Consider the following 140,434-nt stretch of genomic DNA (forward strand, 5'->3'; position numbering starts at 1 on the left):
CTTTATCCGGCATTCTAGCCTAATCTGTTATCTGTAAACGTTAAATATACTGATTGAAGGGATAATCCACTAACATCCTTTAATACACATGTGTAGTTAATTTGATTCAGATGTTCTGATAATATCCGCAATATAAATCTTTAAACGTCTTCTTACCTTTAAAAGTCCATCACGAACGGTCTATTATGCTACAACTCTACTGCGCTGCTCGCCGCAGATCCTCACAATAGTTTCCCGGAAGTTAGCTCTGCGATCCGCCATTGCTGTAAAAAACTGGTCCATTGGAGTGAACAGAGATGTCGTAACTCTTCTCTGGGCGGGGTCGGACATCCAACCCCGCCTTTTATCCGACCCCGCCCCATTCCGCAGCGAGGACCTTCTCCACAGACCTGCGCAATTGCGATCAACGTCTTGCTAGTGCGTTGCATGATGGTTAGTCATTTTGTCCGACTTGCTCTGGAGGCTCACCTACATGAGACGTTGACATCTCGCGGGACAACATTCTTTATAAATGCAAACCGAGTCAAGCCGACTCCGGAGGCGGCAGTATGCACCTTAAAGTTGTTTGCAATCCCCCAAAAAACCGAGAGAAGAAGAAGAAGCCGACTCCGAGCTTGGGCTGAAGTCGAAGGCTTCATTTAGCTTAGGAACCTTCCTAAAGGAGTGAAATGACCCGGAAGTCCCTCATGCCCCTTTCACACCAGCGCCTTTTCAGCTCCGGCTCGGAGCTAGAGCCTGAAAAGCGCCGGGTTTTCCAGTTCACACCGGAGCTGCGCCGGCTCTTAGCTCCGGAATCCGCTTCATTTCCAGCTCCAAAAAATTGTCGGTCCAGAGGCAAGAGCTTTGGAGCTAAGAGGTGACGTCGCTTACGTCTCTCTTACGTCGAGGCGTGCAGGAAACTAAACCCACCTCCCATGGCTCGACTGTTATGCCTGCCTACAAGCAGTAGTGCCTATAAACACACTTTATAAAGTCAGGCAACACTAACCAGGCTTCGTGTGATTCTGTTTATTTGTGCCTTACTTTGACCATCCGTTCACTGTTATCGATCATTGTGGAGAGAGGCAGACGTGTTGTTTTGTATTATTGCAGCTATCGGATGCAAGTAGTCAGTTTAGCTTCGGTTGCTATGCCAACATCACCCGTTTTATACCAGAGAAACTTTCATAACAGCGTTGTGATACCAAACAGTGTCAATTCAGACTGACACACATTCACTTAGGCTAAGGGGAACTGGGGATATGCATCAGCTGCTTGTGTGAGTCGGACAGTGAATACTTTAGAGCGGCCGCTGCAGTGTGAGCTAACCGGGAGCTAACGGGAGAATAAACTCCTGTGGAAGAGCAGCCAGCACTGCAGCGGTCGGTAAATGCTGCAGAAACACATTAATAAACAATGAACCACGGCACTCTGGAGCAAAGTATAAGGTTGGAGAAGTCGTTATTCAATTTATTCTGGCTTCGTGTGATTAAAAGCAACACAATCATCGACCCGACGCAGTTGTTGTTGTTGTTGTTGTGAGCTGCCGTTGGGGGGCAAATCAGCGATGTAAACGGTGACGTCATGACGCAGCAAGGGCAGCCCTGGGGCGCAAGTGGGCGGTGTGCACAGAGCGGGAGCTGAAAAGGGAAACCGGAGCTGAACCAGAAAAGCTCCCGCTCGGAGCTAGAAACTGAAAAGCGCTGGTGTGAAAGCCGCATCAGTGGCAGCCATGATAAGTGCCGTTCCAATTCTCTAGAATGATGAGAATGATAGGAAAGGAGGTTTCAAACTTCCTTTATAACCTCCTTTAGCTTAGGAACCACTGGACCTCCCTAACCGACAGGAGAAGCGAAAATGCTGCCCCACAATGCCTTGCAGCCGCAGCATTTGCCGTCACTCAACAGTCGGCCGTTCACGGAAACAACAGATTATGACCGAGAAATTATATCATGAAAGTTACGGTGCTTATTAAGCATTTTAAAACGTATGTGGTAAGTTGTCAAAGTGCTTTGTTTTGAACGTTCATCAGTATTATAATCAAAAAGAGAAATATGAACGTTAGTTTTTACTGAAATTATCAAATAAAGTCAACATTTCACAGTCTTTACTGAGCTGTGTGGGGTTTGTTCAACTTTTAAAATATGTTTGAATGGTGATGTACACAGTGATAGATGTTAAGGACTAACGTTTATAATAAATACATTTGGATTGATTTTAAGATCTTTTCATAGTTCATACAATCATACGTATTGGGATCATTGGTATTAATGTGGACCGGAGAGGGTGACGAGCATAAGTTTCACTTTCCCTTTTTTATTTCAATTCCAACTTTGGTCATGAAGAATATGTTTCTCTGTTGTCCACGTTCATAAAGCAAAGCAGCATCAGAGCACGGTGCAGAGTCTCTAGATGAGTTTACAGTAGTCCCTCCTTCTTATTGAACATCCATGTTGTCGTCCGCTGTATAGAACACTGTAGTTTCCATAGTTTCCCCACAGCAGCAGACGCACAAAATGACGTCCGCTGGCGCATCATAAACACGTCGGATAGTGAAAGTGCATTCGGATTCTCTAAAGTACTGCAGTCTTTTCTCCTAAGTCCTTTTGAATTCTCCTGTCCACTATCCCTTAACCCCGTGACGTTTCACTCAGAGGTCAAGGAATAGACGATAGGGTTAGAATTTAGGAGCTGAACTTTGGACTATTCGACTGCAGCCCGAGCTTGGTCCGACTTCAGGCGAGCTTTTTGAGACCTCCCCCGGCTGCGATCGGCTATTCTCTTCTACTTTCGAGGCGAGTCGCAACGCGTTCCAAAACAAGCCTAGCCACGGAGAGGCGGGGGCCTGCTATTGGTTAAACACACTGACGTGTCAATTTACAATACGTTGTTCAGCCAATCAGTGCTCATTACGTCACCAAAAGGTTTATAATCTAGTACTGCTACTGGGCTCAAAAATGCTGATTGAAGAATAAGACAGCACTTTCTTGTTGAAGTATGTTACCTGGGTAAGAAGCATTTATTTGACAGCTAACATGTGTGGCTCATAAGATGTTCAACATATCAGACCGTTTTTCCTGAACTGCACTGCAGACATCATAAAAACAAAGTTTCACCAAAATCACAGAAAGAGCATGCATCTCTATAGCCTTGTTTATAATGAAATATCTTGAAGAGATGGAATATCCACTTGCTACTGTATTTCACATGTATTACAATTACTCGATATTTGATAATATCCGTTATACGACATTAGAAATGGCATTCATTCGTCTTCCTACCCAAATCACCTTTTCCTAAAATAGACACACTAATCTCCTCTTTTCTATGGCAAGGAAAGACTCCTAGAATTAGGAAAGAGCTTTTACAAAGGCACAGATCTACAGGAGGGTTGGCGCTTCCAAACATAAGACACTACTATTAGGCAGTGTTGTGCTAGTTACTGAAAACCAGTAACTAGTTACCATTACTAGTTACTTCATTTCAAAAGTAACTCAGTTACTTTACTGATTACTTACACCAAAAAGTAATGCGTTACTGTGAAAAGTAACGTTTTAGTTACTTAAAAAAGGGCTCCCATTATATTAATGCCCTTATAGCCTTCATTTCAGTACTGTTATTGCATTGGAGAATAATACAATCTGTTGATCAACTTGACATGCATTATATGCAATCTGGATAGCATCGATATTAGCTGGCTTTACATTTTTGTATACTTTCTCCAGGTAGTTGGAAAAAGTTTTCCGTTTCATATGCCGTGTGCCGCCCGGACATGCTATCATGCTAACTAGCTCCCTGAAAGCGGGTGACTCCACTGTAGCAATAGCCTGCATGTGGTCTACAACATACCGTGCAATGGCTTTATCGACTTTCCCCTGGCTAGCAGTCCCTTGGTTAAAATCCAGCCGCTTTTGCTTAGGTGCAGGTGGAGGTGGAGTGGCGTCGGCTGAGTCTCTGTGGTCTTAGCTACTAGCTTCGTCCCAGCATGTTGTTTTTGCAGATGTTTTAAGAGATTTGAATGACTGGTTTGGGCAGTAGATATTAGGCTCTTTGACCCGCCAGGACACAACTTACATTTAACTAAAACGTTATTTTCTTTGTGCTCGACAAAAGTGAAATAGTGAGAATATCTCCAGGTGGAGAAACTAGACTTGAGCTCCGCCGCCGCCATGATAGTCTTGTTAGTAAACAACACAAACACGCCCACAGCCCGTCTCCGCATGTGACACAGGAAGTATTTAAGTACATTTACTCAAGTACTGTACTTAAGTACAGTTATCATCTCTGTTCACCTGGCTGTTGACTATATAAAAAACTAACGCAGTAACGGAGTAACGCACCATGTGGTAACTGAGTTACTGCATTTAAAAAGTAATGCGTTAGAGTACTAGTTACTGCCAAAAATAACGGCGTTACAGTCCCAACTGTTACGAATGGGTGAAGCAGGTAGGACTCAAAAGCAGAATAACGAAAAGCGAGCTTTATTAAATAATAAAGCTGTGGCAAATACAAGGCAGAATCCAAAATATCCAAAGCAGCACAAGGAACACAGACCGTGGAATAACATGGAGGGAAAACAATGAACCGACATGGAACACAGAGGAAGACTAGACTAAATACACAGAAGGGTAATCACAGAACAAGAAACAGCTGGACAGGGGAGGAGAAACACAAGGACAACAGGTGAACACAATCGGGTAATCAGGGAGGGAAACAGACAGAAAGCAGACAGGCAGGAAACGGGGGTGAACACTTTACACAATAAAACAGGAAACCCAAAGACAAGAAAAACACCAACACAGACAAAACTACAAACGTGACATAACCTGAGAATCGTGACAGAACCCCCCCCTCAAGGGACGGATCCCAGACGTCCCAAAAAAAGGTCCCGCAGGGTGGGTGGAGGGGGACCGGAGGGAGGACACATAACTAGGGCCAAGAAAGGGTGGGTGGAGGGGGTCTGGAGGACGGGTCTCGGGCGGACGGCCCGGGGGAAAGGCAGAGACCAAGGAGGGGGTCTCGGGCGGAAGGCCCGGGAGCAAGGCAGAGACCAAGGACGGGGTCTCGGGCGGAAGGCCCGGGGGCAAGGCAAAGTTCAAAAAGGGGCGAAGGCCACAGCGGGCAAACTCAGGGGGCCGTGCATGAGGGCAAAAGCAGCAGCAGGAAGAGTCAGGGGGCCGGGCGCGAGTACGAAGACCGCGGCACTCAAGGGGCCGGGCGCGAGGTCGAAGACCGCGGCACTCAAGGGGCCGGGCTCGAGGGAGAAGACCGCGGCTCTCAGGGGGCCCGGCTCGAGGGCAAAGACCAGACAGCTCCGGAGGCCGGGCAGGACCCGGTGTCGGCCGAACAGGAACCGGAGCCAGTGGGACAGGCTTCGGCAGGAGCCCCCACGGAAGAGGACCAGTAGTTGGCAGGACCCCCGGTGAGACAGGTGATGGTGGGGCCTCCAACGGAATGGAGGGTTGGCAGAACCCCCGGCAGAAGAGTTGTCGGCGGGACCCCCAGAGGAACAGGACATAGGATTGGCAGGACCCCCGGCAGGAGAGCAGTCGGCGGGACCTCCAACGGCACAGGACAAGGAGCTGGCAGGACCCCCGGCAGAAGAGCAGTCGGCGGGGCCTCCAACGGCACAGGACAAAGGGTTGGCAGGACCCCCGGCAGAAGAGTAGTTGGCAGGACCCCCGGCAGGAGAGTAGTCGGCGGGACCTCCAACGGGACAGGACAAGGAGCTGGCAGGACCCCCGGCAGAAGAGCAGTCGGCGGGGCCTCCAACGGCACAGGACAAAGGGTTGGCAGGACCCCCGGCAGGAGAGCAGTCGCTGGGACCTCCAACGAGATGGGACAAGGAGCTGGCAGGACCCCCGGCAGAAGAGCAGTCGGCGGGGCCTCCAACGGCACAGGACAAAGGGTTGGCAGGACCCCCGGCAGGAGAGCAGTCGGTGGGACCTCCAACGAGATGGGACAAGGAGCTGGCAGGACCCCCGGCAGGAGAGCAGACGGCGGGACCTCCAACGGGACGGGACAAAGGGTTGGCAGGACCCCCGGCAGGAGAGTAGTCGGCGGGGCCTCCAACGGCACAGGACATAGGATTGGCAGGACCCCCGGCAGGAGAGTAGACGGCGGGACCTCCAACGAGACAGGACAAGGAGCTGGCAGGACCCCCGGCAGGAGAGTAGACGGCGGGACCTCCAACGAGATGGGACAAGGAGCTGGCAGGACCCCCGGCAGGAGAGTAGACGGCGGGACCTCCAACGGGACAGACATACGATTGGTAGGACCCCCGGCAGAAGAGTAGTCGACGGGGCCTCCAACGGGACAGGACATGGAGTTGGCAGGACCCCCAGCGGAACCTCCAACAGACCAGGACATTGGGTAGGGACTTGAGACGTGACTCGAGAGGGGAACTAGAGACGGAATTCCAGAGGGGACTAGAGGAGAGACTAGAGGAGGAACAAGAGGAGGGACTAGAGGAGGAACTAGAGGAGGGGACTCGAGGAGGGACTAGAGAGGGGACTAGAGGAGGGACAAAAGGAGGGACTAAAGGAGGGATTAGAGCAGGGACCTCGAGAGGGAACTCGAGAAGTGACTAGAGGAGGGACTAGAGATGGGACTAGGGAATTGACTAGAGGCGGGACTTGAGTAGGGACTAGAGATGGAACTCGAGAGGGGACTAGAGGAGAGACTAGAGGAGGAACTAGAGGAGGGGACTCGAGAGGGGACTTGAGAGGGGAACTAGAGAGGGGACTCGAGGAGGGACTAGAGGAGGGATTCGAGCAGGGACCTCGAGAGGGAACTCGAGAAGTGACTAGAGGAGGGACTAGAGATGGGACTAGGGAATTGACTAGAGGCGGGACTTGAGTAGGGACTAGAGATGGAACTCGAGAGGTGACTAGAGATGGAACTCGAGAGGTGACTCGAGAGGGGACTCGAGATGGGACTAGAGAAGGGACTAGAGAAGGGACTTGGGAAGGGACTTGAGTAGGGACTAGAGAAGTGACTAGAGAAGTGACTGGAGAAGGGACTAGAGAAGGGACTAGGAAAGTGACCTGAGGAGGGACTATGGCAGCTGGGACCAGGACTGGGGCCGGAATCATGGCTGTTGGAGCACGGGCTGGAATCCTGGCCCTGCGTCTCCTAGAGGCTTTTTGGAGACTCTGTGGACCTTCAACAGGACAGTAGTCGGATCCCAGGAAAGGGTTATAAGCTTGTGACAATTCTTCAGGGCTACTTGTAAAGGTTTGTAGCCACTCAGGCAACAAGCTCCTGAGCCAGGGCTTGCGAGCAACCTCCCGGCGTGCCTCCTTCAAAGCAGACTCTTTACCCCCGTCTAGACGGGACGGGACAAAGGGTTGGCAGGACCCCCGGCAGGAGAGTAGTCGATGGGGCCTCCAACGGGACAGGACATGGAGTTGGCAGGACCCCCAGCGGAACCTCCAACAGACCAGGACATTGGGTAGGGACTTGAGACGTGACTCGAGAGGGGAACTAGAGACGGAATTCCAGAGGGGACTAGAGGAGAGACTAGAGGAGGAACAAGAGGAGGGACTAGAGGAGGAACTAGAGGAGGGGACTCGAGAGGGGACTTGAGAGGGGAACTAGAGAGGGGACTCGAGGAGGGACTAGAGAGGGGACTAAAGGAGGGACTAAAGGAGGGATTAGAGCAGGGACCTCGAGAGGGAACTCGAGAGGGGACTCGAGAAGTGACTAGAGGAGGGACTAGAGATGGGACTAGGGAATTGACTAGAGGCGGGACTTGAGTAGGGACTAGAGATGGAACTCGAGAGGTGACTCGAGAGGGGACTCGAGAGGGGACTGGAGAGGGGACTCGAGAGGGGACTCGAGAGGGAACTGGAGATGGGACTAGAGAAGGGACTAGAGAAGGGACTTGGGAAGGGACTTGAGTAGGGACTAGAGATGGGACTAGAGAAGTGACTAAAGGTGGGACTGGAGAAGGGACTAGAGAAGGGACTAGGAAAGTGACCTGAGGAGGGACTATGGCAGCTGGGACCAGGACTGGGGCCGGAACCATGGCTGCTGGGACCGGCACCGGAGCCGGAGCCGCTGGAGTACGGGCTGGAATCCTGGCCTTGCATCTTCCAGAGACCTTTTGGAGGCTCCGTGGACCTCCAAACGCCAGACGGGTTCCTGAGAAAAGGTCTGAGGTTGGAACTGGAGCCGCTGGAACCGGAACAGAGGCCTGGACCATGGCTGTGTGGGCCAGGTAATCGAGCAAGGAAACATAGCTCTGCGGGCCGGTACTGGTGCATGGATCCATGGCTGTGGAAACCGGAACTGAAGCCGGGATCATGGCTGTTGGAGCACGGGCTGGAATCCTGGCCCTGCATCTCCTAGAGGCTTTTTGGAGACTCTGTGGACCTTCAACAGGACAGTAGTCGGATCCCAGGAAAGGGTTATAAGCTTGTGACAATTCTTCAGGGCTACTTGTAAAGGTTTGTAGCCACTCAGGCAACAAGCTCCTGAGCCAGGGCTTGCGAGCAACCTCCCGGCGTGCCTCCTTCAAAGCAGCCTCTTTACCCCGTCTAGATGAGGCGTTCTTCCAGGTGTAAAAAATGTACTCCAGAGAGTACCCAAGACATTCCGCCTGTGGAGCCAAAACATTAAAATCTGCTGAGTCCAAATCTGGTCGGTTCATTCTGTTACGAATGGGTGAAGCAGGTAGGACTCAAAAGCAGAATAACGAAAAGCTAGCTTTATTCAATAATAAAGCTGTGGCAAAAACAAGGCAGAATCCAAAATATCCAAAGCAGCACAAGGAACACAGACCGTGGAATAACATGGAGGGAAAACAATGAACCGACATGGAACACAGGGGAAGACTAGACTAAATACACAGAAGGGTAATCACAGAACAAGACACAGCTGGACAGGGGAGGAGAAACACAAGGACAACAGGTGAACACAATCGGGTAATCAGGGAGGGAAACAGACAGAAAGCAGACAGGCAGGAAACGGGGGTGAACACTTTACACAATAAAACAGGAAACCCAAAGACAAGAAAAACACCAACACAGACAAAACTACAAACGTGACATAACCTGAGAATCGTGACACCAACACTGCTATTAGGCAGCCAATATCCACAAAATAATTGTATGGACTAAGGAACCAACATTGAGTTGGTGTGAACTTGAAGCCAAATCCTGTCCTAATACCTCACTTTTGGCTTTGCTTACCCAGCCGGCCAACTCAATACTCGAATAACCCGATTGTTGTTTCCACCCTAAGAATATGGTCCCAATTCAGAAAGGCTCATGGACTTTGTGGATCCTCTATTCATAGTCCCATTCGCAACAATCATCTCTTTCTCCCCCCTTACACTGATGGGGCCTTCTCTATGTGGCAGAGATTAGGTCTTATCAGAGTAAGGGACCTTTACATTAACAATGTTTTCGCTAGCTTTAGCCAACTCTCTGACACATTTTGCCTTCAAGGCACTCATCTATTTCGCTACTTCCAGGTCCGTAACTGGGTTAAACTAAACAACCCTTCCTTCCCCATTATCCCTCCGGATTCAATAATTGACTCAATTCTGGACACTCTAACAACCGAAAATGGTTTGATTTCAAGAATTTACAATTCCGTCTCCCGTCTCACAGAAACATCGCTTGGTAAAATCAAACAAGATTGGGAAGAGGAACTATTCCAAGCAATAGATGATGAGGTCTGGGATGGCGCATTAACGAGAGTGAACAATAGTACGTCCTGTGCCAGGCTCAATCTTATACAACTAAAAGTTGTCCACCGTATCTATTACACCAACTCTAAACTCTCCAAAATATACCCAAATGTCACGGATAGCTGTAACAGATGTCATACTTCACCAGCAAACATGACTCATATGTTTTGGTCTTGTCCTCGCCTACAAGGATACTGGACAAACATTTTCAAACACCTTGCTGAGGCCTTGGACGTGGTATTGGGAAAACAATATTGACTGTATAAATGTAAACTCATTGTGCCTGACTCAATAAATAAAAATAAAAATGGCATTCATTCAACAGTACATATGTTGAGTGCTAAAAAGTTGAGAAAAAAAAGGAAATCTGTAGAAAGTATAACATATATTTTTGGATTACCTGATTGCTTTATAAAAAAGCATTATTGTGATTGCCATTCTGTGAAAATATAGAATTGTTTCGAAGTCTATGAGACGAAGATACACAGTGACTAAAAACAACATTTGAAACTTGCAGTTGATACACACCTCCACACCAGCAGAGGGAGCCAAAGCTGTTTTAACAAAAGGCACAAAGATTTCCCTGTTAGCTTCCTGGTTCTGCTTCATAGCATTGATAGCATTCCATAAGGCATACGCTTTTCTGCATATAAACCTACAGCCCTTTTAGCTAACCAGTTTCAGTCAGGTTAGCAAACGATGGAGGGGGGAGCGGGTACTTGGATGATGTCACATTGGCAGCACATTACAGGCGGCAGCCATGCATAATGATCATTGAGCAGTGAACTGTGACTGTAATTCTGCTCTGTGTTTCTGTGTGAACTTGTAGATGGCGAGTGGAAAGCTGTCCAGAGCTGGGGCGTTGGCGTGCTCAGGCTGCAGGCATGCGTGTCACGTGATGCTCTACTGTGACACGAAAACTCAGCTGTTTGGGAGAATTCCAATCAGACATATCATACTGGTGAGGAAAAGCGCGTGTGTGTGTGTGTGTGTGTGTGTGTGCGTGTGTGTGTGTGTGTGTGTGTGTGTGTGTGTGTGTGTGTGTGTGTGTGTGTGTGTGTGTGTGTGTGTGTGTGTGTGTGTGTGTGTGTGTGTGTGTGTGTGTGTGTGTGTGTGTGGATAGTTTGAAGTGTTGGATAGGGGCTTATATGACACACTTATCCATAGTCAGTGTTCTCTGTTTTATTTTTTCCATTTACAAAAAGAGTCATTTTGATTTGTAGGAACACTGGAGTCGCTGGTCTCACCCTGCCTCAATTGGTTCATTTGTCTGAGTTATTGTGTGACTTTGGTGATCTTTATATTAACTTAAAACACTGGTTCCAAACCTGGAGATCATGGTGGGGTCACAAGGGGTGTGAGAAAAATATACAAAATAAATACAGTTTGCCTTTTTCTCAGTCATTCATTAATATCTGTAAAGAAACCAACATTTTTATATATAAATATATATTTTTACATATAAAGATATATATATATATATATATATATATATATTAAAGGTGGGGTAGGTAAGTTTGAGAAACCGGCTCGAGATACACTTTTTGTTATATTGCATGGAATGCTCTTAACATCCCGATAGCAATGAATATCTTAAGTGCTTTGACAAAAAATCCATAAAAAAATGTCATCTGTGGAAGCCGTAGCGCTGTAAAAAGCACGACCAATCATCTGAGCCGGCCCGGCTAAAGTAACTGGATGGCCTACCTGCCTGTCAGCCTTCCATCGGGGCACAAACTTATCTCGTGCCCTCATTGGTCATGTGCGCATTCGTGTGTGTTGGAGGAGGGGCTCTGGAAGGAAGTGGCAGATTTTCTCCGGCTGTGTATTTTCAAATTCTAGCGCACTCCAGCTGGTTTCTCCAAAATTACCTACCCCACATTTAAGTTTTTTTTTAAAAAACAGAATATTTACTGTAACGTTCAGAAATTGCATGTTTATCCACGACTAATCAGGGAGGTGTCCGGGGCTCTCATAGAGAACATGACGTAGTAGCCTATACATGTGCCTGCATCAGGTCATATAGTATATCCCAGTGGTTCTCAACATTTTTTCAACAATGTACCCCCTTTGAAAAAAAGATTCAGCCAAGTAGCCTACCCCCTGATCAGCGCAAAAACAATTTGTTAGGTAAAAAATGCCTATATAAAGAGGTACAGCGCTGCACAATCAGTGTCTGATTTATTAAAACAACAACATTTTAACTGAGAAACACTTAAATGCTACATTTCAAATGTTTACAATCCATCTCTAAATTCATGGCAAACCAATTTAGTGAGAAACATGGGCTTGTGCTTCACTGATGATCTTTGTCATTCTGACAGGAAGGCCTCTGCAGTTATTACACTTCGCGTTTTGAAATACAGTATGTGTAACTCTGTTAATATAAAACCCACACTGCTCAAACGTTGTTACTTTTCCTAAAATTGGTATATTTATTTATTTTGGGGCTATGGGAATGAAGAGAAACAAATATATGAGCATGTTATGAGCATGGGATTTTGACCCCTCATATAAACATATGCATAATGCTGCGCTATACTTTGCGGCCACACGCCGTTGCCAAGCAACGCTTATTGTTTAGGTCCTTTGATCAGCAGGCAGTCATATAATTAACTAAAACTAGCTAGATCTGATAGATTTGGATATAAACGCGAGTAAAGTTTAACCGGATGCGAGAGAGAGATCAGAGATGAGATCAGCTGCTGCTGACGGAGAACACGCAGCTCTGCATGATCACAGCTCCGCCGCTGTGACGGACCGTTGAGCGGAGCAAAATACACTAAGACTTAGACCTAACACACTAAGCTAGTTTATCTACTCTGGAACTAGCTAAACTAGTTATAAATATATGTATTCTTTACTGTCGGGTCACTTATTACAGGTTCAGCGAGCTGCACGAGACTGACGGGCTGTCAGGAGAGAGAGAGGAAAAGAGAGCACCCCGTTTATTTTTCCCATTTTATTATCCAGAATTGCTGTAAACTTTCGAAGAAAGTAGTTAATCTACTATTAGTAGTTTGTTTAAATGCATTACTTATTTTTTTTTTCATTAACATAAAATAAATCTCACGTACCCCCTGCAGTACCCCAACGTACCCCTAGGGGTCCGCGTACCCCCATTTGAGAACCACTGGTATATCCTATAATGCTGGTGGGTTTGTCTCTTTACTGTATATTTTAGAAAGGCTCACTGTACTTAAAAAAAGTATGAAAGGCAGCGGATATGGCTAAAGCCTGACTCCTACTGGCGGCTGGTTAAATGACTCCTCGTCCCTGAGTACACTCATGCATCTTTCAGCAGGAAAGGATGGAGCTCAGGGGAATCATACAACAAATATGCGTACCTAGATGCGTCATGAGGTGCCGGTACGCAGTAAGAAGTAACGGTACGCAAATGGTTAATAATCAGAAGTCCCGGTACTGCGTACCGGTGAGTACCGGCCCAATTCAAGCACTGGGTATAGACCTAGAAGCCTTACCTCTGGTAAACAGACTTGTCTTGCTTTAGAAAGTACGCAGCTAAGACAACCAAAATGGCACAAAAAAAGGTTAATTATTAGGGAAAAGAAAAAAACATGAAATATCCATAAAATATGTCACTTTGTCAGGGGGGGTCAGTTTATGCAAGAATTGACATGGGGTAAAAACCAAATATTCAGAAAAGATGAATGTAGCATTAGAGTAGCAAGTCCTTTGTTCTGCAACATTAAATAACAGTTTGTGTTAATGGAGTCTGGTGCAAGGTGGACCAATAAAATACATAGTATTCATATAACATACACAATCCGATAATGACATGTTTTAGGTGGCTGAGAAATGTTGTACTGCTGCCCCCCTTTACAGCAGCACACCGCTTAGCTCCTTGCATGTTTCTCCAAACCAGGGTGTCTTTTGACAAAATACCTCTGCCTCTCTTTGTGCATGCATCAGTGTGTGAGTGTATAACAGCCTCTGTCACTTCCCACCGCAGATGCAGATGCGCTTTGACGGTCTGCTGGGTTTCCCTGGAGGGTGAGTCTTTCCTGGTGCTGCTTTTGTTTCATCCTTTTATGTGCACACACAGGTATGTTTAGCTTAGCTTTGTAGATCTCTTGTTTGCTTCACAGATCAAAAGATGTAAACTTGAACAAACATGCACTCACTGTGTCTGGATGAGCATGACACTGTCTTCTGCAAGGTGCTTGATCTTGCAGTATAAAGAACAAAAACAACTGCAACTGCCAGACAGGTTCTGCTTAATTCATCTTTCTATTTATCACTTTGTGTCTGTGATTTTACAGTAGTCACTGCCAACATTGCTCAGGCACGATTCACCCACACAGTGAAATTATTTAACAAGACCTGAAGAAATGTCTGAAAAATTATGAAGAAATATGCAAAATAAATGAAGAATGGTCAGAAGCAGCACCGTCCCATTCTTACACAATACATACACAGTGTCTTACTTTTTAATTGTATTATTATACTGTGTTTGCACCAAGTATAACAAATGTACATTGTTAACCGTTTACCTCAAACAGTGTCAGCTGTGGGGGTTTAGTGGTAATAAGTATGAATATTAGCATGCAAACATGCAAAACTAGAATAGTGTTTAAAATGAATACGTTTTTTGCTTGAACGTGGCAGCGTCTTGATAGTAACCGTTGACCAATCACAACAGAGCCAGCCAGATAACCAATCAGAGCAGACTGGGCTCTGGTTTCAGACAGAGGGTGAAAAGAGGTGCTGCAGCACCAAATAAAGAGCTTTTTGTACATCAAAGTATGGAGACATGTCACAGTAGATACACTACACACTGATATGCACCTGGAATGTTAGGGCCCCTTTAATTAGACGTCCTTGTGTTTGGGGTTTTAAAATTAAATTATCTTTTCAATCAGCTTGATTTATTGCACCGAGGAGTCTCTGGATAGCAATACAGCTGACATTGTTTATTGACTTTCTAATCTCATCCTGACCCTTGACCCCATGTCCCACACCTCAGGTATGTTAACCCTTCAGAGGAGACTCTGGAGGCGGGGCTTAGCAGGGAGTTGTTGGAAGAGCTGGGCGTTGCTCTTCCTATATCAGCAGAGGATCATGTGGACTGCTGCCATGCCCCTGCTTCCTCCCCCTCCTCCCCCTCCCGTCTTATAAGTCACTTCTATGTGAAGAAGATGGAGGAGGAGCAGATAAAGGAGGTGGAGAAAGAGGCTGCATCCACTGCAACCGATCATGGACAGGAGGTATGTGTCCTTTTCCGTCCAGTGGGACTGAGCCATTTACCTCATGATCTGTTCCTCACCAACTCTGTCTCTGTCCAGGTTCTGGGGATGGTCAGGGTCCCTCTCTACAACACGAAAAACGGCGGGGGCCTCGCGCCTTTCTTGTCGCACTCATTCATCGGCAGCGCTCGCTCGCAGCTGGTGGATTCTCTGCTGCGCCTCGACATGATCGCCCCTGAGGAGCTGCACAAAGCCCTCGCGCATTCTCTAAAGATACACACACACACCGCTGAGGACCTGCAGGCGGCTCTGATGCGAACAGAGGCGAAGAGGAATTGGTTCTGAAACACACCTGCACCAGCACTTCCTCTCCAGAACACACAGAGATACAATGTGGCCTTCAGCGGCACAATACTTGATTCACACCAATCCTAATCACACACACACACACACACACACACACACACACACACACACACACACACACACACACACACACACACACACACACACACACACACACACACACACACACACACACACACACACACACACACACACACACACACACACACACACACACACACACACACACACCACACACACACACACACATAGTGTCATGCTGATTCTGAGCCGGTGACTCATAATTGCCTCTTGCATCAAACAGTTTGGAGAAAACGTTATCATCTGCTTCCCCATTAATGCAAATAAAATCATTTAACTGAAAATATATTTCGACTTTTTCTGTCGTTCTACTTCTGCCATGGACTTCACACAGGAAAATGTAAAAAACGAATTATATTATGCCAAAATATGCACAATATGGAGAGAACTATTTCCAATAATCTTTTATGCATCAAATCTAAACATTGAAATGAACACAGAAAGTACCATAAAAACAGAGTCACAAACCAATAACTTATCCTGGCAAGCAGGACCATAATGTACTGGCCCCTTTAACGCCCCCTCATTAAAGGGGCCCTATTCTACTATGGAAGTAAATAAAGGAGCCCAATCGAGGCGTTTCAAACAGTGGGGGGAGTGTCTGGAAGGAACTGGATAGTAGCCTTTGCAGACCTTGACATGCACAAAAAAGGGAAAGAGAAAACTCCGAAAAGCATAATAGAGCATATTTAAACTGACATTGCTCTCACAATATAAAAAAATGGTGCAGCCCCTTTTCTTAAAGTTATAATGAAGATTACATGTGACAAAATTGAGAGCAATATCGAAATCTTGTAAGCTTGATGAAAAAAAAAAAAAAGAAAGCAAGCCTGCAGGTCTCGCTTGAAAAAGAGTTCATTGATCTCAATGGGATTTCACCTGGATACATAAAGGTTTTGAATTGAATTGAAGCCATGACAATAAACAGGCTCACACAGCTACCTTATATGGTAACCCTAACCCATAGGCACCCTGTGGTAGTCTATAATCACCCAGATCAAAGGGGCTGCAGGAAATACCCTCTTTACAATCAGCTAGACTTCTTTGTGTCTGCTCTCGGTTTCTGTGGTTTTATTTACGAAGATATCGCGCCGGTGCAATCCAAGGATTAATTACGTCCGTGACATACCGTATAGGCTACGGGCGAGGATTTGATTTTGTTTAAGTGTACCCTCGGTGCACATAATGCGCCTGCACCAGATGTTCGTAACCTCATTCCCAGGCAATAATGCTGGCAGTGAGCGAAGGCAGAGACATGATGCTGCCTAATGTTCATCCTACCTACTGTACTGTTAGTGTACGATGTGTATCTGTCCAGCGTTTGTTTATGTGCAGGTGCATCGGCCTGACATATTGGATATATAACGTGTTTTTCTATAGGGCTACAACTAATAAACTCAATTTCTAATTTCAAGTCTTCTTCTTTCAAGTATGATGTTTTGTTTTGTGAATTATGGACCTATTTAGATTGAAATGAGACGGTAAAGCCAGGTATGCTTTAGGGTGTAGCTCCCTGATTGACAAGTCACTATTACTGTAGGGTTGGAAAACACAATTATTTTCATTATTGATTCTTCGTTTATTCCAAAAGATGTCAGAAAATAGAGGGAAATGTCAAACCCAATTCCTCATAGTCCATTGTGATGCATTACAATGTCTTGTTTTGTCACTCCTTAAGCAAAAGATGTTCACTTTATTATTGTATTAAACAGAGAAACCAATACATCTCGTAATTTAATGGTTTGAAAAACTGTATTTTCTTACTTTTTTGCATGGAAAATTACCGATTAATACATTTTCAATCATCAAAGCAGCCTGTACTTCTCTTACTATTCTCTAATGGATTAGTCGACTAAATGTTGAGGCTCTTTAATGTATATAGAGAAATACACGCAGTGAAAACAACAAAACAGTTGATCTTTTATTCATTACAATGCTGCATTCAGGATGATAAATCGACCTCGATGTTTGATACATTGCCGTCTAAAACATGGAGTGAAGGGAAGAAGGATGCTGAGAGAAACGCATTAAATCCCTCATCCTTTATCCAGCTTTTTACTAGAATAAATGTATTGTTGTCTCATTGCTTAGTACATGACATGATACGTCCATTATTGACTCATCGAGTGGGATTGGTCTGTGAAGGAGTAAAGGGAAATGTGATCCACTGTAGATGCTGCATCTCTTAATCAGTGTGTTTTTCTCAGCTGTTGAAAAGGAATAAAAAATGCCCGCATCCGGCACAACAGACAGGAAGCCCTGCTGTCTACACTCTGTGTGTGCGTGTGTGTGTGTGTGTGTGTGTGTGTGTGTGTGTGTGTGTGTGTGTGTGTGTGTGTGTGTGTGTGTGTGTGCGTGTGTGTGTGTGGTGTGTGCAGCTGCTCGAAAACATGCCATGTCCATAGCATGTGTGCAAGGAAACGGCTGCAGCACGAGAGAGGTAAAGGATGCTGTCATGTGACGGCAAATAATACAAGGTCATCAGAAAACATTTGGCGAGAGAAAGGGATTGAAGCGAGGCAGGGAGGGAGGGTAGTCGAGGGATGGAGATGGATGGAGAGGGGGGGGGAGTGGGAGCGAGGGATGCTGAGGGAGAAAGGCAGTGTATTCATAGCAGCAGCAGTATTTATAGCCGCCCAGAGGAGAGGAAGAGAGCAGGGGGCGGGGCTTGGGTTGGCTTCACGAGGCAGAGAGGGAGGGAATGGGAGGAGAGAGAAAGGGGGACGGCATTTCTGGCAGGAGAGGGAAGAAGAAAAGAGGGAGGGCTGTTTCTGAGTTGTCTGAGAAATGAGAGAGAGAGAGAGAGAGAGAGAGGAGAGAGAGAGAGAGAGAGAGAGAGGAGGAGAGAGAGAGAGAGAGAGAGGGAGGAGGGTTCAGAGCGGAGAGAAATCTGTCAGATTCAAAACAGACTCCTCTCTCCGTGTGTATTTTTGTGTGACACAGAGAACGAGGGGGATGGTGAGAGGAGAGGAGGAGAGCGGAGGAAGAGATAGTGAGGGGACAGAGGAAGAGCACAAAGTGAGGTATGTACGGCTGCATGTGAATCCAAAACAACCTGGTGTGTGTGTTGTGGGTGTGGTGTGTGTGTGTGTGTGTGTTTGTGTGTGTGTGTGTGTGTAAAATTGTGTGCATAAAATTGTGTGCATGAAGTATTATATGTGTGTTTATATATAGTTTTGTTTAAAGGCACACTATTCACTGGGGGGGTTTCTAAGTGGACAAATGGATGTTATCAATTATGTAATATGTGTGCAGCATTTTCAGTGTGTGTGTGTGTGTGTGTGTGCGTTTGTGTGTGTGTGTGTGTGTGTGTGTGTGGTGTGTGTGTGTGTGTGTGTGTGTGTTTACATGCTTGTGTAATTATGACATTGTGTGTGTTGCCACATTGCCTTGACCATATGGGGGTGATTTACAGCCTCTTGTAAAGATAACTCCTCTATCACTGGCTGTGCTACGAGAGCCATGGAACCGTAATCCCCCCCACCCCACGCCACGCCAGCTTCCACCATTGACAGCTAATTCACATTCTGTTATTATATAATGAAGATAAGCTAATGGCTCAAACAGCCAACCTCTTCTCTCAGAGGCATCCACAAAGTCCTTTGTGCTTGAGTGCAACAACAAAGATTGTGAGGGTAATGTAATAGAGCAGCCTTGTTTCTTCAACAGAAACTAAGATAAATGATAAAAATCTCGTATTTTATTTTATGAGTATTAGATTACCTAACCATAAAAGGAGGTCCGCTTTCAGCATAAGGTACAGCTTCTTACACATATAGTATGGTTGTTAGTCTCACGATTCAATCCAGAAGCAATTCCCAGTTCACAATGGATTCTAAATGGCATTGGAGTAGATCTTGAAATTAGCACCCATAACCAATGGGTGCTAATAAAGGTGGTCAGGCAATTTATTGGATGAAAGCATAGCAAGATTATGATGTTTTTTATTTATAATGTATCGCAACTGTGTGCGATAATGACACCATACAAAGCTTAAACTATAACTAACAGTTTTGACTATAATGTTTTAGAATTTCTTAATAATCGTTTTTGGTTCAAGTTCAAAATGGTAGGCTAATGCTGTGCGCCTTCTTATTTCTCATTAACTTATTCTCTTTTGAGATCATTCATTGAATAGAGAGACACACATATGAAACAAGGGGTGATGGAAACATATATACATATATTACTAAGATAAAAAAATATCTTTTAATTTCTCAAAAATGATGACAATCCAACCCCAGCAAGATCTAGGTTCTTTAGAATAGAATCAATGACACACTTTAATCACTGAAATGCAGCTCAAAGGTTGTACATTTAAAATGCTGCCAGTCAAGTCTGCTCAAAGATGCAAATACCTGACCACAAACACAAGGCTGATGGTTGACCATCTCGCCTTCATTGCATCAAAACCACCAAGAAGGAAGTTGCTATAAATCGACTTTTTGATTCACAAAGAACAAAAACATCACAAGATAATTCTCTGTACTTCTGAGGATAATGTCACAATTGATCTATTTCAGGTGCTTCTGTTTCTGTATTAGCACAAGGCACATGAATTGATGCTCATTCTGATAGATTGACTTATTTCGGATGGGGGCTAGGGTTAGGGTTAGGGTTAGGGGAATGTCAATACACATTATCTAGGACATGTTCCTCCAAATTTGAAACAGTATAAGCCTAAACATAATATGTAATTTAATCCAGTTATGGAAATTGTACTAATTTCTTTATAAGTATTTTGAAGCAATTGGTTTAGCTTCAATGTTTACTTAACGCAAAACTTACACCCCCAAATTACCATATGTGTAGCAATGACCCATCACATGCTACCTTGAATTCTTAAAAAAATAAACTTTGATTAAAGAATTAGATTACATTTAAGTAAGGAAAACAGATTCATCCAAATCTTATTGATCCAGACGATCCTACTTCCCAAATACATGCATTTCACCGTGCACATGCAATGATTCCTGGACCTGCAAAGTAACAAAAGCCATCAGATGAAATGTTGTGGAGTAGCACAAAATGGAATGACTTAAGTACCTGAAATTGAGCGTCACTCAAAGAACCTGTAGCACAGCAACACTTGAGAGGTAGTACCACATTGAGCTCTAATGACTCTTCGGAGGGTTCCAGGGAATGTGCTGCTGGTGGAGGAGTGGAGGTCTCAGCAGGGCGGATGTAGCCGACCTGACAGCCTCTCCGCCTCACAGTGCACCGACTGTCTGAAAACTGTTTTCATTTCACTTTTTTGCTCATTTAGGCTCTCCACCAGGTCGAACAGCAATGCATTCCACAACCATTGCCTGTAAAGGATCTTTTACAAATAACTCCACCATCAGGACCTGAGAAACATAGACGGCAAAGGAAATGATTTATCTCCCTTTGGCTTTAATTTCGCAGCCTTACCTGATACAAACATGCCATCAGTGCTTTTGCAATTTAGCCCCATGGCAGAATCTGAAAGGCATGTGTCAAATATACTTCATTAGCTAAATTGCCGAAGACAATTCATTCTCACCCTTTAATTCTAAACGTAACAAGTGATTGATGGCCACACTTGGTTTTATTAATCTTATCGTCCCTGTGTTGAGTTTTTTGGCTGTAATGAAGCGCCTGCGTAAAACTCTCTGTGAGATTCGCAGGTACGGGGTAAAGATGGTGCAAGAGGCAAAGACTGTGGTTCCATACTATGTGATGGTTTCCTGTTTGCACAAGCAGCAGTTCGGAAGGATATAGAAGAGTGTACAGAGAGTCTGGCAAGAAAAAAAACGTCAACTTTCTTTGCTGCTTTGCATAGCCAATCTTGCAGGGTTTGCATTAGGACATAGCTTCCTTGCAACTGCCTGAATCAGATGACGTGTTCTAATAGAACCTTTCAGCCTAGAGCCAGTATTGGGGCACTCCACCTGTTGAAGAGCAGGCTAGCTGTATGAAATACTTCCAGAACTTGGTTGCAGTTAAGCAAGCAATGAAGGAGCTGACATCTTTATAGGCTTCAGTGTTTTGCAGTACCATGCTTGTTAGCCAATAAAGACTCAGGGTCTGATTTGCAATGTCTGATGTCTGTCAATGATTTTCATTTTATTTAAAGCAAGCCTATGCTACTTTTGGAAGAAAATAGCACTCCCTTCCTCTTACAAATCTAAAGTTGAATTTATCCGCAAAAGTGCACTGTCTCTGAATTTAACTTAGTCCGGGTTTTTGCTGCCGCGTGGTCTAGCTTGAATAGTATCTTATGTAGCTTATGTTTGCAAACCTAACCTAGATTTTGATTTTGATTAAGTCAGTTCCTTTTCTACTGTATTTTATGGCCACAGTGGCTTCTGATAAGTTAAAGCTATGTACACTTTCTTACAGAGCTAGTTATATATAACTATTTCCACAATTGGAACAAAACTGCTCAAGATGAGTAAACTAGCCTAGACTTTATCATATCTCCCACTGGAAGTATCTGCAAAATATTTAAAAAAAAACGATATTTCCAACCGAATAGCATCATTTAACAAAAAAAGACATGGCAGATGATGTTGCTCTACTATAACATGGTTCAGTCTCGTGATGAATCAACTTCAGGTCATGAGGGATCTGCAGAACAGAAGCTGCTGTAAGCCGTGACTTTCACAGCACAGGGTCTATCTGCTGATAGTTTCAGCTAATTCCATTACCCCCCATGTCGCTGCTGAACCTACAGTAGACCCTGGACGTAAGATAACACGTCACCCTATCATATTCCCCTCCAAGGAGGCTCTGTTTTCGGTTTGGTTTGTCGCTCTGTCAGCAGAATAACAGAAAAACTACTGGCCTGTTTTCCATGAAGTTTGGAGGTAAAGTGTAGCATAGACTAACTAAGGATCCTTTGAAATGTTGAGTGGATCACAGGGCAGACACAAAAATAATATTTATTTCTGCCAAAGAGGATTTGTTTTTTGACCCGGCTTGTTTCTTTTAAAAGTAGTATTAAAACCCACAGGCACAATATTTATGAAACGTATATATAGTGTGAAATGTTGCAGTCTTGTACCTATAGAGATGTCTTAGGCCAATATCTGCCATCTCTGAATGCCCTCTTAGTACTTAAAATATCTTTTTTTTCCCTGTATGATTGTTTTAAAGTAATTTTAAGCTTTTAAGTTTCCAAATTCGATGAATTCTTATTCTAATCTTTCAAACAGCAGTATACATTGCCACAAGCACCTCCTTCCAATCCTGTTTATGGTTATAACAAGCAGACAGACACTCTTTCTAACTTCTCTATGGAGCAGTTAACATACTGTAGAGCACGTTTGACAGCACAGATTCGCATAAGATCTTGTTTGACACTATCATGCTGACCGAGTTTTTCTGTGATCATTCTGACTGATAAGGATGGAACTTCCAACGCTTCTGCGTGCCGTTATAGCGCAGCTGAAACCTCCTATTTCCCAAAAGTCAACTTTTCAGGAGGTGAGATCATCTGGCCAAAAGTCCAGTTGACACCCATATGTTGTATTTTTTACGTTTCTTGGCTTTGTCCCAGGATCTGCAGCGATCAGAGACCATCTTTTACTCATATGGCAGCTGTTGAGAAACAATGCAGCTGTATGGATTTGAGGCGGGACACTACAGGCAAACTCATTATTTCTCATGAACTGGTCACAATTATGTGTATTCTGCCTCCCTAACATGTCTTCTTTCAGACAAGGGGGAAAAAACGTGTAATACAAGAAATATGTAATCGTTTTATTACTAAAAACATGGTGGAAACATTGGTTTTCATTGCTTTTAACAGTATTGTCTGTCTATGGATAGAGTAAGAAAAATAAATTCCTTTTGTAAAAACATTTGACCAAGAAATTGGAACCTGAATTTACTAGTTCAGATGTCTTCTCTTTAAAAGTATGCACATTAGTGCATATTTCATAAGAGAATGCTTAATTTGCATATTTAAACCTACAAGTTGTTATATAAAGAAAGATTGTATTTGTATATTGTAAGTTTCACAGTATTATCTATAGGTTAAAATCTCACCTCCTGCAAGACACTCAAAAGACCACACTTCATACAGTAACAGGGTCAACGTCTCAGTGTGATTGGCTCTCGGCGATGTCAGGAAATCCCCTGACAGTATCACTCGTACTATCCAACACAATATCCCACTTGTATTACTTCTGCTCCGTGCCTCATCTTTTCCGTCAGAGCAAATTAGCAGAAAATCCCCTCAAGGATCCATCGCACTGTACCACACATCCTCTCATCCTTAATCTGCTTTATATCCACTCTGCAACCTCATTCTTTCAATGACCTTGACTTAAAGTGCGAAACGCAATTCCTAGATAACCTCTGTCTCTCTGCCCTCGCTGCCCCTTTTGCCCCCCTCCCCCTGCTCCTCTAAGTCAATCATGGTTTTTCCCTAGTCTTTTTTGCTGTATCTCTCACATCCCCTCCTCTCTCTTCCTCAGATAATTTACTCCTGCTTTGTTCTGCGCAGATTAAGGTCATGCACTGATGAAGGCCTCTGGGGCCCTCAAGGTCTCATTTTCTGAAAATCTCTCTGCCGCTCTCGACTCAATAGTTCTTTCTGAAACCGTCAACAAAGTGTGTCTGTGTCTGAAATGAGTGACTGTTTGGGATTTTAACCAAACCCAAAACGTTGCTTGAGGCTGATTGAGGAACAATGTTATTCATTTTGAGATATTTAAGGACAGTCTTCATAGTTGTAATCTCGAACTACGGAACGCAAGACGCTCCTTTTTCTCTGAAATAATCAGCAAAAACAGCAATAACACACGTGTGTTATTTTCAACTGTTGACCGGCTATCAAGCCCCCGCATACCAATTGCCCCTGAACCCCTCTCTACTGAGTCATGCACATTTGCATCATTTTTTACAACCAAAATTGAAAATATAAGATTAAGGGTGAGTGCCTCCATTTCAGGAAAGGGGTCTATGGCAACCATTCATCCTCTTAAAATACACATAATCCGCAAGACACAATTTGATCTCATCAGCCATAATGCCCTTGAAAACATTGTGTTGCATTTAAGTTCTTCCTCCTGCTGCTTAGATAGTATTCCCACAAGCTTCCTGATTTTTTTTTTTAACTGCATGGCATCAGAGCTACTAGAGATAGTCAACACCTCTAGGACAGTTCCCAAAAGCACTAAAAACAGCAGTAATGAAGCCTATCAAAACCTAGACAACTCAATCATGCAGAATTATAGGCCAATTGCAAACCTACCCTTCTTGGGTACAATTACAGAAAAAGCTGTTTTCCATCAGCTCAACTCTTTTTTGGCACAAAAGAACTGCTTTGATACTCTCCAGTCTGGATTCAGAGCCCATCACAGCACTGAGATCGCACTTATGAGGGTCTTAAACGACATGTATTTAAACACAGACAAGGGGCAAATCACTATGTTGGTACTGCTGGACCTCAGTGCCACCTTTGATACAGTGGACCACAAAATATTACTGGACAGACTAGAAAACTGTGTTGGTTTATCTGGCAAAGCACTTCATTGGTTCAAATCTTATCTGCAGGACAGGGACTTCTTTGTGTCGCAACAAACAGGAATGACTTGAGGAGTTCCCCAAGGGTTGATTCTTGGTCCAATTCTATTCAACATATACACGCTTCCACTAGCCCAGATCCTAAAAGTAAACAAAATGTCGTACCACAATTATGCAGATGACACTCAGTTATACATTACAATAAAGTCTGGCGACTATATGGACCACTACAATTCCTCACCAACTGCATGGAACAAATCAGTAGCTGGATGAGCAACAATTTCCTACAATTAAACAAAAACAAAACAGAGACAATTATATTTGGTGCCAAAAGGAAGGAATGGGCTGAAGTAAGCGCTAAACTAGAAGCCCTACTACTAAATACATCAGAGAAGGTGAGAAATCTAGGCGTAGTTCTGGACCCCGACCTCAATTTCAAATCCCACATTAATACAATTACTAAATCAGCATACTATCACCTGAAAAACATAGCCAGACTTAGAACATTCATGTCTCAACAAGACCTTGAAAAACGAGTTGTTTTTAGCAGGCTTGATTACTGTAATAGTGTATTTACAGGTCTCTGTAAGAAATCGGTTAAAAAACGTCAACTAATCCAGAACGCCGCTGCCAGAGTCCTGACCAAAACAAAAATAGTAGAACACACCACCCCAGTACTCAGATCTCTGCACTGGCTACCAGTAGCTTACAGATACGCTTTTAAAATTATATTGCTAACTTATAAAGCATTAAATGGTTTGAGACCCCAATATATGTCCGACATGCTGCCCTGTTACGAGCCACACAGAGCTCTGAGATCATCGGGGGCGGGCTTACTCATTGTTCCCCGGCTCCGAACGAGTTAGTTTTTATGCTCCCCACAAATGGAATAAACTTCCAGAAAACCTGAGGTCTTCACCAACGCTGAAGACCTCAGAGAAGTTCTTTTAAGTCGAGGCTAAAAACACTACTTTTTACAGCTGCTTACCCAGAAGCCTTTTAACTTCTTTTAGCACCTACCGTATTTACAATGTCGTTTTTAAATTATTTTGTATCTCATTTATGCATTGTTTTTATGAATCTGTTATTCCATTATGTTTATGTATTGTGTTTCTTCTGTTGTCTTACTATTATGTGATAATGATCATGTACTGTAAAGCACTTTGAATTGCCTCTGCGTCTGAAATGTAAAAACAGACACAATGGGTGTGTGAACGTATCTTCTCAGTGCAGTTAACGCTGACTAATTAACAACCATGCAAATGCCTGTGTCTAATGCGCTGTTAGCATTTAGTCATGAGCGTGTAGAGACTAATTTGGTTAACCTTTTAAATGTACGCTAGCTTGGCAATCTACTGTTTAGAACTCCAGATGTTGATTTCCCTTGTCATCCTACTCTTTCAACAGCATCCAACATTTTAGTCAACTAAATCAAGTCATAAACTATCTTTAAAGGGCTAGTAAAGTGATTCAATATTGCATTTCCATAAAGCTTGAAGGCTTGCATGAGACAGATATCTCAGTTTCTATTGTGTTGTCTTTGAATGGTCTTTTTGACCATTCAAAGACAACACAATAGAAACTGAGATATACAGTATTCCCTAGTTTTGTCCCATGAATGCTTGATCCTACACTTCCCATAATGCCTGTTTAGATGACACCCTGCCTGCCAGGTAAACAACCAATGCTTTTGAGTTGATTCCCAAAGTTTGAATGTTTTCCAAGACAAATATAGATGCGAAGGTGGAAGTTCTATTTTAGGCATTCCATTTTTTGTCCTGATATACTCACTACCAACCCTTCAGACGTTAGCTGTTAGCTAGAGGCTTCGGCCGTGTCTATGGGAGTGTGCCTAATGTGAGCTTAAGTCAAAGGCTGAGCTGAACACAAGCACACAGAGATGGTGCTTTCTGTGGTTTCCCTCCAGACTCTCCTTCTTCTTCCCCTATCTATAAATATATGAAATAAGCACAGGGAAACACACAGATTTTTTTTAACTTGCATTTTGCTACTGCTGGTAAGTTATTTTCTTATGGTATTGTCGACTTAAAATGTAGCCTACCAGGCTTTCTGTCTGAACACACGATCAGCACAAAAGATGAACAAAAGTGTTACAAATTATCTGGTTCTTTGAAAAAAGTTGCAGGTACAAGACTGTGTAAATAGTATAGGAAACATCCCCTATATCACCGAGCAGAGAAAATACAATCTGCAGCTTGGATGATTTCATTTGACTACGGTTTACATTTTAACGATTTAAAACAACTGTGTCAATGGGAAGTATTTTACATTTGCAACAGCTCAAAATTGTGCAATTTAATTGCTTCTTCTACATGGCAACAGTGGCTGAGGCTGATAAGTATTGTGGTTTTTAGACCTAACTGCCTAAAGAAAATGTTGAAATAATTCAAACTGGTGGCCATAACATTACTCTATAGACTCACCACATTATTATCCGATTGACTTGGTGTTGCGTCCCGACCAGGAGAAGAGGAAAGCAACATACACCAGATTGGAATTGGTAATAATCATAAATGGTTTTATTATACCAGGGTGAAACAAAATGGCAGGCAGGCAGCCAGAAACAAACAAAGTGGCCACAAGGGCGCAAGTTTAAATGAACAACCAAACAAAGGGAGGACTCTAAAAAGGGAGCCTGTTTACATACAAAGAAATAGATAATAAAATAAATAGTAACTAAAACCCTCACTGTCAAAGTGGTACTAACTAACAAAGGAAGGCTGTAATAAAACACAGCTAAGGTAGAGGACAATAGTCAAACAATACTAAACTAATCTAAGCACATCTAATCACAACAATACTGACAAACACAGACCACACGAGTTAACCACTGTTAACAGCTTTGCACACAAACTAGCGAGAGGCGTCTGTTCACTCAACAGAGCCTCCAGAGTGATGATTGTCCTCAGGCTTTGTAGTCATCTCCAGTAGGTGTGCGCCGGCTGTGCAGTGTGATTGGAGTGCCCGGCGTGCTCCAATCACAATCTTCAGGGGGCGGACCAGGAGATGGCAGCCAATGACGTCAGGGCAACCGCACAGCTCATTTGCATATAACACAGCTTAACACAATCAAGACGACCAGGAAGGCAGCAGCCGTAACACTTAGATATCTCTATGTTGAGCCGATTTCTATGGAGACACCCCTGATGACATTACTATGGGAATTCTTCTAGGTTTCTAGGTCTGTCAAACCATTTCCGAGCCTTAAGTTACATTATACAACTGTTTACCCAATTGGTACATGCTGATTAAATTGACTTTGATGCAGGAAATTGGTGAAGTTTCGCTTCACCACCAATGGTAAACCACAAAGCAAATGTGCGAAATTGTTATACGTCAACAAATTGCAAGTCAACCAAAGGTAGAATACTTGATGGTCTACATCGTACTGTGCATCTAGATACTCATCTTTGAACATTTTCCTTTAGTTAATTTGTAAAGCTTGGTACATCATGTGTAAGAAAAAAATCATTGGAGACATTTGCTTGTGTATTTCACCATTACCTTTATGGACGTGGCTTACCCTCGAGGCCTTTTAACATCCTTCATTAATGCTGTTACTCATCACCTCCCATCTTCCCATCCCCCATCCTTCATCCTGCCTTTCTCACATTGCCCTCTTACTGTCCGTTCTGTGCTCTGCCCCCCCCACCCTTCGCTGTCCCTCCTATTAAATCTCCCTTCTCTGGTGTCACTGTCCCTTTCTGTCTTGTCGCCCTGGCCTCATTTGTCCTCTGGCTCTCTCGTTTTCACATTCTGGCCTCTATAAATCTCCTTTTCTTGCTCCCTGTTGTCCTCTTGTCATCCATATTCTTGTCTCACCGTTATCCTCTCTTCCCCTCCCTTCTTGTATCTCTCTGTATGCTGTTTAGGCCACTTCATCTATGGATCAGTACTCACATCTGAAACCGAAGGGATTCCATGAGCAGATCGACCAGACTTGCATCCCCGCAGAGAGCAGCCCATCAACACTGATGCCCCGCACGAAACTGTAGAGCAGCGAGGCCAAGGGGTCAGGGAGGGAAGGTCAAGGACGACAGACCCGAAGCAGGAACTGAGATTGAAAGTTTTCAGGAAACAATACTTAGAGGCTGCGAGATCAACCAGGGGTCAGGAAGGACAGTCTCATTGACGGGCAAGAGTCAAGAGGTCAAAGATGATGACGTCACATGTAAAGCTGAGGAGGGAGAAGGGAAGTCTGGCCGAGTACGATTCGCAGATGAAAGGTAAGCCACTATGGATGTGCGTGCACCCAATTATAAATGTACATTACATTAACATTATCAGTTGTTTTTACTTCCAATCTAATGATGTAGAAGGGAAAACCAATGAGTAGCGGGCAAAATACATCCACAACGTCAAGGGGAATAGTATTGTTAGGTTTCACCTTTACGCAGGTAAGGTTAAAGGCACCAAAAGTATCTGTTAGGTTCAGAAGAAGGATAATGGTTAGGATTAACATAAGTACTGTATGCCTACATTTGTCACGTTACATTACATGGGGCGTAAAGATTGTCACCAAGAACTGGTTCCCATCGAGAAGCTACGTGTGTTGTTTCATGTTTCAGTAAGTTTCAGACCGGAGCCATGGCGTAAAATAATAAAATAAGGACAAACTAATGTCTGAGGCGACACATCCCATTTGTTCCACACATTGTGATGACGTGCTTTAGGCTGACATGGATGTTAGCATCGCAAAGGCTCCCTCGGCAAAAAGCTATGGGATTTCCCCATTGGATTTTGGTAAATTACAGACCTTTTTTCAGGCTTCTAACCACAAACCTGTTCAAATCACCATTGACTTTCACAGACAGGAAGTGGTGAAATGCTAGTTTAAGATACTAATTTGTGTTTTCACAGCAGTAAACAGTAAAATAGATATTAGAGACCACCATTTTTTTTAACCCAAGCAAATGTTTAAATACAAATATATTTTCTTTTATTTCCTATATGAATTGTGTTTTATGCAAACGCTATAGCTGATAATAACGAAGTGAAAAATTAAATAAAGCCATTTACTCTTTTTTGTTTACGATTGATCGATTGATCAAATCGGTATTATTGATACATTCCCATGCCTAGTTTCACGTGAATTACATAATGTTGCATCACTTTGCTTTGGCTACGTCAGTTAAAATAAAACAACATTTACTTTTGGCTTTACATCCATGCTCCTATCTGCCCTAAGTGGACTTCATTGTCTCCTCATGCTCTTACCAGTGAGCAGCCATGTCAATAGATGGTAACAGCGTTCTGTACCTATTCGTAGTTGTTGCAGCCCCCTTCTAACACATATCTAGGACACTGATAATGGCCATGTAATGGCAGATATCATTCGAAGTGGGTGGTGTGTGTGTCCTGTGCTTGTCTCCATGTACATCTGTGCCCGTTTATTGCACGTCTGTTTGTGCCGCTGCACTCACCTGCATGCATGAATGCATATAGGATAGCACATGTGCGTTCATGCATGAATGAGTGCTCTACACATTCATCCAGCTGCAGACTATCAGTGAACGTCTGCGGCAACATACAATTTATAACAACACAAATATGCTGCTTGGTCATATTTGACATATTGCAGTTAGCAAAATAACTCAGTTAGAATAACATGTTTAAAAATAAAGTAAAATGGAGTCTCATTCAGCAATATATATTTTTTTCTAATCGTTTATTTGAACCGGGACAGTGCACATTGATGAACACTTTAAAACAAAAATAATGGTTACAAGTGTAAATGAGCCGGATTTTAGCTTTGAGCTAATTTCCATCCGTAGTCCCGTGACATACAACATAAGAACATGACATTTATATACATAGCAAACATAAATACATGATATGCAGAAAGAGCATGAGCAGCATACAAGCATTAACCACATGGCAGTACAATGTAGCAGCTACGACATATAAAATAATAAGATAAAAGTGCTACATAAAGTGCAAGAGGAGATACCCCTGTATAAAAGTGCATTTAGCGGTGATTACACGTCTGTTTGTTTCTCAACCATTCTTTTAGTTGACCTTTAAAACTATTGAGAGTGGGAAAATCCCGTATCTCAGTTGGGAGGCTATTCCACAATGAGCTGCCTTTAATGGAGAGGACATTTTGTCCAAAAGTCGTCCGTCTATGGTGGACTTCACAGTCTCCTCTGGTTTCTGACCTAGTGCAGCGTCCAGTGTGTTTTTTTGTGGATGAATTCCCCTAAGGGAGGGGGGCCAGTCCATGTAAATATTTATAAACAGAACACATACTTTTAAAAGACTTAAAATTGTCAAAACTCAAGAAATTGTGATTTTCTAGGATGGTACGGTGGTGGTATGAATTTGGCTTTCTGTCAAACACCTTGATAGCTCTCTTGTACAGCTGTTCTGTTTGTTTCAGGTTTGTGGCACAAGCAAACGACCAGTTTGTAAAACAGTATTCAATGTGGGATAGAATCATGCAGTGGAGGTATGACTTTGCAGCATTGACAGTTAAGAAAAAATTTAGCAAGTTGAATTTGGTATTGGATACTTTCTTGATATGTTTCTTTAAAGTAAAGTTCAAGTACAATATGACTCCAAGATACTTGAAGTGGGGGACTAGTTCTATTTCTGCTCCGTTTAAAAACACGTTGGATCCTTCGATTTTGACTGGTCGTTTACTGAACATCATGCATACTGTTTTTTTTACATTTAACTGTAAGCAAATGTTGTTCAGCCAGTGTTCTTCCCATGTACAAAGATGACCGCATAATCGGCATACATTTGTACATTCAACTCAGGACATACATTAGGCAAGTCATTAATGTACAGTGAAAACAGTAATGGTCCAAGAATGGAACCTTGTGGAACCCCAACAGGGTTCACAAGGTAGGGCGATTTGGCTCCGTTGACGAAAACACACTGTTTTCTGTTCGATAAGTAAGACTTAAACCAATGTATCGAAACTGCCGAAAAATTGAAATGAGTCAGCTTTGTAAGGAGCACTTGGTGGTCAACAGTGTCAAAAGCCTTCCTGAGATCAAGGAAGACAGCACCTACATATGGACTCGTGTCCGACATTCATTTAACCTTTTCCACAAAGACACAGTTAGCTGTCTCAGTGGAGTGGTGAGCACGAAAACCAAACTGCATTGGGTGGAGTGGAGCGAAACGCACGAAAAAACAAAATAAAAGTTGGAATACGTTCTTTTAGTGTTTTGAAAGTAAACTGAGGTATGGCAAGGAAGTTTACTACAGCTGAGGCTTTGGAGCTGATTTTTCAAGTGGACGATGTTGATGAAAATTCAGACGAATCTGCTCAGCATGCCATGTGTGATTGTGGACTGGAACTACACATGATGAGATTTCAGTATTCTGACACAGAACAATTTTAGAAGCAATGTATTTCTATTGGTAGTATCTTTCGTGCCTGCACCAAATATTAACAAATTAGAAGGAAAAATAGATGACAACAAATACAGATTTCAGTATTCTGAGGCTCTGAGCCCCATTTATTTTCCTCGTGGACGGCAAAAAAACTCTGACATTATACAATTTAAAATAAAAGGGTTAGGGTAAGATATTGAGTAAGAAAATGTTTTTATGAACCACACAGCTTCTGGTATTCCAAGACCCGACCGGACAAAAAGATGTGGTGCAGGCACGAAACACACTACCAATAGAAATACATCGCTTTTAAAATCGTTCTGTGTGACATGAAAAAAAGGAGAAAATCGTGTTGGTGAACACGAATCAATAGATTCAATTAATTTCGTGACTATAACACGAAATGCCGTGAGACTGGGTTAATATATCATGTGTAGTCTTGACAAAAAAAATGACAATTCCGCCCATGGACACTGCCCAAAAGAATGGGCATAACTAATGAACAGAAGAAGTTAGAATCTTCTAATCAGTTCTGATACAATGATAATACATACATATATATATATATATATATATATATATACAGTATATATGTATGTGTACATGTGTATATATATATATATATACATGTACATAATAGATATACATATATCATTAGCTGAGGTTGTGCTGATTTCTGGGATGTGTAACACTTGATACTGTAAATAAATGACAATGTATAAGGCAAAACACAAAAATATACAAAAACGGAAATGTCCAAATATATTGGGGTGGATATTTTTACAAAATAAAGATCACACTGTGTGTGTGTGTGTGTGTGTGTGTGTGTGTGTGTGTGTGTGTGTGTGTGTGTGTGTGTGTGTGTGTGTGTGTGTGTGTGTGTGTGTGTGTGTGTGTGTGTGTGTGTGTGTGTGTCAGACCTGCGCACTCAGCTGACAGACCAGATCAAGATTTTGGACTCTCAGGTGGATGTGAAACAGCAGCAGCTCTCAGACCTCTCAGAGTTTCTGCGGCGCCGAGGCGACATCGAGACTGAATACGCTCGCGCCCTCGACAAACTCACTGAGCGATACACACACAAGACTAAGAAGTAAGCATTCAGATCAGAAAACCTTTATTTGTCTCACAGAGGGGACATTTACGTTGTTACAGCAGAAATAGAGCCAAAGACAGCTTAATGTTATGTAGAAATTTCAGACATTATGTACGAGAGCTAAATCATGACGTCAAGTGTAAGATACATTTTCTTTTTTATTTATACGATTTTTCTCCCTGAGGTTTGGTCCCCCCCTAGAACCGCCCATGTGCATTAGGCTTCCCTAAGTATAAGATAAGATAAGATGGAACTTTATGTATCCCCTTGGGGAAATTCGGGCGTTTATAGAAGCAACATTGTCAGAATGAAAAACAGGATTTACACAAGGTAAAAATAAAGTTAAAATAAAATACAAATTAAAATAATAATACAGTAAAAATAAAGTGATAAAGTAACTATTTAATGAAGATAGCACAGTCAGAAGTTGAGCATTTGTATGAACATGTTAAATATATTTACATAAGTGTGGAGATGTGGGTGCAGGTTAAGTGTACATGTAAGGTGAAGTGTTTCATGAGTCTGTCACTGAGCATGGATGTGTGTTTTCTTCAGGAAGGAGCAGTGGGGTCAGTCTGTGTGTCAGGTCTGGTCTGTTCTGCTGACTCAGACTCGGTTGGAGAGCCGGGAACATGCAGTGCTGGGTGACACCTGCTGCAACACACTCACACAGACACTGGCCCACAGTACGGAGGACACACACCGCCTGCACAAACGGGTGAGAAGACCTTCGATGTTAGGTCACACACACACACAGGAACACACACAATAGACATCCAAGACCTAGTTGTCATTCTTCTTATCTATTGTAACATTTAATGTATCATATTCAGTTCTTAATAAGGAGTTGTGGCAGTTAGTAAGTAAGTGAATAAGTCTTTTAAATGATTGCTTAGATGTCAAATTAGGTTGGTGTAATACAAGCTTAAGAGATTTCAATGTTTTGTTCTTATCCAACTCAAGGATTTTGAAGCATTTACTTTTCATTTCATTGTCAGTTGCTAACGAGTGGCTAAATGACACTACAGAGTTCAAAGAAGTTAAATGTAATCAAATGTAAGGCAGGGAAATTACTCAGCGGTGGTGGTCAAGTGACTGTTGTAGTTCATTTATAGCCTAGTGTTAGCTTTTGAGCTCTGGCAATTGTAGTTACACTTGATTAATTATAAAGGTCAGTTGCAGTCAAATTGTAAAAAAAATAGCCGTTATGTCTTTTCCTAACCACTTTTCCTTAAACTCTGTGTGAAACGTCACAGGGTTGAGGAAAATGTCATCAGGACTTAGGAAAATAGAACTGCTTTGCTAAGAGAATATGACTGCACTTACACTTGGAGACATAATTATGATGCAAATTAACACCTAACTCAGTAAACACCTTTCTTTCTTCATTTTACAGTAATTACTGTTTATCCACTTTTTGGTTTAACATAGTGTTGAAAGTTCAAAACATAATATTTTGGCAAGTTACGGCATAAATGTGTATCTCAACTTACAGTTATCCACGTTTGTCTGTCACAATCAGCCGTTTCCGAACGCCTGGATATTGTGTCGAGTTACATTTTGCGACCGCAAATATTGTGAGACAGCCTTTCATTAAAGATGATCCAGTGTATCCTGAGTTAAAGGACATTTTAAAGGGAGCAATTAGAGAATTCAAACAGTTCTTATCATGGCTGCCCGTCAAGTACTCCACTCCATTAGGGCCGGGGACTTTGGGCGGCAGTATACGCCGTGAAGTGGTTTGCGGTCTGCCAGTAAACCCAAAGCAGAAGAAGAAGAAGTGACGTCAGCGGGTTCATTTGCCTAATCCACCCCCAGGGACTTATTCCGGTGTGAACGCGATCTGTACTTAGTTCATGAGAACTAAAGAGTTCTCATGAACTAAGTTCTCATGAACCTTTGTGGGAAAAGTACTGCAGTGTGAATGCGCCTAATGGCGGTTTCACAAAACTTTTCAGAGTTTTACGGGCCGTGGTCAAGCCCCCAGGAAGTGCGCCGGACTCAGATGAAAATATTCGTGCTGGCCAAACGGCGGTACTACACTTCCGTTTGGTTGCCAGGCACGGAAACACTTTTTCCCATTGACTTACATGGGGAAAGAGTGGTCTGTAAATCGTTGGATAATTTGTTTTAAACTAAATAAACTACCCAGTATGAATACTTGTATAGCCCTTATTAAAAACATTCGTTCCTCAAGTTGTAATAATGTGCTAATAACGTTATTCTGAGAGTTATTTCCCTCTGCATTATGAACGCGCATCTAATCCACGGGACCGTGCCGCCCGGCACGTTCATGTTACGTGTCCCGACCAATCAGAGCACACTGTGCTCACAGGAAGGGTGGGGGCTGGAGTTATTGGAGCTACAACGAGCCGTTAAAGGCAGAGAGTGAAATTCAGTGAATTTAATACACGTAGTTTACAGAGATGCTGTTTGAGAAACCAATGTGAGTTGCATTTATCTTTACCCATGGATGCACAATAAGAAAGGACCCATATCGTCTTACTGCCATCCCACGGAGCTGTAATAATGGATATATTGCACATGTTTGCTGTAATTCATTATCATACTATATGGGCTGTATGATTAAATCTTGTACCGTAAATGTTGTATTAAATAAAGTTAATATTACTTATTATTATAAGTATATATATATATATATATATGCTTGGATATCAATAGATCCTGTTACAGCGTAATATAAGTACATAACGATTGATGTCGACATTAGCATAATTACTAGCTAGCCGCTAACTGCTGCCTCGTTAATATCAAATCCATCATAATAACAAATCATTACCATGCTGTCATGAACGTGCGGTGCTGTTACGTGTACGCAAATTGAGCATTTTGGTTAAAGTTGCGCATGCGCTATGAGCGCACATACGGGTACTTCTCAGGCATGCCGGGTAATCTGTGACGTTTCGCTCTCTCAAAAGTTGGGCCATTTTATCATCATGCGCCAATGAGCAACTCTCAAAGGAATGAATGAGGCCCCGCCTCCCACGCTGTATCCAGTTCTTATTATACATCCATGGCCGTGGTTTCCAATCCGCCCAGCCAATCGAAATTGGTACTTTTTTCTCCCCAGGATAGTACCACCTCTCTAGCAGGCACTACAAATGGGGGTAAAAGTTCTCGGAACTAAGTACTCTTTTTGGTGTGAACGCAAAATTCCAGGCACTAACGGGAAAAGTACGGTGAAAAGTACTCTGGTGTGTGAATGCGCTTATTGCATTCGTTTTTGTATTGAGTATGTAAGTCGCTTTGGATAAAAGCGTCTAACAAGTAACATGTAATGTAATGTAATATAGGCACTTGACAAACAATCTACCCTTGTGTGTTGCAGAGCAAAGAAGTTGGTATCCAGATGCAGGATGAGCTGCTGAAGGTCACCACTGAAATGCAGATGGTGAGCATTTTACACGGTGGTCTTTGCATCTAATAATGCAAAATAATATAACAATGCACTGACGTGAAGTTTATATTTTGTGTGCTAATGAAGGCTCTGAAGACGTACAACCAGTACCACACAGACTGCCTGATAGCTGAGGGGAAACTGAAGGAAGCCGAGCGGTTGGAGGAGAGACACACTGGAAAATCAGCTGAGCTCGGCCTCGGCCAATCAGGAGGCCAGAGGCGGAGCTCTGTCAAGAAAATGGAGAGATTGATGGAGAAAGTGAGTGTGGGTGTTTCTCAATGTCGAGGACGCTTGCTTGGTAGCACATGTCTTCCGAGTCACTTGCTTCAGAAGCGAGGCAAGAATCCTTCCTGGCAATCGGAAAACGAAGAGTGGAACAGGCTAACAAGTGTGCAGGTGTGCGTCATATGAGAGGCCCCGCCTTACATTTTCCGCCACAGATTACGGGAAATTGGTCCGTGCGCAAAGCATTGTGGGGATTTGAAGGACGCAAATTCTACCCATGTGCAGCCTCGAAATTACCCCCAAACCAAGGACGCGGCCTCGTGGAATTCCAAGTATGCTGGAGATTGGAACAGTCCTTCGGTGGCACTCGATGACGTACTATCCTTGAAATATTTCCTTGAAACGGCCCCTGTGGCAGCGATGTGTGTGAGGACACAGGAAGTCGAGAATAATTTCCTGTTCCTGTTGTTTTGTCTCAGTGGGTTTGAGACTATAAACTTTAAATTCTGTAATCCTTGAAGCATATGTTTTATATGAGTGAGCAAATCATGGTGATGAGCACCTATATTGTCTTTTTATCAACACATCATTTTGTGTTCTTATCTTCTCTGTGTGTGTGTGTGTGTGTGTGTGTGTGTGTGTGTGTGTGTGTGTGTGTGTGTGTGTGTGTGTGTGTGTGTGTGTGTGTGTATGTGTGTGTGTGTGCGTGCGTGCGTGCGTGCGTGCGTGCGTGCGTGCAGAGGCATGGCAGAGTGCAGGAGAATCAGCTGAAGTGTACCAAGGCTCGTAATGACTACCTGCTGAATCTGGCAGCATCCAATGCAGCCATGAACAAGTACTACCTGCAGGACATCAGCACTCTCATCGACGTAAGGAACATATGATACAAAATGGGAATTATGGAGCCAGGGGTGGGGAACTACATTTATAGAAAATAATCTGAGATTCTAAGAGTTAAATTATACAAAAGATAAAACATTGGAGAGAAAATCTGATAAGTAGTGTCTTTTTCTTGTCAAGGAACCAAAAGGACTCCACTTTGCCAGATTGGATACATCTTATCACACCACAGATGCTGCCACTATTATGCCGGCAGTAGATCATAATTAAATTACAATACACCATTGGATTTAACACAAAGGAGATATTTCTTGCATTTATTTTCTCTTAAATGTACAACTCTAATATCAGCAGTGTTGTGCTAGTTACTGAAAACCAGTAACTAGTTACCATTACTAGTTACTTCATTTCAAAAGTAACTCAGTTACTTTACTGATTACTTACACCAAAAAGTAATGCGTTACTCTGAAAAGTAACGTTTTAGTTACTTAAAAAAAGGGCTCCCATTAATGCCCTTATAGCCTTCATTTCAGTACTGTTATTGCATTGGAGAATAATACAATCTGTTGATCAACTTGACATGCATTATATGCAATCTGGATAGCATCGATATTTGCTGGCTTTACATTTTTGTATATTCTTTCTCCAGGTAGTTGGAAAAAGTGTTCCGTCCCATATGCTGTGTGCTGTCCGGACATGCTATCATGCTAACTAGCTCCCTGAAAGCGGGTGACTCCACTGTAGCAATAGCCTGCATGTGTTCTACAACATACCGTGCAATGGCTTTATCGACTTTTCCCTGGCTAGCAGTCCCTTGGTTAAAATCCAGCCGCTGTTGCTTAGGTGCAGGTGGAGTGGCGTTGGATGAGTCTGGGTCTCTGTGGTCTTAGCTACTAGCTTCGTCCCAGCATGTTGTTTTTGCAGATGTTTTAAGAGATTTGAATGACTGGTTTGGGCAGTAGATAGGCTCTTTGACCCGCCAGGACACAACTTACATTTAACAGAAACTTTCTTTTCTTTGTGCTCGACAAAAGTGAAATAGTGAGAATATCTCCAGGTGGAGAAACTAGACTTGAGCTCCGCCGCCGCCATGATAGTCTTGTTAGTAAACAACACAAACACGCCCACAGCCCGTCTCCGCATGTGACACAGGAAGTATCTAAGTACATTTACTCAAGTACTGTACTTAAGTACAGTTCTCATCTCTGTTCGACTGGCTGTTGACTATATAAAAAAACTAACGGAGTAACGCACCATGTAGTAACGGTAACTAAGTTACTGAATTTAAAAAGTAATGCGTTAGAGTAGCCTACTAGTTACTGCCAAAAATAACGGCGTTACAGTAACGCATCACAAAGTAACGCGTTAGTACCAACACTGAATATCAGAAATATACATAAATCCGTTTTTTTCCCCTATCTTTGTGAATCTCCATCTTGTTATTATCTGAAAAAGCAAAGATATCATGTGGAGTAGTTTGGATGCATTATTGCCTGTTCAACACGTCTTTCTCTCCCTCCTCCCTTCCATACCATTTCCTCCTCCCTTTCCTCCTCCTAAATGCCCCCATACATCATTTCCTCCCACCCTTAGTGCTGTGATTTGGGTTTCCACCTGTCCGTGGAGAGGGTGATGAAGTGCTACCTGGCCAGTAGGTGGCGCATCCAGAAGACGGAGGAGACGGGGCTGAAGCAGCTGGAGGCCGCCGTGACGTCCCTGGACCAGGGTGGAGACAGAGATGGGTTGCTACAGCAACACGACTCTGCCTTCTGCCTTCCATTCAAATTCAACTACCATCCACATGAGGGAGACCAGGTGAGGAGGGGGAATCACTGCAGCTTTCAGAGGGGGGCTTTACTCAGGACCAATGGGGAACACTGGAATTAGTGCACCTTGGTTTTCTGTTGTATACATCATAATAAATATATACCATGTTAAAATCAAATGAGTCATATGCAGTAAATGTGGTAAATAAAATGCAAGTGAGAAAAAAATCACATAAATATTTAAAAATGAATTAAAATCATTTATATTTAAAAAAATATATAAATAAATGTTAAACAAATATTTAAATGTATGGTGATTATTTTTTATATATTTTTTTTGTTTACTTCTTTATTATTTCATATAGTCCTCTTCACTATTATTTTTTTTGTATGGCACTATTATGACTCCATACAAACCCTGTTGCCTATTTAATGCATTATTTTATAGTGCTCAAAAATTGCTACTCGTATTTGTTTTTAAAGTCAACCTGAAATAAAAGCATAACAGAGTTTTAAAAAAACAATATACCGGTGGTAAGAGCTTGACAATGCTTCGTAATGTTTTTACATTTGATCTCATTTGTGTATTTCAGGTGTGCGAGGTCAGTGCGGAGAGCCAGGTGAGGTACGAGCTGGAGACCAGGTTCCAGCAGCTTCAATCTCGACTCGCTGCTGTTACCTTGGAAACAGAGGAGGTAAGCTAATAACTCACACCGCCTGTTTCTTTAATGATCTGTCCAGGCACTGTCAATCAGTCACTATAGGAAGTAAATGAATGACAATATGCAATTTAAAGAAATTAAATTTAAAGGGACACTCCCCCCTAAAATAAAAATTAATATTATTCTATTATCTACACTTCTTTTTATCTTCTTGTTTTAGTGTGAGTTGCTGTTTTTTTTTAAAACTCAACATTAATGTCTCTTTCAAGAAATCATGACCTGATTACTTAAGATAATTAAAAGTTTCACACTTTCAACTACATCCGGCAAACCATATGTGAAGGAAGTGTGCATCTCCTCAGCTAGCTATATAAGAACAAAATAAGAGGACGTCATTAATGTTTACATCTCGTCACAATTGTTTTGCTTATCAGTCGATGCTAACGTCTTTCTGTTCCTTGACTTTGGAGTATTGGAGTTAGCTGTCCCTCTAAATTAATAATTGTTTTGACGTAATTTCAAGGAAACCGAAGTAATCTTAAAGAACTGAATTAACCAATCAATCTTTGTTTCCCTTTCTCAGGTTAGTAAAACACTTAAAGCCACCCTCACAGCCCTACTGGACAACATGTGTGAGAGCGACTGTAACCCCTCCCCCGACGTGCTCAGCACCCTAACACACGAGCCCCCTGGAGGAAACACCGCCCAAAAGCTGACCATTGCCAAGCGTCGAGCCAATCAGCAGGAGACAGAGACCTACTATTTTACAGTGAGTGAGCTAGAGGTGGACATATTGCTATTACGGTACTTTTAAAGGTGAAGTTATTATACAGACTGATAATGTAAATGCACAATTATTTTCAAGATACCACACCACACCAAAATATAATTTTCACTGCTGATAATTATATTCTGTAAGATCGCACATATTTTACCTTTATGCTTACTGTGACTGTTATGATGGCTACATGAATTTCAACAGACTTTCTTTTTACTTTTTGTCTTAGAAAGTGAAGGACTTCCTCATCAGCAGTTCTCTTACCTTCAAACTCCAAGCCAAACATGACCTTCTACATGATGCCATACAGAAAGGTACTCTTTCGCTACAGTAAGAGATAATGGGAAGGCAATTTCCTTAAGCCACAGCCTAATGTCTATCAACACATATCAAGGTTCATTCCAAAGAGTTGTGTTGGCTAGTTAAAGGCACATTTCTACAAATATCTGTTTCATTTCATTGAAGTTAATCAGAGATTGAAATAGGGGGTTTCCCTTTCCTGTAATGTGTTATATAGGTTTGTGTGCATGTAAATGTTCTGCAAAGGCTGAAAATCCAAAGTTACCTCCAGAGGGAGTTTCTCTCCCCCCCCCACTTTCCTGCTTAAAACGCCTCCATTGGACTCCTTTGTTTACTTCCGTGACTTAGTGACATCACTATGTAAGACCCGTTTTTTAATTGGCTAGCGCTTCAACACAGTATATGTGATAGGCCAAGGGCCGGGACATCTCCGACATATCTCTATGCAGTTAACTAATCACAACAGAGCTGGCCAGCTAACCAATCAGAACAGTCTGGGCTCACAGTAGAAGCAACAATTACAAATATGAACCTGAAAATGAGCAGAATATTTCCTTTTTATTTTATGCTAGTAGCTTCAAATGAAACCTTGACCCACTACCTTGATTTTTCTTCATTTCTAAAATTGAAGTCTTTTCAGCAAACCAACGATAACTCAAGTGAGATCACTTGAGGGCCATTTAACAGACTTTGTGCAAAATAAAAACTACACCTTAATCTTTAACTTGTTTTCTGTCCTTTTTTTCCAGCGGAGGCTGTTGACAGTGACCCTTCCAGGTAAACAGTGTATTTACACTACTAATATTAAAGAGAGTATGACTGAGAGAGGCACAGAGACACGGAGAGAACACAGAGGACAAGGAGCAGAGGAGAGATGAACGGAATTTGAACTAAAATACAATTTTGTGCAATTTTCTATTATGTATATAAATATCTTTTTTAAGGGGGGAATGTGAAGTATATGTTAACGGCTAATTGTAATGCGGGACATAATGATATCTTGAGTATTAACATCCACATGGCATCATTATATTTCCCAGAACGCAATGTGCTCGGTCTGTGCGTGTTCGGAAGTCCAGGCCTGTTTCCCAATTCTGCCACACACTCTTCACCACAGACATAGTCACCTACATACAGGTAACACACACATACACACACATGCAAATAAGAAAAAACATCCCTTTGAAATACACCCCCTGTTTTACTTCGTTTATATTTGCTTGCTGCACTGCGATGTACTGCTGTTCAACCCTCCAAAGGGAACCATTTAGAAAATCCTGTCACACTGAAGCAGAAGAATTGGCGGAGGCTTCTTACAGCACATGCACACACTAACATTCCATCCCCCCCAGTGTACTCACAGCTGCCTTCATGTGTATGGTGATGCTTATAGTTTATTGCTGGCTTTTCTCTCCTTTCAATCCTCCCTTTTATATCTTCCTCTTGTGAAAGGGATTAAAATGCACTGGCCTCTTTGTTGCCTCCTCTCTCGGCTCCTCTTTTCAGAGTGTGTGTGCTTATGTGCGCCTCTTCCCACTGCTTCTAAATCTTTATTCCCCTTATTTTCTTCTCTGCCTTTTTCCTAATCTGTGCTTTTTTCTGTCTCCTCTTGACTGTGCTTGGCATGGTGCAGAAGAAGAAGGAGAATGTCTCGGACTCAGGTACTAAACCCCATCTGTGACTGCTTCTGTTAAAAAAGGCCGTTGGGCTTTTTTCCTGCAGTGACCAGGGCAGCTAGCTAGTCTCTTGCCACCCACTTTCAATGTTATCAGTTATAGTAAGAATATCTTTTTTGGTGCTAATGCCTTAAACATCCTCCTTATAGCTAGATAGGTTGTCATCATCCATTGGTGAGCTGATCACTCTAGGGAGGTTCAATACTATTTAGCCATCATGAATCCAAAGTTTTGTGGTCTCCGAAAAATATAAAGAGAACAATTCCAAACTTATTTCATGGTGTTTCCGATGGTAAACCAAAGACAAATGTGGGGTTTTTGGCCACAGTTGACAATAATATGACAGGACCTATTTTTTGTGGATTAATATGACCGCACTTACTCCTTTAATCAGAGCGTCCTCGCCAGTAGTGTGCTATTAAGCTATAGGAGTCCGCTTAATGTCCAAGTTGGCCAACGAGAGTCGAGCATTATAAAGCCTTGATATAATGTTAAGATTCGACCTGTGTCAGTAGTAGTTATGACGGGAATACAGTAGGAAGTCATGTGATGAAGCATCCGTGCTAAACCAGGTGAACCTGTTGGTATTTTCAACTAGCAAACAATAGTCAACTTACATACCATACATTACGTACTTGAATTGTGTATGTTACCTAACGTATTAGCATATTTGAACTCAGACAATAGTCTTTGTAAAAGCAAAGCTATGGGTTTAAAATGTAAACAGTTTCGAACAGTGTAAGGGTAGTTTGCCCCGTCTGAATTATTACGATTTTGGTGATAACAATAATAACAGCCCTTTATTGGGCTGATACCAGCCGGAATGGGTGCTGTCCAAAGGTCATAACATTGGATCCAACAAGTAATTATTCGTAAAACAACAACTTTTATTTTTTTCGTTTTGTGGGTGAGGGACCTATATCAGAATTCTACAAGAGTTCTTTGTTTTTAACATCAACAATTAAGTAATAGTCGCCTTGAAAGTTTAATGGAAAAAACCATTTCTATTTTGTTCAGTTCAGAAGTAATATACATAACATTTTGAAAAATGTGAAAGCCCAAACTTGGTTCAGTGTCTTGAGCTCATGACCTTAGTACTTAAAAGATCCTAGTTACGCCCCTGGCAGCGACATACAATGACACAACTCACTTAGTTTCATTCCTTAGCTGTGTAACTCTCTTCCTCTGTAACTCACTGTTTCCCTTGCACTGCATCTTCCTTTCTCCCTGGTATGGCTCATGTCATCCTTGTCCCCTCTTTCTTTGTATCCAAATCCCCATTTTCTCTCATCTCTGTGTTTCTGCCTCTCTCTCTTCTCCAGAGCTCGGGGCAGCAGATCCCTGTGGTGGTTGAGAGCTGTATTCGTTTCATAAACCTTCACGGTGAGTCACTTTCTATGGAACACCAATGAGCCATGCTGAGAGAGATTTGGACACTGGGGATGAGATGATGGAAGTACTTCGTGTGTGTGTGTGTGTGTGTGTGCGTGCGTGCGTGCGTGTGCGCGCAGCCCTGTATTATCCTGTATGGAGCATCATGCATCTATGAACACATTATATAATATAACGTGTGTGTGTCTGTGTCTCAGGCCTCCACCATGAAGGGATATTCAGAGTTCCTGGGTCACAGAGGGAAGTTAACCACATCAGAGATGCATTTGAAAGAGGTATGAGATTTGGAAATGTAGTATCTTTGCGGGATGAAATATATTCTGTCCATCCATACGATCATCACATTTTTGTGAATGCAAATTCTAATGAACGACTTGAGGTTATTTCTTCGTGTTTGGCATAAAGGTCCACTTGGACTTAGGGATGGTGGTCAAAGGTCAAGGTCACTGTAAATTCATACAACTTTTTTTCGGCCGTAACTCAAATAATTCATGTATTAGTAAAGTCAAAACAGCAGTGTTTCAACAAAATAGGTGGAAATGACAAACTGCCTTCAAGAGCTACATTCTTAAAGAAAATGTATTCAGACTGAATACAATATTCTAATCAGAGTTGGGTGGTTACTGTAATAATATTACTTTTGTCGGTAGGAGTAGTGTGACGCGCTACTTTTATAATTCAGTAATCACACTACAGTTACTAACATTGCCCCGACACGCGTTACTTCGTTACTTACTAAAATCAGTCATAATCAAACCTCAACAAACACCTGCAAAGAACACATGCTAAGGTGAAGCTAACGCACAGCTATTTGTTGTTTGTTTATATCACGTGGTCTGTTCTTCTTCTCTGTTTTCCGGTTGTTGCCTGTTTTGAATGACGAATACACACTACCGCCGCCTGCTGGTAAGGAGAGTTATTGCCACTCACGCATGCGCAGTTCGTACGTGCTCGGCTGAAGTCTTTGCGGTGTCTGGTTCCAGTGCAACACATGGCCAACACGCAGGAGAACACGCCGACGCAATAGCGTGAGCAGAGATAGACTGCGCAAAATATACAGATAGCAGGAGACAGAGGACAGCCACGGTCAGATAGGAAAACATTCAGGATCTGGATTAGTCTTACGCGACAATGGAAACTGAACTAAAGAGAACATTTGAAACGTTAGCAGTCTGCGTGATCTGCTTGCAGGGAGGGGCGGGCCGGCCCTGCGAGTAATGTAACGAGTAAAGTAACGAGTTACTTTATGTAGAGAGTAACGAAGTAGTGTAATATATTACTTTTTTTTAAAAGTAATATGTAATATATTACTTTTTTTTAGTAACGACCCAATCTCTGATTCTAATCCACTTCTAACTTTTTCATTGAAATGAATGCATCCAACAGTAGGCTATACCTTGGTAATAAAAAAAAGCCAAAACTAGTATCAAGTCATCAAAACATCAGTAATTCACCCAATTAGGTTTCAAAAAGGTTTCAAATGACAAACTGCCTTTCATAATACACGTTTCCGGCCATATCTCAGGAATTCATGCTGATTATGACAATAGTTCACAGAAATGTCTCATAGTTAATCGGCAACTTGATATTTTGGCGGAGGCATAGAGCCGCAAGCAATAATTATAGTTTTGATTTTGAATTTAAAACAGTCTTTGTAGATCTAACCAAAACATAAATGGTGCAACTTTATAGTTTTCACAGAAAGCAATACGTTATTTATATCCTTAAACCATTAATAACAGATGGAACATTTGTATCGAAAATTGTGTAAAATTGTGTTTCCGTATGATGTTTATTTTTAGGATGTGTACGGCAAAAATGATAAGTGTGCTCCACAACGTTTTGCTGTAACCTTCCTGCTTTCCTTAACGTTACGTTTTTGCATCTCCCCCGCCGTAGGAGAGGATCCTCTGTCGGACAGTGAGTGTGACCTGGACTCAGTTGCTGGTGTGTTGAAGCTTTACTTCAGAAACCTTGAGCCTCCTCTCTTCCCGTACGACAGCTACCCTCAGCTGCTGGAGTGTGTCCGTAAGTCCCCTATATATAAACTCTAATGTTTATTTAGTTCATGTATGCCCTTTTACTAGCATCTATTGAGAACGTGTGCAAACCTCATCATTAATGAGTCATGAATGTGCAAATATATTGTTCAAATATATCAATTTGAGGACACCTTTTTTTCTGAGGTAAGAATTTTAAAATAAGACTTCAATCTGTCAGATCTTGCTATGACACATGTAACGTGTACAAAGAATGTAAATGATTGCCTCTAATATTGCAATTAATATGGTAGCATAGGGAAGTAATACAAAAATAACAAATTATAACAAAAAAAATTAAAGGTAAACAAAACATTTATGATATCAAAAATAAATTCTAATGAAATGATAATAGAAAAGTATAACAAAATATTGCAAGAAAACATATATTACGGATAAGTATTTTAATTTTGCACTTATGCATCCAACTTTGTCACATGTAAAACACGGATTGGAAACAGTAGCAAACATTTTGTGTGATATATACAGTGTTGGGCAAGTTATTTTAAAAAGTAACTAGTAATAGTTATAGTTACTGGTCTCAAAAAAGCAACTAGTTACTTTATTAGTTACTAAATTATAAAAGTAACTAGTAACAAGTTACTTTACTTTAAAAATAATAACAATACAAATACAAGTTTTTGTGTTGTTCTGTGGCACCGTAAGAGAAAAGACAACTCCCCACATGTACATTCATTAGGTGCTTCAGGAGATTGGCATTGCTGTTATTTCGATGTGGACAATGCTTTCTGTCCTGCACACAGTTTACATTTGACCGTAATATTTTTTGCTTCCTTTATCCCCACAGATTGAAAATAGTGGTTATGTCTTCAAGTTGTAAATGCGCTGCTGATCTCGCTGATACTTGCATCTGCCATAGTGTGTGTGTGTGTGTGTGTGTGTGTGTGTGTGTGTGTGTGTGTGTGTGTGTGTGTGTGTGTGTGTGTGTGTGTGTGTGTGTGTGTGTGTGTGTGTGTGTGTGTGTGTGTGTGTGTGTGTGTGTGTGTGTGTGTGTGTTGGTGGTGGGCGTTGCCGTGTAGCGTAGTAGCATTACACAGTGGTTGCCACTTTGCTGATGCTCCCCTCACAAAGTATGACCATTTTCTGTTACGTATACTGTTGATTCCAGGCAGTGCATCCTCCACTATTTCTGCTGGTGCATGTTGATGCTGCTGCTGTGATCTCTCTCATCGTCTCCTTGTTATTCCTGTAGGCCAAATTGTGTTTGCCAAACATTTTGCACAGCTTATCAGGGTCGTGAACCCGCCTACAGGTTGTTTACTTCCCTTAAACATCTCCTGTAAGTGGCGTACTCAATCGACCTAGCCACCGCACCTCAGCAGTTTACTAGCCACAACATTTAATCAAGTTTGAATTCTGAGTCATTTATGCATGTGGTGCAGTTCCTAACTGCTGCAGGCATGGGGACACTGAAACCGCAACTATCAAAACTTGTCATATTAGTTTAATTCTTTCCTCTCTCTTGTCTGTCATGATCAGAAATCGAGGGGGTCACGGAGAGAGCGACCCAGATTAAAGTGATTATCTCCACGTTCCCACGACCTCTCCTCGTCGTGATGCGCTACCTTTTCGCTTTCCTCAATCAGTAAGCTCACGTAACCCAGTGTGCAATATTCTATCACTTCTATTACTCTAAAACTTCATAATAAGAAGTACTTAATTCATAATAAGTGCATGTGTGTTCCCAGTGTGTCTCAGTACAGCGATGAGAACATGATGCAGCCCTATAACCTGGCCGTGTGTTTCGGGCCGAGCCTGCTGAGGGGATTGGATTCTGATGATGCTGTTGCTAGGCAGCCACAGATCAATGATCTCGTCAAAACCATGATCCTCGAACATGACATCATCTATCCCGGCCAATCAGAACTGCCGGGCCCCGTCTACGAGAAGCACATGACTCTGGAGCAGGAGTACTGGTGAGAGACCAGCAATCACCGGCGATAGTTAGGAGGGAGTCAATATGTAATTGGAGCCCCAAAACTGACAAATTGTAGTAAATTAAGAATGAGTCCAATATAAATTAAATACATTAACAATCAATATTTATTTTTCAAATAAATAAAATGGAGGCTAAAAGATAAATGTTGTTTAAAGCTTAGCATTTTAGCTGTCAAATTAATGCTAATAATATTAGCTAGCTAATGCTATTTTTTTTAAGTATTCATGAATTTCAGCCACTATTGAAACTATTATTTTATAGAGAATACATTTTTTTTTTTTAAAGCTTAGCATTTAAGCTTGCAAACTAATTGTATTATTAGCGTATGAATTTAGCATCTCATTGTGGCAAAGGAGAACAAAAGGGCTTTTTTACCAGGTTTTAAGCTCAAAGGGAAAGTATAAAGCATTGTATTTCCTATTACACCTTGTTTTAACTATCTAACTAGTATTTTATCATTTGTACCCATTTTACTGGCTTGAGAAGAACCTTTTGATGATTCTCAACATTTGGTCACTTTCGGCATTCCGTACAATATGGTTTAATAGGGAACTTATTTAACTTGAACATGTGATTACATTGACTTCCAGTAGGCGTGTTTAAACTTAATATCCTCTCCCCAGCCTCCCCTGGGATCTGTTGCTAATGTTATAGTTTAAGACTCTGTCTGACTTCCAAGCATGAAGAGCAGCTTGCCCCTTAGCCCCCCTTTCATGGCTCATCCTCTCCGAACTGAATAGTATGCCATGCCAAAGGAATTTCTGTGCAACTGGCAATCCTTTGTGTGAAAACAGATTAATACTATTAAGCTGATTGCTTAGTAAAACTGAACAAGAGCCTCGGGCCTATCGACAGTGTCCATGACAACCTCTTACACCATAAAGTCCGCTTTTGGGTAATTGACTAACATGTTCTGTTTTCTGCATGAATCAGTGATATAATATACTTTCTGAGGGTCATTTGTTCAATCTGGCAGCGGTATGAGCATTATGTGAAATAGGATTATAGAAGTTAGGATTGCTGTGGTATTTCAGTTGGTCTGTGTAAAGAGGAACAATGCGTGACCACCGACTTTCCTTTGTCTTTCTGTCTGCAGCGAACCAATCACAGAAGAGGGAGATGGGGAGACCGAGCATCTGCCAAGTGAAGAAGGTGAGGACTTACAGTAAACAGCACACACACACATTTTGGAAACACACACTTTATAAGATGTGTGAAAATGAGTCGTAACTGTATATGTGTGTACAGAATGGGAGGCAGTGGCGATGTTTGACTACGCAGCAAGATCTCCGGCAGAGCTGTCCTTCAAGCAGGGAGAGCTGATCATCCTGCAGAGCAAGGCCTCCTGTGATTGGTGGAGAGGCGAAGTGGGAGGGGTTAAGGGTCTCATCCCTCACAAGTACATCAGTGTGTTGGATGGGTGAGTGACATTTCCACATCAGAACCATTCAGGCAACAACTCCATCCATAGCCAGAACGATGTTCTTTATTATGACAGGAGTGGATATTGGAAGGGATCCTGTAGGCATCGTTCCCAGTTTGAGACATTTATTTTAGTCTTAGCGCCAATTAGTGTTGCACGGTGTACCGATACTTGAAAGGTACCACAATACCCTGCCGTTAAAAACAATACGATTCCTCCGTTTCATTAGTATCGGTACTTTCAGAATGACGGGGAAAGGTACTCCAGTGAGAAAGCGCCGTTTTAATAAGAGCCGTGTGTATTCAGCGCTCTGCTTCCACTCCCTGCACTGCAGCCGTGCCTGCAGTCCCTCCCCTCTCAAGCACGCTCTAAGTCCCTCCCCTCTCTCGTGCACGCGCTAGCTGCCAGAGCATGTAAGAAAGCGAGAAGCATGGCTGCAAATGGGAGTGCAACTGCCGCTGCGCCTCGGCTTGTTGACAAAAAAGACGCCAGAAGCGAAAAACAAAAAAGTTGTTTGAGATTATGCTTAATTTTATTTAATACGAATTCTTGTCATTTATTTTATTTATTGTTCTCATTGTTTAAAAGTTTGTGTTATGGTTCTGGTGTGAAATAAAGCACAATAATTACATTTAAGACTGTTTCCCTTTTTTTAATATCGAAAAAGAATCGGAATCGCAATTCTTGACTTGGTATCGGTATCGAAACCAAAATGTTGGTATCGTGATAACACTAGCGCCAATAATGTATTGTAGAAGCCTCCGGGACTACAGTCAGTTGAGTTTATCAGGCACTGTATTGTAAAGTATGGAAGCCCTAACAGGCCAGTGAGAAAAATCTAAATCTGTTGAACCATAAAACTGATAAAGACTCTAATGTGTTTGACTTAAGAACAGGTGGAAAAACACACAACAGGATATTCTTTCTACGTTTCTTTAGGATATGTTTCTGCTGTTTAAACAGGACAGAATGTTACATAACTCACACAATATATGGACCTTTGGTTTAGAGTGCATGGAGGCACAACAACTTATCTTGAGGAAAACACAATTGAGCATTACAAAACAATGATCCTGACAACTATACAATTCCCATGCCAAAAGCTTTTTTACAAGCAGTTCCACAGATGAATGTTTTGGTAAAGAACCATTTGAAAGATTATCCTTGCAAAAGCTTTTATATCAGAGAAATATACATAGAAAATGGATCACCAGAATTTCATTTTTACAAACTTGTCTCTAAGGGCTTCCGTATAAATGCCGCTACATTTACGTTGAATGAAAGTCCTTAACCTCAGACCCCATGACACACACACAAAGGGTTTCAAATTGTTTTGGAACCGCTGGATAAACACTCACATTTTATTTTCCACAATTGTGTGTATTGGTGCTTAAACTGCAGATCCAGTTACAATTACAGTAGTTGTATAGACAATGTGCAGTTTGTGTAAACATTTGAAATAAATCCTGCTTCTGCCGCCTCCCACACTTTTTTGTCACCTTTATTCTTTAAAAAAAAAGTTGTACTTGTGAAATGTGTTCTTAATATATCCTTCTCTTTTCTTCTCATTTCTTAGGTCAGAGCGAGGGAAACGAGAGGAGGGGGGAGGAGGGGGAGGCAGCACTGGAAACCTGACAGCAGAAGATCTACAGACGGAGAACACAACTCGGTACACACACACAGATATGTACCGACACGTACTTGAAAGCACTATGCAATGTTAGTTCACACCAAAAAACACAATAGACGTAGACAGCAAAACGAATGCACACACACACACTCACACACACACACACACGATCAAATATACTCACTTTCACATTATTGCACACAGTTACAAACAGGAACAAACTCTCGCACATGAATGCAAACGACACACAGTTACATAAAGTTTCGCTGTCTCGACAGGATGCGGGTTAACAGCGACAGTGCTTCGTTGCCCGGGAGACAGAGAGGAAGTGAGGGGAGCCCCAATCGAAAGCAGCCAACCTCTCCCGCCACACGACACCTGCCAGTGTAAGACTGAAATTACACCTTGTGTGTAACGTATGATGTGTGTACTCTGTGCTGGACTCAACCCTCGAATTCATAGTGATTTAAAGCCTCTTGTATGAAGGGATCTGATATGATGTCAAGATATAGGGGATACATATCATGTATATAATATCATTCAGCAATAAGGAAAATGACAGAGAGAACCATACACAATAATACCATATTTAAAATAACAATGCATCATATCCAAGGAAGCTTAATGCATTCCGTGTGCCATGTTATCTATACACACAAGGCTATTATCTCGTAATTATGAGTATGAAAATGTCATGGGATATCTCAACATTCTTTATTTTATGTGAAAACTTGATTGCCTTTTTCTAAGTTTTAGTCAGGGACAGACAAACAAAGAAATGCACACACAGACATAACCAAACTCATCATTACACATTTATAGGAACATTCCCAAGAGTTTGTAATGAGTATTTGAATTGAATTTGGACCATTGCCATGATCTGATATTATATGAAATGGTCTTTATAGTGGTAGAAACATAAATCATGACTGGCTTCAGAGCAAATTTGGATACTTTGGATTGGATATATATTGTGTCAAACCTGTGTTACCTTTTGTCTTTTAGGTCTCAGGAGCGCAGACACACTTTGGACACTGTGAGACAGGGCAGCTTCAGACCACCAGATAGACCTCCATTTGTTCAGGCAGACAGACCACCAGTGGACAAGGTTTGTAGACCATCCTGGACTCATACAGCTCATACGTTACACCTGTGCCTATGGTACTTGTTAGGGAATAATTCTTCTATGACCAACCCTGACGTCTGTTATACTCCCTTAAAGGTGGGGTAGGTAAGTTTGAGAAACCGGCTCGAGATCGCTAGAATTTGAAAATACACAACCGGAGAAAATCTGCCACTTCCTTATAGAGCCCCTCCTCCAACACACACGAACGCGCACATGACCAATGAGGGCACGAGATAAGTTTGTGCCCCGATGGACGGCTTCTACAGATGACATTTTTTTATGGATTTGTTGTCAAAGCACTTAAGATATTCATTGCTATCGGGATGTTAAGAGCATTCCATGGAATATAACAAAAAGTGTATCTCGAGCCGGTTTCTGAAACTTACCTAAACAAATATAAAAACATACTCTTAGGCCCCACGGACCCAAAATCGCATCATTTGCAGGAAACAACGTCTAAGGAACCTTAATATTTAATAAACTATGAATATTTTATATCCATATAATGGGAAAAAACTCATTTAACTGATCTTTTTCATTTATTTTTTCAAAAAAAACACACAATGCTAACAGTGAGCCTCTGAATTAGCCCCGAGCGAAAAATGCTAACCTATTACTGCACCGAAAAGCACTCCTAGCTCCCTTATTACTTATCCTAGCTGCACATCCAACACATTGTTTATGATCGTAAAGACACAGAATCTAACGGTGCCCACCTCAACACTGAAAGATACAAACTCGCGACGTTATCAACAAAAACGTACATCAAAACAAGTGGCGCTAGCGCTAATGCGCTAGGCTAACATGGCTCACCTTCCTCTTTGTCTGGTCTAAACTGGTCTTCAATGGCATTAAAACGATAAAAACGATGATGTAGTTAATCCATAGGTTAATATCCAATGTGGCTGTGTCCCCTTTGAAATGTTCTGATAATCTATAAGCAATAAAACTGCAATTCCGTTATCTGCTGTCCGCTCCGTGCGCTCTGGGTCCTGCTTCCTTACGTAGTAAACAATAAGTAAAGTCTACTGCGTAATGTACTTAAGCTGGCTGGCATTCTTTATACTTTACGCAGGACCATATCTCTGGAACCCATTGGTCGATTTGGGTGATTTACACCTTTTTCTTAACCATTACATCCAATAGAATCAATGGGCAGTTCCCAAATCCACGTAAACATTACCATTGCGAACGTAATAGAGAAGCAAACTAAACATATCTGAAAGTACAAGCCTGGACGGCAAAACTTTATACCCAGTATATTGCCATAAATATGATGATGGATTATCAGTAAAAATGTATACGTGACACAAAGACATTGGATTAACCTTGAGCGGCGTTTTTATTCCGTTGAACACAACTTTTGATCACAAATCAAAAAAGGTAAGACGTAATTATTGTAATATTTTTGAAACCGGATGTTGTTTACTTTCTCTTTTCTGGCTGATAGCTCCAGGAATTCGGGGTCCTACAGTGATGATATTACATGTGTGGAATCTGTGGAGTCTCAGCTTTAATCGGATATCTTGTTTGTGCAGTTACGATAAGTAATAAGGGCATTTCTACCGTGAGTGCTGTGCAAAAGTCCGTTAGCATTAGTTAGCATTTTTTCGCTCCATGCTAATTCAAAGGCTTGGTATTACTCTTGTGTTTCTTTTAGCTACAAATGGTTCACATTGTCAGTTAGCTGAGTTTCTTACCGTTAAAAGGGTATGGAACATTAATAGTTTCATAAATGTTAAGAAGCCCTGAGACATAGTCTCGTAAAAAAAACGGTGGCAGGGGTCCACTGGGGGGACCCTCGGGCTTAAGAGGTTAAGGAAATGGGCTGATTCAGCCATTTGTTGTTGTTCCCATTTCTATGACCGGGCAACTCTAGGTCACAGATGGTTTATTGTTGTGGGTACACTGGGACACTTCCTTCTCTGTGTTTGTGGACTCCAAGGTGGGAAATCTTCGAGGCCATAGATGTCAGACGCAAGTAACTCAGTGTTCCCAGCTGTTTAGGCTATCTTCTCAAAATATGTTGATTACTCTCTGTGAAACCAGTTAAAAGGTCTAGCAATAGACAGGCGCTCCAGAATTGATGTGGCAACTCTCCCGTGCAGTCAGACTGTGGCTGCTGTGACTTGTTTTGTGAATTCTCCGGCCCAAGCTCCTAAATAAACCATCAGTGTTTGACATCAAAGCTCCTGCTCATCCCGTGTCTCCTTCATGAGTCGGTGACTCCCACTGCATTGCGACACAGAAGTTTCCCCCACAGTACTCACTATGAATTCAGTAAGGCAGGTTAGAGCATTGCCAGGAAAGTGGAGCTAGGGTTAGGGTTAGGGTTAGGGTTAGGGTTAGAATGAAAAAACAAGGGCATTAGACATCTCAAGAAAATATTTAAAATGTGGTTGATACATTGGAGGGATATAACTTTGGCTCTTTCCATAACAAGTCCATCATTTATTTTAACATTGTTAATGAGTCTTTCTAACAAAGGATCAGTACACTGTTTCTGTTCTGAGATCTTTCCTGTGGTCAACACATAATGTGATTGCACTTTGGTCTTTAAAAGTAAGAGTTTAACAAGTTAGTTTGGCTCTTTTGATTTTCATATTGAAGCTGTTTAAATGTAGCTTAAGCAAATGTATATACTTAAATATTAGTTTGTAGTAGTATGTGGTACTTACTTACTAGTTAATGTATGACTTAGTTGACAGTTAGCCCCCAAAAGGTTGTTAGCCACCTTTAGTTTAGCTAATTTAGCTATCGTCAAAGCCACCAGAATCATTGATTAAAAGTGTTATTTTACCTCACAGAACACGGAAGATGGTGGTCTACCTCTACCTCCATGATTTATTTTTATTGTTAGTCTTAGTCTTATTGTGTGACTTTGTGAATCTGAACTAGCACCTTTAAAATATGAAAGTTACACAAACGATAATTTTATAAGATAATGACTATCATTGTGTGAGATGTGGATGTACTTGAACGCAGCATCTATATATACATCTTTCAGTGGGAGGTGTTTTCAGGGATGTTCATTATCTTCCATGTCTCCCTCCTCTGCTGTTTGCTTCTCCTCTTCTGCTCTCTCAGGACATGATCAGCCGTCAGATGAACTCGGTGTTCAAGGAGCTCCTGTCTCGCCAGCCAACCCTGCCGCCGTCAACCCTTCCCCCCACTGCTCCCTCCTCCTCCTCCTCCTCCTCCTCCTCCACCTCCTCCTCTGTTCCTCAAGCTGCACCCACTGCCAAAAAAGTTGGATTCGGCCTCAGAGGAAGGACCCTTTTCAGACCGGTGGACTAAAAGAAAGGAGAGGATGAGTGGAATTGTTGATTTGTTGTTTAACGATAATTATGCTGATGCCGACGATGCATTAAGTGAAGATATTGATTTATTTTTTTGACACATGTATAATATTTGCCATCTCATTGTGCCACTAGTCTCGGTGCCGTGTAACTGTACTGTACTGTGTGTCTGTTTTAAAGCTGGTTTTGGTATTTTTATTTTCTTTGGGTCTGTTTGAGTCCCCCAGGCTTTTGTACCTTTTGGGGAATCAGGGATGTGACATCACCAGACTGACTTTTAAGAGTGGCTGCCATGATACTTTAAAAAATATATTTAGGCTGCCCCTTAGTGGCAGCTCTGATGTTTGCTTCATTTAAAAAAGAAAACTGATCCGGGGCCAGAGTGCCTTCAAATCTTTTACTCTTCACATTTATTTCACTTGAAAAGAACCCCAAGGTATTCAATATTAATTAAGACGTTATGAAATCAAATCAAGCACATGTTACAAGATGGAAACAAAGATTTGTGAATTACTTGAAGAAATAGTTTAAACTCAACTGCTTATTTTGAGGTGTTTTTCTCATGATTAATTTTTATGATAATATCATTTCATTGGATATTATCCATTCAAGTTATGTTTATTTATGTCCAATAGTGTAGTTTTACTTTTCCAGATAACACTTTGATTTCGTGTCAAGTTTTATTTCATGACATTTTTCTTTATGAACGTTTTTATCTATGTCACTTTTCGTGACAGGAGTGCATTCACCACCCTCCCACCTTTCAACCAATCGCATGTTCCCTGCTTTTTAAATATCCCATATTGTAAAAAATGTGGGTTTTCATATCTTTTTTTTTATTTTTCAAATAGGTCAGGTGCCACAAAAATACTGTGAAGAGTCAACCCATGGAAGAATGCACACAGCCCGCTTTTAAAAACTGTGCCTTTAAACGAGCTGTCATTCCCTGGCTGCAATTACAATGCAGAGACACAGAAAGCACATGAGACTCGGAAACACTGACCAATCAGAGCAGGCTGGGCCTTTTTAGGGGGGGCCTTAAAAAGACCGGTTAACAAATCAAGCGTATTAGACGGGGGAAATATAAATATATATTTTTTAAAACTTTAGCATGTGAACATGTTCTAGAAGAAACCCAAAATACAAGTATCAGTTTGAAAATGGGGATAATATTTGTCCTTTAAGATAGCTAATTGAGAACACCACATTTAGCCAGTTAGCAACCTGTTAGCTCGATCAAAAACAATGCCAATGTAACTCTAACTTTAAAAATAGAGGCCCCTGCTTCAAGTAGAGGCCCCTGTTTTAAACAGATACAGTAAAAACAGACGGTTATTTTGATATTGTCTAAGTCAGTGTTTTTCAAAGTGGGGGCCCCGACCCCCCGGGGGGCCGCCAGGGGGCACCAGGGGGGTCACGCAAAGTTTGAGGGAAACGGGATTTTTTTTTTAGATGTTATTAATAACTGCATATCTATCAATCTATGTGTCCTTTGATGCCAATCTTTTAATATTTTTTGTTTTTGAATCACACGACCGCCCTTCAAGCCAATCAGAATCGAGCTGCCGCTACTGAGAGTGAAACTGAGTATCTGCCCAGCTTTTGGAGCAAGTGAGAGCTAGTGAATATTTCGCTCTGCAGCTGGATGAGAGCACGGATGTAGCAAATGTCGCAGAATTGCTAGCATACATCAGACTTATTTCAGAAGACAACTTTGTTGAGAAAATATTATTTTGCAAAGCACTGGAAGGTAGGACCACATGAAGAGACATTTTCCAAGTTTTAGATGAGTACATCATCTCAAATGGACTTGACTGGTCTTGTTGTGTGGGTGTGTGTTCAGATGGGGCAGTGGGGCTATGACAGGCAAAAAAAGCGGAGTAACAGCTTTGATCAGGCAGAAGACCCCAAATGTAGTGGCAACGCACGGCATGTTCCATCGGGAGGCACTTGTACACATCATTTAAAAAAAGATTGCAACAGGGGGGTCCCCGCCAGAGGATAATGCTATATGGGGTCCTTGGCATGGCAACGTTTGGGAACCCATGGTCTAAGTCTTAGCTTAATGCTACCTCCTTAGCCAGCTAACTAGCTAGTGGAGCACGCGAGCATCCTTATCTAGGTTCAGAGAGACACCATTTAAAAGTTAAATGAAATACATAGTGACATGACTAAAAAGACAGATGCACAGAGCAGTATTCGGGCCAGGCATAGGGGCAAAAGCAAGAGGATGGAGATTTTATTTTGCATTTAGAGGACATTGTCAAAATATTAAAAGTAAAGTCACACTTAAGGTATATTTTCTAACCAGAATAAAGTTCCATGTTTAATTTCAAGGTGTCAACACCATTCTCGAGATTTTTGTTTTATTTAAAACATGTATTTTATTTTATTTTTATAAATGTTTTATGAAAGGGTATTTGGACTTTTTGTCTCTAATTGGTATTTCATCTTTGTTAGACGCATTTGAACTTTTCCTTGAAACTTTTTTCGGAATATTTTGACCTTATCCTGAACAATTTTGAGTTAATTCTAACATTTTAACATTGTTCCTAAATTACTTTTTAAACTTTATTCTCCCTATTTCCCTGACGCCTGGCCATAAAACATCACAGATGACGAAATAACATGTTATTATAGTGAATTAAGTCTTAACAATTTATCAATCATTATTTCCCAAACGATTGTTTTATTTATAAATGTAGGCACATTTGTGTTGTCTGAATGATTTATTTCATAATTATTTATCTATTTATTCATTTAATATTGAACATTTTGGGCCCCCAAAGATGTTGGAAAGACTTTAGACAGTAGGGCCGGTCATACTTTAATGCAGCATGCAGCGTAAGCACACACACACACACACACACACACACACACACACACACACACACACACACACACACACACACACACACACACACACACACACACACACACACACACACACACACACACACACACACACACACACACACACACACACACACACACACACACACACACACACACACACACACACACACACACACACACACACACACACACACACACACACAAACAAACAAACAAACAGACACACACATTCCCCTTCATATGTGATAAATGGCCTGAAAGGCAGGCTAAACTCAGGGCTTCTGCAGAGTTAGAGCCAAGCTAACTCAGGTTTGGCTTCAATGGAATAAGTTAGAATTTCTCACTCAGGGCTGAGGTTGTCTTGCTCTTCAACTGGAAACTGTGCCCTAGCCTCAAGAGCCAAAATGGTCCCCATATCAGAGAGACTTTCTCTGGTTTAAACTGTGAATGCAATGACTACATTTTGGAGCCACAATCAAAACTCTTTCTCTCATTCATCCACACATTTTGGCCCCCCTTTGACTATCCAACACCATCTATAGGTTCCATTGTTTAAGGTTTTTTGCAAGTGTAAAATGACTCCAAAAGCGTTTGAAATGTTCGTACGTTATCGAATCTCCCCTCTGTTGTGTTTCAGTATTGGAAACATAAAAGGAGAATCCTTTTTTGATTGATTCTGCCTCTATGATTAAAACACCCTGTTATTCTGGATCACTGTTTGATGATGTCACACAATGTACTGTGTCCAAATGTATATGTGGTATTAAAAAAAGAAAGAAGAAGAACTCAATAAAGTGATGAATGATTAAAAGGTTGTCAGTGTATTTAAATTGTGTTCCATGGGCAGATCTACAGGGAGCCATGAGGGAGCAGCTTACATAGAATTTGCCCATATGCTTCTAGGTTGAAGCACCATTACGCACTTTAACAACATTTGTGCATGTTATCAGCTTATTAAATTGCCTATTGTGTCCAAAAGGACATGAACAGCGGCCTCCTTACACTTTTAATCCAATCAAAAATAAAATAAAAGATAACATTTTGATGCTGAAATTATAAACACATACAATATAAAGAGAGGAAAATATTCAAAAATATTATTTTTTTCTGCTGTCGTTTAACAATATACAAGTAAATGTTTATCATAGTTTTAAATAAGCAAATACTACTTCCCACCTCATTGTTGTGCTCTGTGTGTGTATGTGTTTATTCGTGCATGAGGTGTGCATGTGTGTGTGTGTGTGTGTGTGTGTGTGTGTGTGTGTGTGTGTGTGTGTGTGTGTGTGTGTGTGTGTGTGTGTGTGTGTGTGTGTGTGTGTGTGTGTGTGTGTGTGTGTGTGTGTGTGATTGTTTCAATTTTTGTGTAACGATGGCACCCGAGTGCTGTAACGTGATCTTTTAGGCCCATCCGCTCCTCTTCCTAAAATAACCCCTTCCCACAGCCACCCAACACACACACAGACACACACACTCACGCACAAGGAATAAGAGGCACTGTACCAAATGAGCACTTCTGGTGTCTGTCTGTGTGTGTATGAGTTCTCATAAGCCAACTCAGCTCGGGACATTGTGATTAAGCGGCTGAACTAATCCCATTGGCATTTCAGATTATCACTCTGCAGGGCTCGTCTGCCTTCTTATCTCCTTCCTCTGCAAGGGTCTATGTCACTGATACAGGATTAAGATAGCCCTTTAAGTAAGGTAAGTCAGACATGATTTATCAATTCGACTGTTACAGTCCCTGTTGTGGATCTGCTGCCATTATATCTCAAGAAGGATATGATTTGCAACAACAGTTCTTCACCTCAGAAGCAGCTGTTTCATGTATATCAATGCAAATGGGTTACAAGTCTTTAAAATCAACCTGTATGTATTATTAATTAATAATAAAAAGACTTAATCAACTGCAAGACTTTGGTCATATCTTTTAGGTAATATGACACATTATTTTCTTTTGCTCTATTTTCATTTTTGAATGTGATTTTAAAATGGCCAGCTGCTATTTACAGATTTTGGTATGGCTTCTTTTTTGGGGGCTAACAGGTGCTAGTGCCAGTGCTCAGCTTGCTGTTACACGCAACATGCCTGAAATGAAATGTACTGCAGGGGTGTATTTATGTGTGTGCTGTGTGTGCATTTATTTACAGTATAAATGTGTGTATGTTAGTGCAATATCAGAATAGACCCTATATCTTCTTGCAAGTGAAAGCCAGCGTATCCTTGGTCCTTCAGTGATGATGATGGTGAGTGATGACTGTCTGGTGGAGTGTAAGATCGATGACGACAGTGATGACTACGATGACAGAGAAGAAGAACAAATAACCACGCCTCCTCCTCCTCCTGAGTTTGCATCAAAAGTCCCGACTCCAGCGCCCAAACCTCCAACCCCTTCCACGGCCCCTGCTACGCCCACACCCACCCATACACCCACTTCCACCCGTACGCCATCACCCACCCTTCCAGTCAACAGGGACCCTCATGGCATCAACCAGCACCTTAAGGTTCATTCTGTCATCCTCTTCTGCTGCTATTTATTGTGGTGTACCCCAAGGTACCCTTTTAGGTCCTATTTTCTTTGGATTATTTGTGATGACACTGGAGTCTCTTTTGAGAACAGCTCTTATTTTTGCTATGTTTATGACAGGTAGCTGTATTTCCACTTGAAACTGAACAAAGCACATGATCTTAATCCACTTCTAAATGATCTTGAAGATGTTAATTGACATTGGCCACATTTCTAAGACAGAGGTCCTGATCACCAGTCCAGGAGAGATTTCACTATAAAGTAGGCAATCTTCGTGGGGCTGCTTACTCAAAAACGTAAGTTAACAGGCAAATAAGAAAGAGAACACTACATGCAGTTCTTAATATGTTTTCTTCCTTTATGTATGACTTTAGAACACAAAAAGTGATAATCATTTTGGCCACTGAAAACCACCCTATGTTCAAACAGCAACTTGGGAAAAATATCCTGGCAACACTGTTTTTATACCTGTTACTAATAATGAATAATTTATGGTAAAATGACCTAACTTTATTTCACCTGTTCTTAGGTTGTAAAAACAGGAGAGAACTTTTTTTGGATTGGCAATCTATTTATGCTTTTATGTGTTCGCATCTATACTGTAACTGAATACAGTTGCACTTGTTCTATAAACAAACTGCTTTGACTAACCTTGTACTTTTTTCTCATCTATACTGTAGATAGAGGTCAGTGACGTACTGGCAGAGCCCGCCACACCTCATAGCATTGATCGAGTGTGGCTTCACAGCGTGGTTGGCTTTGAGAAGACTCGCATCTGGACGTACCGCTGCCTCTCCTTGCTGTTTGCAGTTCCTTTAGCTCTTCTTTGTGGAATCTCACTGGCCATTCTCGCCTGTCTACATGTCTGGTATGCTGATGCAATAAAACATTTTCCTCTGAAGTTGTGCACATTAGAGTCACATGAGGCGCGTTCACACCGGAGTACTTTTATCCGTACTTTTCCCATTTGGTTCCGATAGTGCCTGGAATTTTGCGTTCACACCAAAAAGAGTACTTAGTTCCGAGAACTTTTACCCCCATTTGTAGTGCCTGCTATGAGGCTTTCACACCAACGTGGTTCCAGGGCCAGTTCGGAGCTAGAGCCGGAAAAGCACCGTTTTTTCCTGTTCACACCGCAGTGGAGCCGGCTCTAAGCTCCGAAATCCGGTACTTTTCAAGCACCAAAAAATGTTCGGTCTAGAAGCAATAACTGCTTACGTCGGAGGCAGGGGCAGGGGCGGGATCAACCTGAGCAATAACAGTTTATGGCGAGTACAGCAAATTAAAGTTGTAACAAGCAGTAGCGCTGACCAAAGTGACTAGAACGCAACCACACACTTATTAAAAAAAAAACACACTTTATAAAGTCAAGCAACACTAACCAGGCTTCGTGTGATTCTGTTTCTTTGTACCCTACTTTGACCATCCGTTCGCTGTCATTGATCATTGTGGAGAGCAGGCAGACTTGTCTTGTATTATAGCAGCTATCAGATGGAATCAATACATGGGCTGCACAGGTTGTCATGACTCATGTCCGACTATCACAAGTAGAATCATAATGAAAAATACGCCGGTAAAATGTGCCGGCTTATGCCACAATAGGATAGCAACAAGTAGTCAAGATAGTCAGTTTAGCTTCGGTTGCTATGCTAACATCACCCATTTTATACCAGAGAAACTTTCATAACAGCTGTGATGCCAAACAGCGGGCAGCACAGCATCGGTCGGTAAATGCCGCTGAACACATTAATAAACAATGAACCACGGCACTCTGGAGAAAAGTACAAGGGTTGAGAAGTAGTTATTTAATTTAATCTGGCTTCGTATGATTAAAAGCAACACGATCATCGACCTGACGCCGTTGGGCAGAAAATCAGCGACGTAAACGGTGATGTCATGATGCAGCAGTGGCAGCACCAGTCAGGCTCTCGGCGGTGTGAACAAAACGGTGGCTGAAAAGAAAAACCGGTTCCGAACCAGAAAGCAGAGGAACGGGAACCGCGTTGGTGTGAAAGGGGCACTAGAGAGATGGTACTATCCTGGGGAGAAAAAAGTACCAATTTCGATTGGCTGGGCGAATTGCAAACCACGCCCCGTAAAACTCTGAAAAGTGTTGTGAAGCCGCCATTGTATTTGCTGGCATTATTAGCATTAGCATTAGTCCAGCGCACCAACGGAGAGAGAATAACTTATGGCAACACAAAAAAAAACATGGGAGCGGTGGAGATGAGGATGTGTCGGCGTTCTGGCGATTTACTCGGTAGGCTTAAGTAGAAGCTGCTGGGAGTCCCAGCAGCTTCTACTGAAGCCAGTCCCCAACTCCGGGGACTTCCGGCCGGGGACTTCGGGTGGCAGTATACGCCCTGAAGTTGTTTGCGGCCTGCCAATAAACCCAAAGCAGAAGAAGAAGTGACGTCAGCGGCTTCATTTGCGGTATCTTCCCTCAGGGAACTTATTCCGGTGTGAACGCGATCTGTACTTAGTTCCATGGGGGTACTAAGTGCTGGCACTAAGTGCTGGGCACTAAGTACGACACAGTACTTGGTGTGAAAGCGGCTAATGTCACACATTCCTCAAATACAGTGAATGCAGAAGGTTCACTACGATTAGCTACGATGGCCTGTGATCCATTACGGCCCGTCCACACGGTGGTGTGCGTTGAAGCTTCAACGCTTCTGCCCATTCACTTTGAATGGGGTGATGTCACACTTTGCCGAACTGCATTGTGGAAGTGTCGCTTCGCTTTACACGCTTCAAAAGTTGAGCAATGTTCAACTTTTGAAGCTTTGACGGAAGCGTCAGCCAATCAAACTGCGTGCTTGTGTGTCCGGGGCGGGAGATTCATGTGATTGGTTGTTGGTCGAGTTTCAGACGCGCCCGCCGGCAAGCTTCAACGCACGCCGCCGTGTGGACGCTGCGTTAGTGTAATTGCAGTTATGTATACCTATAGGTTATGAGAAGGCCTGCAATCAATTATTATGTTATATATCAATTCATAATCCCAATATAGAGACGTTATTTCCGACATATTATTGTTTAAATAATTATCTTCTTTTCTCCCTTTAGGTTTGTGGTGCCTTGTATACAGCTGAGCACCACCTTCCTTCCCTGCATGAGGTCTTTATGTATGTGTGGTGTTAATGTTTTTATCACTCCCTTCTGTACATCTCTTGCTCTCTGCTGCAGCCAAATTGCAGTAACACTGTCGAACAAGGACTACCATCAAATGAGAGACAAAGAGACTGCATGAATGAGAGAGATAGCGAGTATTATCGAGTGACTGAATAAGCGAGAGAGAGAGAGAGATTGATTATTTTGTTAAAATGTGCATGTGTCATTGTTTTATAATTGGCATGGTTCTGCAATTGTTTCATGTTAATGCTGTTTGATATGTTTTATATGTGTAAAGCCAGTTCATAGACAGTTTTTGTTATTATTTTGAAAATGTTTTTGATTCAATTGTACCATGCAATCAATAAAATAAATGTCAGAAGTTCCTTAAGCGTGTTTGTTGTGAATGGATTTTGGATTTAACAGAAATGTGCACAGTTGATTCTAGAATAAAGTTGACACAATTAATCAAATGCATCTTTTGGGATTTAATCATTTATACTATTATATATTATACTGATTTAGTATTAAGGTTAGGGTTTTGTTTTAGGATTTGCTATGTTATAACTATTATTGTTTTTCAACATTTCTTTAAAACATTTTATAGACCAACTTTCATAAATTAATCATAAAGAATACTTTTTTTAAATAAAAAACTAGCAATTGTGATTTGAATTTATAAAATATTCCTTTTCTTCTTTTAAATGTGTACTGATGTTATAGTCTACTACTCGAACCGTTTATTCAGCCTTTGATGCGATTCTGACTTCTGAATGTAATAATTCCGAGCTCTCCTGGGTAACCTGAAGGCATCGTTTATATCTCTCCCGTTACTACCCGGCATGCACTTCGTCGTCGCCATTTTTCTTGTTGTGTTGTGCTGCTGGGAGTTATACCTTCGTAGCTCTTAATAAAATCTGTCTATTTCAGAATTGAATTTACCTTTTTGTTGTTTGTGGAATAAATAATCTTATTAGAGAGCGTTAGGAGCAGAAAGAGCAACATGGCGCAGTACAAAGGAGCCGCCAGTGAGGCCGGCAGAGCCATGCAGCTGATGAAGAAACGAGAAAAAGAAAGATCACAGCTCGAGCAGCTAAAACTGAAAATTGCCGAGGTAAGTAGCTTTTTACCATCAATGATAACGTGTTAGAATCATTTATTGCGAACTGACTTGGTATATTCTCCAAAATAATGAACGTCAGCCGTTATGAGACCTTACGCGAGAGCCCTGAATCCCAGCAAAGTGGAGGTTCAGTGAAGGCGTCGCAGTTGCAGTGTTTTACTTATCATCCTTTTTGTTCAAGATTCAAAGCTTTATTGGCATATGCACAGTAGCTACAGTGTAGTTATGGCAATGGTAGTCACAGGCTCCTCCAACAATGGAACATACATGTATGTAAGACATTACCCAATAAAACACATTTAAAAAAATCAATATATAGTGCAAGGAGAAAAACTGAATATAATTAAAATAGTGCAAGATTATGTTGTAAGACCAATGTGCAAGTATTGCTGAAGTAAACTTTATACATTTCAAATAAAATACAATAAAATGTTGCAAGTGAACAAGTAAATGCATCTTTATGACTTGATTTACCCAAAGGTTTGTGGAAAGCAACTCTTCATTTTTAAAGGACATTATTTATTACCTCATCTAGGACATTAGCTAACTTTTTGCTTAACGATATTCTTATTATTTGTAAATTTTATGTACACAAATCTGAGTATATCCAAGTTTTGTGTTGGAAAAAAAAGAGGATTTTTTTTCTCCCTTTTTTAAAGCAGAGAAATAATAATGCAACAATATTGTTCGGAAGAATATTATTCACATAAATAGCCCTTTAATGTTTGTATTGTTTATTATCTATTATACATTTCTATACTGTGTATTTCTGTTTTATAACAACCTGATCCTATTAATTTATTTTGAATATCTGAAAGCATTTTGTTTGGTACGTACAAATATATTTTAAAAAGTCCTATCTACTAGGGATGGGAACGATTAATCGAATATTCGAAATTATTCAGGTATTCGAATATGAGTTATGAATATTATTATTTATTTTTTAAACTTTTCCCACTTTTTTTTTTGTATAGGATATATTCATTTCGGTTAATCGGTTAACCGTTTTTTGGGGGGTCGAATATTTGAATATACATTTGCTTTCAAATTCCCATCCCGACTATCTACATAGGGTTTAGCTAGTAGGATATCATGAGGCATGCTAACCGTGTGTGACTATTAATGCTTAAAAACATGGCAGGCTAAACTTTCCCTCCAGTTTGTCTTGTCTGTAATGTGTGTCTGTTTCTTACAGGACAACATGGTGAAGTCTAACATCGATAAGAAATTCTCCGCTCACTATGATGCTGTGGAGGCAGAGCTCAAGTCCAGCACAGTTGGTAAGAATTCTAGTTTTGGGACATCGAATACTTCTGTTATCACCACTAACTGTCCCCTGCATGGACCGAAGGAGCATTTGGCTCAAAAGAGATATTGGGAAAGGAAACCAATAATGCAACATCATTGCAATGTGGCTTGTGGTTCTATATAGCCATATGATTGTTGTTTGACTATTGTTTACTTGGTCAGGTCTGGTGACATTGAATGACATGAAGGCCAGGCAGGAGGCGCTGGTGAAGGAGAGAGAGAAACAGCTGGCCAAGAAGGAGCAGTCCAAGGAGCTCATGCTGTGAGTTATCATATGTATTATCACACAGTAGCTTTGGTTTAGGAACATAAGATGCCTTTGGTTTAGCTGTGGTGATTCGCAGCGCTGTGATCGCGATGAAGTTCCTTCATATCTTAACGTCAGCTTTCAAATTCTGGCTATTGCATTTAGCATCACAAATCATTAAGTGGTGTTATATTGTGGAGATTATCCTGCTGAACCAACGTGTATGTATTAGGGATGCTCGATTATGGCAACAATCATAATCTCCATTATTTGGGTCAATAATTGATATCACGATTATTAAAAACGATTATCCATTTACTTTGAAAACATCCATTTATTGAAAAAAAAAAATGTGAACAGTATGTTTTTAACAGTTGATTACCCTGAACTTTAAGTAAAATTCAACTGAAAAACCAATAATAATAATAATTTTTAAAAAATCGTTTTATTTCGATTACATTGTTTTCGTAATCGTTGCAAGCCAAAATCGTAATTGCGATTAAAATACGATTAATTGAGCAGCCCTAGTATGTATCATAAACGTGTGTTTGCCAAATATCTTATTATGCTAAATTCCTTAATCCAATGGAAACAATATAGAAACAATATTACTAAATAAAGATTTATTTGAGGGATTAGTATACCTACGAAGCTATTGTCCTGAAGCTCAACACTTTCAACACTGGTTGGCGTCCAACCCGACCTGTCCCAACAAGCAAGGTGTTCCTCCAGTTGCCAACTGTAACTATTACCTTTGTTTGTTTCGGCACCTTTACAATTTGGCACCAATAAGACAGCTGTCAATGAAGAAGATGCACACTTTATATATTACTCATTTAAGTAAGGCGGGGATAGGTAATGTGTGTCATCATGGCTCTATGCCGGTCATTCCTGTCTTTCTTTTTTTTTTTACATCGTTGATTTTTTTTATGGTTGCAGCAAGCTGGAGAAGCAGAAAGAGAAGAAGAGGAAGGAGGAACAGAAGAGGAAAATTGCCAGTTTATCGTTTAATCCCGAAGACGAAGGAGAAGAAGAAGAGGAGGAGGAAGAGGAAGAAGAGGATGGTGAGTCTTTACTATATGAAAGTGACAGTGCAAAAGAGCTCCACTGACATCCTCAACATCCATATATAAAATGTACATGGATTTGGGAAATGATTCAAATGTACAAACTAGGGATCGGCCGATACCGATTATTAGTAATCAAGGAGACCAATAACCGATATTTGGAACCGATATACATTTGCAGTAAAATCAGAAAATCTTGGTGTCAAAATGTAGAATAACACAAACTCCAACACAACTCAACACAACTTCTTTGAAATGCATTTAAGCATATATGTTTAATTAACTTTTAAACATCTTACAACTGGTTTCCTCTCTGTGCCCTTTTCTTTAGTGCAGTCATCTGCAATGAGTTAGAGAGAGAGACAAGAAGTGGGGCTGCAGGCTGACATGCTTAACTAACAATAATGCTTAATTTATTAGATCTGTCTATCTAGCATAACATCCCAATAAGCTGCTAGCAACTGCAAAACACTAGTGCTAGCTAATGTTTTGCAAACTATTAAAAGTGAGGCTATTACAGTAGACCTAACGTTAGTCTAGTAGCCTCACTTCTAATATTTTGCTAGATACATGTTGGCTAGCTAATGAGCTTCACATATCAACCTGAAAAACTGCGAGGCTCCACTCGCAGCCCCCCCCCCCCCCTCCGCACCACAGTTACTCCGCTGCGAGACGCTGCACGCACCCCCAACTCTGACTGACTTCCTGCGTCCCTGTGTAACTGGGAAACTGATAGAATTGGATCAATAGATCGTGGTGTTTTTGCAACTTCAGCATAGGGGATAGGGATGTTTATTGAAATTCGGTTTAACACATGTATGGCTCTGCCGCTCGGCGCTGCTGCTTGCTTCAGTCTGTGTCTGCGTTCTTTCGCACCTGCCTGTAATCTGAGAAGGTCCCGCATCTCTGGCTGGCTCCCGCCCGGAAAATCTTCAGTAATAGCCTATCAGATAGCGCTGTGGGCGGGACATTGCTCGTGTACACAGAGTGGTGACTGCAGCCAGAGAAACGGCCGCATCAGAGCCAAAGTTTTATCAGCAATTTGATTAAAAAAAAGGCCGATACCGATAATCGGTCAAATGCGGAATATCGACCCCTAGTACAAACATATTCAAATACATTGGATATGCTTTACGCGTCCAAGCGAAATAGTTGTTTCTTTCTGCACTTAATTATGGAAGATATTACAACTATTGCTGCTTTGTCCCTTCTGCGGAAGTCCTACAAAAGTAGCAGCAAACGCCGTCGTGTCTGGGTTCATAATATCATCCGGCGTCGCACGGAATTTGGTGAATTTCATCGTCTTATCCAGGTACTTACTCGCTTATCTTCCTCCAAGCCAGCTCTTTTTTGTTTCTGTCCCGGAAGATATACAACATTAGTACCCAAAAATCGCATTGCTTCCGGTGTGAACGCACCATTACAGCCACCAACATCCGACTGTTCTCCCGAAAGCCAAAACAAAAAAGGAATCTTTGTCTAATGGCAGTAGAAAACGAGTCTGTATCCAATTGTAAAGCAGGTTTTCTCAGGGTCAAAAAACCTGCATATATGCGCTTTCTTGTAAAGAAAGGGTTTGAGAAAATCTAAATAATAGAACATCAATGCAGATGTTAAAAAAATGGGAGTCAAACAAAACAATGTCCTTGTCACATGCTTTGAGTAGTTGTTGCATCACAGCTTGGCTCAAATACATGTATTATATAGAAGTTTAAGTTCAGTTTTGGTTATTGTGATTATAGCATATATAAAACAATTACTTACTTTTTTGTTTTGTTTTATCTGTGTGCTGCTTATAGAAATGTTTCAATATGTTTGCTTTCTTGCTGAATTAGATTTGGAGATGAATACCGCTCCATGTCTTGACACAGGCTACAACTAGTAGACAGTTAGCTTAGCATTGCTCCTCTGTAGCACATAACCCCGCAAATGATCAGCATGTCACTTTTATACTTTGTTTTTTTAAGATTTAACATGGTTATTAGGAAGTTTGTCTAATTAACTCTACTATGTCTGTATAGATTATCCAACAAAGAAGAAGAAGCTGGGGAAAAATCCAGATGTAGACACAAGCTTCCTTCCTGATCGAGACCGAGAGGTGAGGGGAATATAAAACATTTCTGTCAGTGGCAAACATTCTTCTTATTTCTTTTTATATTTCAGGTAAATATTTCAACTCGTTTGAGGGAGTTATCATATTCCAGATGAGGCCAGAGGAATTCAAAGATCAGCTTGGCAGAATGCAGAATGAAACACAAACCAAGCAACACTTAGGGTAGTAGCAAGCAATCTAGATACAGTATATATCCCCCTTTTAAACAAGCAAACAGACTTCTGAATAATTGTAGCTCACAGTACTTTGTTAAAGTTGCCATTTTGATACTGTGACAGCAAATTCTTTATGGATAAACCTTAACATTTGCCTGCCTCTTGTGCTCAGGAGGAGGAGAATCGCCTCAGAGAGGAACTCCGGCAGGAGTGGGAGCTCAAACAGGAGAAGATCAAGAGTGAGTGTCAACACAAACATCCCTCATTACTTTACTTCAGTTGTGTTTCCCATGCCTTTCTGTCCACAATGACTTTGTTGAATTCCCTGCTTTACTTACAAACGCACACTTCCCATTAGGGATGGGTATCGTTAAGGTTTTAACGTATGGCACTCTCAACTCTTTCCAGGACATGCCGGGGCCCTGCCTGCCTATAGCTTTGCCGATATCTGTGTTGATAGGTAATAGATTAAGAGCGGTGAATCATCTTAGATACAGGAAGCGCTCAAACGTTTGTGTGAGTTTATCTAATGTAGCAGTGATTCCATGTCAGCCACAGCTTGTTACAAAAAACCTGACTGATAGTGTGTTTAACAAACTTAAACTAGCTTTATTAAATGTCAGGTCTTTGGCAGGAAAAACATTCTTAATCAATGATTTTATCACTGAGCACAATCTCGATTTTATTTTTTTAACAGAAACTTGGATTGAACAAAATAACAGTGCAGCTGTTCTTATCGAATCAACCCCTCCCAACTTTAGTTTTATGAGTCAGGAAAGAATGCATAAGAAAGGGGGTGGAGTTGCTATTCTGTCAATGATTCCCTTCAATGCAGGAAGACATCGTATGGAAACTTTGATTCTTTTGAATATGTGGCCCTTCAGCTGAAATGCTCTTCTCGAGCTCTGTTCCAAAATATCTATAGACCACCCAAATACTGTGCAAGCTTTTTTGATGACTTTACTGAACTGCTGTCTATAGTGTGTATTGACTTTGACCGTCTAGTCCAGGGGTGGCCAACCAGTCAGAGGTTAAGAGCCACATTTTTTCTCTGTTACTGCAAAGAGCCACATCAAGCATTCCGTTTTTTGTTTTCTAGTGACAAGATTTCAACCAAGTCACTGATGCGTTTGTGTGGCATTGGGATATATATTTTTTAAATCCTCTGGAGCAGAGAGAGGGGCTGTGGATTATTGTTATTGATTAATACATCAGTGTTTCTTAGGGTCAAAAACACTAAACTCACAACTTAAGATGAAAGCGTTTAGTTTATTTAATAAAAGAGCACATGTTCAATGTGAAAAGTGACAGTAGTCATAGATTATTTGCAATTTGGTGCTATATATATAAATATATAAAAAAAGAAAATTATATATATTTTTTAAACACCTTGAATTTCAGGGGGTGCGCGGGGCTCTGTTGGCGGGGCTCCGTTGGCGGGATAGTGTTTAATCAACGATAGGTTTCCCCCCCCCCCCCCTCAAAGGTGATTGGTTCACTGCATCGCAGGTATTATTGTGATTGGCTCTTGGGCCACATCAAAATTAGACGCGCTGTCATCCTCTCATACTGACACCTGACACCACACATACACAAGTAGGGAGAGCCGGGACGAAAATAACACGGGACGAAAGTAACGGAGCGATTTGATCCAAGCCCAAACAACTTTGACCGGCCAAATTACGTCAGAATGATCAGCATTCAGTACTTAACAGACCTACTAAATATCAGGTTTAACTGTCAGGAGTAGCTAGTGTTGTCACGGTACCAACATTTTGGTTTCGATACTAAGTCAAGAATTGCGATTCCGATTCTTTTTCGATACTTTTCTTAAAAAAAGGTAAACAGTCTTAAATGTAATTATTGTGCTTTATTTCACACCAGAACCTTAACCATAACACAAACTTTTAAACAATAAATAAAATAAATGACAAGAATTTGTATTAAATCAAATTAATACATGTCTTACAGACAGGCCTCGTGGTGTCCGTAGGCTTGCCCTCACTGTCAGAGATATAGCTCAAATACTTCTGGCGTCTTTTTTTGTCAACAAGCCGAGGCGCAGCGGCAGTTGCACTCCCACTTGCAGCCATGCTTCTCGTTTTCTCACATGCTCTGGCAGCTAGCGTGTGCACGAGAGAGGGGAGGCACTTGAGCGTGCTTGAGAGGGAGGGACTGCAGGCACGGCTGCAGTGCAGGGAGTGGAAGCAGAGCGCTGAACACACACAGCTCTTATTAAACGGCGCTTTCTCACCGGAGTACTTTCCCCCGTCATTCTTAAAGTACCAATACTAATGAAACGGAGGAATATTAACGTTTTTAACGGCAGGGTATCGCGGTACATTTCAAGTATCGGTACACCGTCAACACTAGTCAGGAGTCAGTGTCTCTCCCCCAAACTCACACATATACAATTCGATATGAACTGAAGAGCCGCATGAAACTAGGCAAAGAGCCGCATGCGGCTCGAGAGCCGCGGGTTGGCCCCTGGTCTAGTCATTGTTGGTGATTTTAACATTCATGTTGACAACCCCCAGGACAGAGGGGCAAAATAACTGTTTTGTGTTCTTGATAGCTATGGACTGACTCAGCATGTGACAGAGCCCACGCACAATAAGGGGCACACTCTGGACTTAATTATCTCAAAGGGTCTGAATATCTCTAAGGTTGTGGTGACTGATGTTGCACTCTCTGACCATTCCTGTGTTTTCTTTGAGAGCTCTATTTCTGTTCACAAAAATGTTCAAAAAGAGATAACCACAAAGCGATATTTAACTGAAAATACTAGGGAAATGTTTACTCAGAATTTTTCTTACACACTTGCCCCTGCTAACATCTCAGTAAATGAGCTAGTAGATCATTTTAATTAAAAAATGAAAAATGTTTTAGATGCCATTGCTCCAACTAAGGTAAAGGAAGTGTCTGGCAAGAAAATATCTCCATGGAGAAAGGCCATGACCGTGAAAACAGAAAAAAGAGAATGTCGAAAAGCTGAACGCAGGTGGCGAAAAACAAATCTCCAGGTTCACTTTGAAATCTATAAAGAGAGACTTGGCCTTTATAATTTGGAATTGAAAAACGCACGACATCGTTCTCCTCTGACATCATTACCAAAAACAAAAACAACGCACGTGCCTTGTTTGCTACCGTCGACAGACTAACTAACCCCCCAGTGTCAGTAGCCTCTGAATTTCTATCAATGATTTTGCCTCCTTTTTCACTGACAAAATTCAGAAAATCAGACAAGCAGTTAGTGCCTCTGCATCAGGAACAGCAAATGTGTTGTCTCTGTGTCCACCTAATAACAAGTCAAACACCATGACACAATTCCATCAGATTAATGATAAAAAACCTAGAGGACATTATACAACTTCTGAAATCCTCCTCCTGCTGCCTTGATATTATTCCAACAGGATTTTTCAAAGATGTTTTGCCTTGCATGGCCTCAGATCTACTTCATATAGTAAAAAATCTCTTCACTCAGGTATTTTTCCACAGGCCCTGAAAACTGCAGTCATTAAACCGCTCTTAAAAAAGAATAATCTAGATCAGTGACCACCAACTGGCGGCCCGCGGGCCACATCCGGCCCGCCAGCCACATCCGGCCCGCCAGACATACTCATCCGGCCCGCACGACGGGGGTGACTGTGGCGTTCACCTCCCACCCATTATTTTTTACAACGTCGTGAGTAAGGTGCAGTACCGGAGTCCAACAGAGAGGCAGCAGCTGCGGGACAGTAGACTGCGTATTGCGAAACCTTCCCTGCCTTCAAGAAGAAGTGACCCTTCGTTGTGAAGAGTCTGCTTTGTGCACTCCGCAGCAGTAGCCCCGCTGCGACGGAGTCCAACAGAGAGGCAGGAGCTGCGGGAGAGTAGCCTAGAAGCAGGGTTGGGTTGTAACCATAGACTGGTTGTAACGGAATACATGTAACGGCGTTACGCAGAATATAAAAATCAAGTAGGCTAACTGTATTCAGCTGGCGTTACATTTAAAAAAACGAGTAATCTGATTACAGTTACTTTCATAAACCTGAAGTGAATACATTTTGGAATACTTATTGGAGTTATTGGTGGAAAAGTTTCCTCACAAAATGTAATATTCATTACCGGCAGAACTGTGTGCACACGGCATGGCGCTGCAGCATGTCTGTGAGAGAGAGAGAGAGAGATGCAGCGTGTCTGTGAGGCCCCGCCCCCGCACGCAGATGAGAGAGAGATCTCTTTTAAAATATATTGAAAGTTAGAAACGGATATGGTTGGATAAAATGTGCAAGATAACGTTTATATAGCATTTCTTTATTGTCGAAATGATGACATTTCATAGATCAAATCAAAGTGAATGGCCTGCTGCTGCTGAATGCATGGGGCAAGTGACTGGAACACGTTTTAAAAGTTATTACATAGTTTCAGATAATACATTAAAGGTCCGCAGTACCTGAGCGTGCTCCACTAGCATTGTGGACTATATAAAAATCACTGGCCCGCGATTGTGTCTATTGGATACATTTTGGCCCTTGGACAAATGTAGTTGGTGATCCCTGATCTAGATGCTTCAGTAATGAACAATTACAGGCCCATATCAAACCTCCCATTTCTAGGTAAGATCATTGAAAAAGTGGTTTTTCAACAGTTGAGTAATTTCTTGCATTTAAATAACTGTTTCGATGTGTTCCAGTCAGGCTTTCGTCCAAACCACAGCACTGAGACTGCTCTTGTAAAGGTCTTTAATGACATCCACTTAAAGACAGACAGTGGCAGAACTTCAGTGTTAGTATTATTAGATCTCAGTGCTGCGTTTGACACTGTTGACCTCAGCATATTACTAGACCGACTGGAAAACTGGGTGGGACTTTCGGAAACAGTTCTAAATTGGTTTGAATCCTACCTAAAGGACAGAAACAACTTTGTTTCTATAGGTACATACACATCTGAGTTGACAAATATGACATGTGGGGTTCCTCAAGGCTCCATCTTGGGGCCTCTTCTCTTTAACATCTACATGCTACCACTGGCTCAGATAATGAAAAACAACAAAATAAGTTACCATAGCTATGCAGATGACACACAAATCTACGTAAAAATTTCACCAGGAGACTATGCTCCAATTCAAACACTGAGTAAGTGCATTGAACAAATCAATGACTGGATGTGTCAGAACTTTCTCCAATTAAACAAAGATAAAACTGAGGTAATGGTTTTTGGAGCAAAGTCAGAACATATAAAAGTGAGCGCTGAGCTTCAGCCTGCAATGTTCAAAACAACAGATAAAGCCAGAAATCTAGGTGTAGTCATGGACTCTGACCTGAGTTTCAACAGTCACATTAAAACAGTTACTAAATCAGCCTACTATCACCTAAAGAATATATCTAGGAATAAAGGACTAATGTCACAGCAGGATTTTGAAAAACTTGTCCATGCTTTTATCTTCAGTAGACTGGACTACTGCAATGGTGTCTTCACAGGTCTCACTAAAAAAATCTATTAGGAAGCTGCAGCTGATTCAGAACGCCGCTGCTCGAGTCCTCACTAACACTAAGAAAGTGGATCACATCACTCCTGTTCTGAAGTCTTTACACTGGCTTCCTGTGTGTCAAAGAATAGATTTCAAAATACTGCTGCTGGTTTATAAAGCACTGAATGGTTTAGGCCCAAATTACATTTCTGACCACCTGCTAAATTATGAACCATCCAGATCTCTCAGGTCTTCAGGGACTGGTCAGCTTTCTGTCCCCAGAGTCAGAACTAAACATGGAGAAGCAGCGTTCAGTTACTATGCTCCAAATATCTGGAACAAACTCCCAGAAACCTGCAGGTCCGCTGCAACTCTTGACTACTTTTAAATCCAGGCTGAAGACTTTTCTTTTTGTCGTTGATTTTAATTGAACTATTCATATCTTAGACTGCACTGTAACTTTTATCCATGTATTTTTTCTTTTAATGTTTTAAATTTAAACTTAATTAATTTCTCCTTGACATTTATGAGAGGGACTGCTCGAAAGTAGGATATTTGGGATATCCATCCTAGCCAGGGTTTACGATCAGTTTTTAGGTGAGTTGTACTGAGGAACAAGTATCACAGCACCGACGGGTGAAAAATAGTGTTTTGGTAACACGGGGTGTTCAGGTAACACTTAAAGACTTTGTTATGGAACGCAAAGCAGAGTAGGGGGCTAGTACACCCTCCTGAGGGTCCAATTGTGGATGTCATGCGAGCAAAACATGGTGAAAACCGTCTGAAACTCCATGATATTTATGAGAGGGACTGCTCGAAAGTAGGATATTTGGGATATCCATCGTAACCAGGGTTTACGATCAGTTTTTGGGTGATTTGGAAAGATCGGAAATATCTACTTTTTGTATGTTAGAAACGGAGTTGGCGACACTAAAACTGCAATATAATGTTTGTGTAGCAATAATACACATGACATTTTTTACATGTCTCCAGTACCGATAAAAAGACCGATAACGTCGGAGCTTAACGGTACCACGGTCTTTAATAATTCAGCCCCGGGGCCCGTTTAATACTGGGGCTCAGTACCCATCCCTACTTCCCATGGATCCAAAATAATGGTGTGTATCTTTTGTCTTCAGGCGAGGAAATCGAGATCACATTCAGCTACTGGGACGGCTCAGGGCATCGTAAGACTGTCAAGGTAAAACACCATGAGCTGTTATTATTTGATTAAAGCTGCAGATCTGTTGATGATGTTGTAAAACAATATACTTTGACAAAGTGGTTACTACTCTCTCCATGATTTCATTGTGTATTTGGCCCGCAGATGAAAAAGGGAAATACCATCCAGAATTTCCTGCAGAGGGCCCTGGAGGTCCTCAGAAAGGACTTCAGTGAGCTCAGGTGAGATGTTGAAGATGAGTACACTCTTTCTTAAAACACATAATGATGATTGGTCATATTCCATGACCCATATAAATGTGTCATTCTGTCATGCTTGTGTCATGCAGGTAGACAAAATGACCAATCTGACCAACTTAACACAAATTAAAGAGGCCCTAATATGCCTCTGGGGGGTTTCCCTTTCCTGTAGTGTTTGATATATAATGTTGTTTAAATCCCAAAGTTCGAATTTCTCTCCCACACCGTTGGAATGTTTAAATTCATCTACTGAACTGATTTTCCTCTGTGGGCAGGTCTGCTGGAGTAGAGCAGCTAATGTACATCAAAGAAGATCTGATTATACCACATGTAAGCAGTTCAACCGTTGCCTGACTTTGTTTGGATTTGATTTGTTTCTCTTCATTTAATTGTTGTGACAGTTTTGGTTGATGAGAGATTCCTTTCACGCTCCAGGCGTTACTCAAGCTTGTTCAGCCAAACCTATCGGCTGTTGCCTCGTTGTGCTAATGCTTTCTGAATGAGTAATAGATAAAGATCACGTTCATTTTATCATTTGCCTGATCTGACAGGTTGATTGTAGGGATGAGTGATTTAGAGAACATTTTATTTCACAATATTTCTGATTAAATACTTTAATATCGACATAACACTTCATCATTCAGTCATTGAACTGATGAACTTACATACACTCAAATACCGTAAGAATCCAGAGCGATTTGGGTTTAAGTATCTTGCCCAAGGACACAGCGGCCAACCATTTCTGTTGATGATTTTTAGGAAAAAACCGAATAAATAAACCTTATACTCAAATAGCTTTCAATCTGTGCAAACATAGTACACACATGCCAACTTAGAAACAAGTATAGAGTCTAGAGAATGTCAACAAATATTGAAATGTGTGGAGCAGGTGCGGCACTTTATCCCTCTTTGATTGTTCTCATCTGTTTGTCTCCTTCAGCACCACAGTTTCTACGACTTCATCGTGACCAAAGCCAGAGGCAAATCTGGTGAGTGATCCTCAGCTTTCAGCCAATCCATAAACAGTACCTGGCTTTGTTTCTATTACATTTTAAAATAGTTGTGTTACTGCCTTTGGACTCAGTTTATCTGTTTTCGTCCAGGTCCTCTGTTCAGCTTCGACGTCCACGATGATATCCGCCTGGTGAACGACGCCACCGTTGAGAAAGATGAGGTGAGGATTTGTTTTCATAGTGAGACAAAAAGACTTGGAGCAGTGCTTCTTAAAGTGTGGTCCCCCTAGTGGTCCGTGAGTATATTGGTAACATTTCACATTTGAAATAAATACGTTTTCCACACTCTCGCGGGAATATCTCCGCAATGGAGCAAGCTTAAGTTTCACCTTCGATTGCATGATATAGCCCAGCGCAACACCTTCATCACACATGTTGCCACTTGTTTGTACCATTTTCAGGCGATTTGTAATCTATTCTAGAAAAACGATGTGTTTTTGGACATTTGTGGAGTTAGGTGGTCCGCGAGTGTTTTTTTATTGGTTAAGTGGTCCTTGGTATGAAAAAGTTTGAGAAACACTGACTTAGAGGAAATGAACGGAATTCTTTAGTTGATCTGAACCAGTGCCGAAATTGAACGGCAAATCCTAACACAGGCTGTTGTTTTATAAGGAATGAATATCATACATACCGTACAAATATTTCTGATTTGCAGGGGGGGGGACTTCTGGAGTCAATAGATGCATCAGTTTTCAACCTTTTTCTTCATCATCCAAGATATATGTCAATGTCATTCCTTGCCATACTGTTTAGTGCAATCCATATTTAAGGTATATATACTGAGATGAATATCAGCTTAAGGGAATTCTGCAACAAAAAGTATGCATGTCGAAATGTTTGCTAAATGGTGGACAATAGATAAACCTGACACTATAACTTTTTTGACAGGAGCAGTATGTAACACAATGAAGTGCTTGACAACAATTGAAAGTAGACAAATAAATAAATAACATGAAAAGTAAGATAATTTGCAAAATGAATGGAAAATCAAATGGGAAATAATGTTTAAACAAGACAAACAAAAGATGAAAAATAAAATGTAATAGTGTTGAATCTAAGATGGGGGGGGGGGCAGCTTGTGTGACTTCAAACCTGCTTATTTGAGAATGAATTCAAATCAGCATTTTCCATCTTAAGTCATCACTGCCCTGCAGCACATATTGTTATGATGAACTGACAGCTTCCGAGCGCCTTCCTAGAAAGCATTAAACAGGATCTCACATGTAACCAAACATAGTTCATTGTGCCTCTGCTTGCAGTCAAACATTGAATCATAATTCCCATAATGGATGTTCTCTTGGTGATCGGTTCATTCTGCGTACATCTCAAGTGTGCAGAAATCCTTGGATGATCATTTGAGTGGGCATTCATTGCAAAGTGAAACACCCTTTCTGTGTTCTTGTCTTAAAGTCTCACGCTGGTAAAGTGGTGCTGAGGAGCTGGTATGAGAAGAACAAACACATCTTCCCTGCGAGTCGCTGGGAGCCGTACGATCCTGAGAAGAAATGGGACAAATATACGGTGAGGGGCCAATCATCTTTCAGGTTTCATCTTATCTTTATCTTATATCAGTGTTAGGAGGGTTACTTTAAAGGAGCCCTATTATGCTTGTGGGGGTTTTCCATTTCCTGTAGAGTGTTTTAAAGGTTTGTGTGCATGTACATGGTCTGCAAAGACTTAAATCCCAATGAGTGTCTCTCCCTCCCGCACTTCTATTGGCTAGCGATCCAACACATTGTAGGTGATAGGCTAAAGGGTAAACCATTTCTAATCAGTTGACCAATCACAACAGAGCCGGCCAGCTAACCTATCAGAGCAGACTGGGAAATAAATAAATAAATATCAATAAGATGGTTTTACTTAAGTGTATTGTGTAAGACAACAGAACAAAGTATTCGAAAAGAAGAAGCTAAGATATTGAGTATCAAAAATGATTTGATCAGTAGGAAAATCTACCAACACACCAACTGAAACACATGAGAACACACTACACTGCTAAACACTACAGTTTAAAAAAGCTGAAATCAAATGAGAAAATGCTCTGTTTTAGTTTAATACACGCAGTTAAACTCACACACTATTTGATGAACATATAAATTCACCTACTGAATTATAAACCGAACAAATGAAGCAAAGAAAGCATAAAGCAGATTCAGCCAGTAGTAGATTCACACTGAAAGTATCAGCCTACAGCAGTGGTTTTCAAACTGTGGGGCGCGACCCCTGGTGGGTCGCGGAGGTACTGCAGGGGGGTCGCGGGAAGATTTTTTTATTTTATTATTTTCTCCTTTTAGCTTTGTGAAGCACCTTGAGATGACGTTGTTTTTAAAGTGCACCTATATAAATCAAATGTATTATTATTATTCAATTGTAAACAAACACTGCTCGAAAATATCTCATTGGTCAGAGAGCTGTGGGCATAATGCTGCCTTTTGCAACATCCTACTTGTGTGAGATAGGCTTTTTCTGCTGTTGCTGCCATCAAAACGAAATACAGATCAAAGCTGAACATTGAGAATGAACTGAGAGGGGCAGTTTCAAAACAACAGCCCCGCTTTGAGAAGATCTGCAAGGGAAAGCAAGCACACACAAGTCATTGATAAGCTAGTGTGGAATAGGAATGATAAAGTGATGTGATCGTTTGCAACCTGCAGTAGAAATAGTAGTTAATTAATATATTTTCCTTAAAGACATTTTAATTTAAAAATCTACTACTCTGGGAAGAAGGTAGGCCAAATTAATTCACAGTATCTATTACAAGCACTTTTGTTCATGTGTAATCCATAATAAAATATAAAATGATAGTTGGATCTTTGTATCTTCTTATTATTAGCAGAGAAAATGTAATGTTTTTACAACAATATACAATTAATCCTACCAATATAGATGGGAACCGGGTTGGGGGGTCCCGAAAATATTTCCAATACCCAAGGGGGTCCCGACTGAAAAAGTTTGGGAACCACTGGCCTACAGAACAGAACAGCTTATCAAATAAATAACATATGATCCTCTATATCCTCTTTTTAGGTTTGTATAAACATTGTAATCCTGCTAGTAATCCCCAACTTTAGGATAAGTAACTGTAATCTGATTACACTTATTTTCAAAGTAACTAAGGCAATAGAATTAGCTTTTTGTGTATAACCATTCTAATTGTAGATCTATTCAGTGTTCTTCTCGGTTTTAACATCTTTTTAAAAGTTTTAAAAAATCTCGTACATTTCGTTGGCAGTAAATATCCCACTCTGAATAAAGGCCCTGAAATCCCCCGTTCACACATCTGTTTACACCAGGCTGTCTAATCAAAGTGTGATCCTGGTAAGATCATAAAAGCCTTGTCGTGTTGTTTACAGCTTCACGCCTCGAGGTCATCAAGGCGCTTTTACAAGTATACATTGGTATTATACATGTACTGTGGACAATGATCGGATGCACAGACCACTGCACCACCCGTCACCCACTGCACCACCCGTCCTTACTGGTCTGCAAAGGCTACAATCCCTGTGTTCCACCCAGAGGTCACAGTCCTCACTCTACAAAGAGCAGAATCACTTCGGAGCTTCATTTGAAAACCTCCAATAGAAGCCTTAAATGTGAAAAACATGTGTTTGTGTATAAATGACTGGCACAGGATTTTGTGAGATGTTTGCTTTCACAAAGGACATCAATAGTTTAATCTAAAACAGGCAGACTACAAATATTCCTTTAATAAAAGTTTGATTCTTTGTTCAGATGGGATGTTTAATCGTGTGTATTGCGCTCGTTTGTTTTTCAGATCCGGTGAAACAGCTGTCCTCTTCACTCTCTGGAATCCTTCATGCAGATTTTTCTTTTATTACGTTATTTTACTCATTTAATCAATGCTTTATCAAGATGTGATAAACTATTGATTCATGACTTGACTTTGAAATACTAGATTTCCCAGATGTATTTGAATTGCAAATGTTTCCTGTGAAAACATTCATGTGTGTATAGCTCATTAACATGATAATAAACAGAGCCTTGGTATGACTCAGTTAACTGAAAGATTCATTTGGCTTCTTTATGAAATCTCATTCCTGCGAGAGTCGACTCTGGATGAGGTATGTTTGGCCCCGGCTGCTCACCTCTTGCTCCTGCAGCACAGAATGAACACGTCTGGCAGCGTCACTGCTGTTAAAACACGCTCGTTGGCTTGGCTGCACCCCGTAGCCTGAAGACACCACTCCCCTGGACGCCTCCTCCCTGGTTTGCTGTCACTTACTCTCACGCACTACACACTTCCAACGCTTGCTTCCTCCAGACGCTTTGTGTTTATTGTCTCTGTGTGTTTTTGAGCTCTGGTGCTTGCAGTTGGACCATGTCATGTCGGCTTTAGCAGCATGTGGAGGGCAGCGCTTGTTGTGTTTCTCTTTTCGGCTCCCTGTCAGCATGTCTGGGCTCAGGAGGGGGCCATCACTCCTCAGGACTGCAGCCTGGACTGCATCAAAGAGGTATAAGCGCATATTTTTGTTTACACACGTTCCGCTTCAGGTGTGTGTGTTGTGTTAGTGTGTTGACGGCATTGTCTTCTGTTGCGGATACACTGTGTCTACATCCTTCTCTTGTTCATTCAAAGAAACTATTTTCAACTTTTTTTTAAAACATCACAGCTGACCTGAGATGTACACGGTGTGGGAATGTAATTACAAATGTTTACCAAATACTTTAGTACACATTTAAGGTACTTGCACTCTACTTTAATATTTCTATGTTTTGCAGCTTATACTTCTACTCAACTACATGAACAAGATTGTGTACGTTGTACTCTACTGTATTCATCTAAACGCTCTAGTTTGTAAGTATATATTTATAAGCTAGAGCTTTTAGATTTTTACTCTTATATTTATTTAAAAACTTTAGTTTTTAGATTTTTACTCTACTGCGTTTATCTAAAAGCTCTAGGAACATGTTCAATTGTTACCCTTCAGATGCTAGTTTTCCATCCCTTTTATGTCCAGTTAAAATGATTTTTCTCAACAATTTACATGGTTCTTACGGTCATTAAAAACCTGGAAAAGTCATGGAAATTCAAAATGCTAATTCCAGGTCCTGGAAAAGTTATGGAAAACAATATTTTTCCCAAAGTTTTGGAAAAGTCATGGAAATGTTACTAAAGTTGCATCAAATATAATTTATATTTTATCTAATCGCCAAAATAGTAATACTATAATGATAATAAATACTGTATCGTATAGTAATGAAACGTAAAATGGCATTTAACTGACGAGGTATTTTTCTGCTGAGAGATTTTAGTTGCTTTAGCCTGATTTATTTTAGATAGGCACAACATGTTTCATATTTCATATGCAGACCTTATTTTCCTGTTCCATGTTCAAATAAATAATTTTCAGTGGTACCGCTGAGAAAGAGTAATTGTTTTGGTCATGGAAAATTAGGTAAAGGTCATGGAGAAGTCATTGAAAATCATTGGTGAAAAAGTGTATGAACCCTGAATTTAGCTCACTTTGAAATGCTTATATCTACACTAAAGGATTTGATCTTTTGGTGTTTAGAAATGCTCCTACTTCTAAAGCGAATGACTCTTTTAAAATTCCTTTTGAAACAGCTGCGAAATTGTTTGTCACATACCTACATTCTGCCGGTGTATCTTTAAAACGTTGACATTGACGTTTTAAAGAGAAATGGTTCTCACAGAAAGCGAGATACAGATTAGTTCATGGTTAAGAAAATAAAAGCGAAAGAGTTTGATCACAATACAAAACATGAACAATGATACCAAATTCAAATCTATTACGATGACATTTAAATATGTAAAAACAAGTTACAAAACAGAAATAATTTGATTAAAAATACAATAAAACGTGAACAATGATACCAGTAAAACAGTTTCAAAGCCACATTTAAAAGATAGATCTATAATTTACACTTGTTTTTTTTAGTAGTAAAACCCTGAGAGCCCATCTGTTAAACAAAGACTACTTTGACTTTGGCTGCTTTTTGGAATCTTTGCTTACAATGCTTTAACTGAAGTCATTTTCTTAAGGTAGCAATTACTTGCATTGGATCATTTTCTCATTGTGGGAAAAAACACGCTGCTTCTCCTGCAGCTGCATGACATGGCTGCCGTGCACAAGAGGAGGTTAGAAGAGTGGTAGAGACAGCTCGGATCCCAACGGGCTAATAAACAGACATTACATTCACTTATGGTTTTGAATGCTGTTTTTTGTTATAACTAAATATGGTTCAAACGCTGATTCAGGAGCTTCAGGTTTCTTCTGTTTAACATCTGGCAAGTCGGGTTATACATTGTATCCAGACTTTGACTTTGAGGGATTTCTTCTTGTTGAAGTGGCTGAGGTTTCTCCTCTACGGCTGCCGTGCTGTTGATGGATGCTGCAGCAGCAGGCATGGCATTGGAAGCTGCAGCGATCTGGGGTTGGCCAAAGGCATCTCTCCTTGCTTCATGTTATTTTTCTGATCCCTGATCTTGATTGTGAACTATATGGAGTTAAATGTGGGCAAAAGGTTTGATTTAAAATAATAAAATGTATTTGAAAGTTTTAATGCCGAAACTACTATTATTAATTCATACAATACAAATAATTGGACATTTTTACATTTAGATTAGTTATTATTTTGAATAAATTGTTTATTCAGTTATATATTATATCTCTATATATATTTTAATATTTGAGTACTTATTTTTCTCAGTTTCTAAATACCAATTTTTTGTTATGATTCTTCTAATTTCAGGAACAAAATGTAAATCTTATAAAAAAACGTTTTTTTCCTTTCAAAGGTTTCTGGTGCTGATTTAGCTCCATAGAACTACTGGACAATTTTACATATTAAATCTCCTTAAATTCTTAAGATTTTGTGAAGGAAATTCTGGTATTGAATTACCAAATATTTGAGATAACAGGAGCTCTGTTGTATAGAGAGAATTTATGACACTACAGGAATAGAGGAGAAGAGAAACAATTACAATGTGGGGCTTTCTGTGAATTCTACTTGTGAAAGGTCCTTGTATGGTATGGTGTTGTTGCAGTATAGGACTTCAACCAAAACTAGAGAATGCAATTCCTGAAGAAATTGCTAGTGGGAATATTTTATGCTGAAAATCTGACGCTGAACTGCTATGCTGAAATGTAATGTGTAAGAAGAAAGTGAAGAATTTAGATTGAAATGATACATGAACACTGCTGTTAAAACACGCTCGTTGGCTTGGCTGCACCCCGTAGCCTGAAGACACCACTCCCCTGGACGCCTCCTCCCTGGTTTGCTGTCACTTACTCTCACGCACTACACACTTCCAACGCTTGCTTCCTCCAGACGCTTTGTGTTTATTGTCTCTGTGTGTTTTTGAGCTCTGGTGCTTGCAGTTGGACCATGTCATGTCGGCTTTAGCAGCATGTGGAGGGCAGCGCTTGTTGTGTTTCTCTTTTCGGCTCCCTGTCAGCATGTCTGGGCTCAGGAGGGGGCCATCACTCCTCAGGACTGCAGCCTGGACTGCATCAAAGAGGTATAAGCGCATATTTTTGTTTACACACGTTCCGCTTCAGGTGTGTGTGTTGTGTTAGTGTGTTGACGGCATTGTCTTCTGTTGCGGATACACTGTGTCTACATCCTTCTCTTGTTCATTCAAAGAAACTATTTTCAACTTTTTTTTAAAACATCACAGCTGACCTGAGATGTACACGGTGTGGGAATGTAATTACAAATGTTTACCAAATACTTTAGTACACATTTAAGGTACTTGCACTCTACTTTAATATTTCTATGTTTTGCAGCTTTATACTTCTACTCAACTACATGAACAAGATTGTGTACGTTGTACTCTACTGTATTCATCTAAACGCTCTAGTTTGTAAGTATATATTTATAAGCTAGAGCTTTTAGATTTTTACTCTTATATTTATTTAAAAACTTTAGTTTTTAGATTTTTACTCTACTGCGTTTATCTAAAAGCTCTAGGAACATGTTCAATTGTTACCCTTCAGATGCTAGTTTTCCATCCCTTTTATGTCCAGTTAAAATGATTTTTCTCAACAATTTACATGGTTCTTACGGTCATTAAAAACCTGGAAAAGTCATGGAAATTCAAAATGCTAATTCCAGGTCCTGGAAAAGTTATGGAAAACAATATTTTTCCCAAAGTTTTGGAAAAGTCATGGAAATGTTACTAAAGTTGCATCAAATATAATTTATATTTTATCTAATCGCCAAAATAGTAATACTATAATGATAATAAATACTGTATCGTATAGTAATGAAACGTAAAATGGCATTTAACTGACGAGGTATTTTTCTGCTGAGAGATTTTAGTTGCTTTAGCCTGATTTATTTTAGATAGGCACAACATGTTTCATATTTCATATGCAGACCTTATTTTCCTGTTCCATGTTCAAATAAATAATTTTCAGTGGTACCGCTGAGAAAGAGTAATTGTTTTGGTCATGGAAAATTAGGTAAAGGTCATGGAGAAGTCATTGAAAATCATTGGTGAAAAAGTGTATGAACCCTGAATTTAGCTCACTTTGAAATGCTTATATCTACACTAAAGGATTTGATCTTTTGGTGTTTAGAAATGCTCCTACTTCTAAAGCGAATGACTCTTTTAAAATTCCTTTTGAAACAGCTGCGAAATTGTTTGTCACATACCTACATTCTGCCGGTGTATCTTTAAAACGTTGACATTGACGTTTTAAAGAGAAATGGTTCTCACAGAAAGCGAGATACAGATTAGTTCATGGTTAAGAAAATAAAAGCGAAAGAGTTTGATCACAATACAAAACATGAACAATGATACCAAATTCAAATCTATTACGATGACATTTAAATATGTAAAAACAAGTTACAAAACAGAAATAATTTGATTAAAAATACAATAAAACGTGAACAATGATACCAGTAAAACAGTTTCAAAGCCACATTTAAAAGATAGATCTATAATTTACACTTGTTTTTTTTAGTAGTAAAACCCTGAGAGCCCATCTGTTAAACAAAGACTACTTTGACTTTGGCTGCTTTTTGGAATCTTTGCTTACAATGCTTTAACTGAAGTCATTTTCTTAAGGTAGCAATTACTTGCATTGGATCATTTTCTCATTGTGGGAAAAAACACGCTGCTTCTCCTGCAGCTGCATGACATGGCTGCCGTGCACAAGAGGAGGTTAGAAGAGTGGTAGAGACAGCTCGGATCCCAACGGGCTAATAAACAGACATTACATTCACTTATGGTTTTGAATGCTGTTTTTTGTTATAACTAAATATGGTTCAAACGCTGATTCAGGAGCTTCAGGTTTCTTCTGTTTAACATCTGGCAAGTCGGGTTATACATTGTATCCAGACTTTGACTTTGAGGGATTTCTTCTTGTTGAAGTGGCTGAGGTTTCTCCTCTACGGCTGCCGTGCTGTTGATGGATGCTGCAGCAGCAGGCATGGCATTGGAAGCTGCAGCGATCTGGGGTTGGCCAAAGGCATCTCTCCTTGCTTCATGTTATTTTTCTGATCCCTGATCTTGATTGTGAACTATATGGAGTTAAATGTGGGCAAAAGGTTTGATTTAAAATAATAAAATGTATTTGAAAGTTTTAATGCCGAAACTACTATTATTAATTCATACAATACAAATAATTGGACATTTTTACATTTAGATTAGTTATTATTTTGAATAAATTGTTTATTCAGTTATATATTATATCTCTATATATATTTTAATATTTGAGTACTTATTTTTCTCAGTTTCTAAATACCAATTTTTTGTTATGATTCTTCTAATTTCAGGAACAAAATGTAAATCTTATAAAAAAACGTTTTTTTCCTTTCAAAGGTTTCTGGTGCTGATTTAGCTCCATAGAACTACTGGACAATTTTACATATTAAATCTCCTTAAATTCTTAAGATTTTGTGAAGGAAATTCTGGTATTGAATTACCAAATATTTGAGATAACAGGAGCTCTGTTGTATAGAGAGAATTTATGACACTACAGGAATAGAGGAGAAGAGAAACAATTACAATGTGGGGCTTTCTGTGAATTCTACTTGTGAAAGGTCCTTGTATGGTATGGTGTTGTTGCAGTATAGGACTTCAACCAAAACTAGAGAATGCAATTCCTGAAGAAATTGCTAGTGGGAATATTTTATGCTGAAAATCTGACGCTGAACTGCTATGCTGAAATGTAATGTGTAAGAAGAAAGTGAAGAATTTAGATTGAAATGATACATGAACACTGGGGGCTTGAATGTGTGATGAGAGAAGAAAATAAAGTAAAAAGGCTTGGAAAAGCAGCAGAATATTTGAACTGCAAACTTTTGAACTAACTTGATGGCGAATGATCTGTCGCCATGGCAGCAGCATTTGATGACACCCCTTAATACGCTTAGATGCGTTGATGGCTGCATTGTTACCAAACCTGTGAAGTTTTGGGGCGTTTGGAGCAGTTTCACTGAAGTTATGAGAAAGCCGTGTTTCATGGCGAGCATTGTGTTGCCATGGCAACGGCTTTTGAAGAAATCTCAGAACTGTCCCGTAGATGTCTGGACTGTTAGCACAAATGTGAAGTTTGAGCACTTTTTGAACATTTTCATAGGAGTTATAGCGACATCATGTTTTATGGCGAGGGATGCGTTTCCATGGAAACGGCATATGGTGAGATCTCAGATTTGGCGTCGAGCTGTTGAGGCATGGACCGGTGATATACAAGTGAAGATTGGGGGACGATTGGACCGTGTCGATTGGACTTACTGCCACATCGTGTTTCATGGCGAGTGGTCTGTCGCCATGGCAACGGCATTTGATGACACCCCATACTACGCTGAGATGCGTTGATGGCTGCATCGTTACCAAACCTGTGAAGTTCTGGACTGTTTAGAGTATTTTCACTGAAGTTATGAGAAAACCGTGTTTCAAGGCGAGCATTGTGTTGCCATGGCAATGGCATTTGAAGAAATCTCAAAACTGTCCCGTAGATGTCTTCACGGCTGGACTGTTAGCACACTGCTATCTGAAGTCTGCTGCTCTGAGCATGTCAGTTGGAGTGATGACATCATCGTGTTCCATGACACAGGTGTTTATAATTGAGCTAACGAGCTCTGTAGAGATCACAGGTTTGCATTGTTCTGAATGAGAGATGAACCTCTTACATGTGAACGTTTTGTGGAAGAACCGTAACAGATATCTGTGAAATTTCAAAACGTGAAGCATGTCAAGGAAGTTGAGTATCTGCAGTGTAATTTTTGTGTACTTTTGGGTTAATAATGTGGCCTTTTTGGCAGTTTAACTAAAGGTGTGCGGCTGCTACCGTGAGGAAATATCTGCCTGAAATTACAATGGAGGCATGTTGAAAGTTTTTGTCACTTCATGCCCTCAAGAGGCATTTTGTTTAATTAGTTTTTGCTTAATTATTTGTCATTTTTCAAGCTACGTGATGTTTTCCTACGTTTGTCATGATAAATTATGTCTCAGGAATGTAGGGTTTGGGAATTATGGCAGTTTTAAAAATATATATAAAGGCAAATTTCAAGATTTTCTACCCTCTCTGTGACATCACGCACTCTAGTTAATGTTAAAATCTGAAGAAAACCTCTAAAACAAGGTCTGAACAATGTTTAATATCTCTAAAAGTAAGAATCAGATTTAAAAGTTGTTTTACACGAATAATGTCAGAAAGATGTGTAACATTTTAAAGTTGGAATGCGGTTTCTGAGTGAAAGTATGAATGAACAGTTAGCAGTTGAAGTCGCATGAATATTTGTTGAAGTCTGAAGATTCAACCCAGTCTCATAAAAAAACGTGTAATAACTACTTTGCTCCACAACGTAGGACATAGTATTTCGACAAAAACGCCTCTGAAATTGTAAGATCCCTAAATTGTTTTTCACCATTCATTTCTCCCTGCAGAAAAAAAAAACATGGCCGAACTTCGTTTTATTCTCGGTGTAAAATGCCTATTTTAAAGTTAGTTTGGCCATTAAAATGCGTTTTGATGTCATTTGATGCAAGAAATATGAGTTGTTATCTCAGATTATGTGTGCAGTGGATGTACATGATCTTTAGTTTGCTAATTATTACTAAAGCAAACAGATATTGTTCTAAACTGTATTAAAGTAAACCGGTATTATCTTGAACTGTATTGAAGTGAACATGTATTATTTGGGACTGTTTTTAAGTAATCCTATATATATATATATATATATATATATATATATATATATATATAAACCTTCTTACATACACTTTCCCAGACACCATGACACACACACACACACACACACACACACACACACACACACACACACACACACACACACACACACACACACACACACACACACACACACACACACACACACAATACACTCCCTGACCAAGATACCAACACACACAAACACACATACACTTTCCCAGACACCCTGACACACACACACTCCCTGACCAAGATATCAACACACACACACACACACTTCCTCTTTACCAAACACACACATGTCCTTTTCAAGGTTATTTTTGGGGCCAATGTTTGATACTAATATATCTGTGTACAATGTTTGATTGTTTGAGAAAGAATAGTTTGTGTGTAAGTTACCTTCCCTGGGAAATTAATGGATTGTGTGAAATCTTCCCTGGGAAATTAAAGGAGTGAAGTCCGGTGGAAGATAAGCAGTGACTCTCCGCCCCAAAAAGGTCCATATATACTGTTTATTCATGCACGGGGCCCCCTGTTGCTGACTGGCTGGTCCCGATACCTGTATCACACGGCAGTAGAGCGGGGAGCCCGGAGTGCTCTGTATTTTCGTATTGTGTCTTTTTACCATTAAAATCAGATTATTGTTATAACTTTTATGCCGGTGTTTTGAACTCCTTTTCTTATTAATCTGACCAGGCTCATCTAACGGACGGCGCGGAGCAGAGCTGGGCTTTAAGCCACCACAACTGTGTCTGCTCCTACATTACGAAGAATACTTACAACGTTTTCATTGTTACCAAGGTGGTTGCTAGTGACGCTGCTATCGATATTATTTCTGTTATGTTGTGTAACTGTTTAATGGTGTAATCTTTATTACTACCCCTTCCCCGTCAATGTATAGTGTTGGTCCACAGCGCAAACGTATTAGTTTAACAAAATCCGCATCTAAAATTGTGGCATAGATACGTTATTTCCCCTGTGCAATTCCAGTCTCACATCTCACATCACATCGTTATAAACAAATACCGGAAACAGACCGAAAACACTTTATTCCGAGTGTGCTTGCTTTTCTCTTTGAAAGTCATCACATAACGGCATTGTAATACACGGTTCGGCTGCATTAAATATTACATATCTGCCGTAGTTCTGTATTTATAGAGCCCTGATGAGAAGACTTCTAGACAAACATGAGGAACTGAAAACGTGACGTGGATCATAAATATATCAGCCATTAAACAACATATTACATTTCTTTTCACACAATACGTCTCCTTGCAGTATCAACACTAATTCGGCTCACTTTTATATTTGATCCAATTGGTAGATAGTCTGTATTTACACCATAAAGGTGCACAGCTGATATAAAGGGACACCTAGTGGTTAAAGCATGTTATTGAATTTCATAATTTTTATTATTAGATATTAATAGGATCCCTACAAAGTATATTCATTACTCGTTATTCTCTACTAATGGTTAATTAAAGACTGTATATAATGACTATTTTGCACATCCCTTTCAAGATTTTCTAAGGTTTATTGACTTATCATATAGGCCTACACAACTATGGTGTAGTTCTGCATTGAATGAAGAACTTTGTGTATACCTCCAGCAATGTTAACTATGTTGAAGCACTTATTTTAACTGATATTATACATATGTATTATACTCTTATATAAGATGTATGTAGATTAGTGCTGCGTACCTGGACTCACATTCAGGTTCAGGTCCGGACTCAAGTCCAGAGGTACAGGTTCAGGTCCGGACTTATAAATCCGGACCTGAACCCATGGCTTGTGTCAAGTTGTGTGAGTAACTAAAGTGAACTTATTGTGAGCTAATTATCAATTGAAAATTAACTCATAATCAATTCAAATTCAAACTCGTTTATTGTGCTCCCTTCCAACTTGTGTCTACATTTCTCTACAAAGTACAAATGTAAACAAAACACTTTTTGCCACGTCTACAAATGACTTATGACAGCAACTCAGTCCCTGAGCTGACTGAGCCTAAATCCCTAAAGCGTTGCTGAAAGGTAGAGTGTAGAGTAGACTATACGCATTACACTGTTACACACCTACTATACAGTATAGGCTACACTGTAGTGACTGACTGTACAGTCAGTGTACTGTACTGTCTGTACACCATGTATTTTCTACAACTCTACATGTGTATATTATACAGTACATACTACATACATAGTGATGTACATACATACTGTTAGAAATTAAAATCAATGTTTGATATGGCGTAATTTTGAATTAAATACACTATTTAATTTAAATCAGTTTTATTCTGAAAAAACGGAAGTTCGCACTATTAACTTAATACTTTTATTCTGACAATTCTTCACTTCCGGTTAGCATTAGCATGTGGCGAAATGCTACGTTTTCAAACCGTGAATCGAAGGTGAAATGACATGTGATGTTGTACACTGAGAACACTGGGATTAGCACTCATTTATTGACGCTGAATAACGTTTATCAGGGAATGTTTAAATATCCACAGACACCAGAATATACGTAAGTGCTAGTTTTTTTGCGAGTCCAAGTACCGGTTCCCGACGTTCCGGTTTTAACCGGACTTGAACCGAAACTTTTTACAAGTCCAGTACCGGTTCGGCTTACCGGTACGCAGCACTAATGTAGATAGTATAATAAATGTGCAGAATACGACAGTTTAATGGTGGAGGTACACACATATTGATAGATGTCTTGTAATGCACTGTTGAGGAACCTGCGACCAAAGTTTTTCATCTCCGGCCTGGTTAGGTATTGAGCAATCAATAAATAAAGAACACAGAATTATTAAATATAAAACAGAGAATTTGTGTGATTATACTAAACGATTTACAAAAATGCCGTGGTTCCATCCCATTTCAAGTGCTGTTCGACGCTCGGCACACTCTCCAATCACAGAGCTTGAGGACTATCACGGGGTTTGTCAAGCGAAGCGGAGAGAATACTTAGGCTGCAGTCGAATAGTCCAAAGATCAGCTCCTAAGTTCTAACCCTATCGTCTATTCCTTGACCTCTGAGTGAAACGTCACGGGGTTAAGGGATAGTGGATAGGAGAATTCAAAAGGATTTAGGAGAAGAGACTGCGGTACTTTAGAGAATCCGAATGCACTTTCACTATCCGACGTGTTTATGATGCGCCAGCGGACGTCATGAATGTGCGTCTGCTGCTGTGGGGGAACTATGGAAACCACAGTTTTCTATACAGCGGACTACAACATGGATGTATAATAAGAACCACAGACTGTAAACTCAACTCTGCACCGTGCTCTGATGCTGTTGCTTTGCTTTATGAACGTGGACAACAGAGAAACATATTCTTCATGACCAAAGTTGGAATTGAAATAAAAAAGGAAAGTGAAACTTATGCTCGTCACCCTCTCCCTCCGGTCCACGTTAATACCAATGATCCCAATACGTATGATTGTATGAACTAAAGATCTTAAAATCAATACAAATGTATTTATTATAAACGTTAGTCCTTAACATCTATCACTGTGTATATCACCATTCAAACATCTTTTAAAAGTTGAACAAACCCCACACAGCTCAGTAAAGACTGAGATGTTGACTTTATTTGATAATTTCAGTAAAAACTAACGTTCATATTTCTCTTTTTGATTATAATACTGATGAACGTTCAAAACAAAGCACTTTGGCAACTTACCACCTATGTTTTAAAATGCTTAATAAGCACCGCAACTTTCATGATATCATTTCTCGGTCATAATCGGTTGTTTCCGTGAACGGCCGACTGTTGAGTGACGGCAAATGCTGCGGCTGCAAGGCATTGTGGGGCAGCATTTTCGCTTCTCCTGTCGGTTAGGGAGGTCCAGTGGTTCCTAAGCTAAAGGAGGTTATAAAGGAAGTTTGAAACCTCCTTTCCTATCATTCTCATCATTCTAGAGAATTGGAACGGCACTTATCATGGCTGCCACTGAGGGACTTCCGGGTCATTTCACTCCTTTAGGAAGGTTCCTAAGCTAAATGGACTATTCGACTTCAGCCTTACTTCCGGGTGTAATATTCTGTAAAGCAAATGAGCTGCTCCGACCCTCGGTCCTGACGGACTCCAATTTGTGTTTATTAAACAAATACATAAATAAACACAAGGATAATTATGTGTTATTGTTGAGTAAATGGAGAATTGCACAGGGGAAAATAACGTATCTATGCCACAATTTTAGATTCGGATTTTGTTAAACTAATACGTTTGCGCTGTGGACCAACACTATACATTGACGGGGAAGGGGGTAGCAATAAAGATAACACCATTAAACAGTTACACAACATACCAGAAATAATTAACACCTCTGCAAATCGCTAGCGGATTGGTTTCAAGTATGTCAGGGGTCGGCAACAGGCGGACCACGGTCCGGATCCGGACCCAGACGCCGACCTATACGGACCCGGCGCTATAATCAATACATTAATAGGGGATTTTTCGAAGCCTCCCGCTTTTTTAACGCTGATATGGGTGACTTGTGTAATTCGTGGAGAATCGAAGAGTTTTCGTTTTGGGGTGGGGGGAGTCCGTCCGTCAGTCCGACTGACGGACAACTTCTCACTTCAAAAAAGAAGAAGAAATCTAGACCGCAAAAATAATTAAACAAGCGAGTACCTGTTTTTCCTGGCCAAGTACAGGTTCCTTGAACACAACACGAGCGTAACGTGTCTTCACGTGGTATATGTCTCGTCTGAAAGGAGTGCTGACAGAGAGCACCGGAACGCCGCTCCAGCTCTTCAAATATTGCAATACCCATAAGGAGCCGTACACATGCCGCAGTGTTTGCGTGGCTGTGTCTTTAGTTGTAAGCACAGTGGCGATCTGTTGTTATTAGCATCTGGTTAGCTAGCTATGCTAACAAATTTAAAGAGCTTTTCTACAACCAGGTGGAAGAGAGCTCTCTCCTGAGAGGCTCAAATAACCTCAGCTCAGTGAGGTTAAGGCACACCTTGATATGATCATTATAGTTATTAATGAGACTAAATGAAAAACAGGTATAACATACTATATGACAGTAACAAAAAAGTTGTTAAAAATAACAAGAATAGAGTTTAAAAGGGGTGTGATTTGTAAAATATCCAAAAAGAAAAATCTGCTTACAGTTCTGTTTCATATGGGTGTTGAGAGATGTATCCATAGATCTCTTAATGTTGCTCTCAAAGTGCACCAGATTGATGCATTTAACTTCAATATGTAAAAAATAAATAAATCTTCCCGGGGGAGCATGCCCCCGGACCCCCCTAGAGGAGGTTAGGTCCCCCCTCCCACTTAAATCATGTTCACATGGATAGGATACTAAATACATTTGCACACATCTTGTGTCCATATCTTTCTGTGTTGGTGGTCATGCCACACCGTGCACATGCATGCATACGAGAGTCATGGTGAGATATCTGGATTGGTTGCTTTTTCTTTGCACAGCATGAAAGAAAGGCCAAATTAATGGGCTGTGATTTTACTTTTTTTAAGCAGAGGTTGAGTTCAATCATTTGTACGACCCTCGGAGGATGTTGTAAAAATTGAAAGGAAAAAGGTTCCTCACCCCTGCTGTAAATAATAATAAAAACCCTTGATTTTTAACTTAACATCTCTGTCTCCTATTGATCTGAGTATATTATAAAGAATAGCCAGTTAATTGAAGCATTATAGCACAGGCCTTTGTCAGATGGTATATTACGCTGGTTTTTTTCTGCTTCGAATAGTTCTCTCTTTTTTCACCATACCTGTGTTTGCATCACTGTAACCAATGAGCACCTGCATGTGTGTGATAATGGCCCTGACTCCATGTCAGCCCAGATTTACAAACTCCTGGCAGGACAAGCTCGAGCTCAATTCTCACACTGAATTTAAAAAAAGTGAGTGAGGGACTGCAATATAAGAGGGAAAGAAAGAGAAACTTTGAAACTGTTCAATTGTTATGATGTATAAAGACTGATATTGTTCTATAATCGTCTGAAATTGTTAAGTCATGATGTGAAACGGTTAACAAAGAAAAATGGAAACTCAAGCTGCTGCTACACTTTATTTTATTTATCTAAAATTAAGCACTTTTAAGATGCACATATTTTCAAAAGCTATTTCATTTATTGTCTCCCGACAGCCCGAGAGGAACATTACACATATCCACAGTATTTAAGTATTGTTAATTGACAATACATATTGTTGTTTATGAATTGTACTTTCTTTATTTGATTGGCAGTCAGTTGCTGATTATATGCAGACGTTGATAAGCTACAGGTCACTTCAATATATATCACACTAATTCATGAAGCAACTTAGACATTTTTATGTTCCGGACCTTTGCATGGGGACATTTTCTCTAAGTGGACCTCGTTGAATTTTAGTTGAAGACCCCTGAAGTATGTCATTAATTATAAATACTACAACCTATAACCTAGCCTATCAGTTTCAAAACAGCTTCTTTCTTCATATTTTTCTTACAGCAGCAATATGTACGAGAGCAAAACTGCCTACTCTGCTAAAATGACTGACATGTTGTGGCTTGGACCTTAGCTGTCTTTGAAATGCCAGAATTATGCATAAATGGACTCAAATGGGTAGCTCCAGGCAGTAGGATTAGGATACTATCACAGGGCTACAGCTGCTCCAGGAGCATATGCCTCTGGACGAGAGTTATTTACCTTCGAGTGGGCCGAGGTACAATGTGAGGTGGTTTTACACACAACGTTTATGTCAGTTCTTGGAGGGAGATACTTCCTTTGTTGCACTGCCTGGGGTTGCTGACATTTTTGCAGGATTTGTTCCGACGACAAACGGTGTCGTATGCTGTGCAAATTCTTAAAAACTCTGAATGCAAATGTTTTATTTCTGATTTTGGATGATCTAAGTTCGATGTTATTCGATTGTGACGATATGCCTCTTCAGACATGTGTCCTATGTTTATTGCATTGTGAGAATTCCAACTGAGGGCTTCCAGTTTGTGCCTTGAATGCTAAAACATATGTTCTTAGCATTCAAAGCACGCAAGCTAAGAACATTTAAGTTCTTAGCTTGCGTGCAAGTTTGTATTTAGGCTCGAAAGACATTCTGATGGCCTTTAACCAACCTGACAGTTTAACTACCATTCTTTGAACCAACATGCTTACACACTCTTTGTCTCTCTTGCCTACTATAGCGTGTCTTCCTCTCTCATTTACTCCACCTGTTTATCTAGTCATGCTCTCTAAACCTGCAGGGCAAATGGGCTTTATGTAAGCGTGTACCTACAATACGGTTTGACTAAGACATTCTGGTTTCAAGAAATCCTATTGGGTTGATGACTAATGCCTTTGATGTCTTCTTTTTTTAAACCGGTTCAGGTTGTAGTCATCTGTTTCACAACAACAACAACCCGACACCCTGTGATACTGTGAATTGGAACCATATTTTAATTATTGAGCATTACATGGAAACAGTCAGAAACAGAGCAATATTCTTTTACAATATCATGATTTATTATACCCTGGGCCGCCCCTCTCTACAGGCCAATCACGCAAGCTGCATGGGGCCCGCCTTGCGCAGGGGGCCCGCCCAGAGGGCCTCAGCTGCTGTGCACAGTTCTCCACGCAGTTCTCACGTCTGTAACCTGACACCAGGGGCGGACTGGCCATCTGTAGAATCTGGAGAACCACAGAACGGCCCCGACTTCCGGCCGGGGACTTCTTCTTCTTCTGCTTTGGGTTTACTGGCAGGCCGCAAACCACTTCACGGCGTATAGGCTACTGCCGCCCAAAGTCCCCGGCCGGAAGTCCCCGGAGTTGGGGGACTGGCTGGGAGTCCCAGCAGCTTCTACTGAAGCCTTCCGAGTAAATCGCCAGAACGCCGACACCTCCTCATCTCCACCGCTCCCATGTTTTATTTTGTGTTGCCATAAGTTAGTCTCTCTGCGTTTCTGCGCTGGGCTAATGCTAATGCTAATAATGCTAATGCGAGGATAATAAAATGGCGGCTTCACAACCATTTTTGGGAGTTTTACGGAGCGTGGTTTGCAATTCGCCCAGCCAATCAGAAATATAGCTCTTTTCTCACAAAAGAGCCGCTCTAAAGTCCCTGCTCTCTAGCAGGGACTTTCGAGGGGGTAAAAAGGTTCGCGTGAAAAAAAATTGAGGGATTGACCAATCAGATGAGGCCCAGGTCATGCCTCACAATCCAATCAAATTGCATCAACTTCAATTCATACTGTATCACCGCCCTTAAAAAGTAGCAAGCAACTGAAGCAAGTGCAATTATGGGTGGAGATTTGGAGTATTTCATCAAAAATAATTGTACTAAACTTCCGCTACAGCAGCAACTAAAAATGAAATGTGATGACAGGCCAATGCCCAAACTGGAGCTGTGTACAGAGAGGAAAAAAGGAGCGAATCGGACGTAAAACTTTAAATAATAAACAGCGGACTTCTAACATTTGACATTTCATGTGGCCGGACTGGGTCAGTTTCCAGGGCTGAATTTTAGTCCCAGTCCGCCCCTGCCTGACACCGTTGCAATGAATCAACATCTGACCAATCACGGCTTTGATACGGCCACTAGTGCAGGTGAAGAGATGTCGGTGAAAAGACAGTTTCAGTCCGGGGCAAGCAAGAGGGAAAAAAACATGAAGAAACTAGAGCATCACTCGAAGCTGGGTTATTGTATGAGTCAAATGTACAACTTGCGAATGTTGTATAAGTGAAATTGCCAATTGCCATATTAAAACATCAGCTGCAATTCACGACATGAAGAAGGCAGTCTCTGCAGAGCATCAGGCTAATGGAGATGCAGTTATTTCCAGCATTCTTTATTTAACATTCATTCAAGTATGTTATGCCTTTTATCTGCTAATGTAGAGGAGGAAGAGATACACTGTCTGTCTAGTTGGCTTACATAACAGTTAAAGTTTACAGCCTAAAAAACATGGAGCATGTTTTCCCCTTTTATTCATTTTTATGTCAATTTGCACATTTCATGGTGATGCTCAGCCTCTCCCCTTAACTCCTAACAGTCATCGTCATGTCAACCACAACACAGAGAGATACTGATAGAAATGTGTGTGTAGTTGTTGATACATTGCTGACAGAGGGAACTACATTTGAATAAAGATTTAAGAAATATCAGTTTTTGAGCATGTCATAAGCATGTTTTGTCTTGACTACATTACAACTATATTATAATAAAATAATATGGTATTTATATTATTGAATTGATTATGATTATTAGTAGAAGTAGGTTATTTGCATTAATTGTATTTTAATCTTTTTGAGGATAGAATTTGGCAGGAAATGCAGACGTATCACCTGTAAACGCATAGTGAACGACATAAATGCACATTTACCATTTACCTCACTGTATAAAAAAGTAACTGTGTTGATAATAATAATAAACAGGAATTATATTTGCAAAGTAGCCACTTTGTTTCCAAAAAAAATGTGTTCACTCCTGTCGGTTGGGGGGGGGGGGGGGCCTCATCTCACAATGTCGCTTGGGACGGCCCTGATTATACCCTATAATCAAGACCAGGTCCACTGTCTGGCTCATTGTTCCGGACATTCCTCTTCGGTTCAGGATTATTTTACAGAAAAGACAGAGAAACACTACAAAATAGGGGGAGAGTAAAAAGTGGTCACACTATGAACACTCAGTAAACCTAGACCTCCACCAATGCTGCTTCCCTGCAAAAGAAAGCTTGTATTTGCCCATTGATAAAGATTTTCTCCTTAATTCAACGGGTTCCCCCTTGCCCAATGACTCACCACAAGTATCATAAAAACCAAGACAGTATTTTTTAAAAGAACCCAACAATTAATTCATTAAAAAAACACAACCTCATCATAGGCCAAAATTGCTAAAGGCATCAATACTTTTCTGCCAAACTGATTTATCAGGTATTCAAATAAATCTTACTTTTAATTAGCATTAGCTCTCCGGCTATTCAATGATCTCAAAAGACAAGGATGCCAAATCAATCAACAACACTATATCTTTCCAATACAATTAATTGTATTGATGTTATTAAAAGCTTATAGCTCAGTGTGTGTTTCTGCTTTAAAACAACTTGGGAAAGCAGTGTGTTCTTGGCTTCTTTGACCCGATACTCCTTACACGCATTCCTGGAATTGTGTTGACCATGGATCTAATCTAATGAGATGTTAATTAAGGTCAACCTATGTCATCTGTTTTGGTTGGTGTACGAATGTTCATCTGTAATAATGCTACGTTTTTATTCACCTTCATTTAGTCAAGGTGTTCGCCTGACATAAAACTGTTAAGATTTGCAATCAGAGTTCGATATGCATTAAAAAAGAAATGCAGTTAAATGTGCTCAGTATGAATTCATTATTGCTTTCTCTCCTGCAGGGAGGACCTGGATGTGAATACTGCAGAATAACCAGAGCTGATGTCAAGACCGCTCTGGGCTTTAACTCTTTTAAAGAGTTTGGAAGTAAGTCGGGATGCACGAGAACCCAGTGCCGACACCTACAAAGAATGCAGTGGGAAACTTTGTTGAAGCATTAATTGCAGAAACACCTGTTTGCAGCAGTAAGATGCTTTAACCTCAAGCTATTTACCCTGCAGGACAGTTACCAAAAGCTACTCACATAATTATATGTATATGCAACCCTTATTATGTTTGAATAAAGGTCAGCCTAATACTTACCTAACCCAGTAAGGGTGTTGCCAGTTGTCATCACTCAGATAATAATATAGGAAAGCAAAGTGCATCAGTCTACTGTATGTAATAGATTAAAAACAAATTGTGCATAATGTTAGATATTAATTCAACTTCACCCTATTTTATTTGCAATGATAAACCACATTTAAATTAATTAAGCTAAGCTAACAGTGTATCTTCTGTCCACTGGGTTGGTCCATTAGCTGGTTGGTGACGGAAATCTCTCAACTATTGGATGGAATACAAATACAATAAATCATATTCTATAGAGCCGTAAGGTCCTGCAAGAATGGTATTAATAATTGTAACTTTAGGGATGCCCAGACTTTCACTTAGCTAGTAGCTAGCAATGCTCGGGTCCAAATTGTCTGTATCCAATACTGATCAAATACCAACATAACTGTATAGTCTTATAAGGCTAAGAAATACTTTGTTTGATGCTAAGTTGATAATGTTAGCACGATAATGATAGGTCAATGTAAAATAACAAGGTCAATGTTTCCTGTTTTTATGTTAGCATGCTAACGCTAGCAATAACAACCTCACAGAGCGTTGTGCAGGGTTGCAGACTACAGTCTTGCTTACATATCTTTCACATTACATAATTTCCAGAAGTGGATGCTAACTTTAAATCATAACTGAAAATATCTGAGACACTTGTATCCTCACTTGGCATCTATTCATCCATTGTTATTTCTCCTCAGGCTGTATTCCCTGGCCATGTTTTGAGTTGCTAGGAAAAAAAGACCCACAAATCTGTCAGCACTACGTCCACGGTCCAAATAATGTGGAGGTTGAATTTGTAAATGAATCGAACTCAGAATCTGACACCGTAGTTGTCTCCTGGAAGCCCAGCTACTATGGTAGGTATGGTAAACCAATTTCTGTAAAAAACTTAGTGTCAACAATTTGTATTCCATTTGAACCGTGCAATGAATTAAACCTATGATGTTTGACAATGTAAATGCATGTTGAGAAATATACAGTTTGTCATAGGCTTATTTTACCATTTTGTTTGTTTGAAAACACAACAGGCCTTCTGATTAGCTGGGAGGCAAACACATTTTTAAATATTCATGAAGTCGTTTTTGAAGTCTCTAGGCAGTTTGGAAACTCATATATCATTAGACAGAAAGTGCTTGCCTTCCCCTAAAGGATTTTCTGTCAGGATTTGACATGCAACATTTATTTCAGGTGAAATAGATTGAGTGTACTGAAAGGTGATACACGATGTTTCACATTATGAGAATGCTTCAAAGATTATGAGACAACCTGTTTGATCATTGTTGTTGGTATGACAGATGACAGATGTTCTTGTTGGAACATTAATTGACCATGACTTGAACAGGTAGCACATTGTAGAACACACATATATTTGACAATGAAGTATCAACATGCAAGTTGGGTAATCGAGACCCTGTGAGGCTGAATGAACTCTGTCCGTTTGGTGTTTGATTTAGGGATCGCCTTCCTGCGAGGCTTTCAGGTGTCACTCCAGGCTCTGGGAGGGTCAAGTTTTGCCTGTCAGCTCTTCCTCTTCCACCGTAACCTCTCCCTGCCTGCTTCACAATCCCAAAGGGTAAGCAGGGCCTCTTGCTTTCACCGTTTTCTTTCTGGTATGTTGTTTTTGACAAAACAAGTTCTTGTTACAAACAGAGTTCCCACGGCTTTTACCAACAACATTGCTCCAAGCTTATTTCCAGTAAACATTATATTGTTTATATAATTTTTTTCAACATTTACTATTGATTGACTTGATTCTGTATTTAAAGCACCAACGATTTCTAGTTTAATAATTAAAATTGTTTTTTTAAAGTATTATTTATTGACTTTACTTGTTTTTCATGTTGTCCATACATGTGCTTTTTCCAAAACAAAACATTCCTTATTGCATGCCTTAAATTTGAAGGCAATATTCAATTTGTATGTGCAAAAATGTACCATGTTGTATATTTCTATTTAGATGTTTTAAGGAAAGGACACTCAGATCCTCCAATGTCTTTCTTTTAGAAGTACCTAAAGTATTTCACAAGACATCTGGGGAGGCTGCTTTCTGTTTGGATGTCCCCAAACTGTGGAAAAGCCTCCCATTGGAACTTAGAACAGCAAGTAAATTAAAGACCTATCTTGTAAATGTGGCTTTTAATTTGAGTGGTATCACTGTTCATGTTTTATTGTTTTATGGTGCTGTGATACAATTATTTCTGTTTGTTCATAACTTGTTTTTAATTATGTTCCTCACTCTTTATTTTGTAAATATTTTTTTACCAGTGAGTTGAAAACTTCCCCATTCTTATGAAATAATTCCCAATAGGAGAAACACAAGTACACGGTGTCCTTCATTATTTGAAAAATGATGACCTGATGATCCTCCCTAAAGTATCTGAAAATATGTCTTAATGCGAAACAGCTGTGGGTTTTACACTAAAGGTCATCCAACGGTTGTAAAATTTGCAGAAAGAAAGCCTATTATTTATGTCTCCTTTTGGATTGAAAAATGTCCTTGAGGACGTAGCACATCCTGTACGACCTCACGCACATTGCAGATGGGTGTTCAGAATCCCACACTAGCTCAGGTAGACACACAGGCTCCATAGCAGCAGGTGTACATTTCTGACCGGAGAGGGGACCAGTCTGATTTCATATTATTACTTTTTCCTTGCTTTGACATGGAGAGAAATAAATTGTTCGCTATTATTGCACATTACAAGGCAACAGATTGCTGTCCATTCACTTTACTTAAAGTCTTTAACATGTGGGCCCCATTCATCCCTTTATGAAAGTTGCTCAGTGGCACATGAGTCCAAAATGAAGCAACTGTAGGTTCATCAAGGGTCTTTTCTTGAAAGAGCATGCACTTGAGTTTTCCTCTCTGCCCAATCAGATGAATGGAGAGGGAAATTAACCCAGTTTTCGTACTGGGTAGATAATATATAATTGTTTTTACATGTTGATTTACAGACGTCTCTTTCCCAATGTAAGGCATTGTGGGCCAAAAAGACATCACTGATGAACACAGAAGTTTTATTACCACCGTTTGGCCACTAAGGCCATTCCAGAAATCTGCCTTCCTGGGTGCTAGGAGATGTAAATGAGCTTATAGCTAATAAGCTGTGCACTGTTTTTGCACAACTTTACTGTACTACTAGTATTCTTTTCATAACAACTATAGGAACTGGGAGATTTCTCCCCTGCATGTCAAATGTTGACAAAATTGCCAAAAGATAATTGTGCATCTGCCATGTGATGAAATTAGAATGTGTCTGTCGGGACATGGCTCAGAACCGTAGGGTCGATGGTTCGAGTCCCGATCAGACCAAAGGAATACGGATTGTGGACTGGTAGCTGGAGAAGTGCCAGTTCACCTCCTGGGCCCTTACAAAGAACCATTACACAAGGGGTTAAACCCCCATGTGGTCGTGGGTATGTCAACAAATGTGAAACCCTGCATTTCCCCTCGGGGATTAATACAAATCTGTCTTTCTTTCAAAGAAGTCCAAATGCAAAAGCTTTCATCATTAAACCAAATGCTCAATCACCTTTCCCCCACCATCATACACAGATAGGCACTTACAAATACAAGGGGTAATAAAGTTGAAAAGTTTAAGATCACATTCTCCTCAACCATTAACATGCCAAAACTCCACTTATCAGAGAAGTGTGTGTAGCGTGTTGGATGACACCAACATCATGACCTTTGCTTCACTCTGCAGGTGTACAAGTCGGACCCTTTCCCCGGCCTCCCCCTGGGGTCCCAGTATGCTGTTACTGTCATGGCCCTGCCGGTGCCTGAGGAGTGGGAGAGGTTCTACCGCAGCAGGAACTTCTCCTCGCGCTGTAAGACCCCTTTAAGCCAGATTTGGTCTCAGAAGGCACAAGGAAACTATCCCTGCAGTTTAACGAGCGTTCGCTGCCTAAGGACAACCTTCCAAACCCGTCCTTGTTGTGTTTGGGCGTGTGCCTGTCTGTCCGCAGCTAATCTCACAATCTACTGCACACTTCAGCCTACAATTTACAATGGTTATTTATGACAGTATGATTCAGGACCTCCCACAGTTTTAGTGAAGTTGACTGTCTTAAACTGTAATTTACTGCTGCTTCCTATTTGGTAGTGGCCATAAGCGACGTTTTTAGTTGTAGCGTTACCAACTTAAAATCAAGTAATCATCTTAAAGATGACGTAATATGCAAATGTTCATGTTCGTAATTGTATTTTCTGCCTCTACTGTGACATGTTCCCATGCTTTAATGTTCAAAAAGGTCTTTATTTTTCTCATACTGCCTGGGCTGAAACAACTTATTTCACCCTCTGTCTGAAACCAGAGTCCAGTCTGTTCTGACTGGTTAGCTGGCCAGCTCTGTTCTAATCACTCAACCACTTATAGACATCACGCACAACGTGTTGGAGTGCTAGCCAATAGAAGCACGAGTGTTACCTAGTGACGTCTTCATGTTGCAGAAGTAAACAAAACAATCCAGTGGAGGCGCTTCAGGCAGGGGGGGGGGGGGGGTTGGGTGGGAGAGAAACTCCCACAACACAGGGATTTTAGCCTTTGCAGACCATTTACATGCAGTAAAAACTATTTACCACACGACAGGAAAAGGGGAAACCCTAAAAGCCTGAAACGCCTCGATTGGACTCCTTTGTTTACTCCTGCAGCATAGTGACATCACTATGTAACACTTGCGCTTCTATTGGCTAGCGTTCCTACACATTTAACGTGCTAATGCCCTTTCCATATGATTTTATTTATGTTTTTATTACTTTCTTGTTGGTTTCACTCTCTGTGTTTAGCGGCTGGTTTTTAATTAAATTCCATCTCTTTTCATATCAATGCGTTATGTGAATAATAATGTGCATGTCATGGTTTTGCAGCATGTGCGGAAAAGAATGGTCTTGAGAAGTGCAAAAAAGGTGAGAGAAAACGTTTCACATTGTTCAATAACTGTAGTTTGGAGGCATCTTGTAAATATTTCTCAATATAATTATGTTGACATGTGTGGTTATAGATTGGTACCCCAAACACATTGAGGTGCAACAGGAAGGGACAGCCATCACCGTGACCTTTAACCTGGCTCCTCCACAGCTGGGCATCAGGAGCTACTTCTCCCTGTGTTACGCTAACAGCATGAAGACATACACCGACATCTCTCCTGTCAGTCCACAGCTTTAGATTCATGTTGTATTCAATGCGTTAATACCTTGCTTCTGTGGATTGATTTGTAGACTTTTTTGATAACCGTTTTACCTTAATAATCCCCTTAGAATTTCAAGAAAAACCAGACTCACCACAGCTTTCAGATGAATGACCTGCAAGAAGGAACCAAATACACTTGTGAGGTAAAATCTAATTATTATTACACCTATGGATGTAGATTTGTTGTAATTTAACAATACCTTACCATTTAAAAACGTTTTGTAAGTTAATAAAGATGTGTTTATATTGCAAATATAAAACAGATCTGCAAAAATACAAACAAACATAGAAAAATGTATTGTAATTATTGCTAAATATCAATCAATCAACAACTTTATTAATCCCGCAAGGAGCAATTGGTTATGAGCAGCAGCTTATGTCATGAACACAGGCAGGAACATACCGGAAGAAAACACACAGATACACCCGGGAGCACAGATGTGGATCATTCCAATTTACACTATGAATAGTTCAAAGCATCACAATAATAAATAAATAAATAAATAATCAAGTTAAAAGCCTTTTCAAGAATTTAAAAATTTGAGTGCAGAAGGGATGAATGATTTAGAAAAGCGATTAGTCCTTTGAGCAGGTAGAGCATATCTACGCCCTGTTGGCAACAGACGGAATGCATGTGAGAGTACACGACCTGGAGAGTACGCGACCTGGAGAGTTCAGAACGCTCTCTGCTTTCCGCAGAATCTGTTGGTTACAGAAGGAGTTTAAGTCTCTCTGTTTCACGCCGATGATCTTGGAGCAGGTTTTAACGATGCTGTTCAGGCTGTTCCTGTCTTTCGGTGTGAGGCTATGGAACCAGCAGATAAAAGAAAAACAAATAAGGCTCTCAATGAATGCTTGATAAAAACGACAAACAGAAGGCCTGAGAAAGAGTTCAGTTTGCGAAGAAGGTGCATTCTCTGTTGACCCCGCTTCACAATACACTCAGTGTAGGAGCCACATATGAAGCCATTTCTGTGTTTGTTAAGATACATGTTTTTTGAGTCACTATAGGTGGTGGGCGTGTCATTGCATTGGGGTGTTGACGTTTGTGCTTATATCCGGTTGCTTTTACCTGTGCACCTGTCAATAGATGGGGGAGTGAGCTAGAGAAGGACAATTTTTGTTGACCGCACGCACTCACGCAGGCACTCAGGCACGCATAAAAGGAGATACGTACATTCATATGGAATATTGCATTTTTGGAAAGGAAATAAAAGGTCAAACGCATACTGTGTTGGAAAGACTGAGTTTTTGCGCGTCCACAGTGTTTTTTCTCTTGTTTAGTCCCTCGCGGCACTTTGTTTAAGATTACTGCCGCAATATTCAGTATTCACATCAAATTTGAGGTGGTCATCGAAAATGGTGCCAAGTATTTGTATGATGTGACAATTTCTACCTTGTCATTGTGTATGATGCACTCCTTAGGAGCATCCTTGTGACGTCTAACATCAATGATCAATTCCTGGGTTTTGGAGACATTTAAATCCAGAAAACTGTCATCGTACCAGGAAATAAAATCAGTAAGAGCACACTCGTGGCCTGATTCTGAGCCGCTAAGGAGGGACAAGAGGGCGGGATCGTCAGAGAATTTAACCAAGTAGCTATTGTCTTGCATGCTCAAGTGTACATTGTACAAAGTAGGAGTGAAAGAACGCATCCTTGAGGCGAGCCCGTGGAAGTCAGAGTCAGAGAGGCGTCCATTTCCAGACACCTTCTGCTCTCTATTAGTTAGAAAGTTTAAAATCCATAAAACAAGTTGATCAGGCAGTTTAAAATGACAACATAGGCTCTCCACCAGGAGATGCGGCTGCATTGGGTTAAATGCTGAAGAAAAGTCAGCAAACAAAAGCCTGGCATGGGCTTGTAGCTTTTCAAGGTGTTTGTGGAGGGTGTGCAGTATAACAAAATATAAATGGGCTATTGTTTTGTGTGGCTTTGATTTAATAAGTGATGTTAAAATACCAGACTTTAAACAATTATTTTATTTGGGCTATGCTACTTTAAATATTCTTTCGTTTTCGTTGTCTTAAAAGAACATTTCTTGTAGTTTGACAAAATAATTGTAACTTTAGTTGCACTTCTGGCTTTTAAAAAACTTTTTTTATGGAATGTATCACCATAGATATGTGTGCGTGAGGAACTCCCTCCGATTCTAGCCTCTGCAGACCATTTACATGCACAAAAAGGGAAACCCCCAAGAAGCATTACAGGGCCTCTTTAATATTCTTTATCAAACTGCTAATTCCAAGGTCAATAATAAAACTCGCTCAACATTTCCTGTGTCACAGATTGCAGCTGACCAAATGGACGCAGTAAGGAAAACCTTCAATGTTCAGGTGTTGCACTTCCTCAAAGGTAGGGGAGGCAGTTTTGTTGCTGCTGTGTTCGTGTCTGTTATGCTTTCCTGTGGGCTGTTCAATTTCAATTCAAGCTAAATCAATCTCTGCCTTGATTTGTCAGTTTGACTGAATGATCATGTTTCTATAACTCTCCCATCCTCAGCAGTTTCAACACCTCACTCTGTGAGTCCCTCATTGGCTCTGATGCTTCCACTGGGCCTGTCTGTGGCACCCATATTTGTAGTCCTAGTGGCTGCTCTCATCTGGAAGACCAGGCTGCAGATGAAGAAAGTGTACATTAAACCAGGTGCAAAGACAAACCAAGAACTTTTTTGCATTGCTGGATGCTAATTTAAGGTCAAATTAAATTTGTTATTTTTTAGTCATGCCAGATGTATTGTTGTCATCCGTTCAGATATAATAAGGCAAGAAGAGAGCGGCACTCAAGAGGGAGTGATGCCTCTGCCCAGAAACAGGCCGACCCCTCCTCGTCTTCTGATTTGCTACAGCAGCTGTGACGGCCCCGCCCATGTTAAAGCCGTCATGCAGTTAGGGGCCTTCATACAGCAGCACATGGCCACTCAGGTATAGAGGACACGACACTACACGGCTTTACAGTACATTTAGAAGATGCTCTTTTTCCAGGGTTAGACACACACATTTGAACCCTAACCCTCTTCCAATGGGACTTACAATAACTGCATTTGCACCAAAGGAAAACATTAGAAAATGGCTCAAAATAGTAGAAACATTTTTCTTTAACTGCATTTTTGGCACTATGCAATTAAAAAAGAAATTAAATAATTTTGGTGGTGAAAATGCATAAAGCATACATTTTTCCATCCTCAGCTGTATAATGCTAGTTTTTACCATTTTCTACCAGATTGACATTTTCTAATTAACTGCAATTGTCTTGGTTTCCACTACAGTAATTGCTGGTGTATTATGGAGTAATGCAATGTTTGATGCAACGGATCCACTCACATTTGACTAAATATAACCATATGTGAAAATAAAACATATCCCTGGATGTTAGTTTACAGAAAATTATTCATTTTGAATGATTCTTACTCCAAAATCAACAATTGCATTATGTTAACAAACTGGCATAGGGTTACCACTTTTCAAAATGTGTGAACTTTTTATAGTTATGATCTGGACTACCTTGGTTTAAAAACTAATCTCAGTGAAAGTGGAAAATAATATTAATATATCATATTTTTTTATGGCAGTTTTTAACACGGAAATATAAAAGCAAAGAAACTGTTTTAAAGAGATGCACAAGTAGATATAAAAAGTAGACATGTCTGGACATTCTTTTTTAACATCTAACAAAGCCTATGATAATATTGTCCATTATTTAGTTTAATTTGTGTGGTTAAATGGGTTATCCAATCAGTTTGAGGACACTGTTCTTTTTTGGTCTTCCCAGATTCCCAGTGGTATTTACTCTATTTTGTACAACACAACTAGTACATCTCTTTATTAACCACAGAATTTAACTCAGTAATCAAACTACAAAGACATTCAAAACCTTTCCAGACCTGGGAGCCTGCAAGGGGGAAAATGTGTACTTTTTATGATTCATTCCTCTACCACTCGATTGTTTCGAGTGATTGTAATTTTGTTTTCTTTGTTCATGTTGCGATTGTAATTGCTGTGATGGAACAACAAGTTCAGACTTAATCTGACAATATATTATCATGGTGTTACTCCTCAGGTGTGCCTGGACCTGTGGGACTCTCTGAGCATGGCTGAGGAGGGCGGCATGGCCTGGCACTGCCGGCAGATCTGGGAGAGTGACTTCATCTTGGTAATATGTTCCCGGGGCCTGAACCGCAGGAGTAAGCCTTCAGAGGGCGATGAAGATGACGGGGCAGACGAAGGACTCCACTATGGCTCTAACGCCTTCTGCTCTGAAGCTGCAGTTAAACTTATTGGAGAGGAGGTGGGCCACGCCAAAGCCAGGGGCCAGGACTTGTCCAAATACATGGCGGCCATTTTTGATTATTCCGATGAAACTGACATCCCCACCGAACTGAGGCTAGTTTCTCACTACATATTGACACGCGATTTACAGCTGCTTTTCTCCCACCTCCATGGAGTGGCTCTGCACGGGCCGGGGCATTACCTGAAGATAAATCATATATCAGAGGACGGGTTTACTAAGTTACCATCCGGAGCTGCTCTGCAGTGGGCTATTTATGAGGCTCGGACGGAGATAACGGCAAAAAGGCATCACTCTGTGGGAAATGAAGGGGACTAAGAAGAGAAAAAGGACTCCATGGCTAGAAACTTCCAGGCAAATAGGAGGAGATGTGGCTCAATTCCAATGTGGCCCCTACCAGCTTCCAATCCGTTTCCGTGTGGAGGGTCTGCCAAATAAAGTGCCATTCCAAATCCACTAGTGTGGAGTGGAAGTTATGGAGCAGCGCATTGTTGACGTATGTTTGTAGTCCAATGGGATTTTTCCATTGGATTGAAGAATATCGCAGAAAATAAGATCTGTGGCCAACACATGCTTATGATGCTTAGACATTTTGTTCAGTGGTATAATATCCACATATTAACACCACTCTTTCAAAAGCGTTATTGCAATTACCAGAAGTGAAAAGCTAACGTAAAGCTACAAACTTCACATGGTGACATGAACCCACATGTTTAGCTTTATGATGTTTAGTAGTCTAATATGGTCACTTGTTATCAACTGCTATTTTTAATGACACAAAGAAGCTTTAAAAGGTATTTTAACACCAGGTATTTTATGTCCTAGAAAAAAACAAACAGTTTTGTTGTGAAGCCTGCCACACCCTACAGCTCATTCAATAAGTGAGACTATGTAGGGAGTTCTAGCCGTCACAGAGTGGAAAGGTGTAGGGGTCGCTTTGGAAGTGGGCCGTTGTGAAGGTGACTAATGCATCCACATTCCCAGCTAATGTGTACAACATAATATGCTACATAGTGTGCCCGGAAGGATTAAAAAAACAAAAAACAGTAATATGCATAATGGTCGATAAAGCTATCTTAGCCCCACGAATGTATTTGGCAGACATTTTTGTTTCTTGTAATGTCATGCTAAATAAAAAAACAAAGTGTGTTTTTTTATATTAACTTTGTACATGAACTAGTAATCTCAAATGTGAAGGTATTCTGTGTTAATGTTTTCCTTGAAGTACACATTGTATACTATACATGCATGTTTTGCAGTATTACACAATGTATTAATGCATGTGCATATCATATACATGGGAATGGATGAATAGGTCAAATCATTTTAAAATTAGGCGAATGTGAGGTCACACACTGATAAATGTGAATCGACTTGCTCTTTTTTTGTGAGATATTGATTTTATACAAACAAATATAGGCAGGGCCACTCTGCTGATTGCGTGAAGTACAACAGTGTGAATTAGTCATCTTCCAGCTAAAAATCATTCAAATACCGCATTTAAAATCTGAAGAACTCAGTGTGCATCTAGACCGGGTGACGACAATACCTATTGACGCAGCAACCACTGTAAGTTATATTCTTGTTTAATTAGACTTCTCTGTTTCATTTATTCTACTCTTTATAATTGTTCTGTAGTTATTGTAGCTAAAACGGCGATTTTGAGAGATTTGTAATCTCAGATCTGCTCACGTGAACCTGTTACACAGGTCTCAGTAGGCACTCAAGCCTGCATTACAATAGGCAGGGCCTCTCTGTAGAGAGTTAACTAATTAGAGGGGCGTGGCCCCACAGCTGTGAGAACTCAGCAATCAGGCGTCCATTTTAGGTAGCTCTTTCCTGGAGCGTCAGACAGCCGATGACTGACAAAGACATTGGAGTCCTGCTGGAGTCTCTAAGACTGACAAAGACATTGGAGTCCTGCTGGAGTCACGAGGGTGGCAAAGAGGAGGCAAATCCTACTTTGATTGAGCTTACCGCTGGTGTCTTATTTTCTTTTCTTTAGTTTTCTAGCCCCTCATGCTAGTGATGGCAAAATGAAGCTTTGAATGAAGCTTCGAACCACTTGGACAATTGTGTCGGAAATAGGTTCATTTCTCGAAGCTTCAGTTACAGCGACCTCTCCTGGCGAAGTGCAAGGCTGCAGTGGGGTTAACGTATCTTTGCCTTGAAAAATATTCGATGCACACACACACACACACACACACTAAGACTGAATATCATGTTCTATTTGCAATTAAAGATTGATAATTGTGTGTATTGGGTTATTGAGAAGAGACTAGAGAGTGCTGGACATTTGTTTGGGCTGAGAGGGCCTTTTATCAGTTATTAAAGTATTAAAGTTGAAAAGCAATGATTAAAAGTGTAACTATTCCGGGCTTTGAACCAGCTGCGCGGAGGACATCGCCGCACCCTGGCCGCCGGCTCTAACCACTGGGCTATCTATTCCTTAGACAATTGAAGTGTTTTTAATTTTATATTACTCATTTTCTTTTTGTTCACAGCTTCTCCACATTTCGAGGTGTTTCACGAGCCATAACGACCTATATTTCTTCCTGGCTTGCTCTATAATGATCCAATTCAAATGCAATGCCAACAACAACTCAACAGCAACAACAACCCACACATTGCGCATTGTTTAGAGCGGTTATAAAGTGTTGAAGCGCTCAAATTTGAAACTGTTTCAACCTGTCACCTGTCAGAATCGAGACGACGCAGTGCATTGAATCGCGTGAATGGGCCGTGAACCAGTCAAGTGATTCATTCAGGAAATGAAGCAGTTGCTGGTTCGGACGTCACATGTCACGTGACTTGAAGCAGTTGCTGCTTCGGACGTCACATGTCACGTGATTTGAAGCAAGCTTCGAAGCACTGCTTCTATGGAATAGGAAGTCCAGGGTTGAAGCTCCGTTCGAAGCTTCAGTGTCAAACTGCCATCACTACCTCATGCTATAATCATGTGTCTTCTTGCAATTATCACTGGCCCCGTGTATCTCCTAATCGCTATAACCGGCCTGCTCTCGTCTATCCCACGTGCTCCACTGAGATCCAACATCTAGTTTCAGGTGGCCTGTGGAACTGCCAGTCAGCTGTTCCCAACCCCCTAATCCCACCAGGAGCGTCTGCGCTGGGCTGCGGCGTTTTTAGCGATCGCGGCCACTCTAGTCAATGGGTGCTATTCCACCAGACCCGCTGCGCCGCGGCTCGAAGCGTCCCAGAAGCTCCTCGCCGCAAGGAATTTCTAAAATATAGGATGAATCATATTTTTGACGCGGCGCAGGCAGGAAGTGATGAAAATCACCTAGTTGTCTGTTTTGCTGGTTGAGGGGGTGCACCGGGTGCACCCAAAACCGGCTCCTTCTCCTCCTCCCCCCCACCACCGTCTTTCAAGTGGAGAATACATGCCAGCGTTCTCCTCCGGTTTACAGGCAATGTAAATTATATATATAGAATAATTATGATGATGAATGCATATTTTACCACTAAAATACAGCAACACATCTTTGATTCATGTCGTTTATAACTGGAATATTACAATTATTATTAACTGTGTCTGTAGTCTACAACACACGTAAACACGATTTAAACAGACACAAACATAAACCATTTAACTACGTAGCCTACTACTTGTAGAAGTACAAATGTCCAGGAAATATTCCAAAATCAACAACAACTGCGAGGCTGCACACACGACGCTCCGCTTCCGCAACGTTTTGAAACGCGCCTGGTGGGTTATGAACTTAAAATCAAAACAAATGTATTTATAATAAACGTTAGTCCTTAACATCTATCACTGTGTATATCACCATTCAAACATCTTGTAAAAGTTGAACAAACCCCACACAGCTCAGTAAAGACTGAAATGTTGACTTTATTTGATCATTTCAGTAAAAACTAACGTTCATATTTCTCTTTTTGATTATAATACTGATGAACGTTCAAAACAAAGCACTTTGGCAACTTACCACCTATGTTTTAAAATGCTTAATAAGCACCGTAACTTTCATGATATAATTTCTCGGTCATAATCGGTTGTTTCCATGAACGGCCGACTGTTGAGTGACGGCAAATGCTGCGGCTGCAAGGCATTGTGGGGCAGCATTTTCGCTTCTCCTGTCGGTTAGGGAGGTCCAGTGGTTCCTAAGCTAAAGGAGGTTATAAAGGAAGTTTGAAACCTCCTTTCCTATCATTCTCATCATTCTAGAGAATTCGAACAGCACTTATCATGGCTGCCACTGAGGGACTTCCGGGTCATTTCACTCCTTTAGGAAGGTTCCTAAGCTAAATGGACTATTCGACTTCAGCCCAGGTGGCAATATTATCACCTGCCTGCGCTCATCTCTGAAACCAGACCATGTAAACAGGCTGGTGTTTCTTGCAAAAAATCTTTAAGAGATGACATGAGCAGCCCTACCAGCATTTGCCATGGTGGCCTAAACATTTTTTATTTGGTCTTAAATTGTAGTTCAACATTTATTTCCTGTTACTTCAAAATCCCTCAACCAATAGGAGGCCAGGTGTCCTTGCGGGTGCGTTCGCTTTACTTATTACAGCGTCCCATAAGGGCGGTTACTCTTTGGTTTGTCTTTGGTGCGATGACAGGGTTTGAGTGAAGGAAATCAATAAAGTATGCTCTCAAATTTAAATACCACGCTCTTGAATAAAGATAGGGAATAACCCCCATACACACCGAGTTGAAATCTGACGCCGTGGTCGCTCTTTTTCTCTTTCTCACAGGTAATTATCTGTTTTGTATGGTTTACAATTCCCCTGAACTATATAGCCAACCTAAGTCATGTGCACGTTCATGTGTGTTGGAGGAGGTGCTCTGTAAGGAAGTCTGAAGGAAGGGGCGGATTCTTGTACTTTCACATTTTAGTGCACTCGAGCCGGTTTCTGAAACGTACCTACCCCACCTTTAACCATTGTTGTTCTCTACCGTCCACAAGGCGCCTTGGGGGACTTCTTGGAGGAATTAGATAATCTCCTCTCACACATCCCTGAAACTGGCCCTCCCGCTGTACTTCTCGGAGACTTCAACCTCCAGACGGGGAAGATAGACAAACTAACATCTCTGTTAAACGCCTTTGCTTTCTCACTGTCTCCGTCCCCACCAACTCATAAAGCTGGCAATGTCCTTGATCTCATATTCTCAAGGAACTGTACTACTTCTAACCTCTCTGTAAACCCGCTCCACACATCCGATCATTTCTTCATTTCATTCTCTCTACCCCTTTCCAAACATAACAAACTAATCTCTTCTCATCCTGCACCTGTCCGCCGTAACCTTCGTTCCCTCTCCTCCTCTACCTTTGCCTCATCGGTGCTCTCAGCCCTCCCTTCCTCTGACTCGTTCCAACTCCTGCCTCCAAACTCTGCTGCGGAAACTCTCCTCTCTACTCTCTCATCCTCTCTGGACTCTCTCTGTCCTCTCACATCTCGGCAGGCTCATCAGTCCCCTCCTGCTCCCTGGCTAAATGACGCACTGCGTGCTAATAGAACCGTCCTTAGGGCAGCAGAGCGGAAACGGTGGAAATCCAAACACCGTTACGACCTCCTAACCTATCAGGGTCTCCTCTCCTCTTTCTCTGCTTCGATCTCTCAGGCAAAAAGCACTTTCTTTCAAGATAAGATCCAATCTTCCTATTCCAATCCTAAAAAACTATTTTCCATCTTCTCCACCCTCTTGGACCCTCCCCCTCCTCACTTCTGTCAAGCGACTTTGTTAACCACTTTGAAAAAAAGGTTGATGATATTCGCTCTTCTTTTTCTGACTCACCTTTACTCACCGCTGGGTCACCAGACCCTCCTTCCACCCGCACACTAACCTCCTTTTCTCTTCTCTCGCCAAGTGAGGTTCTTACCCTCATTACCTCTGCCCGCCCCACCACCTGTCCTCTGGACCCTATCCCCTCAAACCTCCTTCAGACTATCGCTCCTGATATTCTACCGTTTCTCTCCCATTTCGTCAACACTTCTCTAACTTCTGGTCACTTTCCATACAGTCTCAAGGAGGCAAGAGTAAACCCTCTCCTAAAGAAACCCACTCTCAACCCGTCTGATGTTATAAACTACAGGCCTGTCTCTCTCCTCCCGTTCCTGTCTAAAACACTTGAACGCGCTGTCTTTAAACAACTCTCCTGTTATCTCCATCAGAACAACCTTCTGGATCCGCACCAGTCTGGTTTCAAGGCAGGTCACTCCACAGAAACTGCTCTCATTGCTGTCACTGAGGAACTGCACACTGCCAAAGCAGCCTCCCTCTCCTCTGTCATCATCCTGTTGGACCTGTCTGCTGCATTCGACACGGTGAACCATCAGATCCTCCTTCACACTCTCCAAGAACTTGGAGTTTCAGGCTCTGCACTTTCCCTCCTCACCTCATACCTCAAAGACCGTACCTACAGGGTAACTTGGAGAGGGTCCGAGTCCGAGCCTTGTCAATTAACTACAGGGGTCCCTCAGGGCTCTGTTCTTGGTCCCCTCCTCTTCTCCCTGTACACAAACTCGCTCGGATCAGTCATTAGCCCGCATGGTTTTTCATACCACTGCTACGCTGGCGACACCCAATTAATTCTGTCCTTTCCCCGCTCAGAGACCCAGGTCGTCGCACGCATCTCTGCTTGTCTAGCTGACATCTCTCAGTGGATGTCTGCTCATCACCTCAAGCTCAACCTTGACAAGACTGAACTGCTTTTCCTTCCGGGAAAAGATTGTCCCACTCTTGACCTGACAATCACCATCGGCACCTCTGTTGTTTCCCCGACTCAGACTGCAAGGATTCTGGGTGTGATCCTAGATAACAACCTGTCCTTCACTGCAAACATCGCTGCTACAACCCGTTGCTGCAGATACACGCTTTACAACATCAGGAAGATACGTCCCCAGCTGACACAGAAAGCGACGCAGGTTCTGGTCCAGGCTCTCGTCATCTCACGCCGAGACTACTACAACTCCCTCCTGGCTGGTCTACCTGCATGTGCCATCCGACCTCTGCAGCTCATCCAGAATGCAGCGGCTCGTCTGGTCTTCAACCTTCCTACATTTTCCCACACCACTCCGCTCCTCCGCTCCCTTCACTGGCTTCCGGTAACTGCTAGAATCCACTTCAAGACACTGGTACTTGCTTACCATGCTGCGAATGGATCTGGCCCTTCCTACATCCAGGACATGGTTAAACTGTACACCCCAGCGCGTGCACTACGCTCTGCATCAGCCGAACGACTCGCTGCACCCTCGCTGCGAGGGGGACCCAAGTTCCCATCAGCAAAAACACGTGGGTTTGCTATCCTGGCTCCAAAATGGTGGAATGAGCTCCCCATTGACATCAGGACAGCAGAAAGCCTGCACATCTTCCGGCGCAGACTGAAAACTCGAGCGATAGAATTACTAACAAAGAACTGCTAACAGAGCACTTATATACTAATAAAGGACTGGCTTATCTATAGCCAGTTGAGTAGCACTTGAAATGTTTGGCTCTATGAAACCTGATGTACTTATATGATTCTGTTTTCTTCAAGGTTGTGTCTTCCTGGTCGAATGTACTTATTGTAAGTCGCTTTGGATAAAAGCGTCAGCTAAATGCAATGTAATATAATGTAATGTTATATTATACATCTAATCATTTAATAAAATACGTTTTAAAATAAGTGATTTCTGGCTATCACCTCTGTATGAATGACATGTATGCAGTACCAGTCAAAAGTTTTTCATTTATTTAAATGTGTTCTACATTGTACTGAAGACATCAAAACTATAAAATAACATATGGAATTATCTAGTAAACAAAAAAGTGTTAAAGAATCCAGAACATGATTTATATTTTGCTAGCTATACTGCAGAATGCTGTGGTAGCCATGCTGTTTAAGTATGCCTTGAATTCTGAATAAATCTCCAACAGTGTCACCAGCAAAGCCACCCCCCACCACCACCATCACACTTCCTCCTCCATGCTTCAGGGTGGGAACCACACATGCAGAAACCATCCACGCACCTTCTCTGCGTCTCACCAGTGGCGTTTTCTCCCGGAGGCCAAGGGAAGCCAGGCTTCCCCTGTTTTTTCGGATTGTAGTTATAATTTAAATAAATAAATAAAAACACATTGTTTTGTTTCGATAATTCTCCTTTGCTGTATGTTGCTGCCCGCCCGTCTCTCCCCCATTCTCATTGAGTATTTTACAAAGAGTGAAACAAACAGCGGCCCTCTAGATGTTATGGTGAAACAGTAGATTGCACTCACTGTTGCGAGAGGAGGCCAGCCGAATCTGTCTTCCCTTGGTGAAAAAAAATGAGATGAGGCCCACATGATGCCCCTGCCAACCTGTGATTGGTCAGGGCCATGCCAAGGGAAGCCAGCCGCCTCTTGCTTCCCTTCAGAGGCGGCTGGCGATTTGATTGGACACTGCCATCCAATCAAATCACATCAAAATCAGTTGTAATACTGTAACTGTCATCACCGCCGTTAGAAGTTATCAAGCAAATGAAGCATTATGGAGGGTGGAGATTTGGCGTACTTAATCAAACATAACTTTACTAAACTTCCGCTACAGCAGCAACTAAAAATTAAATCAGATGACAGGCCAATGCCCGCACCCGAGCTGTGTACACAGAAGAAAAAGGGAGAGAATCGGACGTTCAATGAGGACAATTATGTCCGCACGGAGTGGCTAACTGGAAGCGCTAAACTTCAGCATCTATTTTGCTGGCCATGTCTTCTTTTTGACAAGCATTCGTGCTCCCTGAACAATCCTTGGGCAACTTCAGGATTCATCGACCTTGCCAACCTGTCACGGGCAATTGAGAGGCACGGTAAATCCAAAAATCACAGATTGTGTGATTGTCTGCATACATTAATAAGTAAAATGCTTAAATTAATAAGGAGAGAGTTTCAGCTGGAGAGTGCGTGCGGACCTTTCAGTTAGATAACAGGCGTGTGCAAGTCCTGCATCTGTGTGATACAAATGTGTGTAAAATGATACCGGTGCTGTAATTACTCATCTGGATACGTTATTGACCACCCCCGACCCAAAAAATGGACTTCTCCTACATTTTTCCCCACGCCACGCTACTGCGTCTCACAAAGACACGGAGACAAACATCTCAAATTTGGACTCATCAGACCAAAGTACAGATTTCCACTGGTCTAATGTCCAATCCTTGTGTTACTTGGCCCAAACAATTCTCTTCTTCTTCTTGTTCATCCTCAGTAGTGGTCTGGGTCTTTGCAGCATTTGAACCATGTAGGCCTGATTCACGCAGTCTACTCTGAACAGTGGATGTTGAGATTGTCTGCTACTTGAGCTCTGTGATCATTTATGTGGGCTCTAATCTGAGGTGCTTTAATGTGCGGTTCCTGAGGCTGGTAACTCTGGTGTATTTATCCTCTGCAGCAGAGGCAACTCTTGCTCTTCATTTTCCGGTGAGGTCCTCATGAGAGCCAGTTTCATCATAGTGTTCGATGGTTTTTGCGACTGTACTTGAGGACAGGGACGCGGGAAGGGGGGGGTGCTGAAAAACGACTTTTTGGCATTGCAGTTACAACTCTCCGCCAACAGATGGGGGATCTGTTGGCAGTTATCATTTTAGTGTAAGCAGTTAATAAAATGCTTCACTAAATAATAAGAGAAAATGATAATGCGGTGTGCTTCTTCTGTTTCAGTGTAGACAAGATCAGGGATGGGAGTTTTGTGAAAGGAGGATTTAAGAACTGGCGAAAGGCAGGGCAAACATTTAGGGAGCATGAGAAGTCCCATCAACAAACTGGCAGCATTAAAACGAACACCGATGAATGCACTGCTCTCACAAGCTGTTGCTAAAGACCAAATGACTGCATTTAATATGATGTTATTATACAGGACCAAAACCCTGAATGTTTTTTCTGTAGCCCCGGACAATTCTCCCTCAATAATATAATACATTAACCGTGCTTTACTTGAACCTCATCATGAGAGGACGGCAGAATTGTAATTTCCCGTGTTCAGTGAATGCAACAGATGCAAGACACATGACACACGAGTTGCATGGAAATAAACGTGTCTTATTGGCTGACAGGTACCTATCCTGTGACAGGAGGCTTGTTTGAGACAAGCGAGACCTGCGCAGACCTGCGCAATAGAGAGGCGAAGTCACGCCCATCTACTTCCGGCCCATGGGACCCCGGAAGCGAAAAAATTACATTGAATTCAATGGAGAGAGAAAACGTATCTTTTAATCCCGTTTGAATTGTGCCACGAACTACACATATGATGTTTGTTAATCTTAAACAATAAGTTCCATGTCAAAAAAGTCACATTTTGTCGTAAAACTGTTGAAATATAAGACTATGAAAAATACGCGACTACAAAGACTACAAATCCCAAATCCCATTCTGGCTCGCGTAAGTGATGTCACAGGCGATAATGCTCCAAGTGGTTGCGACTCGTAATTAAAGTGAAGAAGAAGAAGAAGATCTCATAACTGATTTATTCCCTCCAATAAATAAGAGATTGCTAAAAATAAATTCACTTTTACAAGATGCCTGTGTGCTTTGTACCAGGTTGTAATCACATAAGTGATCATACTTATAGATCATAGCTCGTTCTATCGCTTCCCGTCTGATGAAAGGACAAGGAGTCGTTGGATCAGACATATCAGGTAATACACATGTTTTGCATGGAACATAGTCAAGTTAGCTACATAGCTAGTAGCGAGCACGTTAGTTAGCATCACATTACTTAGCCTTGTCATTTGTATTAGCCTTAACATGAAGTAACCCCAAATGTTAAACAGTAAGAGTAGTCATGATGGTAAGTATTTTGTGAAACATTTGAAGAGGAGCCTATCGCCCCCTCCACCAGGTGCTAAGGGGGCGGGAGGTAGGCTAACGGCACATTAGCATCTGCGATCTTTTCTACTTAATGCTATCTGCTCAAATGGTTAACATTGCACATTAAAAGATCAGGCAGTTCAGGGAGAGTCGAAGAAAGGAAGGCAGGCAGGCAGCTTTGCATGACATTTATTTATTTATAGAAGGACCATTCATACAAAAACATTAATCTCAGCAAAGAGAAGAGATGCAATATGCCAGATTATAGCTAATAGCTAATTTCCATCTGTGGTCCATTCTTCTGGACGTGTTTCATTGTGATGATAGTGAGTCAATCTGTTTGTTGGAAAGACAGTAGTTGAGTGATTACTGATAGCACATTATTAAAAGAGATAATTATTCAAAGTGTTGTTACTTTAAAGTGTTGTTACTGACCTTTTTCTATTTTATTTTATTTACCTCACCTGTAACTGCTGAGACCCTGAGGAACATGCACACTGGACTGACCTGCTCTGGCAACCTGATTTCCACTGTACGTAATAGTATTTGGTTATGGTATATTATTTATATACATCAAAGGCACAATGCACCCCCCAGAGACACACATGTATTGAGTGTGATATTTTGCATAGGTCATGTGAAATCATCTTTACATACTAGAAAACTGTAGGAGCGGCAACTTGTTTTGAAATTGAATTTTTAATATCCGATAATAAAGTTGATCTGTTTTCTTTATTCTTCTCTCTTCCCAGCTCCATCCATCACCATGCTCTGTTCCTGCAGATCCTGCTTGCTAATCAATGCTCATATTTTTTTACACAATTACAAATAAAGTCAATGTATTGTATGACATGAAGTTGTGCTTCATTCGGAGTCAATAATAAATTCATTCTGCCTTCAACTGCACAATGATTGTGGACTGCACCGACATCCATGTAGCTTCCCCCCAGTAAGATGAACCAAGCAAAGAGGGTCGCCATCATGCCTAAGGACATCCAGCTGGCCCGCTGCATCCGCGAGAGAGGGCTTAAACTGACCTGAGACCAGCACACCCAAACACAACGGCTCTTTTAAGAGCCACCTACAGTTTCAAAGAGTTGCAATCCTACGTTATTATAATTATTAAACTGGTTCATATATCACTTAGTTTACTGAACCGTGATGAATGAAAGAAATTAGTGAGGTAGTGGTTTACTGAAGTTACAAAGACATTAATATATGAGTAACAGGTCAGTGTAAACACAAGCTTCTGTCAATTATGGATCATTCAAACTATATATATATAAAAATATGTAATAAAGTTCTAAAACAAGTATTCGGTATATTCCTTGATAGCTTTTGGAGAAGGTTGTTTTTAAGTTTACTAAAATCTATCGTTTCAACTGTTTCACTTTATAAAAAGGAACAGGCGAGTAGAGCATCATTGAGTTTCTTATTCTGTCAGTAAATTATCCAAATGAAATGTTTATCATTATTTTATTCAACCCTAAACAAATGGATTGTACCTTTTTAATAATGACTTTACATGGTTAAGTTAAATTAACTTCAGAAAATCAAATCTGTTCTGAGAAAAAACTAATAAATGTTTAAAGATAGGAACTTGCCATCCCACTGAAAAACAGTACGTAGAGATTTAAAGGCGTAGTTGTAGTTCAGTCCAACGTTTCATTTGGATTCATTTCTCCAACAGTCAACTATTTTCATAAAGAATATATATATTTTTCAAAGTCAACTTTATTGTCAATCTTACTCAGTTTGTGTTTATAGACAGAGAGATCAAAAATACTTTTAAATCAAATAAAATTATACAATTTACAGATATGTATACAAATATATATATATATCCTATATAACAGGGGTCGGCAACAGGTGGACCGCGGTCCGGATCCGGACCCAGATGCCGACCTATACGGACCCGGAGCTATAATCAATACATTAATAGGGGATTTTTCGGCGCCTCCCGCTTTTTTAACGCTGATTTGGGTGACTTGTGTGATTCGTGGAGAACCGGACCGGACCGGGGGCGCGCTCATGTGATTGGCTTAGAATTGAGGAGACATCTGATTGGCTATAGATAGAAATAATTACAAGTACGAATCGGCTGACCGTCAGGGGAGTCTAAAAAAACCCACACACGAATGCACAGCGATCCGTGCACAGAAAGCTGTTTGTGTTTGCAGGTTCAGAAGATTTAAACGGAAAACAAATATGTGAGGATCAAAAATACATATGTAAAACTTTTTTCTGTATTTGGATTTTATTTACATGTATATGAAACGGAATACATTTGTGTGTGCATTGAAAAACACAAGTGTGGATCCGGAAATACAAGTCTGAATCCTTTTGCGGATCATGAAATACAAGTGTGAATCCTTCTGTGTGCATGTGTGTATTATGAGACTGTTCTTCTGAGCCCATACTCCAGCCCTTAAAATATTGCAATACCCATAAGGAGCCGTACACATGCCGCAGTGTTTGCGTGGCTGTGTCTTTAGTTGTAAGCACAGTGGCGAACTGTTGTTATTAGCATCTGGTTAGCTAGCTATGCGAACGAATTTAAAGAGCTTTTCTACAACCAGGTGGAAGAGAGCTCTCTCCTGAGAGGCTCAAATAACCTCAGCTCAGTGAGGTTAACTTAAGGCACACCTTGATATGATCAATATAGTTATTAATGAGACTAAATGAAAAACAGGTATAAAATACAGTAATATGACAGTAACAAAAAAGTTGTTAAAAATAACAAGAATAGAGTTTAAAATGGGAGTGATTTGTAAAATATCCAAAAAGAAAAATATGCTTACAGTTCTGTTTCATATGGGTGTTGAGAGATGTATCCATAGATCTCTTAATGTTGCTCTCAAAGTGTACCAGATTGATGCTTTTAACTTCAATATTTAAAAAAAAAAAAACTTCCCGGGGGAGTATGCCCCCGGACCCCCCTAGAGGAGGTTATGTCCCCCCCCCACTTAAATCATGTTCACATGGATAGGATACTAAATACATTTGCCTACATCTTGTGTCCATATCTTTCTGTTTTGGTGGTCATGCCACACCGTGCACATGCATGCATACGTGAGTCATGGTGAGATATCTGGATTAAGAGGTTGCTTTTTCTTTGCACAACATGAAAGAAAGTCCAAATTAATGGGCTGTGATTTTAGTTTTTTTAAGCAGAGGTTGAGTTCAATAATTTGTACGACCCTCGGAGGATGTTGTAAAAATTGAAAGGAAAAAGGTTTCCCACCCCTGCTGTAAATAATAATAAAAACCCTTGATTTTTAACTTAACATCTCTGTCTCCTATTGATCTGAGTATATTATAAAGAATAGCCAGTTAATTGAAGCATTATAGCACAGGCCTTTGTCAGATGGTATATCACGCTGTTTTTTTTCTGCTTCGAATAGTTCTCTATTTTTTCACCATACCTGTGTTTGCATCACTGTAACCAATGAGCACCTGCATGTGTATGAGAATGGCCCTGACACCATGTCAGCCCAGATTTACAAACTCCTGGCAGGACAAGCTCAAGCTCAATTCTTACACTGAATTTAAAAAAAGTGAGTGAGGGACTGCAATATAAGAGGGAAAGAAAGAGAAACTTTAAAACTGTTAAATTGTTATGTGTAAAGACTGATATTGTTCTATAATCGTCTGAAACTGTTAAGTCATGATGTGAAACGGTTAACAAAGAAAAAGGGACTCTCAAGCTGCTGCTACACTTTATTTTATTTATCTAAAATTAAGTACTTTTAAGATGCACATATTTTCAAAAGCTATTTTATTTATTTTCTCTATTTTATTTGTAAATGCAGCCCGAGAGGAACATTACACATATCCACATTATTTACTGTATATCTGTATAGTTCAATGTTAATTGACAATAAATATTGTTGTTTTTGAATTGTACTTTCTTTATTTGATTGGCAGTCAGTTGTTGATGACATGTTAAAACGGGGTACAAAAATACTGGACTCAAATGCGACGGCTCAGATTTTAATGAAAAAATAAAACAAAGTTTTAACAAAAAAATCACTCAAGCGAGGACAAAACAAAACTTCTCGATTTTAAACAAAACTCTTCTCTCTGGTTTTAACGCTGGGTCTCTGGACATGGAAGCACACTGAAACAAGACGAACTGGCACAAGACAAAGGGAGACAAGGACTATTTATACATGAGGGAATAGGGACCAGGTGGGAACAATCAGGGGCGGGGCAGACACTGACGAGGACGGGAAATCACCCAAAGTGAGGAATTAAAAGGACCTGAAAGGAAAGACAAGAGGTAAGTACAAAATAAAACAGGAAATGGGAAAACGAGACATGACATGAAATAGACAGACAAGACATGAAGTAACAAGAAAACGTGACTCTACATAGAAACCTTACTAGACTTGGAATTACATACCTGACTAAACATGAAGTGACAGACATAAAACAAACACGACTAACACAATTGACGAGACACCACATTACATGCAGAGGTTGATAAAGCTACAGGTCACTTATATATATCACACTAATTCATGAAGCAAGTTAGACATGTTGATGTTCCGGACCTTTGCATGGGGAGATTTTCTCTAACTGGACCTCGTTGAATTTTAGTTGAAGACCCCTGCTATATAATGATGGTGGACACTTCACCTCCAGCAGGGCAGATGGTTGCACAAGTCCATCGGGGGATGCTCCCAAAACACCGACTCACTCACAAAGAGACCAGACTCGAACACTGTCTCCTGATAGGCCTGCACAAAAGCCTTCACCCCTTCAGCCTCGTTTACAACCCCCCAGTTGACAGCCATGACTCCGTCCAAGTTGTACCCCCCGAGCACCCTCTTCATGAGGGACGCGCATGGAGTGGATGAAAGTCCCGACCGCAGCACAGCACCAAACTTGCTGGCTGTCAACCTGCCCCGCCTGTGTAACTGCCAGAGGATTTGTCCGCTGTCCTCCGGTGGCTGTCTGGATGGTAGCTTGCTGGTCTCTGCTCAGTTACATTGAGGCAAGAATTGCCTCAAGCCCCCGACCCCCATGCCCCTTCACCAGCTCCGGCACGGTGACAATGGCCTGATGTTGAGGCCGCGGCTCTGGCTCAGGTGACAAAAGCCATGCCATGCCACACTGTGCGCCCCTCAGTGCAGACCTGAACCAGTCTACATCCTGATTGGCGATGTCTCTGGCCAGTGGGTTGTATGTCTCCTCTCACTGTTGGTAAAGTTGAGACACCGGCTGGACTACTTTGGAAGTGCCAGGCTTCCTCCACTGGCACTCAACATCTGTGGAGCTGATCTGCCACATGGCACATATTGCCAATGCTGCAGCGTGGCTGCATTTGTACATCCCCCGTGCACAATCACAGACAGCGCTCTGCATCGCGCCATCGTCTCCCATGCAGATCTGTAAAAATAAAGTAAGTACCATGTTTGTTAGCATGCTATAATAGATTGAATGAGCAATAATACAAGGATGGTCTGGATCTGGGGGTGGGAGGGGTTATTTTTCCATAGTTTTGTCCTCTTGTCTGATTGTTGTTATTGTTTGTTTTTTCTGTATTTTTTGTAATGTGTGTTGTACTGGTTGTGATTGTACATTGTATTTTTCTAAATGTGTATGAATACATTTTTGAAAAACATTTGATCAACAATAAAAAAGGATTTGGTCAGGATCTAGACTCAGTGTGTAGTTTATTAATTAATCAATGCTCTCTACATTAGGAAAACACATACCAGTGTACCAGAGGGAGTCACACACAGTAGTAGTAGTAGTAGTAGTAGTAGTAGAACCTTTATTTATCCAGGAAAATCAATTAAGAACCAATTCTTATTTACAATGATGACCTGACAGGAGGCAAAGGCTTCCTGAGGGGATGGGGTTTGGGAGGAAATAAAAAGACACACTCCGGGCACTACAGAACCCAGGAGACAACACAAACACATAGAGCAAAGATGACAGGCATAGCAGTTAAACATATAAAAACTCTAAAACAATATTGCTGTGGTTCAATCAGTCATTAAAACAGCTGTGCCTAGATAACCAAACAAATTGACAAGATAACCAAAACCCTTGAATCTACACACAGCAAATAAACTCAAATGACACAACGAGATGTAAAAGGAGATCACACATACAGTATAGTCCAACCCAGTCTCACGGCATTTCATGTTCACCAACACGATTTTTAATCTATTGATTGCGGATACAAGCGGCCGAGATGGGTTTCCTCCGCCGGGTGGCTGGTGTCTCCCTTAGAGATAAGGTGAGAAGTTCGGTCATCAGGGAGGGACTCGGAGTTGAGCCGCTCCTCCTTCGCGTCGAAAGAAGCCAGTTGAGGTGGTTCGGGCACCTAGTTAGGATGCCACCTGGGCGCCTCCCTAGGGAGGTGTTCCAGGCACGTCCAGCTGGGAAGAGACCAAGGGGTAGACCTAGGACCAGGTGGAGGGATTATATCTCTTCGCTGGCCTGGGAGCGCCTTGGGATCCCCCAGTCAGAGCTGGTTGATGTCGCCAGGGAAAAGAAAGTTTGGGGCTCTCTGCTGGAACTGCTACCCCCGCGACCCGACCACGGATAAGCGGGAGAAGATGGATGGATGGATGGATGATTCGTGTTCACCAACACGATTTGCCCCTTTTTTACTCAATATCAAGCCACAATTATTGCTTTTATTTTAAATCGTATAATTTCTGACTTTTGTTGCCGTCTGTGAGGAAAATAAATGGGGCTCAGAGCCTCAGGATACTGAAATCTGTATTTTTAAATATTTTTTCCTTCTAATTTGTTATTCTTTTCAAAATAACACACTGTTATTTACTCACCAATAACACACAATTATCCTTGCTTTTATTTATTGGTTTAATTCCATAATCTCTGGCTTTTTTGGTGTCCGTCAGGAACTGAATTTCAAAATAAAAATAACCGGAAACAGACGTAGGCCTATAAGGGACATTTCGAGCATCATTGCGATTATCAACATTTCTGAATTTAGGATGGCCGAAGACACTACACTACCCATAATCCCCAGCTATCGTTTAGGACTACAGTCCCCGTAAAGTTACGCAGAGCGTCAAACAGCTGTGTGAAATGGAACGAAACCACGCCAGACTATCCAAAACTGGAATCGAACACCCCCCCAGAACTACACATGCTGTCTATTGTGTTTCGCAAAATGTTCTATGGGACGTCTCTACTGAACGTTTTTGTTTTTCCCACAATTAGAAGTTGCCAGTATTAAACACATCGCTTGTGTCCATAATGCGCAGCATTAATATATACCCACATGACAGCTCATTGCTACTTTGTAATTCTACTCCACTACAATTCAGAGGTTAACCTGGTATTTTTACTCCACTGCATTTCTTTGAGTTACTTTGCAGATTCTGATTAATTATGTGAAATATAAACAACCCTTAAATCAGACTTTAGTTACACCTGAGTAAAATTCAGGTAAGGTGATTGTCAAGTGCCAACAATCAGGAGAGATATTTGATAGTTGGTGCTTGAGAAGACTAAACATGTATCTGCAATTGACATGAATGGAAACAAGTAATAAAGTATATTCATTACTCGTTATTCTCTACTAATAGTTAATTAAAGACTGTATATTATGGCTATTTTGCACATCCCTTTCAAGATTTTCAAAGGTTTATTGACATATCATACACAACTACGGTGTAGTTATGCAATGAATGAAAAACTTGGGTCACAGGTTCCTCAACAGTGCATTACAAGACATCTATCAATATGTGTGTACCTCCACCATTAAACTGTCATATTCTGCACATTTCTTATTCTATCTACATACATAAGAGTATAATTAATGTGTATAATATCAGTTAAAATAAGTGCTTCAACATAGTTAACATTGCAGGAAAGCAATATATTAGACGTTAAGTACTTTGTCAGGCTTAATATTTATCTGTAGATAGATACCCCCAAAGACCTTAATCTGTTATTTAATGTTTAAATAAAGGTTAATCCGTTTTTCTGTTTTGCACCTCCTCCTATTAATATCTTTGTACATCCTGCACTAAACTGTTTTATTGTAGAGATCACTTATAGTATCTTCTTGATTTTTATACTTTCCCCCTATGAAAGTATGTACTCTTAATATTTTTTTAAATCAAATATAACACATAAAAACAATAATTCAATAACGTGCTTTAACCACTAGGAGGTGCACACAAGGTACACACAGCCATAATAACTTTGTATTATTAGTGTGTATGTACAACATCTGAAGATGTATAGTTTTATGCATGCTTTCACATCATTTTACAGCATATTGCTATACTATTTCAGACTCAGTATTTACATTCTTACATTCAAAGAAAATCAGTAATATCTTTAAAAACTACAGTCCTTTTCTATCAGCTGTGCACCGTTATGGTGTAAATATAACCTATCTATGAATTAGATCAAATGTAAAAGTCAGCCGAATTAGTGTTGATACTGCAAGGAGACGTATTGTGTGAAGATAAATTGAAGATGTTGTTTAATTGTTGATATATTTATGATCCACGTCACGTATTCAGTTTCGGCGGCATTTCTTCCAGTTTTTCCAAAGGTCTTCTCATCAGGGCTCTCTAAATAAAGAACTACGGCAGATCTGTAATATGTAATGCAGCCGAACCGTGTATTACAATGCCGTTATGTGATGACTTTCAAAGAGATAAGCAAGAGCACTCGGAATTAAGTATTATTTTATTCTTTTAAAATGTTTTCCGGATTTCATATAATATAAACACCAAATCCCAGCATGCATTGCGGCTAACACATCCAATCAGCGAGCTTAAAACCATAGCGGAGGATCTTGGGTAATCGCTCGTCTGTTTCCGGTTATATTTATTTTGAAATTCAGTTCCTGACGGACACCAAAAAAGCCCGAGATTATGGAATTAAACCAATAAATAAAAGCAAGGATAATTGTGTGTTATTGGTGAGTAAATAACAGTGTGTTATTTTGAAAAGAATAACAAATTAGAAAGAAAAAAAGATTTAAAAAATACAGATTTCAGTATCCTGAGGCTCTGTGCCCCATCTACTTTCCTCACAGACGGCAACAAAAGTCCGAAATTATACGATTTAAAATAAAAGCAATAACTGTGGCTTGATATTGATAAGAACATGTTTTTATTAACCACACAGCTTCCGGTCTTCCTCGACCCGACCGGAGAAAAAGAAAGAAAGAAAACTGGTAAAACACATTACCAGTAGAAATACATTGCTTTTAAAATCGTGCTGTGCAACACGAAAAAAAGGGGCAAATCGTGTTGGTGAACACGAATCAATAGATTAAAAATCGTGTTGGTAAACACAAAATGCCGTGAGACTGGGTTGTATAGTCGATATAAAACTGGCCGCTTCAATCTGAAGAGCAACTAAAACAAAACACGGGAGTTTACCTTGTTCTTGTGAACACTAATGTTATCCACAGCATACACAGAGACCACAAAGTTCTTAAGGAGAAAACTAGTTACTGAAACAAAACACGTTAGTGTACCTTGTTAGCTAATGTTAGCTAGCTGACATTAACGTTACACATTGCACTCATATTACTCATCAACATCTTGTAAAGCCGGTCCCGCTGCTCTTACAGAACCGACTAACTCCCCTTTCGTGTATGTACAGCTCTCAACGTGTCCAGACTTGTAGTGATGTTCACCTCGTTTTATACTTTTATTCTCATTCTGAAAGAAACAGGTGAAATGTGCTAACGTGACGGCCGTCTTTGTGATGGTGACGCGTATTGTGCGAGACCAGAGACCTGTAGTTCACTCAGCGGTTTCACACAAAAAAAAGTGTAACTTCACAGTTTTACGACACATTTGAATTTTTTTGACTTGCAAAATATTCTTTTAATTTGACAAACATCATATGTGTCATTCGTGGCACAATTCAAACGGGATCAAAAGATAACCTTTCTCTCTCCATTGACTTCAATGTATAATTTTACGCTTCCGGGGTCCCATGGAGGCTCCCGGAAAGGGGGGGACTTCGCCTCTCTATTGCGATTGCCATCTTGCTAGTGCGTTGCATGATGGTCGAGCGAGGAGCGATAATATAGGAGCTATAACCGAGGAACCACCAGACCATCCTTCGATGAAATCCTCAGACACTCGCCCCGCCCCCTTACTGTGTATCGCTCACTGATTGGACGAGGCAGTGCATGCACTGATCTGATGCTTCTTGACATGAGAGCAGTTTCCCAGCGGAGTGAAAAAAATACATGAACCTCACGGGAGTCCCTCCTCAGTTTATACCGTGTTTTGTTTCAATTCATGTATCATTTAGTTACAAATATGTGATATATCTGAACAACAAAGTGGTCAAAAATCATTTTATTCATTTTTTGGAAACATTTTCATGATCGCTTTTTTCGTTTTACATTTTCATTTATTGTCATTTCCATTCAGTCAGTCATTAAGTGCTATTTAAAATGTTAATTTGCTACATATCCAAACAAACAAACAAAGTGTGCAATCCAATGAATGTTAACCCGAGCCTGTTTTTCAGGTTTCAGGCTCGAAAATGACATTCCCAGAACAAATGACTATAACTTCACTTCTAAAAGGTTTATATGAATAACTTTTGTTATCAAAGCAAGGTTACATCTGTGAGTTGGATGTAGAAGTCTCAGAATCAATATAGATGTTTCTGTGTCAGAGTAAATTCAGATGGAACATAGCAAAGAAATGTAAATTCCTGTCTCCGCCTAAAGAAAACTCATTACTTATAGTGAAGACCAACCTTGAATGATGGGTTAGTAGCCTAAAAGCGTTAGGAATCCAAAGTATAACATATAATAAGTGCCCTGTATCAAGATCGAGGCAAAACAAGTGACATTTGACCTTTTTAGAGAGGTTTATGAAAATAAAGTCCAGGCGGAATAAGCTTTGGGCCCATTTGGTTCCATCAGTGCCATTTGACCTTTTTCAGGTAGCAGACTATAAAAATCATTGTATTACATTGAATCATCACTATAGGTATTCATTCCACCCAACAAAATAAAAAAAGAAATATATATATATATATATATATTTCTTGAAAAAATGAAAAAATGTTAAAAATATTTGTGTGTGTAAGTGTAGGTGTGTGTGTAGGTGTGTATGTGTAAGTGTAGCTGTGTGGGTATGTAAGTATAGCTGTGTGGGTATGTGTTGGTGTGTATGTGTAAGTGTAGGTGTGTATGTGTAAGTGTAGCTGTGTGTGTATGTAACTGTACCAACGCACTATACAATAAAACTACACTGTAGGTCATTGTGTGTAGGTGTACTTGCACAATAAAAGAAACGGAAACATCGGTAACATTTTACTCCAACTGGGGCAGATTTGTTTCAAACATTTTACCAACACACTATAGGCATGTAAAAACAACAAATATTTTACCAACACACTATACAATAAAATCACACTAGGTATATAAAAACAACAAGTATTTTTTTTTTTAAATAAACACTCGCAAAATGTTATACCTACCTGAACTTTATACCTACCTGAATGTTCCACTATTTAGGTCGTGCCACTCCCTGAAACAGTTCTTTTTGACAGTGAAGCACAGAGGGACCTGGCACTTCCTGCAGTACACAGGTGTCTTCACCCTTTTGAGTCCAGCATCTAGGCACCTCCTGCAGTTCTTCCTGACCTTGGTGGCATCTTCCCCATAATACTCGGGCATGCATGTGAGTGGTGGAGGAGGAGGGAGTGGTGGAGGAGGAGGGGGTGGTGGAGGTGCAGGGCCTTCAGCAAACTCCAACAATTCTGCAGCAAGCTGCTCCCTGAAAGTCTTCTGGGTGTGTGGCTTTGTCCTGCTGGGGTCACACCTCATCTAAGAAATGTGGAAAAACAAAGAGATTAGATTAATTCACTGGTGTATACTTATAGGATAATATTGGACTATAAATGAATAATATTACACCAAATAAATAAGTAAACACATGTATATTCATTCACTGGCCATTCATTTAGAAAATGTAACTCCAAAAAGACAAGTAACACCATTTAGCATTTTGCCTAATCATTCCTGTAGCTTCTTGGCTAAGCTAACACTGTGATGCAGTTCCACCAAACACATAAGTAATATATAAAAAGGATAATATTGGACTATAAATGAATAATATTACACCAAATAAATAAGTAAACACATATATATATTCCAGTGGCGAGCCGTCAGGGCCCTCTAGGCCCTCTGTGAGGGCCTAAGATATTCTAAAAAATAATATTTGAAAACATTAAAAAAAAAACATTTGTTTTTTAAATATTATTTTTTATATTTTGTTGTTGTTACATTTTTCATTAATTTTACCAAAATAACTTGATTTAATTGTATTTAAAATAATATTTCCAAAGAAATAAATCTTTCGAATCTGCCTGTTCAGTTTCTGTTGGAATGTGAAGGGTTAAATGCCGTCTCTGCGAGTTACTGTGAAGACGGGAGAGCTTGGTCCCTCTCTACATTCACAGAGGGCCAGCTATAGTAACTCAACGAGAGAGTAATGTCAAATGACAGTACAATTGACCAATCATATCTTCCCTCTAAATGGGCGGGCTTTATTTTCACGGACTTTATGACAGGTTCCGCCCGCTGTGAGGTCTATGCAAGTGGTGCAGTGACGCGTCCTAAAACCCAGAAGTAAGCTTCGCTCGGATTCCCTCGACAGAAAGCAGTGGGATTTCTCCACAGGATTTTGGAAAATAGCTCGAAATAAGGTCTGTGGAAAACGAACCTGTTAGATAAATGCACGTTGTGTTCAGCCGGATAATATCCACATGTCTATCCTACTTTTTTTGATTCATAAATCTAATCGATAGATTTATGATCGATAGATTTATGATTAGCATAAGTTCGTTCATGATGGCTCACTTCAGTGATAGTGATGACATCGTTGCGAAATTATTAACCGAGTCATTTTCAAGATTGAGTTACAATGATAAACTGGAGTGGCAAAGGATCAGCTGCATGACCCGCAAGTGCTTCATCCAAAAGGACAGGATGGACTTTGTGTTTCAGTGATTTGATCATCAAAGGTAGGCCCAAGTCATTTTCAATGCGGGCCGCTGTGCCGACTTAATTCATTTGTAATTGTTACTTGGCTGTGGGTGCCCTGTCATGATAGGTGTTTATATAAATGGTGTTGTTTTGTGTGGTAGAGGGTCGCTGTCATTGATGCGTTTTGCACCCCGGATCACTGTTTTGATATTCCGCTGAAGTATACGTTGAGACGTAATATCTCTTCTTTTTTTTCGAGGGAAGGGGGGGTCAGAGGGCCTAGGTATAAAAGTCACGGCTCGCCACTGATATATTCATTCACTGGCCATTCATTTAGAAAATGTAACTCCAAAAAGACAAGTCTCACTATTTAGCATTTTGGCTAATCATTCCTGTTGGCTAAGCTAACACTGTGATGCAGTTCCACCAAACACAAAAGTAATATATAAAAAGGATAATATTGGACAATAAATGAATAATATTACACCAAATAAATAAGTAAACACATATATATATATATATATATTCATTCACTGGCCATTCATTTAGAAAATGTAACTCCAAAAAGACAAGTAACACTATTTAGCATTTTGCCTAATCATTCCTGTAGCTTCTTGGCTAAGCTAGCACTGCGACGCAGTTCCACCTAACACATAAGTAATATATAAAAACAGAGAGATTACATACCTTTCCCGTGGTGGAAGTTCAACATCCGAGTCACTACTGTCCGGATCCAGGTCTGGCTGGAGGAGAACTTCATCATCCGACGAAGAGTCATCTGGTATGATCATAGCAACCTGATCTCACCAGAATGCGTGACTCCACCACGACTCCTTTACACCACAATGCGTGGTGGAGTCACGAACTTTGTTACATTTGCGTGTCGGCACCACGCAAACAACCCCAATGTAAAGTGAATGAGGCTCCTTTGTCGTGGTGCACACACGCATTTCTACAACGTCCTGCAGTGAGCTTTTATTCTATACAACGTTTTTTAAATCTACTTTATAGCGTGTAGTAACTCACGGGAGGCTTCTTTTATTTTATTTGTATTCATAATTATTTTTATTTTTCGTCAGAATGTAAAAATTACATTAGTTACGAATTTGTGTTCTCAAAAAACAGTGCATTGTGTGTAATGCAACTTTGATTTTTATTAAATTAGTTAGTTTTTAAGGAAGGCCAGAGCTTCAGCTGTGTCAAATAGATTGTTCCCTTCAGTTAACGTTATTTAAAAGATAATGATCATGTCCTCTGTATTGTATTACGAGCGTCCATTCCCATTGGATAACGGAGAATTTTACACCCGGAAGTAAGTAGCCTATTCTCCTTACTGTCGATTGATTTTACAGTGATATCTGCACTACTCATCGACTAAAAAACAACAAATTGTCCTTGTTAATTACACAACATTGATTGGTTTGAATTGTGTTCAATGCTTTTGTATTTTCCCCCTTCGATTCGGAGAAACAAATATCTTTTCGGAGTTTTAGGACGGCAGAAGACACTACACTACCCAGAATCCTCAGCTATCGTTTGGGACTACACCATGAACCCCGTGATCAGTCCTCAACCTCTGTGATTGGATGCGCGACGTTTACACACAGAGCGTCCAAAAGGACTTTGAAATGGAATGAAACCCATCGACGGCACACTATTCAAAACAGGAATTGAACGTGTCCTACCCCCCTCCCCCCCTTAGGTCACAGGCTCCTCCAACAGTGCTACGCAATAAAACAGATACACAGAAAAAATTGGGAAATAGTGCAATAAGAGTCTATATACAAGTGATTGGAATATGATATATTAGATAAATAATTTCTAAGTAGAAGCCAGATGAATGTTATTTCTAAGTTCAGGTGTTTAATAGTCTTCTGGCCTGTGGGATGAAGCTGTCTCTGTGTCTGTGTCTGGTGGTTTTAGTCCGAATACTGTGGTACCGCCTGCCAGACTGCAGCAGACAGAACCGTTTGTGGCTGGGGTGATGGGGTCTTTTATAATCCTGAGGGCTTTCTTTAAGGTTAACCTGGTATTTTTACTCCACTACATTTATTTGAGTTACTTTACAGATTTGGATTAATGATGTGAAATATAAACAACCCTTAAATCAGACTTTAGTTACACCTGAATGAAATTCAGTGAAGGTGATTGTCAAGTGCCAACAATCAGGCGAGATATTTGATAGTTGGTGCTTGAGAAGACTAAATATTTATCTGCAGATCCGTTTAACACTAGAACCGCCAATGGGTAAATTTTACCCGCAGCTGTTTTTTTATTGTATGTAACTTTTTTTCAATAAAATATTAACGTCTCCCAGTCCGTGACTTTTCCTGAAAGTGTGTTATGTAACACCCTGTGTTGTTAAAAATGGTCAATATGAAGTCAGATTGAAAAAATCGCCAAAAAAAATTGATATTTATACCTATTTCCGCCAGCGGGTAATATTTACCTCATAGAAATGCAGCGCTCCTCGCGCTATTGATTTTGCGATCAAAATACTACGGAGGGAAGATATTTTCATTTGGAGGGGAAGCTCGCGAGTGTGTGTGTGTGTATACGTGTGTGTGTTTGTGTATTTTTGCGTTTGTGTGTAGGCCTATTGTGTTTGTTTCCCAGAGAAAACCCTCACGAGAAACACCGGCTGTTGTTGTGCCTGCTGCTGCCTGCTGCTGCCTGCTGTCAAGTTACTCCGTTCTCCGCTTGTAATTATGCCGAAGCTTCAAAGTTATATTTATCATCTGAATTTGCCGAAACAAGTTTAATATTCTGAAAGCCAAGACTTTGTTTAATTTAAATCAGATGAAAACAAACTGTAACGGACCCTGCCGTGTTATCTATGATTACTTTACTCTTACGTTCATAATTTCAGCCGGAGGGAGGGGGGCGGCGCTGCTGGAAGAGCAGATTGCGAGTGAGAGGTGCCTGTCTTGGTCCCTTTACAAGCTTCAAAAATGTATTTATCGTGTGATTTTGGAAATAAAAGTTTCATATTCTGAAAGCCAAGACTTTGTTTGTTTAAAATCAAACAAAACACCCGAACCCTGAAAAAAATAGTTGTTTACGTAAATCCACGTTTACTCTGAAATGAGCCGTTGCGACTTCCGACTGATTTTGATAGAGCGGGTCACATAATATGAAAAGCTGAGAGTCCACAGATTATATTGGTATACATGTCATCCCTGTGCGATCAAAACTCACCGTTCTGTATGGTACATTGTACCTTGGAAATCAATAGCGGGTAAACTTTACCCGTTGGCGGATATAGGTATACAGCGACCTCTGGCGGTTCTAGTGTTAAAGCATATTCATTACTCGTTATTCTCTAATAGTTCATTAAAGACTGTATATAATTGCTATTTTGCACATCCCTTTCAAGATTTTCTAAGGTTTATTGACATATCATATACACAATAGCGTAGTTATGCAATGAATGACAAACTTGGGTCACAGGTTCATCAACAGTGCATTACAAGACATCTATCAATGTGTGTATACTTCCACCATTACACTGTCGTATTCTGCACATTTCTTTAAATAAAGCCTTATTAGTTAGCACATCCTCCTATCAGGCACTAAACTATTTTACTCTAGATATCATTTGAGTATCTTCTTGATATTTTCTATTCTATATTTATATAATTGACCTTCTACTTTCCCACTATTTTATATGTACTCTTAATATTTGAATGTTTTCATAAAATATAACACATTCAAAAGTGCGTTACAAAAATGAAAGACATTAAGAAAAAGGCATTTTAAACAGTCGTTAAAAAGCAACACAATCTACCTGCATTGCAATTACTCTAAACGTGTAATAACGTGCTTTAACCAGTAGGTGGTTTGGGTTAAAAGCTTTATATATACAGTCTATGGTTAAAAGCATAGATTAAAAGGCTGTCAAGTTTACAGTGTTAACAAAATAAAATATACTGCTGTTTCCGGTTTAGTTTACGACGAATATTATTTTGTTATTGTTTTGATATTTGTAACACAAAAGCGATGGGAAAAACCAATAGCAACCAAAAAAAGATGGTATTAACATGACCCAGTCGTCTAGTAGTTAATAAAAAACAATAATATCAAAACAAAATATTACTACTAACTTTATTGTGAAATTAAAACAGAACGGTAAAAGAATAGTTTCTGGTCTATTCTGATGCCCGATCTCTGTAGATAAATAAAGAACTAAGACAGATGTGTAATATTTAATGCAGCCAAACAATGTATTACAATGCATTCATGTGATGACTATCAAAGAGTAAAGCAAGCACTGCTGAATAAAGTATGATTTTCTCTTTTACGAAACGTTTTTTTTCATATGGAATGCAGTTGGAGGTCAACCAATCAAAGAGCTTGAGGGCTGATCACGGGGTTCATGGTGTAGTCCCAAACGATAGCTGAGGATTCTGGGTAGTGTAGTGTCTTCTGCCGTCCAAAACTCCGAAAAAATATTTGTTTCTCCGAATCGAAGGGGGAAAATACAAAAGCATTGCACACAATTCAAACCAATCAATGTTGTGTAATTAACAAGGACAATTTGGTGTTTTTTAGTCGATGAGTAGTGCAGATATCACTGTAAAATCAATCGACAGTAAGGAGAATAGGCTACTTACTTCCGGGTGTACAATTCTCTGTTATCCAATGGGAATGGACGCTCGTAATACAAGACATGATCATTATCTTTTAAATAACGTTAACTAAAGGGAACAATCTATTTGACACAGCTGAAGCTCTGGCCTTCCTTAAAAACAAACTAATTTAATAAAATTAACAGTTGCATTACACACAATGCACTGTTTTTTGAGAACACAAATTCGTAACTAATGTAATTTTTACATTCTGACGAAAAATAAAAATAATTATGAATACAAATAAAATAAAAGAAGACTCCCGTGAGTTACTACACGCTATAAAGTAGATTTAAAAAACGTTGTATAGAATAAAAGCTCACTGCGGGACGTTGTAGAAATGCGTGTGTGCACCACGACAAAGGAGCCTCATTCACTTTACATTGGGGTTGTTTGCGTGGTGCCGACACGCAAATGTAACAAAGTTCGTGACTCCACCACGCATTGTGGTGTTAAGGAGTCGTGGTGGAGTCACGCATTCTGGTGAGATCAGGTTGGATCATAGCTATCGTCAGCTAGCATCTCTAGCCCCTGCTCTGTGGTGAAGCTCTCCCTTCTGGCTGCGTAATGCGTATTATGAATGGATGTAATGGAGCCGGAGCGGCGTAGTTTATACTACGCAGGATCATATCTTTGGAACCCATTGGTCGATTTGGGTGATTGACACCTTTTCTGAACTGTTAGAGCCAATAGAATCGAGTGACAGTTAGTAAGTCCCGCTAAACACTTACGTCAAGTAGAGAGAGGTTTGCGTAAACAGCACGTGAGACAGCATTAGCTCGGGACTGCGCAACTTTATACCTACTCTGCTGTCATGAATGTAATGATAGATTATCAGGAACAATTCTAAAGTGACTAAGAGACATTGGATTAACCTTAAACAGCGTTTTTATTCCCTTGAACAAGAGCTTTGATCACAAAACAGCAACGGTAAGACATAATTATTGTTATGGTTTTGAAAACTGTTGTTTTTTTTCTTCTCTGTTCTGGCTGCTAGCTCAGTGAGTTTGTGTCCTACAGTGATGATACTTATAATAAAAATAATCTGTGTAGTATCAGCTTTCAGATGATATGTAGTTTGTGCAGAAAATATTAAGTCTTAAAGATCGTTTTAGCTAGTGAGCACCGGAAGTAGCATCTGACCGTTTTAGCTAAGGGCTAATGCTAACGCTTCTTGTGAGACTTGTGTTTTGTTTCTGTAAAAATGGTTCATATTGTCAGTTAGCTGAGATTCTTCTCGTTAATCTGGTATAACACATTAATAGGTTTTTAAATATTAAGATGCCCTGAGACACAGTGTTGTGAAAAAAAGACACCTTCGGGCTTAACAGGTTAATCTAACTGGGTTTTGATAGATAACATATATCTTTTTCTTCTCTCAATTATTTTATTTCTATTGTGCACTCTAATCAATAATAATCCAACTAATGTTCGTTTATACATTTTAAGAATGGCGTTTATCTTTTTTGAGAAAGAGTTCTTAT

The 140,434-nt window shown here is 40.7% G+C and overlaps 5 protein-coding genes across 9 annotated transcripts; all 5 read left to right on the plus strand.

The window, feature by feature from the left end:
* Positions 1-10,274: 10,274 nt before the first annotated feature.
* Positions 10,275-15,357, plus strand: LOC117449715 (U8 snoRNA-decapping enzyme). Of its 2 annotated transcripts, XM_034087550.2 has the most exons (5): positions 10,275-10,364; positions 10,506-10,637; positions 13,650-13,690; positions 14,664-14,904; positions 14,983-15,357. In XM_034087550.2, exons 2-5 carry the CDS (start codon positions 10,506-10,508, stop codon positions 15,226-15,228), a joined length of 660 nt encoding a protein of 219 aa, XP_033943441.1. In that variant the 5' UTR covers positions 10,275-10,364; the 3' UTR covers positions 15,229-15,357. The 2 variants fall into 2 exon arrangements, with proteins under 2 accessions (XP_033943441.1, XP_033943442.1); XM_034087551.2 differs by having other exon boundaries at positions 10,277-10,637.
* A 2,827-nt stretch (positions 15,358-18,184) lies between these two features.
* Positions 18,185-58,738, plus strand: arhgap4b (Rho GTPase activating protein 4b). Of its 2 annotated transcripts, none has more exons than XM_034087742.2 (24): positions 18,185-18,353; positions 28,719-29,072; positions 33,112-33,283; positions 33,842-34,004; positions 36,636-36,698; positions 36,792-36,965; positions 37,673-37,801; positions 39,366-39,587; positions 40,132-40,233; positions 40,784-40,969; positions 41,208-41,292; positions 42,028-42,055; positions 42,319-42,415; positions 44,277-44,337; positions 44,544-44,621; positions 46,246-46,374; positions 47,886-47,991; positions 48,095-48,322; positions 49,442-49,497; positions 49,594-49,765; positions 51,345-51,437; positions 51,677-51,784; positions 52,404-52,506; positions 55,612-58,738. In XM_034087742.2, the coding sequence occupies exons 2-24, from the start codon at positions 29,003-29,005 to the stop codon at positions 55,819-55,821; spliced, it is 2,835 nt and encodes a 944-aa protein (XP_033943633.1). In that variant the 5' UTR covers positions 18,185-18,353; positions 28,719-29,002; the 3' UTR covers positions 55,822-58,738. The 2 variants fall into 2 exon arrangements, with proteins under 2 accessions (XP_033943633.1, XP_033943634.1); XM_034087743.2 differs by lacking the exon at positions 42,319-42,415 and adding an exon at positions 42,912-42,939.
* A 1,475-nt stretch (positions 58,739-60,213) lies between these two features.
* Positions 60,214-64,610, plus strand: cav4b (caveolin 4b). 3 transcript variants are annotated; one of them, XM_034088234.2, is made up of 4 exons: positions 60,214-60,380; positions 60,883-61,180; positions 61,884-62,071; positions 64,270-64,610. In XM_034088234.2, the coding sequence occupies exons 2-4, from the start codon at positions 60,914-60,916 to the stop codon at positions 64,451-64,453; spliced, it is 639 nt and encodes a 212-aa protein (XP_033944125.1). In that variant the 5' UTR covers positions 60,214-60,380; positions 60,883-60,913; the 3' UTR covers positions 64,454-64,610. The 3 variants fall into 3 exon arrangements, with proteins under 3 accessions (XP_033944125.1, XP_033944124.1, XP_033944123.1); XM_034088233.2 differs by having other exon boundaries at positions 60,912-61,180; XM_034088232.2 differs by having other exon boundaries at positions 60,214-60,375; positions 60,912-61,180.
* Positions 64,611-65,157: 547 nt separating this feature from the next.
* fam50a (family with sequence similarity 50 member A) lies at positions 65,158-82,240 on the plus strand. The gene is made up of 13 exons (XM_034086160.1): positions 65,158-65,428; positions 66,633-66,717; positions 66,908-67,007; positions 67,932-68,056; positions 70,081-70,157; positions 70,500-70,566; positions 76,919-76,980; positions 77,107-77,183; positions 77,477-77,531; positions 78,142-78,190; positions 78,305-78,375; positions 79,625-79,735; positions 81,990-82,240. Exons 1-13 carry the CDS (start codon positions 65,318-65,320, stop codon positions 81,996-81,998), a joined length of 999 nt encoding a protein of 332 aa, XP_033942051.1. The 5' UTR covers positions 65,158-65,317; the 3' UTR covers positions 81,999-82,240.
* Positions 82,241-85,343: 3,103 nt separating this feature from the next.
* Positions 85,344-111,709, plus strand: LOC117449909 (interleukin-17 receptor D). Its single transcript, XM_034087835.2, has 12 exons — positions 85,344-85,718; positions 100,739-100,823; positions 101,759-101,917; positions 102,515-102,633; positions 104,768-104,891; positions 105,931-105,969; positions 106,065-106,210; positions 106,321-106,395; positions 108,541-108,607; positions 108,755-108,898; positions 109,007-109,176; positions 110,312-111,709. The coding sequence occupies exons 1-12, from the start codon at positions 85,608-85,610 to the stop codon at positions 110,855-110,857; spliced, it is 1,785 nt and encodes a 594-aa protein (XP_033943726.1). The 5' UTR covers positions 85,344-85,607; the 3' UTR covers positions 110,858-111,709.
* The last annotated feature ends 28,725 nt before the right edge of the window (positions 111,710-140,434 follow it).

Source organism: Pseudochaenichthys georgianus, chromosome 7 (assembly GCF_902827115.2).
Source record: "Pseudochaenichthys georgianus chromosome 7, fPseGeo1.2, whole genome shotgun sequence".
NCBI classification, from domain to species: domain Eukaryota; kingdom Metazoa; phylum Chordata; class Actinopteri; order Perciformes; family Channichthyidae; genus Pseudochaenichthys; species Pseudochaenichthys georgianus.

Bases quoted from the DNA above. Each gene is read 5' to 3' on its own strand.
- LOC117449715 (XM_034087550.2), top strand. From the start codon at position 10,506: ATGGCGAGTGGAAAGCTGTCCAGAGCTGGGGCGTTGGCGTGCTCAGGC. The intron at 10,638-13,649 runs GTGAGGAAAAGC...TTCCCACCGCAG, and splicing joins CAATCAGACATATCATACTG to ATGCAGATGCGCTTTGACGG. The intron at 14,905-14,982 runs GTATGTGTCCTT...GTCTCTGTCCAG, and splicing joins CAACCGATCATGGACAGGAG to GTTCTGGGGATGGTCAGGGT.
- arhgap4b (XM_034087742.2), top strand. From the start codon at position 29,003: ATGATGACGTCACATGTAAAGCTGAGGAGGGAGAAGGGAAGTCTGGCC. The intron at 40,970-41,207 runs GTGAGTGAGCTA...TTTTTGTCTTAG, and splicing joins CAGAGACCTACTATTTTACA to AAAGTGAAGGACTTCCTCAT. The intron at 47,992-48,094 runs GTAAGCTCACGT...GTGTGTTCCCAG, and splicing joins CTTTTCGCTTTCCTCAATCA to TGTGTCTCAGTACAGCGATG.
- cav4b (XM_034088232.2), top strand. The intron at 61,181-61,883 runs GTTCATTCTGTC...TCTATACTGTAG, and splicing joins GCATCAACCAGCACCTTAAG to ATAGAGGTCAGTGACGTACT. The intron at 62,072-64,269 runs GTATGCTGATGC...TTCTCCCTTTAG, and splicing joins CTCGCCTGTCTACATGTCTG to GTTTGTGGTGCCTTGTATAC.
- fam50a (XM_034086160.1), top strand. From the start codon at position 65,318: ATGGCGCAGTACAAAGGAGCCGCCAGTGAGGCCGGCAGAGCCATGCAG. The intron at 77,532-78,141 runs GTAAGCAGTTCA...TGTCTCCTTCAG, and splicing joins AAGATCTGATTATACCACAT to CACCACAGTTTCTACGACTT. The intron at 78,376-79,624 runs GTGAGGATTTGT...CTTGTCTTAAAG, and splicing joins CCACCGTTGAGAAAGATGAG to TCTCACGCTGGTAAAGTGGT.
- LOC117449909 (XM_034087835.2), top strand. From the start codon at position 85,608: ATGTGGAGGGCAGCGCTTGTTGTGTTTCTCTTTTCGGCTCCCTGTCAG. The intron at 102,634-104,767 runs GTAAGCAGGGCC...TTCACTCTGCAG, and splicing joins CTGCTTCACAATCCCAAAGG to GTGTACAAGTCGGACCCTTT. The intron at 106,396-108,540 runs GTAAAATCTAAT...CCTGTGTCACAG, and splicing joins GAACCAAATACACTTGTGAG to ATTGCAGCTGACCAAATGGA.